This window comes from Coturnix japonica, chromosome 4, assembly GCF_001577835.2.
Source record: "Coturnix japonica isolate 7356 chromosome 4, Coturnix japonica 2.1, whole genome shotgun sequence".
Taxonomy (NCBI): domain Eukaryota; kingdom Metazoa; phylum Chordata; class Aves; order Galliformes; family Phasianidae; genus Coturnix; species Coturnix japonica.
Window position 1 is genome coordinate 73459316 of NC_029519.1, and position 144179 is coordinate 73603494.

Below are 144179 nucleotides of genomic sequence, written 5' to 3' on the forward strand. Positions count from 1 at the left end.
CCCAGAACTCCCGATGTGGCCTCACCAATGCTGAGGAAGAATCACCTCTCTTCACTGTCTGCTGCTAATATGCCTAATTCATCCAATAATACTGTTAGCCTTCTTATCAAGAAGAATTTAAATATGATTTAAATCATTCTTTTCCAAAATACACTAGTAATCATTTTGTATTATAAGTTTTATACTATTCTTAGTCTCTTGAAGAAACTGTTGTTACTTTCATATAAACATTAAGACATTAGCATTTATCTTCTAACTGCTAGACAGCTTGTATATACATGCTCCAGTATAGTTAAGTAGTTTAATACTTAGGACTGAATTTGGATATACAGTAACACTATGTCTATGTGGATATACAGTAACACTTTTTTTTCTCATCCTGTCTGCAGCTCTAACAGGAGATTTAATCCCCATTTAATGGAGTAGCTAAATTAAGACTGAAATTCAAACTTCTTAATGAATTTATTAAACTTTGGCAGGGCTGGAGATGACACATACTGGTCTTGCAACACAGAATGAAGCTTGTGAGAAGTGAAGCACACATATAACACATACAGGCACTGGAAACCATGGAGTGTCAGAGCCCTTACATGGACTTTTCTGAGAGCCTAACTGGAGCCCAAGGGATGTGTTCTTACCCCTCTAGGATGCATCACCTGGACTTCCATATTCAGCATACAGGATTGAACTCAGTCTTTCAAAATCACAACTTCAGAGTTGATGTTTCAAGTTTATATGGAGGTAAAGAAAGCTGACCCAATGCTAACCTTACCGGTCATTTCCTAATGACCACATAATGTGATAGGAAATGAGGCAAGTGAACTGTTTTTCTCTCTCTCTTTTTATTTTCCCCTCTTTTTTTTCTTTTCCTTACAACTTTTTGAGGGTTTTCAAATTTACTTGCAAACTTAGAGGGCTTCTTGTCAGGCTTTGCCTCTGGGCTGCTGTGGAGAGGAAAGCGTGGATGTGCACTTGGAAGCATTTATAGAGAAAAGCTGAGCTAATAGCAAAACTTTGCTGTTGCCAGGATTAACAGCAGCTGGATGAGAGTTTTGTACATCACACCTATGAATTTATTTTATTACTCAATTATATCTGACTTTATTTGGAGCTATCCTTTAACCTCCCCACCTATCTTTTGCTCAGTACTGGGGATATATAACTCCCTTTTTGTACCTTCAAGAGAGGTTTTGATATCTATGCTCTATTACCTCATCCCTTCCATATTCCTGCCAATGGATGATTGTTCCTGGGAGAAGTACTTAGGATTTTGTGTGGTCCATATTTGAAAGACCTCGGACAGAGGAATCCCATTTCATTCTAGCAGTAGAAATGTTATTCCAGTTTAAATTTTCCTAACTTCATCCTATGAGAGCTCATCTAATTACACCAGGCAAGTGAGCCAAACGTAGTCTGGCCAAATTTGGACTGGTTAAGTTCAAGTTTGATGAGTCTAATTTCCCTTGAACTTGGAAAAGCCCCATGCACGTGGCTGAGTGGTAAAACTAAAACACTCTAGTAGTGTTGAATTGGCTTTCTGAGGCCCAAACACCTTCACATCTTGGCTTAAATCTGAGTGAAAGCTCACAGCTTGTGTCCATATCTCCATCATCCAGCCAAACTTTCCATCAGTTCAATTACACTTTATACCAGCTGCTAAGAAATTTATTTTTCTACTTACAAAACTGAACTGCATTTTTAGCAAATAGAAAAACTGTTCTATCCATTGCAGCCATTTCCATTTACCACCAAGAGGACTGAATTTTATTCCTTTTTCCACACATTGTTTTGCTTCTCGAGTACAGGTAAATTTGAAATCCTCTATGGCATTCAGCAGGCTGCATGCACCATATGCCCAGCATTTTGCAAAGAAGTTTAGGTTTATGATCGGTTGGAAATGCTTTTATTTCCAATGTGCAGTTAGGGAATTGCAATTTTTTCATGAAAATCTGAATAGTTGGGATAAAGATTCCAAGAGACTAATACTCTCTTAATGTTCAGGCCTGGTGTGTAAGTTCAGTGTCTCTCATTCAAGGTGTGACCGACTTGATTCTTCCGTTCACAAAGTATCATCTAAGAAGTCAGGTGCCAACTGAGAAAAACTACTTCTCTATAAAGGAGCCCTTTACTTCCACCCTCCCCAAAAGCTGGGGAAGAGTTGCTTGAGTTGTGACAGGTACCTTAGTAGGATAAATTGTTTGATGGAAATCAGCCCACGCTGAGATCTCTTTGAGAGAAATCTCTTGAGTAGCAACTGTGTAGGTCCTGTAAAAGCACCAGCCGGAATCATTTGCTTGCTGTCCTTTGCCATTCCTTTATCTCTGAGAAAAGTAAAACAAGAAATGTTTTATAATTGAAAGAGTAGGAGCTAAATAAAGACTTCTTAATTTGTTGGGAATCTTGAGTTGGCAATTTCACTGTGGTGTTTATACTCATTTCTTTATTTGAACCAGTGTGGTGTGTTGTGGTATTTTCTTGATTTTCAAACTATTTCCAAAATAAATCAGTTGGCTAAAAATACCAACACTGTTTCAGTCCAGTGAAAACAAACAAACAAACATAAGCAAATAACAAAGATTTTCATTAAAGACTACAATTACTGAATAACAGGATATGACTTTCTACCACATCCTATTTCTAACTGGAAGCTTTTTGAAAAATGCACCAACATAAATGGTGTTACTGCCTGAGCCTGCTGGTAACTGAGCTTTCCAATGAAAGCAAGCTTAGCCTTTACCTCTCCATCAGGTCTGCCAGTGGGTGAGTTCACAATTAAGTCAGGAGGGGCAAAGACATCACTGCATCATCTTCCAGCTCTTCGAAAAAAACAAAGAGCACATACTTGGCAGCACTTTAATTTCTATGGTTACTGATGAATAACAGCACAGCTGGGGAACTGTTGCTACAACCCACTAGCACAGATAATTTAAGAGGTCACACTTAAGCAGACCATTATAAAAACACTTTTTGTGTGTGTGTGTGTGTTTTTGGTTTTTTTTTTCCGGACATAATAAAAGTGAAGGTTGTACTTTTTGGATTAGTATCAAGTATATTAGAAAGATAGTAATAAATTTGCCCGCATTGCCATTATGATTTAGAAAGCAACAGGAATAGGAAAGATGTCTTTACTTATGATGTTAACCCCCCACTAGTGGCCTCTGGAAAAAATCTTGACCAGGACCATGATTTTCTTGGGTTTTACCCATCTCAGATGGTGATACTAAATCAAGGAGATGCTTCAGGCAGCCTGTCTGCCTAGGAAGACCAGTACCAAGGTTTGCTTGCTATGAGGGCAACAGCGATACAATTCTTCTGGAAAGCCTGGAAGAAGTAATGGCATAACCCCGAATCAGAATGCTTTGGGAACTCTGACACAGACTCCTTACATCTCCTGAGTGAAACAGCTGTCCTGTACTTTTAATTTTGATCTGCACATACTTTCTTACCTCTTAGGATAGAAGTCTTGCAGCTGTGGTGGCATCACTGCAAAAAGCCTGCCTGTAAATAATCGATGGATGGGACTGTGTGAGTCTTTTGGGCATGAAACGCCTATTAGGTTGTTATATACAATGCCCCATTCAGGACAGAAATGAAGTCCAGATTCGCCTTTCTTTGGCCTGCCATGCCCTAGACATGGGTTTGGCTGAAGAAAATCCATGCATGAAACAGACAGTAATTGGATTTTGGTCATTCAAAAAAAAAAAAAAAAATAGCATGTGGTTAGGGAATGGAACAGCTCCTGTTTTATATACCTATAGGTGCAATTGTAAAGGACACAGGTAAAAACAGATAACAGTTATTAATAGACTGAACTTTTGAGTTGATCCACAGAAATGAGCTGTTGCTGTGAATGCATTTCACATTTTACATTTCACCCAGCGTACTGTAGGATTACTATTAGAAAAAGGCAAAGGAAATCCATGTAAGTCATTGTGCAAGGCTTTTCTTTCTACATGTTTTCTACACGCACTGGAACAAGCGCATCATCGAGAATAAAACCACTGACATCAGTGGATTTTCACCTGGGACGGATTTGGCCTGCTTCTGCTAACTGTGTCATTACCCTGAAGCCACGCTGAACAATTCATTAGTGGCAGAGAGCTGAATTTCTGAAAGTGTGTGTAACCTAACTCTAACCACCAGCACAGTAGAAACTACTCTCAGTAGCTCCTCTGGGCAACCAAGGACACCACTAGATTGAATAAATAAATACAAACATAGAATGTTTTTCAATTAGCTCCACATCTGGAGCACTGGATATTTTTCCAGCTCTAAAGTCAAGGCATGTTTACAGACTATGAAAGACAGTCCGCTTTACTGTCACACATTTCTGATGATCACAGGGAATTTGATAGCATTAATTCATTGTATAATAGAGAGATTTTCACTCCATGTGGCCGCTTCCAAAGAATGAGTCCGTATACCATTGGCTACCTCATTTCTGAAAATTACTGCTGAAATCTCTGTTTGTCGCCCCAGGCAGTGCTCCCCAGCAGTGTACCAGCTCCTCCTGGGGTCATTCCCTACTCACAGCTGCGCCATCCTGGAGATGATGCAAACTTATGAGCAGACAGATCCATCTGTGCCAGCTGGCTCTGGTGCATAACAGCACTCTGAACTTGCTTGGTTTAGTAGCAGAGGTACAGCATGGTCTGAAACAGTGCCTTTCAGTGGCAGCTGCAGATTGGATTTGTGTGCTTTTATCTTCTGTTGATAAGAAGTCTTAGAGAGGAATGGAATTGGTTCATCTCTCTTGTGTTGGACTATGGATGAGAGATTGTGTCCTACTGAACTGGCAGTTTAAAATGCTAAAAAAGTCCAATAACCAATACAGAGCTTCAGTAAATAAATAACCCCCCAAATGATATTAGTTGTCACCTAAATTTTCATGCATTGAGACATACTCAAAATGAACTAATCTGAAATGCTATTGCTTCCATGTTCTTCCCCTCTTTCTGGCTTATGTGCATATTTTTGCTCAGAAACAGCAGTTTGGGAGCAGAGGAAATCTCCATCAGTGGAATGCCTCACTCTTTCTCCCTGTGATGGCTGTAAAGGACAAAGGCCCTAGATGGATATCAGAGGCTACTTTCTAGGTCTCACTGAGGCTGGCTGGCTTCAGATCTGGAGACATGTAAATGTAAATTGAAGTGCAAATGTAGATTTACAGATCTCTCCCATCCTGTACTGATAGCAGGGATAGCCATGACCCAGGAGCGAGGCATCACACCTGGATTTGTGCTCGGGGTTCACCTGAGCCCACTGCTCGAGCCTTTCTAGGTCCCTCTGGATATCATCCTGTCCCTTGGGCATGCTGACTGCACCACAGAGCTTAGTATTTCTGGAACTTTCGGGAAGATCTCCTTCCTTCCATAAAATTGGCTATTTTGGCACTTTTTCAGGAGACAGAGTCATGTTCAGAGAAGCCCATTAATTCTGGAGCTGCCCAGACTTTTGTTTGTGAATATTCCTGATAGATGCTGACTAACGTGCACCTGCTGCTCCACCAGATTCCAGTTAACATATTGGTTGTGGTATCACTTTGCTGTTGTCCCAGATGTGCTGATTCATCCAAGCCTCTCCCCTTGCACTCTGGTTCACTCTTTCCCTTTCTCCTGGGTCTGAGGCCAGACTTCATCATCTTCAATAACTCAGGGTTCCTAGGAAAACAAATCACTCTTCCTCAGCCACCTTACAAGGCAGACATTTAATCATTTTCTGTCTCTACTGATCTACTAAGATTCTGTGTAAATGAAGGAGCTGATCATTTTCACAAACTTTTAACTCTCTCTAGTCTATTAAATAAAGACATAAAAAGAATCTTATGAAGACATTATATGTGTCTGTTTTGTCTCTTTATAACAAAGTGTAGCCAACCAGAGACTATAGAGATGCTGACTGATAAGCAGAAGAAAGTTTGTTCCTTATGTATACATCTGTGTGTTCATGCATTCTGTATGTCTACATTGCCAGTAAATCAAATATATTTGGAGCCAAAGAAAAGTCCAGTAAGGGCCCAATTAGTGAGACAGCAGTCTAAAAGTTAGCTGAGGCCATGATGAAGTATGTGGGCAGCAACTACACAGGGCTGTGCTGTAAATCCATAGCAAACACATACGGTAGCTTTTTCAAGTGTTATCTTTTCATTTAATGTGTGGAAGAAATTACAAGCAAATGTTAATTTGACTCCCCTTTTCTCTTCTGTTTCCTCAGGGAAATGATATTGCTAGTGACAAAAGAAGCAATGGCAGTTTCTTCCTGGGCATATTCTTGGTCTCTTTCACACCATGCTTCAGCCAAGTATTAACTTCAGGTGCATTTATGGTTGCTTATGATCTTCCCTTCTGACTCCTCCTCTCCTATTTTCAGTTCCATTATATATGACCAGACAGATAAGGCTCCAATTCACCTTTTTTGCTCAGATTTCAAATACTGTTTTTAAAAGTTGTTCCCCTAAAATAGCATTGTCTCATTCCAATTTACAATATATACACATATATTATAGAAGCATGCTTTTATATTTGTGTGTGTGTATATATATATATATATATATATAATAGATATTTATACATATTTTCTTATGTTTATTCTTTTGCATGTAACAACCTTTTTCACCCATAGTTGTGCTAATCAATTTTGAGTAGCATAATTACAGTGAGGATGAATATTCACTTGTTCAAAACATCCATTGGACAGCTTAGACTGGCACAGATGTTCTCTGTCCCATTTAAAGCAAGTTCCATGCTACAACTGTTTCAAGGAGATACTTGATCCTTTTCTGTGACACCAGCTAAAGATTTTAGGGACCATTTAATAATCATAAACAATCCAAGGAGATAAATGGAACAACAGAAAAAGAACTCAAGATTCAAGGAAACGTAGCATGCAGCAGTGCTAATTTGGCACAGATCTTCCACAATAGATTTCATTTTTCTTAACAGAATGATAATTGAAAACTGACTTAGCCTCTTAAATAAACCAGTGACAGCTGGGAAAATCAGCAGATTGGCCCTTTGTGCCTGTTTATAGTAGATTTTGGCAGCACGATAGTTGATGTAGTCTCTATAGGACACAGCTATTATGTTTTCCAGATGTGCTTGACCTTTATCTTGGAGAAAAAAAAGATCTTGCCATAGAAACTATCAATTTATGTACTCTTAGCCCAGTGTTCAGCTACTTAAAGATGCTGGAAAAAGTGCTCTTGTGTTGGTTATGCTTTCATTGCCATGCAGTACAGTCAAGTGCTTAGATTTTCAAGTATGGGGATATAATTTCAGCTCATTGTGCCTCCAGGGCTTCTAGTGTGAGGAATATCTGTAATATGCAAAGGGGTACTTAGGGGGTTCTTAGTTCTTCCTCCTCTACTCACAGTGAGTGGAAGGAGAAAGAAAAATGGTGACAGCTTCTTCATGGGTTGTTCTTTTATTATTTGCTTGTGTGAACAAGATGATGCTACTGTTCATTCTGACTCTTCAGGGAAGCTATATCAAATGCAGTTTTAGCAAAGAGGTGCAGACAGCTTAATGTTACCATGCCAGAGAAGCTGCTCTGAGGCATGGGCAGTGTATCTGAGGTGGTATGGGCTACCTCACAGCTCTTGGTGCTATGGGATATCAGCACATGTTCTTTCAACATGAAGCCTGAATCAATTTAACTTTAACTTAGTGAATTAAATTCCTGCTTTTCCTTCTCAGATAGGCCAGATGTGAGAACTGCTGAGGCAGAATACAAGTTGAAATACCAGAAACCAGTGATACACTACCCTGGAGATTCCTGCATCCTGTTGAGCACATCTCAGACACACTCAGTGCAGCAATACAGATATTTTACCACCCCTATGCTATAGTGGTTCATAAATCTGTAGGCTGACTGAATCCAGTTCTGCACCCTAACATGGGACCTGAGAGTGTTGCAAGCAGATTGTGCACTCTGAGATGCCTACATACAGCACCTATTGCACTGTGTTGCAATGCTTCATCATTGAATAAGTCAGTATCTCTTGGCCTCCTGTGCCAGATAGGCTCCTAAGATTTGTATCTGAGGCATAAAAATCCCACCATGCTGCCTCATTATGTGACTTTGTGTACAAATGCCTCATGTTGGGAAGTTAAGGCATTGGAGGGCGCATTACAGGTTGGGATAAGGTCATGACAGGAGAAACACAGCTGAAAGAAGTCATGAATGGTTGTCCCACCAATACAGTGCTATTGGTGCTGCTACAGGTGACAGTGATGGATGTGGCCCTACCACCCGCCTTGTCTGGGAAAGTGAGGTGAGTTTGTATAGAGCTGAAGGTGTAAAAATGCTCAGAAGAGACAAGAGAAGGCCCAAATCATTTTCAATTATGTGCATGTTCTACCCAGAGATAAAGCTTTTGAAATGTTTTCACACAGGAATAGGCCAGTTGCAAAGGAGTAGGAGGATTCTGGAATGTGGTGCCTGGAAGACCATATAACAGTGTTTCTGCAGCTGATTTTCTGAGGAGTAGTTTGTGGGAAATTAGAAAGAAACATGGTAATTGTTCAAATTGGACCAAAACTGCATGCAAAACACAAATCTTGCTGTCCAGCCACAGTGGCTGCCCTTTGGCTTTCCTACTGAGACTGAAATGCTAGCTGGCAGCAGATGGATGGCTGTTTATCTGATGTTGTTTCCTGGAGATAGGAATATTTTTAGGTGAGGTGATAGACAAGGCAGAGCCCAGGTCCATCATACTGAGCCACTGCTGTAATGTCCTTGGAGGGCATGACTTAGCTGTGCAAATTGGTAGCTCTGAACACAGCCTTCTTTCTGCACTTAGTGACTCTCCCCAAAAGGTAGGAATGCAGCATGGTAAAATGTATTTAATAAAAATAATGGAAATGTTAAAATAACCAGAAATAAAATGAATTTCAACAGTGTGGGAGGAGAAAACATCAGTGTCAGCTGTTCCATTGCTGCATAAACAAACCAGTGCAATCATAAAACTGCTTCTGGTCATTATTCAGCACAGATAAAAAGGTTTTTCCCATACATTCACCAGAAGCCCTTCTCCTGAATCACAGACTGCCTCAGTAATTTGGTAACATTTGGTGAACTGTGTAAACAGCAAAATGCAGATGTTTCAGCCTGAGCCTCCACAGATGCTGTTATTGTCTGGACCACTGGAGATGGGCAGGTGCAGGCCCAGCACACTGCCAGAGATGCTGCTTTCAGTTCATGTCCTGCACTTTGTTCTTGCATGGAAAAAAAAACCACAGGTTGTCTTCTCAGCACTTTCCCCCACCTCTTCCAAAATTCATGTCATGTGTGATAAGAATTAACACATGCATGTGATTTTTGTCCAATTTAAACAGTTTTAGGGTAAATAAATAAGGAATTGAAAATCTCAGTCTGGTCCCTTCATCTTTTTACTTCCCCTTCCCCTTCTTCCTCTTCTTCCCCTTCTTCCCCTTCTTCCCTTTCTTCCCCTTCTTCTTCCCCTTCTTCCCCTTCTTCTTCCCCTTCTTCTTCCCCTTCTTCCCCTTCTTCCCCTTCTTCCCCTTCTTCCCCTTCGCCTTCCCTTTCCCTTCCCTTTCCCTTCCCTTCTTCCTTCCCTTCCCTTCCCTTCCCTTCCCTTCCCTTCCCTTCCCTTCCCTCTCCTTTCCCTCTCCCTTCCCTCTCCCTTCCCTTCCCTTCCCTTCCCTTCCCTTCCCTTCCCTTCTTTCCCTTCCCTTTTTCTCATTTTCTTTATTATATGTTGACTTGTTTGCTTTACCACTGTAATCTGTATGAGACACATTAGAGTTTGCATAGGTGCACACTGTAGCATAATTTGTATCCTGTGCGGTAAGGAAGGATTTTAGAGTGAGTTTGTATTTGAAACATGGAAACAGTATAATGTAATCATTTAAAACACAATGAAATGTGCTTAAGCAATTAGAGTAGCTGTATGCATCAAAATGCAGTTTGCATGAAAGCTTCAAGCTCTTAAAAGCATTTTGAATTTACATCCCTATATGTTAATCCATGGACATTATATAGTTCTGAGTTTTCTCATAGCAACCACAAAACAACGAATGATTTCCCCAGGCTGTTTAGGCATACCACTGCTATTAGGTCCTCTGATTTTTAATTAAAATGAAATAGCTTGTTTCTGAGCTCTAGTCATCTTGAGATAATTAGAAGTATAATATCTTCTGTCGGATGCATTTGTTAAAGCGACACTAAATCCCTTCTGTGACTTTACTACTCAAAAGTGTAACTGCAACTTCATTAGACCAATGAAATGATCCAAAATTTTCTCATAAACTTAAAATGTAACTATGCTTGCAATTCTGCTGCAATTCTTAAATGTAATAAGAGAGTTCCCTCTCCCATTTTTACAGTGTTACTCTTGAGATAATAGTCTTATTAACCTTAATTTTAAACATGGCTAGTTAACACCACCTTACAAATAGCTCCTTACCTCTTTGCCATTCATAACATTTTAATAAAGTGTTAATTGCTCTGATAATATTATGACTCCTTGTTAAAAAGCACTTGGTTCAGTTATACACATGTGCCTAACCTTTCACATTCATTTCTAGCTGAATTCTGACAATAAGAGTTAACACCTAGAGGGAAAATGACTTGGCTAAGCCAGTTTCATCCAAGCACTTAAAAACCACTTACTTTTAGTCTGTACGCATGTGCACAGATTGGCTTGTAAATAAATGTGTGTGTTGGTGTATCTGCCTGTGTCCATGTGTTTATGAGATCTGTATCTTGTAAATGTTGCAACATGCTGCAACAAACCGCTGGATTTTAAGATGTTTTTAGAGAATAATATTATTCCAGGTGTTGCCTAGATACATATGGAAGCAAAAAATAACTGAAAAACAAATGTCACAGATGTAATTACTTAAAGCAGAGATTTCCATTATGGATGAAAACCTACTGTGAGACAGTATGGACCTTATGTCCAAGCATTCAACAGTTTTTTAAGGAGTTTCATGCAATAACTGTTGACTTTTGTCTCTCACACAGTAAAACTTACTCAATCTTCTATGAATCCATTATTTCTTTTCTTCTGGCCTTGAAAAATGAAGCTTTATCCATATAATTTCCATGCCAAATCCAAGAAATTATTTGCACGTTCTATTAGCACAGGAACTTGGCACTGTCCCCTGTTCTTCATATCTTTCCAATGTCTTCTATACTAGATTAAATGTGACTTCTTGTCTTCACTCTCAAGGTTCATCAAAGCCTAATCCTACTTTTGAAATCTTTCATTCGCTGATAATTTATGTACTCCACCCTCAATTATGCCATCCTTGATGACAAGTACTGGTTACCTGTTTTCTCATAACCTTCCTTTCTGAATTAGGAAGGTCTCTGAAAACTTCCAGATATCTGTCCCAACAACTACTTTTAGAGTCTCCCCTTTAAACTCCCATGACACTGAGCATATAAGGAAGATGTGGCCAAAATAGGGAACTGGAATACTAATGCTGTATATACTGCTATCCTGTATTGATGTTAATGTGCTCATAATGCATTATTTCTTGCCCGCTATTTATACTGCAATGGGCTGAAGATAATGGGCAGTTTGTTTCTGAGAGCTTTGTACAGTATTTATGATGGTGGGACCCCGGTTTGTAACTTCAAGCATTTCAGCAAGCCCTCCTTCTCTCTACACCAAGAATCCTACAAAAACATGTGATGAAAAAAATACTACACTTCAACAATAACCACACTAGACTGTTCCAGAATGTTAATTACAACTTAACTTTGAGTCTGTACTTGAGAAAAGGTCAAATTTAAAGACTTACACAGATACAGTTAATCTTGTCTTGAAGAACAGCATTTGATCAGATAAGATCTTGCGTCACCTGAAGTCCTGTGATGAGGGAACATCTATAAATATCTTTATGGGAACTTTTAATAGATTCTTTTTAATCTGTTATATGTGAATGAGCATTTGAATGCATAGGAGAAAAAGATTCTGTCCTGCAGAAGTAATGTGATGGCTCTGAGAAATGGTAAAACACACCTCATTATTAACCACAATGCTACTGTGTCCCTCTCATATAAAACAAGCAATAATTGTTCATGTTGTAAGTTAAACATCTCAGAAACAAATATTTTATGGAAGCTTTTGCTCTCTAATCTCAGTTGAAGTAAAATATTCTTTTTCAACTGCAATATTTACAGGTCAGAAAGAAAAAAAAACATTTTTTTTCTCAAAATGTCTAAAATCCTGTCTTGCGAGATTAGCTTGTGAATCAAGATTTGGATTAAAGTATTATGGGAGAAGTCAAGCAAACAGAGAGATGACTCAAACAGTTGAGTGCCAGGATTATTTCTTAACACACGGTAACTCATCCTCTGCTTGCATATGGAATCCTCCCACAATGAACAGGGAACTGGCAACAGAAGTGAAACTGCAAATGGTCCAAATTTTGCTGCAGAACTGGACTCACAGTGAAGAGAAACCAGAAAAAAAATGGACTGAGGATGATAGGACATGGCTAAGTAGTGCTGTCTCTATTTCTTTGCCTGTCAAAACAGACATTCTGGTAGATCGAAAGGTAAAATTTTCTTTGATCCTCTTTAAGGTTCAAACAAAAACCTTAAAGAAACCCAAAAACAAGAACTGAGCCAAAAACACAGAAGGACAGTCCTTGAACTTGTGCTCTCACTATCATCCTGCTGGCCTAAGAGAATTTCTCGCTCATGAAGCATGTAGTACAGTGGTGCACCATCTGATGACTGTCACTGGGCTACCCTGGAACTAAGCCCACAGGTGAAACCATATAGCAGCTCTGGATGAATCCATACCTATTGGTTGTGCCTTAGATAAACAATGTTCCATGCAACTGCTGTTAAAAGCAATATTTGGTTTTATTTGCTGCATTGCACAGCTCAGCCCAAGAGTTCTGTTGAACAAATAGCCGGGCTGCAGGTTGCTTGGTTTTTGTTACACATTTGAGTGTTGCTTCCCTTTTATGATCCCATTAAAGATTGGATGGCACTACCCTTCCTTGGGTGATGGAGGCAGTTTTTCTACACTATGTGAAAATTGTGCTACCCCTGTTCCATGCTTCTGGCTGTGGAGCTTGTCCATAGTTTTGCACTGGAATGGAATATGCAGTTCCTCTGAAACTGGAAGACATTCTTTCAACAACAATTTGTAAAGAAATCAAAACAAGCACAAAAACCCAATTCCACCCTCTATGTATCAAAAATAAATTTGCAAGTGGGAATACTCCTCAGGAGATATGTTTTTTCTGGCTCCTCCATCACACAGTGTAATTCAGCCAGTGCTCAGTCTTGAACTTTTCCAACACTCATCATTGATAAACTAGATGGAAAAAGCCAAAGGTTTGTGTGGGCTAAAAAGAAAAGAAAAAATAATCATTATTTAATGACACTCACAGAAGTACATTTGGAGACGGCAGTTCAAATGGCACCAGCTGTTCTGAAAAGATTTACTCTGTACAGCATGCAACCATAGGCCATTGTTTGGTTGTCCCAAATAGTATGTGATTATGCACACACTTTCCTTCAAAGTAAACCATTTCCTTAAACCTCTTCTTAGTTGCTGGACACAAATTAGATTTGTTTTGACATCCAACATTTTGTTCCACTTTTGGACAAGCCACTAACGTTGTAATCGCATCATATTTTAATCTCCTCTTTGATATGCTAAACACTGAGTTCCTCCTCCTTCCCCTTGTACTATACTTTTTTCCAGCTTTGAAGTCAATATTGTTGCTCCTTTTTGCATCCTTTGCTGGTTTTTGAACTGAGGAAGAAGTCTGGAATCTGGTGTCTGTGAGCGCAGACAGAGACAAAATTACCCTCCTCCACACCATTCTCCTATGTTAGCCATGTCTAAAATGTGTTATGTGAGTCTTTGCTACTGCGTCGCATGAGGAGACCACACCAAGTTGCTTGCCCACCTTGACTGCTCTGAGTTGCTGTTATAAATAAATCTTCATTATCCACCACGCAGTTTCTACTCTCCAGGCAGACCAGCATTTTTATGGGTCTAAGTCTGGATGTGATAGGCTGGACAAGAAAAAACGTGAGGATCTTTTCTCACTCTTCTTGCAACACTTCTGTAACCTTTAAAAGTTGTAAACACAAACTTCGCTCCCAAATACATTAATACAGAGCAGTTGCTGATGAAAGCAGTCAGCCACTGTGGAGAGGAAAACTTCACCTTAGCCTTATCTGACCTAGAGTGACAAAATCGATCTCTACCCCTGTTTTTTGAGGGAGCTGTTGCAATAGTGGGATCAGCAGAAAAAGGCTGATTTAAACTTATTAGACCACTGTATCTCATTAGACCACTGCTGTATCTCAAGCTTTATTTATCAGTACACCGATTATGCACATTTTAATACAAGAGAATTTACACATACTTCCCAGCTCACTTATGAAAATAATAAGCAGTAACAGGTATAGAATTATCCTTAATAATGTCCCTACAGCTTTCTGTATATATGTAATAATGTCCTCACTGACGGCTTTCTGAGACCTTGTCAGTTAGGATGTTCTTAATCCAATTTATGTGTGCTACTTGTGCATGGAATCCTGATTTTTTTAAACCACAATGTAATGTGAAACCAATTATAGTGCTTTAGAGGTATGTATGCATATTGCTTCTCAAATGCGTTTAATAAAAATTAGTTTGAAGACCACTAGAAACTTCTCCAACAATGATACCAATTTTGCCTGACAAAGCCTATTTGGTATGAACTTTGGAATTTATATTTATTGTATTGCTCTATATATTGTATCGCTAGAATTAGGGCTCTGTGTTGGTCCTTACCCAGGCTATTTTCTAACTCCAGGTTACCTCTCTGTGTACTTTGCAAGCAATTGCCCTTCTAAACAAAATCATCATGGATCGAGGCATCTTCTCTGTCAAATCACCTGCTGCTTAAAGATGTTCTTTGCAGAAAAGGAGGAATAACGATGGATATGTTATGATTTGGCAAAAAATGGGTTTACAGCAAAACTATGAACGCAGAGAAGGTAACAAGTAGGTGACATGAGCTGGGGAAGGTGCCCTGTGGGAGGAAGGAAGAGCATGGGACTGCAGGGAGTGATCTACCACAGCCTCTCATCTTTGCAGTCTTCTGCAAATCTCAGCAGGTGCTGGATACTAAAGTTTACACCAGTAAACTGTTTCAGGAAATCCACTGGAAGTTGTTCTAGCCACACACCCGCCAGCCTATTCTTTAACAAACACAGTGAAGGAAGTTGTGATAGAAGCTGCATTTGTTCAAGAAGGAAATTCAAGCTGTGGGAAGACTGAACAAGTGCAGCCCTGCTACAAAATTCGGAGAGAAAAAGGTTGCTTTCATCAAACATTGCAGTTCTCTATCTTTCTGCCTCTGAAAGGAAATGATGTGAAATTTTCTGCTTGTGTTTGATAAACCAGTGGCCTGACTTGCTTGGGGAAGAGTAAAGCTTGATGCTTCTGTTCCCACTGACACTGCTGTGGGCAGCCTGCTGTGATCATGGCTGTCCTACCCTTGGCTGGATCCATCTGCCTCAGATTATAGCATCACATGGTTGCCTCAAGCTGTGATCTCCCCTCTGCTCACAGTTCTCCTTAGGCCAGTGAACCGAGCTAAAACAATCCGGAGCTTTAGTCTGATCTCAGCCTAATGAGACTCAGGAATAACAAAACACTAGCAAAACTTGTGGAATTCAGTACTCCAAGAGGATGTTCATGCATCTGACAGCAGTATGTACTGGAGTGAAATCACAACTCAGGTCTGAAAACACATTAGGTCAGAAAGGAAAATACACGAATAAAGACAAACAGCAGAGAAACTTACCATACTGCAGAACACAAGATAAAACAGTTACTACTGTGGGAATGAGGATTACAGACAGAAACAGCAGTGTGTGTGTTCATGCCTCTGTGCAGAAAACGGGCACATGTGGAAAGCTGAATCTACACATCTGCAGCTCTGAAGCTGGTACGATCCCATCTGACTCCCTAATCACCACTTCTGACACCACTGCTACTGCAAAATGTAATGTGGAATGTCCATCTACGTATTGTGCCACATCAGCAAGGAAGGGTGTGCATTCAGTGTCCTGTTGCCCAAGAACACTTTGGTTTTTTCTGATATGAAACAACATTTTGGTTTAGTTGAGTCTCATCAGCACAAAAATCACAACACAGTGGAAACCAGTTTGAAATACTCTTGGAGTGCAGGATGCTTGACAGAGTCACAAGGAAAAGAAATGCCACCATCCAGGAGACAAGCTACAATGGGCACATTAATAACTGTAATTCAGGGTTTCTTTAGTTATCTGCTTGGCATCAGCTTTCTGGCGACAGACTTTGCTGCCTGCCTTCACGTGAAAGAAGAGATTCCCATAGCAAAATTGTTCTGAGCTGAAGCTATTTGGCAGCCTTTGACCCAGTGCCCTAACCAAGTTAAAATGTTACATCCAATATTATCTGGCACATGAACTTGGAAGGAAATGACTTTTCTGTTCAGCCAGAGGTCTCTTATTTAATGCCCTGTAAAGAGGAACAAACTGCATATAATAATGACATCTTGTGGTAGGTGTTGAAGTATTGGCCTACAACTTAGAAGAGAACTGGATGCCAAATTTCATTGCATCTTTCTTTCCCCATGCTGCAACTCTGCAAGTTCACACAATTTCATCTGCTTTGAAAAAGCTGATATAGGAGACCTCTGGAACTTTTGGATTAGTTGATTTCAGAGGAAAAGGATATTTTTCTTATCTGTTTTCGTTGACCTAAATTAACATAACAAGTCAGAAATTCATAGTATTCACTGATTAAAGAATGTTTTCCATGTAGACATTCATTTAAAATATATTAAGCCTTTAATAATTATTGAGCTCACAGAATAAGCCTGCCTCTTGCTGCACTATGGCTTTGTACTGAATGTGAATAAATGGAGATGATAGCCTTTGCTGGCAGCATATAAAGCCCAGCAGCTGCTGACCACCTGGCTTGCAAAGTCCCTGCGTGGGGGTACACAGATGTGGGGTGTTACAAAGAGCAGCTCCCTATGGTTTTCTTATGGTTTTCTTGTACACCTGCTTCACTCTTACTTATTCCAGCTTTGGCACTTTGTGATCCAGAATGCAGTAAAATGTTCAGGTGGCCAACTCCTTCCGTGAACTGTATGAATATTCAAGGACCATGCTGAAGCCCTTAGTTTGGTGCAAGCTGTGTGGAAGACTTGCACAGTTCATATTAGTGTCCATAAGCATCACATTTTAGCGAGTATGCAATTCTAAATGCCCATAATCATATTCTTGCTGATGGACTCCATGCAGTACTTGCTCTAGTCAAGGTTAGGAGCTTTACAGTACAAACAGCACACTTCCCTGTCACTCTGTACAGTCCTTATCAGCGCAGCACAGCTCAGCTTTCATCAGGTCTTATGGTTGCTGACTAAATAGTAGTAATAAATAAAGTTAGCAGGAACTGTTTAGGGATATATTTCTACAGAGACGATATGATTCTTCCTCCTGTTGTGTTTTGTGGGGCTTGCTGTGTCTTCAGTTCTATTGCAACACAGCTGATTTCTCTTCTTTTTTTTTTTTTTGGATTAAGAAAATGGACCCAGCACTCCTTTTATTCTGGGCTACAAAGGCCTCACAAATAGACTTCTAGCCTGTATGTGAGGTTTATATTCAGCTCTGGGAGGTTTATATATAGCTCTGCCACTTTATTTTCCTTCTTCCCAGCCATGTGGAATGAGGCAGGAAGAGACTGTGTCACTTACAGAGCGCTGAGAGTTTTTTTTTTCCCCAATGGAAGATGCCACCTATTGGATTTTCTTAGGAAAGCAAAATATTTCAGAGAAAACAGCACCTCCAGGTACTCAGAGATTCTAACACTGTCCTTTCAATGCATTCTCCATCAAAGACCCTATGAGGAGAGGCCAAGAAAGCTGGGGCTGTTTAGTCTGGGGAAAAGGAGGCTGAGGGGAGACCTTATTGTCCTCTTCCAGTACGTCAAAGGTGCTTACAGTGAGAATGGGGCAGGTCTCTTCTCACTGGTGACAAGATGAGGGGAAATGGCCTCAAGTTGCACCAAGGTAAGTTTAGGTTGGATGTTAGGAAACACTTCTTTACAGAAAGGGTAGTTGAACACTGGAATAGGCTCCCCAGGGAGGTGGTTGAATCACCATCCCTGGATGTGTTTAAGAGCCGTTTGGGTGTGGTGCTCAGGGATATGATTTAGCAAAGGGTTGTTAGAGTACTATGGTTAGGCTGCAGTTGGACTTGATCTTCAAGGTCTTTTCCAACCTGGGTAATTCCATGATTCTATGAAATAAATGTTGCCTTTGCTCTGTGAGATTTGGATGGAACTGCAGAAGTTCCTACAGAACTCCCTGACTGCACTGTGTGTAAATACTTCCTTACAAACTTTCAAATACTGACACTGTAAAACTCCATGAGTCTGATCCTGCTCAAGTCAACTTCAACACTCAAGTAACTCACACTTGTTTAGCATCCCAAGCCAAAAATCAGCCATAATTAATCATAAGTAATACTCAACTTGCACATGATAAATATTTGCTTTGAATTGATATTGTTTACTTAAAAAAAGGAAAATAGAATTTGGGTAAAACAACCACATCACTTCATAGACATAATAAAGGAAAACAGGAACCAGGTTTTCATAGCATATATTAAATATATTTCACAGCATCAAATATTTAAATTTTCAAAATTTTCTTAGTCTGTTCAATTTCTGAAGAAAAGTCTAATAGTTAAAATTATCTTAGACTAAGCATAGCTGAAAGAGAAAAATCCCAATACATTCAATAAAGCCTATCACTGTCATGTGTTCATCTAACACTGTATTTATTACAACCCATCTGAGTAAATTCTGACCCAAAACATACGTGCAATTTCTGTTTGTCACCGTATCCCAAGCTTGACATTAGTTCTGCAGTACAGAAAATGTTACAATCAGCAAAGAACAACTTCAAGAGCTTTTTGTTGGCATTATCATACATTTTAAAATGTATGTATGAGTCACGTTCAATTACTTGTATGTACACGATATGAAGGCAGATTATCTAAAAATCCAGCCCTCTTCTGCACTGAAAGGACAATCCATTTGTTTAACGCAGAGCATATGAAGTAAATCAGAAGTGCCTCGAGGACTTAATACAGCTGTGGGAAATGATTCCCATCCCCTTCTAAAGGGTTTTCACTGTTGGTGTTCTTGATGCCTTTTTCCTTTCTTCCCTCAGATTCATTTTCATAATATTATCCTAGAATAATAGAATCCTTTATTCAGCTTGCTCATGAACCCTAATGGAAATGTTTATTATCTAACTTCTATAATATGCCTGTGAAGAGAAGGGAATGATTGGAACATTTTACTTACAGAAACTTTTCAAAGAAATAATCACTACGAATCTTCATTCTTTGCATTTGAGTAAATACGAACAGCCTGCAGATGTGTTGCTCCCACTCCTGTCATTATTATTTTAAGAATCCTTGAGAAGAGTTGGACTTTATTTCAAAGTTACTTTAAGACTTGGCACTTCTTGATGAAAATCTCTATCAGTGTTTGACACACAGACACATTTCCTCCTGATGTCTGAAATATGGTGTCCATCTCAGGCCTATCCTCCAGCCTCTTTCAAGTCCTTTGGTTTACAATCTTGAACTCAGCCTTCCTGGAACAGGTTTATTAACACAAAATTCTGCCCACCATGAAGGTCTGTTCAGAACTTTGTTGCCTTGAAGGATCTCGGCCCACATATTTTTATATAACTGGAAAAAATCCAAAACAACAAAAAAGAAGACTAACTTACACAGAAAATAAAACCGGGGAAATTTCTGAATTATAGATTATCAAACACACTGGTTGAAAAAAGACTGTAGCTGAACCGCTGTTTCTTAGGTAATCAGTGTGAATAATTATGCACAGATAAGAGTAAATGCAAAGATAAAGCTCAAGATTTCAAAGTACTGTGAGAATCGGGTATAAGTCATTTCCACCATCCTTGGATTAAGAACAGTAATCCTTACAACTTTTTATTTGCAATTTGACATGAGTTGTATTATCAAGAGTAGAATCCTGTAAGCAAGGTTACACTAAGCTAATCTTTGCTCTGTCCAGACCTGAAGACTGAAAGCACTCGCTCATGTCTGCTTTTACCTTTACTTCAATACATCTTTGAAACGTAACATAACTTATCTTCCAGATGTGGACTGCTCAGTCTGAACATAAATTCCTCTCTTCGAAGCAGATTGTTAGCTCATCACTCTTCATCAATTTGAAATTTAATGTGGAATGGTTATAAAAAGTACACAGGAAGTCAATTCTGCAGAGATGTGAGTTTAGAAATATTTGCAGGTCATAATTCACTTAGGCTTAAAACTTTAAATAACATTAAAGAAAGGTGATGGCTGTATCTTCAGCAGAAAGGCTGAGTACAGTACAATACCATATTAGTGTATGTAGTATAAACATGGTCACTGATATAAAGTAGAAAGCTTCTCACCTACCTGAAAAGAAGGCTTGGCCCTGTGCATTTGTGGTAATTTATTTAAAAATTAACATAAGTCACTTAAATATTAAATACATTCTCACTGTGATTCCATTGGCTAAATTTCAGTATTTCATCCATTCCAAGCTCATTATTTAATAATTTTTACTTAAACTTGAAATAAACATGGGGATAACATATTTAAGCTGAGATTGTCCAAGCTTCTATGGGGAAATGTTGTCCAGATTATTAAAGTTTCTTTTAAATAAAATCTGAATTCTTATTAATAAAACTGGTCATTATAAATTTGGAAACTTTTCTTCTGTTTATTATCTGTGGCTTGTGGCACAAACCACTCCAGAACTTGTACTAAAATGATTGCATTCATTTTTGATAACTTGCAAAGATAGCAGTGAATAGGGACTAACACAGTTAGGAGACAGAAGTTTTATTAAGTATTATCTTTGACTGAAGGGCTGGTAGCCTCTTTCAAATTAGAGTTGAAAATATTTGCACATGTTAAAAGCCATGGACTTAGAGACAGTTCAGAAATCCTTCCTGAATTCTACAGAAGATGGGTTGGATATCACGGCTTGAAATTACTTTCTCAGTATGACTTAATAAGTTTGCAAAGACTTTAGCAAGTATTTAGTACAGTAGGAAATCTGTGCTGTTTGCAGTCCTATCTGCTTGTCTCACATTGTTCAAAGTCTGTACTGCAATTAATGCAGGTAAGGCTGTCTGATGGCTTCAGAAGTCCCAAAATGCCATGCTGCTGAGCTGAAGATACATTGTCTATAGAATAAATTGACATCACTCTTTCACAATTGATTTAATAAAATAAAGAAGTTCTGTAAGAAGTGTATACATTGTATTAACTTCAGTGATATACGTAGAAATAAAACAGTCCCAAATTCCTAATACTAATCCCTAACAGTAATAAGTCCCTATGGCTTTTGTTAGTGGAAGAAATCAACCCAAACTTTTTTGGTAGAGTGCACAAAATAACCCAAAGAGAGGCGAGCCAAATCCATTACATGACAGCTTTATCAGCTACTGATAAGCAATCTCCAGCTGACTGTTAGAGAATGGGTAGTATCTCAGGATCAGATTACTGTGTATTTACTCCATATTTGATATTCTTGGCTATAGCATCCACAACTTCTACATGAGAGAGACTATTAGGTACAAATGGGCTTTTGGCCAATACAGATGTTTTTAGAGTCTTTGTATGATGGTCCTTCTTTCAGAATTACCTTGGGACTGTTCATTAATTTAAGCCTCAAAAATCTACAGAAAGGAAAAAAAGGTTCCCAGTGATAATTACAGTCCTTTTGTTGAGGTGGCCTGATATACAGAGCAAGCCCTTCCTCCTTTATTTGTGGAGACTGGGTTACCAGAGTAATCACTCTGTTAGGTCAGCGTCTCTTTAACATCTGGGCTGCCTTCTTTATTTCTTGATCACCATGGGAACAATGATCAACTTTAGACATAAAGACACAGACAAAGAGTACTGAAAAGCATTGTGTACACTTGACTCAGCAATCCTGTCAAACTTCCTGGCAGTCTCCCCAGGCTGCAGTGATTCTCTGCAGGGTCTCTCCATGCTAAATGAAACTGCTGTACTGTGACATCAGTCTCTACATAACAGTTATTCCACAGCTTGGCCTGCTGAATAGGGTTGGCCAGTAAGCAAGAATGTTGGTTTGCTGAGGCTCTGCAATGAAACACAGCTCTTCAAATATGTCAGGAGAAAAAAAGAAAAGAAAAAAAAAGCAGAGAGGCACCATGACCTCACAAAGCCAAATCCATGGTACAACCACATCCTGAATTCTACTCGTAGGTCTGGTTATGACACCTCTGAAAGGATATGGTAGAACTAGAGGATAGGTTATACACTCATTAAAGTAAGGAGGGCTGCTGGCAAAACATGTTCATTCAAATTTGTATTAAAATCAGAGATCCCTATAATAATGTTGGTCCTTGTACTGGTTAGTACCAAACTGCAACATACTGCATGGGATAGCACTTGGGAAGCACTTTCTGACAGGTAATTCTGGGATGGTCAAAGCAGAGTAGAACAGTGAGAGTAAGGAAGAGATGCAGACTTCATAGAATCCATCACAAATCAAGTAAAACGAACAAACAAATGAACCAACTTCTTTTTGTCTTGAAAAATAATTATATTTTTAAATATTTAAATATAATTGAATAATTGAAAGGATAGATCTATCATTAAATGTTCCTTCCTATAGGCTAGTAACTAAGCCACAGTAAGTCACTATGCCGAGGTGGAACACTCCACTAATGTTTCCTGCTCTACTAAGAGGCTCAGTTATTGCACCCCAAACAGAAAATTATTTATGCATAACTGAAGTTCTTCAGAATTATGCACAGTCCACAGTAGAAACATTTCTACCCCGAATACTCTCATTTATGCTTTGTTTTCTTCTGTTTTTATGCAATTCGTGTGATTATAGCTTGCCTCTCCTCAAAGGCATGAGTACAAAGAGCAACGTGTTTGTGCTAATTTACAATTTTCCTTCAGTTGTGGAATGACTGAGAAGACAGGAAGGAAGCTGCTATGTGAAAAGTGCATTTTAGCAAAGGCACTCTGAGAACTGTTGTTGTAAAGACAGCACTGTACTTTGAGTTCCTGACCACACAATCACCATTCCAGTTACTCTAAATCAGTGTCTTCTTCAAGTGGAGGTACGTTTCAAAGTCACAAATGGACAGTGACTAGGGAACTGCTTGTTTATTGCAACCTATACACCAGAAGTCTGCAATGGCAGCTCAGGGAAGATGACAGGATGTTCACAGCACTGTTTTGTAAGCACCTCAAACAGTCATGTTCCAAAGAATTACAAATGCTCTGATAGAACAAGTGCTATTTCTTGATGGATTTACAGGTGTGCCCAAGATTAAATGAGACAGATAGTTTTTCTTTGGGAATCTATGTGCACTTTGGACTCCTGAAAATGCACATAAACAGCTAAATAGATTTCCCAAAAGACCTTAGGTCAAAGGATTCAGTTGTCCTTCAGTTCAACACTATGAGGAGAAGCCCTAGGCTGAAAGTAGAGGTGTTTTGGGAAAAACACTCTAGTGATTCAGTTAAAATTCCACAGGTGTGAACCACTGGGAACATTCTGATTTCTTCCACTGAAGGTACAAAATACCTATACATTCCTTTGTGAAGCTCTGTGTATTCTAGCATCATTTATGAGATGGTTTGTTTTCAGTAATTAAGTGTGCATTCAGATGTTATGTGTTCTGTGATCAGATTCACAAATTTGCCTGGGTAAAAAAATGGAATTTGGACCTCACTCTTCCAGAGTCTGGTAAGTAGAAGTCTGAAACAGAACTCTTTTTAGGAACTCAAGGCTCTCCTGAGCAGAAAATATGCTTCAGATAAATAACATTATTACATGGATACACCTCAAAGCCAAGCAAAGTCATAACAATCAGTGGCTGAGAGAATTTTGGCTTTAGCATAGGTGGATGGAATTGCACTGTTTATTTAAAAAGATTAGATAATGGGGGGAAAAGAGAGGAAAAAAAAAAAAGAAAAAAAGAAAAGAAAAAGAGAAAAAGAAAGGCTACCTGGTACAATCGTTTCAGGACCAAAAGAAGTCAGATAGTTAAAACACTGTAGACCAAATTTTCCCATCTGAAGCAGACAGCAAAATTCTAGTAGCATTAGAATACAAAGAGAAAATGAGGAACAGGAAATTTGCTTCTGTCCTTTTGTGCACATTCCCTTTATGAATAACACAAGAATAAAAGCACATAAAGTCTTACCTCCCCGCTAGCTTTACCAATGGGAGAGTTGAGAATGAAGTCAGGAGGAGCAAAGACATCAACAAGGGCAACTGCATCATCTTTCAACTGTTTAAAAAGAAAACACACAAATTTGGCAACTTCTGCAGTAGTCTATGTTTACCTGTAAACTACAGAGCAGCATAAAGATGGTTTCTAGATTATTATTTAACTTTTACTTACAGAAGAAAAATATGATGCAGTCTTACAAGCTTTTTAGTTGACAAAACCAATTCATGAGTTAACACAACAGTTGAAATAAATAGCATTTTGCTGTCTTTCCAATGGCAACAAATTAAAGATCTTTATTTTTTTAAGTTATATATTTTTCTCGTTTTCTAGTAAATGAAATAGGACTTGATTTAGGGTCAATCAGTTACTAATCTCTTACATCCAGTTATTCAGAAACTCTTGAGTCAATATCCTCCTAACTTACTCCTCCAAGTATGGAATAAATGTTGTGTCTCTTTTATATGCTATATTATTGTTTAAGGACAACAAACAATATTGAAATACTTACCCTGCTACAAAGCTCCAGAATAGCATTTTGAATAAGTCTACCAGGTTGTTCACCCGAAACATAGCCACCTGCAAATATATTCACAATAAAGTTTTCAAAAAAGCTTACAGCAATTAAGATTACACTGATCAAACCCTTTTACTAAGGAGTTTATCCATCTAGTATTTGTGACTAAATAGATGCTCCTCCGTAATTGCATTTACTGCCTTTTATTAATGAGATGATTGCAAAAACCGTTAGGCTAAGACATTTGGATCTTCTGCTTTTACCCCACACACTTAATCATGATGAAATTTGTGAGCCCTCCATCATCTCTAACCTAAGAGAGAGTATTCTGTTTTAATTTCTAGCTCCAGATTCTTGCTCCAGAAAATTTTGTCCAGGATGAATGTTTTAAATTATGTGGGCAATAAGAAGATGCTATCCTCTAAATCCTAATAATGTGTCCCTCCCCTTGCTAAAAAACAACATGGGAAATAGTTTCTAAACTTTAAGTTAAGGCTATTATAAAAAGGCATGCACAGTGTACTCAGGGAGTTGTCTCACCTTGATAGAGCACAGCCAGATGTTTACTTAAAGACCAGAGTCCATAGAGAGCACAGAGGTTCTTAAGCACTGGCTGCAGAGTAGATGGTATGTTGGGATCATGAGTGTAGTCGTGATATCTTTGTAAGACTGTTTGTTCAATAAAAGCAATGGCTAATGATCGACAATAATACACCTTAGGAAAAAGCAGAGAAGGATACTGAGCAACAAAATACAAGGAAACAATTCCCAGCTGCTGCAAAATAGTGTTTCTGTGGTGATATCAATGGAGATTTCTTGACTTAGATCTGTTGATACAGATTGAGACTTTTTAAAGTCTCTTTTTAAAGTCCAAAAAGAAACTCTAGGAGTAAAGCCTTTCCACAATTTCTCCACAAAGTTCAGTCATAAAGTGCCATGTGAAACATCCCTAAGAAACGAGATCCTAATTTTCTACTGTTTTCCATTTTGGGTATTTTCTTATCAATCTAAAGGGAACACATATTGTACAACTCAAACATAAACAGTAGTTTGGCAGTGCTTGTTGCACCCAGACTGAAGAGGAGCAAGCAGCTATATTAGAGAGAAGACCAGGAAAAATCACATCTGCTCAGTTTAAGGTCTTCAATAAACCTACACAACTCTACAATAAATAAAACAGGCTTACATTTTTCTAGAAATTTATAAAGACGATAATGGGTTTAGTAAGCCCTTGAAAACTTACTACAGTTCATTCAATTAATAAAATCTGATCATGTTAGTACAAGTGGATTCAGTGCAATATGTTTTGAAGGAACTATCCAACTAATCCTTGACAACTACCTGATCAGAAAGGCAAGTCAATTCTTCATAGTCACTATTAATATGAAATATATAACCTTAAGTGATTGTACTCACATAGAAAGACTTGTCTACTTTTATATACTTCACCTTTAAGGTGCATGTCCTGTGATAAAGTAGACTGACTGAAAACATATGACCTGATGAACAGAAGTGGAATATGGAATCGTTGTGGCTGACTGTTGAATTGATAAGAAGCAATGTTTGCTTTTTAGCTCATTTATTCAGTTTGTATCATTTAGAATTATTCAATTAGTTTTCCTTTTATTTTTATTAAAAAATACTTGCATCACCTTTACATTTAAATTTATTGTTAGATTTTAAAAGGAATGTTCCAAAGATCACTGTCTCTTTCTTGATAACAGTACACTGGCATACTTTGGTTCAATCTCAGATGCAAGTTTGAATTGCAAAATGTTTACTCCCTGCAAGTTTAGGGATGACTTCCCCTTTACTAGATGAACTTATTTATATCAGAATGTTGCAATATGAATTCTCTAATGACATTGAAATAGGTCTCAATATTCCAAATAAAGCATTAAGAATTAATTCAATTTTCTTCTCTCCTATAAATTCTGTTTCCTCCTATACCTTTACTTACATTTCTGTATTGTTTCTATCCATATCCTGGCTGAAAATAAATGGATCTTCCTACTTTCTGAGATTGGCAATCTTCCAGCCAGTGTGAAACATTAAAGAGAAGTAATATAAAGCACTTCCTGCCTTGGAACATAGGTTAGGAATCTCCTCCAGATCTACCGTACCAAGAGAAAACACTGTGTATTAGTCAGCCACTGGGCTGACAGAGGTGTTTCTTCATGCTCAGAAACTTTAAAATCAAATATGAATTAAAGCACAGATTGGAAATCGTTTCTGGATGTTTTTGAGGTATGTTGTTTAAAATAACAAATCCTCTTGTCCCAGAGACAAATTGTAGGACAAAAAAGAAAACCCAATGACCTGGAGCTATATCAAAGCTTATCTGAAAAACAGTTGTGTGCCTACATTTCTTTACATTTTAGCACAATGCACATAAAAGAGAAGTGTGGTGAATAACATTCATACTGCTGTGCAGGCCATCTTCTCTAACATGCTGACTCTGGTATCAGCCTTAAAAGAGTTGACCAGGTGACAAGCAATCAGATTTGAATTTCTAAATCTTATTTTGTATTCAACAAGAAGGCAACTCTCTGAATTTGACCCTAAATGTTACCCCTAATAGGTTGCTTCAAGGGCTAAAATAGGAACGGTTTCCTCCACCGCTGGTTTTGTACATACCATCCCTTTTTGAAGGCAGGTTGGCTTTTCATAGGTGATGAGATGAATATTCCTTCCCACTTTTAATGAGCTTTGCAGGTAAGGTAAGCCACACTGCCCATCTTAGGGAACAGATTTCTCTGTTCAGTGACAAATGGCAAGTTTTCTTTTCTTGGATACAAGCCAGTTTCTCATGGAGGTAACAGAAGAATTTGGGGACTTTAGGGATATAGAGTGAAATTTGGAGTTAAGCCACTACTAGCTGTTAAAACTCTCTTGTGAGAGAGTGGATCTGCTATTTGTAGATTGTCAATGTTTCCTTTTCAGGTTCCAATGCTGTCAGTCTGGTATCTTTCATGAGTACTTTGCACTATAGAAATTGGAGATGGAAAAGACCTATTAGGTCATCTAGTTTACCTACCTGCCAGAGCAAGATTTTTTCCTATAGTATGTATTTGGCCACAAGAGCAGATGGAGATGTAATAATCAGATGCCGCAGTAGATTTAATAGTAGTAGATTTAGTTTTCAGAAGTTGTGATACCATACTTACATACACCACCCAGCACATGCCTGCAGCTTTTCTGAAAGGAAATATACCTTGGAAAACTTCTGCTGACCATAACTGTCCTCTTTCAATCACGTTCAGTACAATGCAAATGGACGGGAATTATATATTATTAGTTAGATGATTTACTGCTTCGTGCTTGAGGAAATTTTACTTAATGACACAAGATAAAAAACAACAGGATCTGGCAAATGTGGATGAAAATAAGCTAGTAAAATAGGAAAGCTGAATAAGCACTACCTGACAGTTGTTTTTTGCCTCAAAATCACTGCACCCAGACTGCTTCTGCTTTCTCAGCTTTAGGTCACTTTCTCGGAGCAAGTAGCAAACCAGCCATTTATATGCTGCTAAAGGAACTGTGCATAAGGGAAGAAAGCCAGAATTGTTAACATTAACATTTATAATGCTACAACTGACATGCAGATTCTGCTGCAGTCTCATTTGTTATCTGAGATGAAATGTGAAGGTGTTGCTAATTAATCCATTAATGTAACACTTTGGCTATTACTGCAGCTGTAATAAATAAATGCTGAGTAAGATAGATTGTAAAGATACAGTGATGATATATCATGCCTGTCCATACACTAGTTCCAACTGAACCAAATCTAAAAGACAAGGTATATACACAGTTCAGTTCTGAGACAAGTATTTTCTGATTTCATGAAGCTTTTTACCTTATTATATTCTCTCCTGTATTAAGACTTAGATCTACAGGCTACTTAGTCTCTTCTAAAAATACAGGAATAGAAATAGATCTACATTTTGTGAACCTACCCCTTCACTTGAAAACAATAGTATAGTGGCAAAAAGCCTAGATCACAAATGCTATTCTAGAGTGTTATTTAAAAAGGAAATGCATTTTAATACACTTAATACAAAGAAAGTCATCAAATAGTGTTCTGACAAATACTTAATAATCTCAGATCTTTGAATCTGAAAGAAATTTAAGATCTACTATGAGCTGAACAACACCAAAAGGCTACCTGAGGAGTCCATGCAATCATCTACACTATTGGCTTTGAATTTCCAGCCAATGATATGGTGGTAGTCTTGCAAAAAGTTTACTGTTCCAAGAGGAGATTCAAAAGGCACTTCATCTGAAAAACCAAAGAAAATGAAAATTACTTACAAGAAAACAAATCACTCTTTGGAACTAAAAGCCTACTATAGAGCCATGCATCCTCTTGATAGGTCATGTGCAATTAAGACACAATACTTATTTTATTATGGCCTACCCCAGGCTGATGTGACCTGGTGCACAAGAGGTGAAGAAACTGACATCTCTGTCTATGAGCTCTGTAAGATTCAATTCCTATCACTAACTTTTCTAGCCAGTGAAAAACACTGCTAGAAAACTGAAACAAAATCATTTATCTACAGAATTACAAAATGTACTGCCAGAGGAGACTGCTACAAAGTCAGCTGATATGGCTTATAGCAATGTTACGAGTAGTTTCACTGAACTAAACTGCACTTCCCAATAAATATTACTTGACTTAATTAGGGATTGCTAAACATCTAACCAGCTTCTGCAAGACTCAGAACATTTCTTGCAGCCCATATATGTGTATGTGTGAATGTATCATATGATGGAGTCTGTAGCACATTATTTAAGCTCTACAAAATGATTAAATGATTATGAGTTGCTTTCAGACAGAAAATACCTCTTAATTCCATTATCTACTCACTGCTGAGTCCAACACATGATTCCAGAATGAAAACTTACCTCTAATGCAATTCATCCAGCTCATTAAGTAGTTGCTGGTTTGCTGAAGCAGGACATTGTTATCTCCCTCATATGTGCAGTTTGGATCATTATCATTCCGGATTTCACCCAGACGATTCACTTTATAAAAAAAAAGTGCACATTTTAATACGTAATCAGTCTAAACTATGAGGGATTAAATAATTGTTCTGTGACAAAGTGTAAAACAGTTGTCTGCTCCTGTATGTACAGATGTTCTTACCAACATTTGAGCTTGGAATTTCACCATTCAGATTGTGAAAATGAATATATTGCGAAGATATATAAAAGAAATATAAACGACATTTTTTCTTTTTTTCTTTTTTTTTTTTTTGGTACTGTCAGGTATAAAATAAATGTTAAAAAACAGATGTGAGGGGAAAAAGGCCTTTTTAAACATATTCCTAAAATTCAGACACCGTGACACAGATTTAGACTAGATATTAGGAAAAATTCTTTACTGAGGATGGTGAGACACTGGAACAGGCTACCCAGAAAGGCTGTGAACGTCTCCTCCCTGGAAGCATTCAAGGACAGGCTGGTTGGGACTATAAGCAACCTTGTCTAGTAGGTGGTGTCCCTGCATATAGCAGGGGGCTTGGAACTAGATGATTTTAAAGTCTCTTCAACCCAAATAATTCTATGACTCTCTGAACAGCAGTCAAATTACATGTGAAAGTAAACATTCACCTTCTGATCAGTGCATGTAGCAGTTTGTGACTTACTGGCAAGGTAACCATGTCCTCCACAAGCTTCTCGACACTCCTGGGCTGCCTGCTGAGCAGTCCAAGAAGACAGTGGTTTGCTGGCAGCAGATAAGGCATGAATCTCACGTCCCAAATCAGCCTTTGTGAAAATCAAGTTACAAGTCAGTGATAATTTTTCTGAGATCTATGTAAGTGCAGAGCATTTTTTTTTCCTTTTGCTTCCCCCCAGAGTAGCCTGACACAAAAAGCTTTTGGATACTAACATTCTCATATGGGACAGGAAACATTTGCACCAGGCAATGGACATACGGTTAGGTGGCTGGGATGTGCTAGCTGACATGGCATTGCATGGGATAACTCCCTGATTAACTCCCAGAGATGGAGTGGCAGGTGGTTGAAGGTAGCATATCCGGAGAAAGCTTCTGCCTCCTCTGTGATATAAACAATCCCTTTCACTCAGGTCAACAAGGGGATATTTACATTATTTACTGCCTTCCATGGTCTTCATTGATCTTTAAAGCACCACTTTTGCCAAGAATTTGAAAATTTCAATGGTCCCCCCCAAAGTTCCAAAGAATTATTGTAGCCTGCATTTACACTACTAATGATGGCCTTCCTTTGAAAGAATGTTTGGAAGTCCAACACTACAAAGAGTTTCTGGAGATGTTGGGTTAAGAATACCAAAGGCAATTTGAGAGCAGTTCTCCATTTTTGTTTGTTTCTTTTTCTTTTCTTTTTCCTTTTGATCTCCTCTAGAACAGAAGGAATTCATATGGATTAAATTGTTATAATTGTCAAAAAATGGATTTTTTTTCTGTTACAGTTTGTCTCTGAAGGCCAGGATTTTGCCTAACATTAGTGACTGCACTGGAGATCTCTACAGATAAAACATTAAACAATCAAATAACATTAAACAATCAAAAAGACACTTCTTCTGTTAGAATATCTAACCATGAGCACAGAAATCCATCACAGACCTTATTTTAGCAGGAAAAATATGAATGTTTAAATGATCTTAGCAATACACAGCCACTGTGTAGGCCCTAACAGTTAAAACTGTCAAGATTTAAATACATGTATATAATTTATATGCTATAAAAATTCATTCTGCAGTTATTTTGGCTGAGAATCAGTCCTTGCACAGAGACCAATACATCAAACTACTTCATTTATGAAGGGTAACTTTTGATGGACTAAGTGTGGCTGAGAAATTCAGCATTAAGATTCAAAAATCTTAATGTTTTTCTCCAAAAGAGTATTTTTTAGTGCTTGAATATGAATTGCAAATTCAAACCAGACTTACATTGTCTGTACAGTAATTAATAATAGCATCAATTTGGAAAGTTTTTGATAAATACCTTCTGCAGTACCATATTCACAAAAGTCATAAACTGAATTTATATTATCATACAATTACAATAAACAGTTCTGTGAGGAAACATAATCTCAAATACCAGTGAAGCCAATAAAACTTTAAACACTCCATCAAAACTCATCTGGGTGCTCTTCTGAATGCAGCTTTATCCATCGCTTTGCGTTACCGCATTTCTGAGATGTCATTCTTGATCATAAGATGACTTCTAACTAGGTCCTTCACTTTAACAGTTTCCAGTCTGTTGTAGTAAGAACTCAGCTAAGAGGAAATGTGTAAATATCTCACCTGTCTCTGACTCCTTTGCCTTGTCAATAAGCCTGCATAAAATTCCACGAAGTTCTCAAACAGTGATTTAGAAAAATGATCTAATGCATATGCAGCAGCTAGATATGGAAGAAGACGCCATTGCTGGAACAATAATTAGATTTGATTACTAATTGATAAACATATACTTTACAGTTTTATACACATAGATATCTTATAATTTTGAAACACCATTCATTTTTACTTTGTGCAAATTGAAGAACTGTATTTTATGGTGAAGACAGCTGAGCAGTAACTATTTATAAACATAATTAAGTGTAACTAGTCTATAATTTAATTACAGTTATGCTTTTTCAGTCCATGAATTTTATGAATTTCTGATAAACATCCTGTTAAACCAGTGCAAAAGTTCACTGTAGCTTTGGGGACCAATGACATATTTTTTCTCTGTGTTTATAGAATGTCTGGCATGCCAGGGGCCAGTCATGATTCATATGTTTCTTCAGTATCAACACCACGGAGGGTGTAACTGTTTTACTTCTTTATTAATTGCTGATGTAGGTTCGTCCTTGCTGCATTCTGTGAAAAAAGAAACTCAGGTCTGGATAGAAGAGAAAATGACATCTTAATGTGCAAATCAGACGGAAATCCATAAAGGAAAAGGGAAGCTGCTTAAGGAAGCTTTTGTGGTATAGCAAGAAGGGGAGGTTCATCAAGCATAGCCTACAGAATAGGATGAACCTGAGCAAACCAGAGGCTTAAGGAAGTGAGATGTTGCTCAAGGTTCATTCAAGTAAGGTGGAAAGAAAGCAGATTTTGCTAAAGCTCATTGAAAGCTTTGGAAACTTCCCAAGTTGCAAGACTAGTTGGAAAGCCTGGGGGGAAGAAAACACACACACATTCACTTTGCAAGGACAAACTGGATAAGTTTATTGTTAAAATTTCTTTTGTGGTAAACTTTCTGTTTCAGTTGATTTGAGCTCTCACTATTTCCCAATTTAGTATAACTATTCTTGTTGTATTTTTTTTTTCAGATGAAATGGTGTTTTTCATCCACATATTCTTTGGAAAAAAATACTGGCTATATTCCTCTCGAAATTAGTGATGGCTTGGGATATAACCACAATGAACGGCATTGATTTGTATACTTTTAAAGAATAAAGTCTAAAAAAGAGAAAAATAGGATATTGCAAAAGATGCACTGACATTATTTATGCTATTTTCTTCATCAATACCTTTTTGTGCACATAAAGAAGAATATTTCACAGAAAAGCTTACTGTTTCACAAAACAGATGTTTCAATGTACTTCATAGAGATATGAATATTTTGTTGTATTTTAGCTATTCCAAGATCTACACTTCAGATGAGAAAGACAACTTTAATGTCACCAACCCCAGCCTCATTATTGTGACTTCCAATAGCTCTAAATCTGTGTGTCATTATTTAAAAGCCTATAGGTGCGAAGTGCAAAGTTTTTACCTGTGTTTGATATTCAATGACAGGTATTTCTTCTTCATCAGTTGGTCCAAACTGATGGCGAGTTGCTGAGAAGCGAATGGCTATTGACAAGGCAAGCTTTAAATTGGTCGTAGAAACTGCTGTGATCAGAATTCTGCCAGTGGACAAGGATCCAAGAGCTGCACTAAAACGCTCCTTGTCATCCTAAACAAATAAAAGGCACAGCCTAAATGGTGAGGCTAATACTTCATTGCCTGCCTCGAAGATACAATTCTGACAGGATGATCAGAAGCCCAGTGGACTGGGAAATTTTCATTTATGGACACATTCAGTTAAGCTGTTCAGAACAAATCCAAAGTAGTTTTTCTCTAAGCTCCTATGGGACTGCCAAGGAGGTTTAAATAGCAGGAAATCAGTAAAACCAACTAGGTGAGTTGAGTCATCCCTGAAAGGCCATTTGAATATCAGCATTCACATCAAACTGCTTCACCAGCTGTTTAGGTTGAGGTATCAAGCACATCCCAACCTTTGAGGGCCACATGCTCAACCTCTGTATACTTAATGAACTACATTAATGAAACAAAACTGATCCCTACCTTGAGAGAACTTGAGTATTTTCCTTCAGGTGAGACATCTCCACTTATATTCAGTATGTTTTCCTTAGGTATCCTGACATTGTGGAACATGGCAAACCTGGTCAAAGAAGTATGCAAATAAAGTAAAATCTACCTTGAAGTAGAGTAGAATCTCTACATTAGAGAGAAAAAAAGAAGTCACAACAAAAACAAGACTGCACAGTGCTTATCAGTGAATCCATCAAGCCTGGGAAGTAATTTTCACAGAGTATGCCTGGAAGAACAAAGGCTTTCACACTCAGGGCAGCAGAGGAAGTTCAAGCTGGGAAATGATTTGCTATCACTCTTAACCTTGAGGTTTTTTTCAATAATTAAGGTGATGCTTAAAAAAGAACACTTAGGGGACCTTTTGAGCAACTCCATAAGTGAATACGTAAAAAAGAACAACTAATGGAAGAGTAATGTGTGCTCTGTATGGGGATGGACAGTAGATAAACTTACTTAAAAGTTACTTACTAGAGACCTTATACAGAATCAGTGCAACAGACACTTTCACCAACAGCCCACAAACCTAAGATGAACCTTCAGTCTGCATGAACATAGGAAAGTTAGTTATCTCAGTTGTTAAAAAGCTTGGGGAGATGAGCAACTCATCTTCCTTCTCCTGCTCAGAATTAGACGGGACAATTCAGACTTTAAAAAGCTCCTCACCACAGAAAATTCAGCTGAACCAAATGGTTTACTTATGTACTGAGATGCTGCTCAGTGCAGTCTGGAGACAGTAAATGCTTTAGAACAGAGACACGACATTGTTGTGGTTCTAAAATACAGATCTGTGAAGATCTTTCACATTACTTGTAATACAAATGAGGACACAGCTGATTTAGCACAATAAGAAGGAACTGAAAGGAGACCCCTTCTTTGCTTAACCTTTAACTAGGATTCCTGTTCTGTGGAATGTGCCATCTTAAGAAGGAATGAGTGACATTATCTTTTCTAAATTGTGACACTCTAGCATCTGCTATTTGAATTGGCAGAATGTCCCAAGTTTTTGTATTCTTCAGGAAGAAAGCATATGAACTGTCTCACCCAAATGGACAAAACAACTTGGCTCAATAGCAGTAATATCTGCTCCACTCACTAATATCTCAGCATCTAATAGCACTTGAAAAGCTGTATTTGTAATCAAAGCAAATTCCTTTTGCTTGCCAATACAGGCTGATCTACTTAATAAGGCCCACGAGATCCAGGTCTTTCACATTAACAAATCACATACGAGCTGCATTGCTGCACATGCTTTAAAATTACAAGTTGTTTCCAAGGAAACATATCTGCATACTGAATTTATTCAGCCTTAGAGATACAGAGTATTTTCAGACTTAGGCACAGAGAAAAGCAGGCTATCCTAACTGGACTAAGAAGTGCTTTGTTAAGTGCTTGTTTCAGTGAGACAACACTGCTTCATAATAGAACCACATTTTGGCATTAACAAAAAACGTCACATCCATCTTTGTTAATATTTTTCTTATCACTGAAAGTGAAATATCTCATTCAAAAAAGATCTTTTGGTTCAGTTCACTTCCTCCACTCTCTATACAACAAATGAAACCCATCACACATAAAAATGTATAGCGACTGTTATTTTTTAAGCAATAGCACGCATGTTAGAACTAGAGGGGTTATTTTTATTATTACTCATTACATTAATTACAAGTGAATGTTCATGGCAATGTTTAGGTTCCGAGTTCAGTGTTTTGCTAGTTGTACATTCACAGAACAAGTAGGAGCTTGCTCCTAAGACCTTACAAACTAAGCATTAGATAAGAAGCTACAAATGTATTGAAACAGTAAGGCAGACAGTAACTACTGGAAAATACTTACAGTCAGACATATGTATAAGGCAGCTACTTCTGCAGCTTATTAAATGTTACCTAGAATCATTTTGATTTAAAAAGCCATACTCTTCTTATAATCACTTTTTTTTTTCATAGCTAGTGAACCATAATTCTAAATTTCCAATTATTAGATATTAACAACCTACTTTCTGAATGTGAAAATTAGCTCATACACTAAGACAATTTTTTGAAAGTTTAGACTTTTTTTTCTTTGATAATGGCCATTAGACATTATTATTTCCTTTTTTTCTGTAAGCTGCTATTAAATCAGAGGCATGTACAATGGCAAAAACGTTGAGAAGTGTAGGAGTGAGGCAGATTAACAATTAAAAATCCCATAGAAAATTCTCACAAGCGAAGAAATATGATACATTGTCTATAAGTACGAGTGTTGACAATCAAAGCAGAACCTTATAGGACCTGGGAGCTAGGCAACCTTGTGACTTGACTGCCAACTGCTGTTATGCTCCTTCTCCAACAACTTTGCAATTTGAAAACGTTTGACGTCCCGGCCAACTTGAACTTGATCTCGGAACATATTAAAAATAAATAGTAATCTTTAATGAAGTCAACTATTACATTTCTAAAGGTTATTAGCCTAGGAAGCATAGTGAATAGACACAGAACACATCTGTCAACACATTCGGGGGAAAATCTCCTTAAATAATCAAGGAAAAGTAGAAATATCTTACAATCATGGACCTGTATATACAGTCATGGGGATATCAAGTACCGATAGGTTTGGAAAATGGCTACATTTCACGTGGTGATGACAAGACCATAGGTTTGAAAGCTGCCCTGCTTGGGGCCTCTTCTACATAGCAATTAGTGTTTACGAGATTAAGAGCTCTCTGCAGGAAAGACAGATAGCTGTCACTTCAAATATGTTCCACAGAGCTTTAAAGAAACGTGGAATTTTACAAAATCTAATACATGAGTCAAACAACTGTATTACGTACATTTCCACCTAGATTAGAAGAGCAGAGTTAAAAACAATTCCAATAGTAGCATTTTTGTTTGGGTTCTCTGGCCAGTAGTTTAGGGAACATTTCAAGCAAAGTTAATCTTCCTGACTTTAAATCATGCAATAGTAATTCATCTGGTGTGCAGTAATGCTGATAAAAAAAAAGAAAAGAGCAGCTGGAAAAGCCATGAGCTCCTTTTGCCAGTACTAAGTTAATAAGCTGTTACCTATGGTACAAATAACTCAAATATGCTTTGGTGAATTTCAAACCCATACAAACACGTTTCCTGCCAGCTTGTGTTATTGACTATGTTAGAGCTGGTACACTGACAGTTTCTTCCATCCTTCTAGGCACAAAAAGAAAGCAGATGAATGGAAGACTACAAATCAGTGGCTGTTTTGGGGACACAGTAAACCTTGGGAAGAATAATTCTTAAAAGGTTTGTAGAAGAGAAAGAAAACACTGCATATTCCATACTGAAGCTCACAGAAAGGTTAGAGCTGAGAAAAATTACAGACAAGCTGGGGAAATCTGCAAGGCAGAATTTAAGCTCCTGCTTTTATAAACCGGAGAGTAATCTAAGAATGAAGGTCTGCAACAGAAATGCCCAATAGTAGTATTAAAACAACATAGGCCTCCTAATCCTATCTTAATAGACTTCATGGAGACACTAAGACCCATTCACCATAAAGTGAGTGAGTTTAAGTGCCAGTCTGGCAAGGAGTTCTGAGTGTGTAGACTCCTGCAAAAGTCTAGAGCTGACACAGCTCTGCTGAGAAAAAAAAAACAACAAAAAGGACTGTCTGAAATTCACTGCAGATGTGAAGCCCTAGCTCTGATGGTGATAAAACAAGTGCATGACCAAAACCGAATCTCCCCTTTCCCTGTAGTACTGCCAGTGCCTGTTACTGAGATAGCTATCTTGATGTACTGGCTGCAGCTGTGCAGTTTTGAGGTACTGGAAAGTGACAAAAATGAGAGGATAAGGCAGTTTTCTTCAGCATTGCAACATCTTAGCAATGTGCACAGTACTGTATGCATCCAATTTCAGTTTGACTGTAGAAACTAGGTGGAAAGGGCAAAGCAGGGGAACATCAACAATGCAAAGTCACTGTTTTGACTTAAAGTTCAAATATACAAGATATGTCTCACAAAATATTTGGTTTAACTTTGAAAGTGGCACCGCTCACAAGGATTGATGATAACGAATTCGGATAACTTATGGCATTTTTAACAATTATTTTTATTTCATAGCTGCTTCATTATTATTGCTCTTTATACAATTGATTGTGACTCTGGCCAGAAGCTGGAGGGCAATAAAAAATACAGACGACCGTTATTTGCTTGAGAAGCAGGACTGATCTCTATGCTTGCTTTCTTATTTACATCCCTGTATTGTCCCTTTTCCTGTACAGGAACAGCCTCTTCTGTGGCCTTGCAGTGAACCAGACCTGACAAATGATCTGTATGAAAACAGACCGTATTTTTGTCAGATTAGTTTTCAGACAGTTCCAGTTCCCTAGCTGTGTCCACTACACAGCTACACAAATGCTTGTTCCAGCACAAAGGAAAAGGCAGTGTGGGAGTAGAAACAAAAGCCCAAGGGAGCATAGTGTACAACTTATCTTCACCAACTTCTGCTTTGGATTGTAAAATGAGGCTCTGAGAGACTATTTAGGCTGTAAAATTTACAGCTCCTACTTTCATAGTAAAATAACTGCAACCATTAGGAAATCTAAGTAAGATTTAACAGCATAAATACTGAGAGACAAAAGCTCTTTAAAGGAGCATGCTTTTGTTTGGACTATGCTTAAAACAGCAGTAGCAGAATCTTTATGAATTACTGAAACTGAAATACTACTGAGCACACAATAAAGAAATTAATTAACCATTTAGAAGACATAATATAAAGGACTTGAGAATGAACGATGCATGTCCTCTCTAGCATGCAAGGAACTGAAGGAAAGCCCAGAATACAATCTCTTTCCAATAGCGATTCTTCTGACCAACAAATCCCATTTACCCATTTCCTCTTGGGTGCTGTGTTTGTTTTCCAGTATCCAGAACACTGAATCTGGCTTCAGAGATTGTTAGAAAACACAACTGAATGATTTTGCAGGCTGTATGCGCACAGAAATCGCGTGCTAACTGTATATGAAATGTTTAACTTCTAGTGAAAAATGTTCAGTGTTCTGAAGTCCATCATTATAATTGCACAATGCTAACAATCCTTCTTCATCCAGAAAGATCCCTTTTTTCCCCTACAAAGAAATCAATTCAAATAAATAGCTTTCTCCTTGGCAGTAGTTTGCTGTACCTTTGATAGCTTAATCTGACTTGTTCTTCACTCACCATAGCTTTTAGCTTTTGTACACTCAACAAACTGTATGCGTGCTAGCAGCAGATACAGCTGAATGAGCTCAGAACTTGTTTTACATGGACTGGCACATTCAGTACTACTTCAGAAACACAGAACTAATTTTCAGACTCTTTCCTCATACTCACTTGGTTGTTTTCTCTTTCTGAATGGGGAAAGCAGCAGATAAAACTGGACATGAAATTGTTTCACCATTGATTTGCTGCCAATCACTTACTGATGTGCACTGAAGTAATGGATAATATTGGCAGTGTTAGTGAACCAGAGTAGACAAAAGCCCCAAAACCAAAGAGGAGAAACACAAACACATATCAGCACTTACCAATGCTTATGTCTCTCTCATACCTGCCACACATGTTAAGGAAAAGCCCCTGACGCACAAACACTCAGGAGCTCTTAGTGACTTTTTTTCTGCCCCAGATATTTCCATTTTGAGACCTCAGTGATCAGTGCATTTCAAAAAGTGCTGGACATCTTTGTATTATGCAAATAAAGACTGAAGCACTTGCATCCTCTGCTGGCAGCCTGATTTATTTTTTGGTAACAGAACACAGGAAGAGACTAAATTTGCCATGAGAAAAAAACTGTACTTCTGCCTTTGGTCATGCATAAATATATTACAGAACATTTTTTGAATGATAGAAAGGAGCAGATTTTAAAATGCCTTAAAGTGATTTTGTCCTTCTAATTAGATAGCTGAAGTTACATTGATTTGGAAAATACATGATTTTGGGACATTCTAGCAATGATGCTGAGAATTACTTAGAAAGTCAGATTCTGAAGGAGCAGACTAGTCAGTTGGGTCTGCACCCTGAAATCTCCCACATTACTTCTTAAATTCTTTCTCCAGAAAACATTATGCTCTGCATTAGCTTGTCAATCACCCTTCAGCCAAACGACCCAAGAGATTAATTTTCTAAAACCATAAAATTAATTCTGAGCACGGGGAATTTCTTCCCCATGTCCTATGCAGCCTACGCATGTTTGGGATACTGTGTACCCATACTGAAAAACAGTAGCATAAACTTCTCCAAGTACAGGAACAAATTCTGGTATCTTTTTAAATTTCCTGTTCTCTGAATGAAACTCTGACCGTTTATCCTGAGCATAACACTGAAGTATCTATAGTAATTGAGACAGACTTCAGACAACATATACTTAAAAAAACTGGCAAACATGCAGTAGAGATTGAAAGTAACACTTTAAATCATAGCATAATGGGATCTAATTTAACCTGCCTTATTAGATAAACATGAGCATACAAAATACATGCAAAAATTTCCTTTTTCTCCTTTCCTTATGTTGTGTTTAAAACAATACTGCAAATTAAGAATGAGTAGCAGAATTTGACTATTTCTACTGAAATGTCAAACTGAACTACTTTTGGGATGCTCGGGCCCACGCTGCTGTGCCATCTGGTGGCTACAAGTTTGTAACACAGACACAGGCAAAAGAATCCCACCAAAAACACTAGAACCTCTTTTACAGGCATCTTCTCACATTTTTCCTCTAAGACTTCCTTTTCTGCATGTTTTATTTTCCCATTCATCTGTATCTTCATGTAACAGAGCACTGATGAGAATTATCTGGATACATATAAACTTTGATTCAATTTTTGACATTATAGGTGCTTGGGACAGCAGGAGAGTGCTGGTACAGGCAACAAAACCTACATAACACCAACATCCTTCTGGAAAGACAGTCAAAGACATGGAACTTCTTTATGTCAGCCATACACAAAAAAATACAGAAAAAGTAATCAACCTTCTCCTTCTTTTCGGTAATGAACAGGATTAGACCAGGAACCCTGTGCTTTAAACAAGACAGCTAATGAGTCTCTGACCTGGGTCTAAGATTCAGCCCTACTGGGTCAGACTAATATCTTTATTAACAATAAACCTTGCCTGTGAATTTCTATTATCCTTGCTGTGGGCTGGAGATCAACATGCAAGATAACTGAGAGCTTACACCTGGATGAACTTAGAGGCTGACATACTTTAGTTTGTAACTTCACGGATTTATTTCAGGATTATTGTTGAAGAGCCTGTGATTGTAAGACTACCTGGGGGCACCCGCATTGTTATCAGCACTTTAGATTCCAAAAAGTTCTAAAAAGTTCTTCAAAATTGATGTGTGTGAACACACACACACACACACACATATATACATATGTAATTTAAGTAAGAACAAATTAAAGCCACTAGCTCTTTCACAATCTCAGAAGTACAGACAGAACTGACACAGGGTACTTGCACCACTACACTTGATACACTGTAGAATGCTTCCTCTTTTAAATGGATTGACTTACCCGTTATCCAACCCATTCTGCCCAATTTTCTTTCCTACATCACCAACCATCACTCCTGGCATTGGTAGGAGAGTTTTTGTATCACGAATCTGCATAGCATAGAAGTGGAAGAAAATATTATTTCCATTCCCCAATGGAAATATTAGTCATTGACTAAACTTTTCAAAGAGTGAAAATATGCCCAACTTGTATTTTGTTACTAGCATTAAATGAAGGTCTTTGTTTTTCCAAGCACACAGTCGTAGATTTAAATCATAGTTATATACTCTTTCATTCGGGATACAGATCATGTAATAAAAGTTACTTAGGTCAATTAAACTACTGTGTTAAATAAACTTTAGCGTGGATTGAACAAGCACTGAAACCTCAATTAGACATAAAAAATACAGAAGGAACAAAGAAAACTTCTGTATAATATTCAACTTTGAGATACTGTCTGATTTTGTAGTAAATTCTGTTCAGTCGGTTTTACTTTCTTCAACTTTTTAACTTTCCACTTTAAGCCAAGAGTTTCAGGACTCCGCATAGCACAGATTATTTTAAATCTTAACTATTCTGTATTTTCCAGCTGCATAAAATTGACATAAAATCGGCTGTACAACCACCACAAAAACACAGTGAGCATTTAAAAACAGAACACTCATTACATTTGCAATAAATGTTGAAGGCATTACTTAAAAGTACATGATAGTCAGACATAAGAAACAGCACTAACAGAAAATCTTTGAGGTCTCTTACCCCCACAAAAAGACAAAAGATTAACCATGTTTCTATCCTACCTGTACAATGAAGGAATGTAATCCTTGGCACTGTCCATCAGGAGTGTAGAGTTGGGCATACACAACTGCATGTGTGGCATGTTTCCCCATATTACCAACCCAGAACTTTGCAGCTTCAAAGTCAGGAGAATTAATGACAAATTCCTGCAGCCACAAAATAAAAAGGAGAAAAATGATCAAAATGATAAAATCTATTGAGTGCTTCCTTGTGACAAAGATAATGTTTTGTAACCATGTATTAACTACCAAGTTTTCATTCTGTACTCTGCCTGAGTAGCTGAGATCTCTCTTACACTGCTCAACTTAGGACAGAATACATGTGGCTAAGAAGAATTTAGAGCAGAAGTAGTTCGTGGCTTGATTGTAAGGCTTAAATTTCAGCCTCTAAACTTCTCACTTAGGTAGTTAACATAGTAAAGCAAAGTGATGGACTCTGAAGCATTCCCTGGGTCTTGATTAAATTCAGCTGAGTCCACACGATGCTCGAATCTGCACAGGGACCATCTCCCTCTTGTGCAGTTTTCTCTGGAGAGGAAGCCTGCCTAACAGTGTGAAAGATGGTTTCCAATTTCCTAGCTTGGACAACTAGGGGACCATGAAGAGCATCTATTCTGTACAATATATGTATCCTGAAATGTAGACATAGCTTTAACATTCTGATGTTTTAGATTCCAAGTACTGTGTTTTCTGAATGTAAAACAAACAAACAAACAAACAACCTCAGATAAACAGCACTGAGCACTACTACTGTACATCAACTAACCTGAGTGTTATGATCAAATGTGGCAGTGGTCCGTATGCCTTTGGTATTAGTTCCATGGCTGAGTTCGGTAAGAGCAAAACATCCAAAAATCTAAAGAGATATAAGGCATAATTCAAGACTAATTAATTAGGGCAATTTAAACTATAACATTTGTAAATTACTGAATATTCAGCTGTTAGATACTAGCTTGTATTGCAAAGAAGCCAATTGGATATAATCCTAAGGCTGGGAGTACCTATGATGCCTGCAGTAAGGGAAAAGATTTTTTTCCTTTGCTGGCTGACTTACTTAGGCAGGCAGAGATGGTCAGTTTTCAGGCCTCAGCTGAGAGAAGGACTGTGCAGTGAAAACGGGTGAGTTTGCTCTCAATACAAACAGTTCTCACTTCCAAAGTCAAAGGAGAAGTGGAATGAAGCTGTTTACTTTTATAAAGGCAAGGAGTCTAAATTATTAGCAGGGGTTACATTTCTATCATATCAGTATATGATAAGCCTATGGATCAAGCCAGACAGTAAATGCTGACCAGGAAAAACTGCTTAGGATTGGCTCTTTCTGTATCAGAGTGGATGCACTTACTTACTGCACAGTGCACTTGGTTCTAGTTCTCCTTTGGACTCTGTGTGGTGTTTATATAGTGTGAAGACATTAATATTTTCCGGCTTATAGCACTGCTATTGAATATTTCTAGCATCTCACCAAGGATATGTGCTGCACAGTGCGTGATGCAGATGTGGGAATGTCTAAGTATAAAACTTGCTACAATACTGTTAAAAGACTGTGGGGGGAAGGAGCAAAACTGATATAGTGTCATCTATATTGTCTTTTGGGAGAAGTCAACAAAGTTTGTCTGCACGTTAACTTGAATAGACTAAAACAGATTCAGGAAATGGTGTAAGAATTGCTAGTGAGATAGTCAGGACTGACTGCTTGAATGTGTGCTCTTCAGTCTTCCTTTACTTTGTTATTTATTGGTAGGTACATAGCTATGTAGATCAAAAACACTACAAAAATGTATTTGAGCGCCATGGTTATGAAAATACCCAGTTCTAAAAAGCTATCAAAAGAAATTTACCTCCATGTTATAAATTTTCTCCAAGAAGTCTGCAAACCTTTTTGAAGCACTCAAAATTGTACCTCCAAATACCTGCAAAAACAGAAAATGCATCAGTGACCTCGTGATGGAAAACACAAATGTATATACATAAGAATTTGTAGTAATGACGTTCATTAAAGAGATCAGGTAAAGTAGCAAATTTTCACTGTTTGAATCTGATCAAGCATTCATTGCAAACTCTTAAATAAGCCTTGTTGAGCTCATTTTCCACTTGTGCTTGTGGATATCTTCTTGAAGAATATAAAACTGTAAGAATATTCTAGTTTGCTGGGAACTGAAGGTATCTGATTCACAACCAAACGAGAACAAGAGATATGTTCAATTTACTAGATGGATGTTCATATAGTAAAACTCTAAATCCCGGACCTCTACTGCCCAGCAATGAGTATTAATAACTCAGCTACTATTATTTGATCAGCCATGTGAAGTATTCTTTCTAAGAGACTAATCTAGGGGCAAAGTGATGAACAGAACCCACTGATGTTGGCGATCGTCTTTACACAGATTTCTGTTACTTCTGTATTCTGCCCTGAATCAACACACCAGGGGCTGAGGCAAGGAAGTTTCAGACAACTGTATATAGAGTTGTAGTAGAGACACAAACACCAAACAGGGCCCATAAAACCTAGTTCTTTTTGCTGCTACTGCCATTGAGGAGCAAGAAGGGACAAAAGAAGGTGGAACTGAAGAAGTCAAAATAGTAGCTGTGCCTATGCTGTTGCACTCACCAGACAGGATTCCAGCTAGCTGACAAAAACATCTACTAAACTAAAGTTATCCCACAGACCTCTGAGTCTTCTAAACAACTAAATTTGAACTAAACTGAATTTGGTTATTGAAAACAAGGGGCTAGAAAGATATGTTGTTGTAACAAAACGGGCAGAAAACCAACAGAACAAGAGTGTTATAAGAAACTTCAAAAATATTTTTACAGCTTTACTTACACCACAGTGTAAGCAAAATTGGAGACATGGAGACCAGTCATACATTCCTATACAGATAACCATATTTAATATCATCAATGGGTTCTCTATGATCTCTTGCTGAGTAACAAAATCATACTCAAAGAGCCTTTTACAGCGCAGGAACGTCAGCTCTTGATACTTCTCACGGCTCAATTCTTCTCCAGGATGATGTGCAAATAAAGGATCACTTTCTAGAGCAGAGAAGATTCTGTTCTTGAGGAAGGAAAAACAATGATTTGAGAATGTTAATACAAAGGAATTAACAAAACAAGTTAATGTAGGATAATACCAGGCCTTAAACTATAACGGTTTGATATAAGTTTATAGAGCAAAAAGCTCACAGAATTAAAAGATTGTTAAAATTGTCTATCATTATGGATACAGTTCATGAAACTCAACTTTACAGAAGCTCCTTTGTCATTGCATAATAAGTGTGGGACTGATTCACTCTAAATGTAAGAGATTGGTTTGGTAAAAGTTACATTCTTTTTATAGCTGCTTCATTATTTCGCTATGAAGCTGCTGGCGGGCAGCACTTGTACTTAGATTGAAGACAAAATCTTCCAGAGGTAGCATTTAGTTATTAATATATCATAATGGTAAAGGCACCAGGCTACCACAACTGTTCTGCCCCCAAATGAAAGCAGAAATGTACTCCCTTAAACAGAATCATAATATGTACCCATTTTATATGAGGATGTACAACCTTCAAAGTTTTAATTTTGATCTTATTTTTCTTAGATAGAGTCATAAAATCACAGAATTATTTGGTTTAGAAGAAAGCCAGCCAGGCTTTCTTGATGGGCCAAGGGATGTGCCATCCACACCTTCTCTAGGCAATGTGTTCCAGTGCCTTACCACCTACATAAATAATTTCTTCTTAGTATTTAATTTACTCTCAATTTCAAAACAATACCCCTTGTTCTATTACTACATGCCTTTGTAAAAAGAACCTCTCCAGTTTTCTTGTAGGTACCCTTTATTTACAGCAAATTTGCTAAAATGCCTTCCAGTTAAAATATGTACCAGTTAGATGCAGAACAACGCTTTTGGTTCTCCTACAAGATTTCTAATAATTATGATGAATGTACAAGATTAGCTTAAATCCACAAAATGCTAAATCACCATCAAAATGTTCATTCTGTCTCCTCCTACATCTTTCAAGTCATGCATTCCCACATCATCTTTTGTGTTGCAATTAATCTTTTTTTTTATTAGGGATAGCTGTCATTCAGTTAGGCAAGCTAAACTATCCAACATACACCACACAAGCATTATTGCAAACACAGGTCAAAGAATGACAGAAATAACATGTTCAGTAGTGGCATGTACTCAGATGAGTTTAAGTAAATTGTAAAATCAGAAGATATATGACTCAATGCCTCTCATAAAGAAATACAATACATACAGATTCCTCTCAGTTTAAAAAGGACAATAAAGTCCTGTAATGCTGCATCTGGTAGTGCCTTATTAGACAGCAACACAGTTTGCTTAAAAATTCAACTCTGTTCTGAAAAACAGATGGGCAGAAATAATTTCTTCTTGCTCCATATCTAAAGACTATTAAATACTCTGTGTTTGAAAACCATATATGTGTTTCTATAAGTCCAAAATTAAAAACACTTACTGTCTTGCTATCTTACCTTAAGCTGGATGATATCTTCACCATCGAGAAACACTGCCATCTCTTTCCAGTTGAAGGAAGCTTTCTGTCTATATTTGGAGAGAGGCCCCTTAGGGAAATCTGGTAGCAAAGTATTCCAAGAACTTTGGTTGCCAGTGGCTTCTTTCACATTCAGCATGGGTGCCATTGTTAGTCAAACAGTTCTGCAACAAAGAAAATTTACATTATGAACTGAAGTACTGCTCATTAAGTAATAAGAAGGGTTGTTAATTAAACCCACAGACTTATTGTAATGTGTGAGTAAAGCGGTACAGAATCACAGAATCATAGAATTACTCAGATTGGAAATGACCTCAAAGATCATCAAGTCCAACCACAGCCCAACCTAACCATAGTACCCTTACTCTAACAACCCTCTTAAACACATCCAGGGACAGTGACTCAACCACCTCCCTGGGGAGCATATTCCAGTACTTAACTACCCTTTCTGTAAAGAAGTGTTTCCTGATGTCCAACCTAAACTTACCCTGGCACAACTTGAGGCCAACTAAAAGCTTGGCTGTCCATTTTTCTAATCCAGTTGGCTTGCTATATACTAAGAAAAAAATACCTTTGATCAAATGTAAATGAATTACATAGCCTTTGTTATTAAAATGTGATCTAAATATTTTAAAGTAAGCACAATATAAAGAAGGAACAGCACTGGTAATATTCTGTATCAAGAAATGGGCAATCCAAGGAAGATAATAGGATGTTTCAAATAACATAATGTCAATGATGTCACTAAGCCACCTCACTTCTACCTGAAAGGCAAAATAAAATAGAAAAGCACACAAACATGAACAACAAAACTGTGATCAAATACAGGAAATGCCAAAAATATCTCCACTGTACTGGTTAACATTTAAACAATTACTGGTTATGTATTAAGATTTGCTATTGAACTTAAGTGATGAACTGCTGTTCACATATTAACACAAGTCAGAAGACTTCAGAGACCTGACAGGAACTCTACCCTTATCTTCCTCTGGCTGAATATGTTAATAAATAACTGGCTAATAATGTTAAGAACACCAACGGCACGAAACAAGCTCTCACTAGTGTTCAAAAGCCAGTCAGGGCAGAATACTGTTACTGCAGGTAACAATTCATACTTTGATTTGTGAATTTCTGCAGAGATCTACAGATAAATTGCATTTGTGTACTAATATATTCTGCTGAAATAATTCTCCAGAAGAGTTATTAAGACTAAAGAAGGATAAGTGTTATCAGGCATGAAGATACATTTATATCCTGAAGGTACAGCTTTAGCATTCTGTACATAAAGGAATCCACATAGAAAAAAGGAGGGCCTTCATTGTCATGCAGCTCTCTGCACTCAACCAACACCATCCAGTCCTTCTTACAATATTTAGTGTGCCACTTTGCCTATGAAAGCGTGCTGTTGCACTTTCCTCTGTAGAGGAAGAAGATTGGGGAAAGAAAGCTTTCTCCAGTACACTCTTACCACATTTCAGGGGCAGATCTCAACTTATTTTCTTGTAATTTTGTTGACTTACACAGAACTGTAAATACTGAAGTGAACAATATGAGCTTCTATAAAAGTTTTCATAGAGAGACTGAAACTGATGGTAAGATCAAAGGCACTAAACTAGGTCTAGTGTAAAGCAGTTGCAATAGTTAGGTGAACAGAAAGCACTCTGAAATTATTGCTGTAATGGATGTTTGATATAATTAGCAAAAAGCTCAGTCCATTACTTGGAGTGCTTGGAACTGGGATGAAGGAAAGAAGGAGTGGACAACTTACTGTTGATAATGACACTGTGAAAGCACAAAGCAAATAACCAAGTGGGTCAGCATGGGGGGAAACAGTGCTTAGGTTCATTTTTCTGGCCTGGCTAGAAGCAGCAACTCCCAAAGCCATTCGGAGGACACCTGGACCCAGGGCTGGCCAAGGGCCTCAGCTAGGCCTACTGAAATGTGTAGAAACTAATTTGGCATTCTGCTTACATACATAAACCCTCTTTGGGGTTTCAGTTGTAAAATCTCTATTTCAACTGCCAAAATTCAGTGCAGGTGATATTATTATTATTATTATTATTATTATTATTATTATTATTATTATTACTATTATTTTGTTTGAAGCGTGAAATAATGATTGCAGAAGGTGGTACTTTTTAACACCAAAGTGTGCTGAGATGTGCTTTCTCAAACAAAAGAGGTCAGAAAGGCATTTCTATACTGAGGTATTGCAGTCAGGATAAGTTGGACCTTATCACAAATTATACACTGGTTCAGGTTGGAAGGGACCAAAACATCATCCAATTGCAATCCCAGTGCCATGGCAAAGCTACTGGCCACCAGATCAGGCTGCCCAGGACCCCATCCAACCTGTCCATGAGCACCTCCAGGGATGGAGCATCCACAGCTTCTCAGGACAGCCTGTACCAGAGTATCACCACCTCCTAAGAGGTCATCAGGTGCTGGAATGGGCTGCCCAGGGAGGTGGTTGAGTTGCTGTCCCTGGAGGTGTTCAAGAAACATTCAGATGTTGTACTAAGGCACACGGTTTGCTGGTGCCATCAGCAAACTTGCTGAGGGTACGTTCAATTCCGTCATCTACGTCATTTTTGAAGATGTTAAAGATGGACCTTCGGGGGGCGCTGCTTGTCATTGACCTCCACCTACACATAGAACCACTGACCACAACTCTCTGGCTGCGACCACCCAACCAAACCCTTTATCCAACTAATAGCATCTCCCGCAACTCTCAAAGCCCTCGCACAAGTCCAGCCTACTGACAGCAAATTACAGGGGTGCACGGACGCTCCGTTTACCTTCTCTCGCCGCCGTCTCCGCCTCGGGAAGTGACGGCAGCATCCTGCGACTGTGCGCCTCCTCCTGCCGGCCATGGGGCTGCTGGGCACGGTGGTGGTGCGGGATGATGGAGCGGTGCTGCCCCGTGGCTTCTGGGCGGCGGTGCGTGTGTGGCTGGAGAAGCCGCATGTGGCCAACAGGAGGCTGTGCGGAGCCGTCATCGAGGCGGAGGGTGCTGTGCTGCTCGGGGAGGACGGAGATGCGTCTCTCCAGCTCGGGAGCTGCGAGGAGTTGGGGGCTGCAGAGCTGGGCCGGCTCTGGAGGGAGGTGTGCGGGGATCTGTTGCCTTTCCTCCCGGCCGGGCTAAGTCGGGAGCTCCGTGCTGTGCTGAGGGCTCTGCTGCCCCGGGTGCGGTCTGCAGGGCATCCCACCCCAACTGTGAAGGAGCTGGTGGTGCAAGGTGACTTGTTCAGGTGTTTGTGTTCTGTGCTGGGGCTGCACCGGCAGTGAGTGGTGACAGGACAAGGGGAAATGGCCACAAACTGAAGGGTAGAAAGTTCCTTGCAAATGTGCATTGAGAACATCATCATAATAAGGGTGTCAGAGCACTGGAACAGCCTGTCCAGCGAGATTGTGGAGTCTCTTTCTCTGGAGATGTTCCTTGCCTACCTTGCAACCTGGGGATCTACATTGGCAGGGTTGGACTGTGTGATCTCTAGCACTCTCTTCCAGCCTCTACAATTCTGTGATTCTCTGTGATATTGCTGTTAAAAAACACTTTTGCAACTACCGTGTAAAGTAACAATGGATACATTTCGTATGTCATGTGGCACAGCATAAATTCCATTAGAGTCCATCTCTAGGAACAAAATAGAGAATAAATTAAGATGTTAAGGTTAGTAGCACATGAGTACCAGGTTGTGTCGTGCCATTTGTGTTTTGCTGCCATCTCCTTTGTTTTATTAGTCACTTCAGAAGACATTCTCTGTTATTCCTTGCGTAGGAGTTAATTGTATAGGGTATAAGCATTTTATTCCACAGGTGAGAGATACAATTAAGATCAGTAGTGTGAATGTAACTTTATATGTTGTTATGCATACAACTTTACCTAAAAACAGACCTTCCAGGCAGTAGAAAACAAAATTGTTACTGATAGTGTTACTTGATAACACTGCACTGATAGTTTGTCTAATGTAGCAGTGATACATATGATCTTAGAATGGCTTGGATTGGAAGGGACCTCAAGTATCACCTCCTGCTGCAGGCAGGGCTGCCAACCTCTACATTTAGTAGTAGACTAGACTGCCCAGGGCCCTGTCCAACCTGGCCTTGAACAACTCCAGGGACAGGGCATCCTTAGCCTCTATAGGAGGTTATGTCTCTGTTGACTTGGAATGTATATCCCAGAACTCCAGATTTACTGTGTGATAGGACAAAGCAGCAATAAAGCATTGTTCTCAATAGTTTGCAGTTAATATAGCAAGGAAATGAGTTTATTTTTCGTGTTGAATGATGTAGTTTGTACCATGGAATAACATATCACTATTTACATATATTTTCAGATGTTTGCAGGGGATCTGTGACCTTTCTGCCTTTGGAGGAAAACAGTGAAGGAAAATACCAAATTAAAAAGTGCAATATTTATCAAATTCAACTTACACACATAAAAGATGAGGAATGGTAAGTGCTGCAAGTGAGAGAGAAGGGAAATCCTGAATTATTGCAGGGATCACCTTGTTAGTTACAGTTAGGAACTGCTGTTTGGAACCAGCTTAAAATGTGCAGACTATTACAGCTTGGTCCTGGGCATTAAGGGAATGGTTGTTCTGCTGACAGCCTGCATAACTTAAGAAGTATAACTAAATTTAAAAATCAGGTAATGAAATGTCTGAAGTGATGTATTTGTGAATTACCCACTATGACTTGTTAATGTTTGGATTATTGTGGTAAATCAGGTTGTGCATCATATGCAAGTTGTTAGTCATCGTAGTAAGTTTAGCACAGCTTCTCATACAGTGCTTAAATTAGCGATGAGATGTCAAACAGAACCTAGGGAATACTGCTCCATTATTCAGTAACTTCCCTGTTTTATTTTCTTTTTGTTTGTTTATTATGTTTTTCCTTATTCCTCAGTCTACTCTTATACCTTTACTTTACTTAATCTTCTGATTTTTTTCCACTTAATTATGTTTTTTCCCTCTTGAGGTCGTGAGATGTATGAGATGAAGTACTGCTTCATTAAAGGTTTTATTTTTTTTTCTAAGGTCTGTATCTGTTATAGCTCCATCTTCAGAAGATTGGTTTTCAGATGGAATAACCTACCCCAAACTATCATGGCTTGGAGATGTACTTTTGTCCAAACTGGCTAAGTGGTCTGTGGAGCAAAAGTGCAGCGAGTTCAGAAGTACGTTGTCACTCATTCCCATTGCAAAATACAGCAAGCTTTATCAAGACCTTAAAGAAAAATACAAGGAGATGGTAAAGGTAAGTTGGGTGACAAGAGTGGTGGCCTCATTCTTTCTTGTCACTACTTTTTATTGTTTTCAGCTTTATGATGCTTTCTGTCCTTATTTTTTTTTTAAGTAATTGACTTGAATTGTATGCAGTATAGTTTGTTGTGTTGTTTTTTCATCTCTTACTGTGTATGTGAAGGAAAAAATAATAATTTTCATAGTATTTGGAAGAACTAAAGTGGAAAAGCAGAATTTTGAGCCACATTTGCACCAAATATTATGTGGAGTTAGACATTTCCCATAAAGTAACGCTTGCCTTTATGTAAGGAGTTAGAGGCAGATCAGTGGATGGAAATACTAAGTCATGCTAAGATGAATTTAATAGGAATAATATTAGTATTCTTGCCATAAGAATTAGAATAAGCAAAATGATGCGTACTCTTATGAACAGATACAGCATTTTACTTCAGAGCCTTAAAATTCTTGGAAACTTTACTGATTGAACAATAGCAGAATTTCTTTTTATGCCATTATTTTCTGCGAATCACAAAATCTTGCAGTTTGTGTTTGTTTTATGTGCATATTTTAAACAGGTTAAAATGTAAAACTTGTCAAATGCAGAATCCTGTTAAAGAGATCTGGATATTCATCTTCTTTAACTGAGAACTTTTTGAAGTATTTAAAATGATTTTATTTTATTTTTCCTCTGAAGGTATGGCCTGAAGTGACAGATCCTGAGAAGTTTGTTTATGAGGATGTTGCCATTGCCACTTATTTGCTGGTAAGGAGCTGTTTTGCTTAATAATCACAGAATTGTGGGATAGTTTGGGTTGGAAATGAGAATAAATATCCCTTCAGCTGATTCAGAATTTGTGGCAGCTGACTCTTGTGAAGTGAATTGAATTTTCTTACCTAGTTGGTGGGAAATTGCAAGTACCAGCTTATAGCCAGTTGATTGCAAAGAACATTTTTGGTCTTTATTTTCAGTGTTGCCATCAGTTCTTTCTTTTATACAGTGGATATAATCTCTTGCGTAGTATTACATGAAGATACACTGTTGGAAGTTTGCTTGCTTCCCCCCCCCCCCCCCCTTCTTCCAGTTGTCAATCTCTTGTGCCATTTGTTTTATCAGCTTATTTTACCTCTGTGCTCTTTGATTAGTTTCTACTTCCAGATGCTCAGAAATGAGTGGAGGTTGCTTAGCACTTAGAAAATGCTTGATACTTTAAAACACAATCTCTTTCCCTCCATAAGCAGTTCTAGAGTTTTTTTTTTTGCTGTCTTCTTTCTTCCTCAAGTTGTTTTCTCTGTGAATACAGTGACTGCCTTGTGACATCTCTTTTGTCTCACAGCATTCTCCTTTCACTAGGTACTTTTTGCTAGGGAAATGTGTGAGTGTAAGTCAAAAATGCTTTCTTTTCCTGTCTTAGGTTCTCTGGGAAGAAGAAAGAAAGGAAAAAGGATTGACCAAGAAGCAGTCGTTTGTAGATCTTGGATGTGGAAATGGCCTACTTGTTCATATTCTTAGCAATGAAGGGGTAAATAGAGTGCATTTTAAAATAGTTAAAAAAAATATTTATAATTCAGTATTCTTGTTTTGCTCTTCTTTAATTTGGCATTCAAGTAGCTGAAATTCAATTAATTCTTGCTATTAGAACAAGGCTTTGTTACTTTTGTAACAAGAAAAAGTCTTAGCAAAGCTTTAGAAACTTTTAATTAATTAGCTGTTTTATTTAGTGCAATGGGTTGTACCAAAAGCTATTTATCTTTCTGAGGCAAGAAAAAAAGGAAGGAGGGAGAAAAGGAAAGTAATGGTATAATTTAACAATGTTGTAAACCTGTCAAAAAGAAAATGGTAATTTTAAGGTAGAGATTCTCTCTTGTATTACCTTTTAGAGCAGATGTTTTTTATGAAGTTAATTTTATCAAAACTGAAGTCTACTCATCAAAGCATGAAAGTGTTTTTGTACTTAAAAAGCAGCTCTGAGATTTCTTATTTTGAAAAGGCCTAATTACTGAGCTTTGTTTTTGGGAGTGTTGATTTTTTGGCAGCAGCAAAATTCAGATTCTTGGGGCACATGTTTTGAAAGAGAAGTAGCAAAGAAGCTCTCTGAGATTCAGCAAAACTCAATGGCTCTATACTTTCAGAAAATTTCATCTAGAACTTCTGGGAAAACCTAGTAAGAATAGCAGAGGAAGTGTTCATTAAACAAACTTTTTGGTCTTGTGTGACTAGAAGAATTCGGTCTAATACTAGATACCGTATTTCCCTGTGGATGATTCCTTTTTTCTACCTCATTGACAAATATGTTATTGACTGTAAAAATTCTGTCTTCATGAGACTCATTAGTATTTAATTTGCAATAAATATTACTTCTACACAGGATTTTGAACTTCAAATACAGTTACTTAATGGATTTTTTTTTGTTCCTACCTTAATTTCCAGTTGTTCCTTTTCCTATCAGCTTCCTATCAGTACAGGAAAATGTTTGTCCAATAAATCAGTTCAGTAGTTGGATAGATGTTCTTTCAGGAAGGACTGTGTAGACTAGAGACTTCTGCCTGAAATGAATCTGTATTTTGTTATATGACTGAAGAAGTCAGTGTTAATATGTAGATTTAGATGTCTTGTTTGATAATTTCTACTAAAAACAGTACTTAAAAATAATACTTTGTTGGTCAAATATTTCAGCATGTAGGTCGAGGAATTGATGTGAGGAGGAGAAAAATATGGAACATTTATGGACCAGAAACTCATTTAGAGGTATTATGCAAATGTATGTAACATTATTTGCTTGTTCTTTGCTTCAGACCGTGCTGATAAAAAAGTATTAAACACAATGGATTATAGACAAGTATCTAAAGTGTTATGTGGGCTTGGTATATTGTCACCCATATGTACTAAAGGTAGCTATAGGGAGGATCAATAGAGGAATGCTGCATCGTGTTCTTGCATATTTGCAGTTTGCTTGTTTTTCAGCTTAGAAGAGCGATGTGATTTCCTATTACTTGTGCAGACATTAACATTATGAGACAATCCTTGATTTACTGGAAGTACGATACCAAACAGCTTTGCTTGCAGTGCTGTACTTCATAAAATATGAAAGCCATGAGTAGTTTATTTATGAATTAATAACAGAGTTGCTCTGAGTGTCACTCTGATCTTGTACTGCGCTGTTCTGTTTGGGACAAAAGTGCTGAACCTCAAAAGAGACTCAACAGAAAAGGAGATATATGGACATGTTAGAAAGTGTCTAGAGAGAGACCTCAAAAACAATCTGAGTTTTGGAACACCTTCCCTATGAGGGCAGGCTGAGAGAGCTGGGGCTGTTCTGTCTGAGAAGTGAAGCCTCTGGGAAGACCTGAGAGCAGCCTTTTGGTATGTGAAGGGAGGCTATAAGAAGAAAGTGGACAGGGTTTTTAGTAGAGTCTGTTGCAACAGGACAAGAGGAAATGGTTTCAAACTGAAAGATTGAAAAATTTAGATTGGATATTGTAAAAAACTTTCTCCTTGTGAGGGTGGTGAGGCACTGGCACAGGCTGCCCAGAGAGGTGGTGGGTGCACTGTCCTTGGAGACATTCAAGGTCAGGCTGGACTGGGCTCTGAGCACTCAAGTGTGCTGTAGGTGTCCCTGTTCATTGCTGGGGAGTCAGAATAAGGTATTTTTGATACTAACAGCTGTTCCTTGAGTCAGTAGTGTGGTGGCAAGAGGTGATGCTTCCTTAGTTTTGTGTGCTGAAATCCCACAAGCAGAGTGCTATTGTAAAGATCAACAGTGAAATTTTCTTTCCTAACTATTGATTCCTATATTTGCTTCTGATTCTGCATATATCATAAGGTAGTTCTAACACAGCTTGGACAAGGATGCAATGGCAACATATGCAAGAGGTGTTAGGCTGGATTGGTTTTATTATTCATGAAATGTGGTATTCAGTATAGTAAGATTTAGTTTAGGGAGTGCCTGTGAAAGAGAAGATAGTAGGGAAGCTATGTTCTGATTAATTTCTGACCTAGGTTTGTATGACATAGCAAATGGAGTAGGACTGTGAAAATACGTGTAGCAGAAATGAATGTGACAAGTAGCAAGAAATTGTAAGTAATGTATGATATCTGATTACATACATTTAGGATGCCAGATTTCTTCATCAGACTTCTTATTCTGCTCCCTGACTGATATTTTGTGAGTTCTTGTTGCCAGATTCATCTTTTTGAAGCTATAAGAGATTACTGCCTGGCAAAAGTACAAATTGTAGAAAATACTGTTATCTTCTGTGGTTCTCATTTCCCCTGTATTTTTCTGCTTTTAGGCTTTATTAACAAGTAGAATGAAAGAACCTTTTAATAAAACCTACTTCTTTTTTTTGTTGTTGTTGTTTTAATGAAGGAGTCTTCTATAGTGCCAGGTGACAGCCATGTCTTTCCAGATACTGACTGGCTTATTGGAAACCATTCAGATGAATTAACACCGTGGATACCTGTAATAGCTGCCAGGTATTTGATAGGGGTGGGGGAGGCAGGAGGAGTGGAATTTAACAGAAATGTTATTGCCTATGTATGCTTGGTGTGAAGACTGTTTCTTTTGCAACCATACCAGCTATTTTTGCAGGATTTGCTTCTTATGATGGCAATTGATTATTTTTTACAAGATGTTTCTCTTTTCCTTTGGAGAAACGTGGAAGTTGTATTTATTTTATTCAGTGTAGCATTCTGCTTTTGAATTTCAAATTGAATTCTGTATTTATTTCTTAGATGTGAATCTTATTTAAAAATAAATTAATTGCTGTTGATCCTGCATTTCCTTGAATTGTTCTTCAGTAATAGCTTGATGCCTTGAGATTTATTCCTGCAAAGTTGGCACAGTAATTTGCTATAGCAAATAATAACCAATAAATATCCTGGAGCAGCGTCATGTAAATATAATTTCTCGAATCTCTGTCTCTTCATAAAACTTTACATCAGTGCTTTTAACTGATGGGTTATTTCTTAAACTTGTGTGTTTATGGAAATAACTTTAAATGTAGCTGTCCATTGTCCTTCTTGTAGGTCCTCCTATTCGTGTAGGTACTTTGTGCTGCCATGTTGCTTCTTTGATTTCCACGGGAAATACAGCCGAAGACAAAGCAAGAAGACTCAGTACAGAGAATATCTTGATTTTGTTGCTGAAGTGGGATGTGTATGTGGTTTTCATGTGGAAGAAGACTGCCTTAGAATTCCATCAACAAAAAGGGTAATTTTGGACTGATAGATTACAATCCTAAATACAAAACGGTTTATGATTATTTATTGTATGCTTCTCTAAAGGATGGAAAGCACTTAAACTTTCTGCTTTAATTTTTCCATCTGCTAATACTGGTTACTTGCACTTAGCTTCGTAGGTTTTCTTATTAGGAATTTCAAATTGAACTACTGGAGCAGAAAGAGGTGGAGAGCTTTAATTTTTGAAATAATAGTTCAGATTATTTAAACATTTTCGGGCTGTGCTTGTGTGGCAAAATGGATTATGGTTTGGCTGCTGGGTTTCTTCTGTGTAGGACAAAGTTGTTTAGTGAGCACTGTGATGCAGGGACTAGACTGTATAACTGCTACAATATAAATAGTGATTTACCTATTTCTGCTAAGATAGGTGTGCCTTATTGGAAAAAACAGGATCTATCCACCTACAGAACGTTCATTGATTGATGAGCAGATAACGCAGTTTATTCATAGTCGTCAGTCCTGTGCTGTGGTTGCACATGACAGAGAAGATGGACTTAATCATAACAGTCACTCTGATGTGTGCAAAGGAGCAAGCTCAGAACTTCCTGAAAATGTGATGGAGACAGCTAGTGGAATTTGGATGCCTGGATTTCAACCCAGAGAAAAAGCAGAACAAACTAGAAATTGTGCTGCCCTCCCTCGGGATTTTGTAGATGGTGTTGTTCTGAATGTGGCAAACTTGCTGTTAAATGCAGTCCCTGCAAAATCGTGTTCTAATACTCATGGTGGGAATGAGAATACCTGGAATCAAGGAGGTGAGATAGTCTTTCTAACATTGCTGCATTGCCTTTTGCTTCTGCTGGTGGAGGGTGTATTTTCTGATGAATTTGTGGTTGTAAATCTAGCAAGTGAGATAGACTTCAGGAAATACCACAGTGTGTAGAAACAGTTAGGTTATGGCCTGAACCAGGGTCCACTCTCCCTAACCTCATTTAAGGGCTGGCAGCCACAAAGGAAGCATCTCTGTTTGGAGATCACCTCCTTTGGAATGATCAGGGAGCACCAATCCTCATAAAGGGGAAACTATTTCTTCTTTATTACCAGATTGTAACTGCCGCCTCTTTTGGATGATCCAGAACTGTTTTAAAGCAACTGTATCTACTGCTTTCTATCCTTATGACAGTATTATAGCAAAGTTATGTATATGGATTTTTTTTTTTTGTGGTGTTTTATAGCACCCTGGGGTGCAAGTAAAGTGCGTAAGTGTATTTTGAAACTTCTTTTTCTTTTACTCTATACTTATATTACTTACAAAAAACAACAAAAACAACAGAGCTGTTGTGTTTGAAAACATAACTTTGCACCTAGATGGAAAGGATTTGAAATACATTCTTGGATAGTAACATAACTTGCTATAGTTCTCTAAGAAGTGCTTTGAAGTGCCATTTGTTTACAGCATAATGAACAATTTTTAGTTATCTTAGCCTTAGAATGAAAAGAAGCTGTGGTTTGTTTTATAAATTCTTACTAAGCTCCATTTTCCTGTGCCCATTTTATTATTTACTCGCTGTAGTTTGTTATATATTATTGTTACAGAAGAGCCTTTGAGTCATTGTCTTTTCTTTTTACTACATAGGCATAAAGAGTGCTTAGCAAAATGCAGATGGTATGTTACTGAAGGGAAAAAAAAGCGAGGACACAAATTCCGACTTGAGCACTGTAGAATGAAAACTGCCATTTTACAGACTATATACATAGAAAACACTCATTTTATATTTTGTGATGTTGAGAGCACAGAGTTGCTATAGTACTTTTAGTTAATTCATAGGTTCTGTTCATAAGCATTAATTTATGCAGAAGTTAGGTTTACTAGGATTTTAGGCATATGCATTTTTATAGCTACACCATTATCTATTGCAGAGAGCCTTACTTTGAAAGAAGTAGCAGAACATTTAAATAAGGAGACTTTAAAGAGGCTGAAAAGTGAATATGGAGGCCTGCAAACATTGCTCAAGAACAATCATCAAGTATTTGAAGGTAAGGAATAAATAGGCCTTTTTTTGTTTGGCTTGGCTTTTTTCAGACATCAATTTTCCCCCTTCCACCCAGTCTAAGTTGCAGTCTGGATTCTGAGCATTTTAGTATAAATTATCTTAATTGATTTTAGTAAACAGAAACCCCACCTCTATAAACTACCTCTATGAAGATGCTAAAACCATACCTCAGTGTGATAGTAAAATATCTCACAGGGAAATAAATTATTTTTCTTTAGATTATCTCTATATTACTTCAGTTTCTTGTGCATTACTTTCTATTTCTGTATAAATGGTACATTTAGTTTTGTCTGAGTGATCCATTTGTTGAAAATATGTTATTTGCTGACTGTCACCATGCATTTTTTCCAGTACAATTCCCTTGGCTGTATATTAGCAGCTGAATTTATGTTTGTTTTTAATCTTAGTTCTAGATGGGAGAGTTCATATTCGTGACTGGAGAAAAGAGAAACCATCAAGGAAAACTAAGCCTGAAGTAAAACGATGCCTTTCAGCTGAAGCATTTAAAACACGTCTCTGTTGGTTTTTCATTCATCATCCTGATGGTTGTTCTTTGCCTTCTGAATCTTGTCCATATGCTCATGGGACTGAGGAGCTAAGACAGTCTGACACTATTAAAAAGAAAAAACATATACGGTGATGAAAATGCTGCCTCTTACATTGAAGCTTGTGTACATAACTGTATTTGACTGACTTTGGGACTCCTTAGTGCATGAGGCCCTGCAAAATTTGGAGGTTTTTCTTCTCGTTGCAATATATTTTACTTTTCTAGTTAGTTTACAAGTTCTCCTCTACTTTAATTCCTGTAATATTGGTATGGAAAGGTTATAGTAAAGTATGTATATACTTCTGGATCTTGCTTGCTTTTCTTAAAAACATACCATCCCTTCTTTCTTTCATTCTGATTGAAAATGATTATTGATTTGATGAAGTTGCTTCTGTCAAATTGTGAAGGCTAGAACTAGGAACTGATTACAGACAGAGAAATCTAGGGCTGAGTGAGTAATGCATCTGAGAATTCTGTAACTACACGAGGAGTCTGAAAAACAAAGGAAGGAAACTACTGAAAACCAGGCTGAGGAGCAATGAAAGATGAAACTGGAAAAGTTTTTGGAACAGTTTCAAAGCGACTTTGTTTACTCCCTTGCCTTTCAGCTAACAGATTGCAAAGAACTCTCTGAAGTGTCGTGTTCCCCTCCTCTCCTTTTACATTTCTCTTCTGATCCTGGAAAAAGATAACTAACCTAATAATTGCAGTAGATCATGTGTCATATTATCTAATGTGCTGCACTGTACAGCTCCCTTGCCTTCCTCTAACAGGGGCCATGGCTGACTGAGACTTTCCCAAAGGCTCTGCAGTGGCATATACAACATCTTGTCTATAATGCTAATCAGTGCTTTGTTACAAAGATTACAGGGCATAAGCATTTTAAAAGAGAGAAACTTTATACTTTGAGGGGTATGTAGTTAAGTTGTAGGAATAAGGGAAAGCGTAATAGAATAAGGCATTTAAAGCACAGCTCTCTGGAGCAGGACAGCATAGTAAGGTGATGTGTAGTTACTGTTGTAACAGTAAAATGGTCAGCTTATGAAGGGCGTGAGTTAAGAAAAGACATGGAGTTATGTATGTTACTTGCATGTAATCAAGTGTTGTTGCCTTAGCTATTGCTTGGCTACATGCAGAGTAAAAAGAGCTCTTCAAGATGCTTATTTACTAGTATGTTTGGTGACTCCTCCAGGTGCAGATTGTTTCCACATGTTAAAACCAGATACAAGACTTCAAATTGTTTTCCAGTTATTGCCATCTTCCCTGATGTTTCATGCTGTGGTACAACGTGTTTGACTAAAAATGTGATTTCCTGAATTAGAATTCACTCACCCGTGCAGGCCTTAAGACAGATGGATTTGCATTAAGTTGGGGTTCAGAAGCTGAAAAGGATTGTTTTTATTTCTTTCTTTCCAATGAAGGGAGAATGAAATACACGCCTGGCTGACTGAAGTTAGACATACTAATAGTCTAGTCTTACTGTTTTAAAACTGTCTTTTGTTTGTGCTTTTCTATGCTAACTAGCATATTAACGTATTTGTATAGCACACTATTTTCTTTAGGTAGACTTTGTATCCTAAACTCAGCAACATATAGATCTGTCTCAAATACCCATTAGTAAATTTAGCTTTATTTGAAACCTCTCATAGAGTGAAAACAGTTGATGTTGTTGATAGTCACAACACAGAGACAGAAGGGTTAGATTACAGATTGCAATCATAGGAATGCTGGTAACTGGAAATGTTGTAAATGTATCTGTAGAAGAGTTACATTCTCATACAATCTACAGATAAATATTCAGCATAGGAAAAAATCTGATTGGTTCCTCTCTTATACCTTAGTAAAGTGATGAATTTTAGGTTTTCATCTGAAACTTAGCAAATTAGAAGATATTACTTTTCCTTATGGAATACGTGTGTGTATCTTCAGAAGTCTTCCCTGGCACATTTTAAACCAGTTAATTTTTCCATGTTTGTATCATTTGCATTGTCTGTTTATGAAATCACAGTTTATTCTTCAGTTATTAATTATTAGGTAGCCTTAAGCCTTTAGAGGAAGTCTTGCAGCTTGTCTGACAGCAAATACAGGCCTGAAGGTATGCTTTGTAATAAAACTGTGCCAAGCCTTGGGGCTTGTTTATTCAGATGCAGAGTTTTAAATGATAATTAATACTTCAGTGATCTTAAAAATGTGATTTTCTAAGCTGAATTTTAACTAATCTAGCAATGTAAAATAAGCAAGAGTCAGCAATCATCAGCTTTGCAATGGCAAATATTTCAAATGATGAAGAATAAAGTCTGAAACAAGGGCCAAGTGACAGCTACATCAGATATTAGGGCAGGGGTTCACTGAAGTATGTAAACATCAGCTGTTGTCAGACATTCACACCTGCTTGGTTATGTCTTGTTACTGCTGGTAATTTGTATGACTGAAACAGCATTTTCACACAAATATTGCAGTTATTAGGATATTCTCCCAGAATACAATGCCATCATCTCATTACAAGAGGTACCTTTCATGATCACCTTTGCTGACTGATGTATCATGCTGCATCTGTGAGAAGCATCTTAAGATTTTCCTTTAGGGTTTTGGTGTATTTCCTCTTCTGAAGCAATGGCTTCATGACTGGGCTTTAAGAATTGTCATTCCTATTGCCTGCTGTTATTTGTACTTGCTGAGTCTGTGTAGTTCCTTCCTATTATCACTTCATATTTTTCAGGTAGATGTACTTAACTGCTTCACTGCCCAATTACTGTCTCATAACTGCTTCTGTAAGTAGCTTCTAACAGGGTGCTGCTAAAATTCTGCCAGATTAAATCATTTTAGCAATCCTAACCCAGTTCCATTCTTCCCTTCCCAATTTCATTATAACAGCTTTCAGCAACTCTGAATAGGTGAGTATAACTTCAAACTCCTTTGCAGCATGAGTGTCATGCCAAATCTCTGTAACAGCAAAGAAGGGTGTTAATAATTCAGGGATCACTGAATCCATCTGCATTAGCCTCCCAACCAGCCACCCTGTGCTCCTTACAAAACTGCACAAGGACTCTGCAGCTACCTTCACTGGCCTTTGGTCCATCGTGAAGCACAGGACAGGTACTGCTGCTGTTGTCTCTGTTTTACTGTATAACATTACAGGTTTCATCATTGTGGTCCTTTTATTTTTTGTCACCTATTATATTAAACCTTTTGAGAGGCTGTTACAGAGACTTTATATCCCAATTAAACCTGTACGCATCACCTATTAGCAATGGTCTGGTAATGCTCTGAGCATTAACGTTGACTCTTTTTGTCCAGTTTAGTCCAGCAGTTATTCTTTCTTGCATTTGTAATCTCAGCAGATAGGAAATGCTTTCAGTGAGGGTCGTTTTCTGCTCTTTGAAGAACTTTAGTGACCTTTTGTCCCTTCTTTCAGTGTTGTTTGAGTGCATTGGTTCTGATCTTACTTTTAACAGTAGAAAATAGAACAGAAAGGCTTTATTAATAACCTATGGAAGTACCTAGATGTGATTCATTGAAGTCAGATGCTTTTGCGTAGGTGCTGTGCTGCTTTTCAGCATGGCCAGCAGGTGGAGAAAGTGAAAAAGAATGCTACAGTCAGCTCCTGCAGCAACTGCAAATGCCCAGGCTCAAAAGAGTGAGATTACTTCTTCCAGTGTCTGGGAAAGTAAATGTTGTCAGGAGATATAAGTACCAGATTACTTCATTGTATTGTATTTTTCTCTTGAAAATCTAACTCCAGCACAATTCTCTCTAAGATCTTTCTTCTGTTTAATTGTCTATGCAGAATTGCATGAGTAAATTTTAGTACCTTACAAATAAATGGTGTTATTTTCATAATTTGCATGATCAGATGGAAGGCAGTTGATTATTTCAAATAAATTTTGCGATCTGAATTGCAAATCGTTATTAAAGAAACTAGATATGTAAGTGATATTGCACAACGTAATTATTCCTCTGAAATATTATTTTCTTAACTGGAAATGCCTGTACTGTTCTCCGTCTTGCAGTGGGTAAAAAAAGAAGGGCCAGCTCTTCTCCACTGGTGAGTAAGGAGATCCTGAACTGTGCAAGTATAACTTCTGATAGAAATGCAAGTTTCCTTTTTGAAGGCCTCAAGAGAGGTGAGGTCCTGGAACAGGCTGCCCAGGAAGGTTGTGGATGCCCCGTCCTTGGAGGTGTTCAAGGCCAGGTTGGGTGGGGCCCTGGGCAACCTGATCTAGTAATTGTGGAAGTTTGGTGGCCATGCCAGGCAGGGGGTTGGAACTTCATGATCCTTGAGGTCCCCTCCAACCTGGGTCATTCTGTGATTCTGTGATCTTTAGGGGCCAAAACAGGAAAATCTTGTAAAGTTGTATAATTTAGTGTTCTCTGGGAATCCTTAGGTGAAGAAGTGTGTTTATGATACAGTTAAGTATCTTTATGTCTCTCCTGTGGCAGTATTTTTGCAGTACCCCAGAGAAAGATTGACTTCTGAGTGGAAAGATTCTGACTTTAAATACTTTAAACCAGTATAAAAACCATTTGATATGGCATCACATCAATATCACATCACTGTCAATCTGGAAACAGGGTCACAGAGCTATACTTCAGTGCATCACACCTGAAATCTGACACTTGGTGGTTGCTTTGATGACAAGGGAGAGGTACCTACACAACTGGAAGGGATGCCCTACTGCTCCCATTCTTAGTATTCATAGCCAGCTTCTGGTGTAGGAGAAAAACATCAAATCACTTCTTATATACCTGGCTTTGTTAAGCTTTACACAATCCTTTATTTGAAAAAATAAATAAATAAATAAAAATAAAAAATTATTAATTACTCCCTGAAAGCAATGATTGTATTTTCTGTTAATTTCTTTGAGATGCAGGATATTACTTTGATGCAGGATCAGGTTCCCCTCTGCACTTCAGTAGATTATGGGCTCCATTTTATAAAATCCAGACATATTTTGTAACTTTGTCAACAGGAGCTCAGCTTTGTCTGGAAATACTATTCTTAAATATATGCGCTTAATGGGAAATGGTTCTTTTTGTTGTGTTTCCTTCACAAAGGATGATTGTCACTGTTTAATCAGCAGTGAAACAGAATTCAGCATTTTCACACAATTTTGTTGAATAGAAGACTGTTACTTCTGATGAAAGAAACAGGGTATGCCCCAGCTAATTCTTTAAAGTACTTTCATCTGTGGATCATTGTTATGACTTCTATAGGGTAAAGATGAGTCTGCTGCTCCTTGCACAGGAACTAATTTCTTCCAGGCATTGTGACATTTTGCAGATAGTAATGTCTACATCTGGAGAGCGAAACATGAGGTCGGCTATATGTTCTTAGGAGAGAAATCGACAGGTTGCTTTTCTGCCTCTTATTGCATACTGAAGAGAAAGAGATAAGATACATCTCAGAAGGAGAGCACAACAGAAGGTTTATAGAGCAGATGAAATACAGAATTGCACTTGTATTCCTTGGATCTCTCAAAAAGAAAGAACAACTGCCTACATTGCAAATATATGTCCACAGGAATAGTTCTGATTGCTGGCTGACACTGAAAATAGAGACACTGTACTTTTTGTCACTGAATATGTCAGCCGCTTTGTCATTTTGCTCTAGCAAGTAAAAGGCGTGCAGGCAGAGATGAGGTCTGTGTGCTCAGTTCTTTGGAAAACTTCTTTTATAGAGTACATCAGACAGCTCTGAACAACTCTTCTTTGACTCATTAGCTGTCAGAAGCAGACGTAGACTAGATGCATAAAACTGTTTCTTTCAGAAAAGAAAAGTGTAGCTGCAGTATAGTCTTCCTCTGTGTAGTAGTGTCGCACACTGGAACACCAAGTTCTGGAGGAACATGTGGAAGAACTTTGAGGATAACAGAACACTGAAGCAGGCTGTGCAAGAGTGATTGTGGAGTCTCCTTCTACGGAGATGTTCAAAACCCTCCTGGACACTTTCCTGCTACACTTTGCTGTAGCAGGGGGCTGGACTAGATGATTTCCAGAGGTCTCTTCCGATCCTTCAGTTTCTGTGATTCTTATGCATAAGCAAGCACCAACATGTTAAATGACATATTTTTAAATGGTATGGAAATCTATAAAGAACAATTCATTTTCTTAAACGTGAAGTGCCTCTTAAGATACTGTTATCCCATCTCAACTTATCTCTTGGTTTCTCACCAAGTTTCTTGGACCAGAGGAATATAGAGATTCCATTAGGTCCTTTAGCGTATCTGTTAGCCTGGTGTGAATGTATCATTTGTGAGTGGTGGTGAGCTGAGTGGTGCGGTTGACACAGTGGAAGGAAGGGATGACGTCCAGAGGGACCTCAACAGACTTGAAGGGGTGGGCCTGAGTGAACCTAATGAGGTTCAGTATGGCAAAGTGCAAGGTTTTGCATTTGGGCTGGAGGAATCCCAGACATCTATATGGACTGGAAGGAGTAGTCCTTGAGAGCAGCCCTGCAGAGAAGAACCTAGGGATCCTGATGGATGAGAAACTTAACATGAGCCAGCAGTGTGCTCTTGCAGCACTGAAAGCAAATGGTATCCTGGGCTCCATCAGGAGAGGGGTGGCCAGAGGGAACAGGGAGGTGACTGTTGCTCTCTACTCTGCTCTTGTGAGGCCCCATCTGGAGTAGTGCATCCAGGTATGGAGCCCCCAGTACAAGAAAGACAGAGGGCTGTTGGGGAGGGTCCAAAGGAGAGCCATGAAGGTGATCAGGGGGCTGGAGCACCTCCTCTACAAAGACAGGCTGAGTGAACTGGGCTTGTTCAGCCTGGAGAAAAAAAGGCTGCGGGGCAACCTAATTGCAGCCTTTCAGTACCTGACAGGAGCCTATAAACAGGAGGGGAATAAACTCTTTGAAAGGGTGGATAACAGCAGGACAAGGGGAAATGGTTTTAAGTTGAAGAGGGGAAGATTTAGGTTGGATGTTAGGGGGAAGACCTTTACTATAAGAGTGGTGAGGTGTTAAAACAGGCTGCCTAGAGAGGTTGTGGATGCTTTGTCCCTGGAGGTGGTCAAGGCCAGGTTGGATGGGGCCCTGGGCAATCTGGTCTAGTAAATGGGGAGTTTGGTGGCCCTGCTTGGCAGGAGGCTTGAAGATTCATAGTCCTGGAGGTCCCTTCCAATGTGGGCCACTCTGTGATTTGTTCTAGGGGGATGTCAAATATGCCAAGATACTTATGAGTGAATGACAACCGTATCAACAAAAATAGTAAACTAGATCTGTCAGACTTTGATTTTGAGCTTTGGTATAGTGAGTCTCATTAGGTAACTGCCTGGCCACCAATGTGCTGGTGTTGTAGTACTGGTTACATTTCTGGAATAAAATGATTCTGATGCAGAGCTGAGTAAGAAAAGATGAGTTAGAAAGGATGGCAATTCCTGGAGAAAGAAGGAAAGCAAAGAACATAATTAAACAAGATCATTTTAAATTATAAATGCGTAAGTTATTTGAGATCAGTGAGATGAAATTCCGGATGTCCCAGTGCAAAATACATGGTGAGAAGTACATGTTTGCAAGAAGGGAGGGAGCATCATTAATGCAACATGCGGAGTTACAAACTGCATGGTGGGTCACAAACTAAATAGGGATGGGTAGCATTTGCTGTAAAAATAGGATAAACTAGATTGTGGAATTTATGAACAGGAAGATCATCTAGAGGAAGTAGGAGGGTGAGACCTTGGGTGAAGTACATGTCTGTTTCTTTACACTGTGGCATAAGAAAGATGTGCATACATTAAAAGAAGACCACAGGAGATCGATAAAAATGATTAGATGGTTAAAGATCAAAGGGCATGATCTTCGGATGATATAAATCACTTCAGGCACAATCACTCCCAAAGAACTAAGCTGATTCACACCACCTGAGGAGCTGATTAAAGGAGTTATTTTTTAAATTTTCTATTTAATCTTACCTTAACAGTGGCAATTTGCATTAGATTCTCAGAGCCATCAAGTTTTCCCCAAGGCATCCAGGAAAGAATTATATGAGTGTCATAATTTAACTCACTCTTTTTTTTTTTTTTTTTTTTTTCCCTTCATTTTTATCTTAAATTGATTCTTTTTTTTCACTTTCTATTTTAACTTTATTTAAAGATGTACACAGTTAAAGAAGGAAGTATTTTTTTTAAATACAGGGCACAATTAACCTCTGAACCTTACTGTCTCCTGATATCATTGAAGCCAGAAGCATAATAGGAATATAAAAGGGTAACAGATAATGAGAAAATCTCATGAAAGATTAGAGGAAATTAAAATAATAAAGACTTTATCAAAAAAGGATATAAAGCTACACACTTCAGGACATAAGACAACCAATAGATATCCAAATGGAGGAAACTTGTTTCTTTAGCATCACATTGCCCTATAGCTGTCCTTAATGGGCTTGTCTTACCTTGAAACATCTGTTAGCCTTCTTGGGAGATACTGAAGCAGATGGACACAGGTCCACAAGTCTTGTCCACACTTATCTCCACAGACCTATCAAGAAAATCTTGTGTTATCCTGTCCACAGGTGCACGAGTCTGGCAATGTTTGTTTGTTTGTTGTAATAATAAATAATATTTTTATGATGTGGAAAGGTGCCATGAAAAGGCTATTGGAAAAAAATGCTAGAAAAGTTTTCCACTGAGAAGGAGGGTGAGGTGCTGGAACACGTTGCCCAGAGTGGTTGTGGATATCCCATCCCTGGAGATGTTCAAGGCCAGTGTGGATGCGGTCCTGGGCAACCTCATCTAGTGCTTAATCTAGCAGTTTCCAACCCTGCCTCTGTCAGGGGTGCTGGAACTTGGTGATCCTCAATGTCCCTTCCAACACATGCTATTTTATGATTCTATGAACCAGATTGCCTTCAGAAGAAAAGGACTAGTTGTGTGTTTGATGGGATGGTCATATATATCTACTGCTAGCAACCTCTCGAAGGTGCAGTGAGAGATGCTAAGGCTTTATCTGCTTAGGGAAAAATGTCAATTTTCAAAGAGATATGAAAGGAACAAAAGGAATTTTGCACTACTGAGGGCTAACACATATCTCCACAAGATATGTTATCCTTGAAAGGTAAAGGTCTTTTCCTAGAGTCAGATATAGGCACTTTGAGAAGCAGGATTGGGAACCCCCCACAGTCAATAGTTTTCTCAGGAAAGTTTTTCATGAATCTCCTTGCGTGGATCCTGAACTGAGCTGATTTAATACGGTGATTAATTTTTTTGTGGTACTTTTCTTCTCCAAAACCTACGTATTGTTCTTTAGATCTATCAGTGACTCATTCTTAACTGCATAACACTGATAGAGCTATATTCTGGTGGCAAGGTATATGAGGTTTGGTTGTTTTCTAAGACCAGGTAGACCTGGTCTTCTTAAATCTTCTTGTAATCTCTTCCACACCTTCTCACTCCGCACTTTCTTACCGACCTCTGGAACAGCATCACAAAATCTTTTGCAACAACTTGTAACTATTTGAGATGTGTTAATATATCTTTTAGGTTATGTGAAATTTTTTTTGTAGCCATAGCCCAGTTTTGGGAATTCCATATTTTCCAGTGCAGCTGAGAGAAAACAATGTGCCTACAGTGATTTACAGTGATAGAGGATCTGGCCTAATAAACCTATTTCTGTCTACAAAGGATATAGTCCATGTCTCCTTTATGATGCATTCTGACAGTTGATTTTACTTAGTACTCTTTGCTAAGAAGGGCCAAAAAACAGATAAAATAATGGACTGAGCTGAAGAAAAAAACCCTGCTATTTCAATTTCAAGTGTTGCTGTCCAGACTTAAAAACTTTGTGGATTTCTACTTTCTGAGGTCCTCAGTTCAACGGGAAGAGTCTCCAGGGGGCAGCAAAGGCACAACTTCAGTCTTAATCCTTGTTCCCTCCGATTACTTGTTCATTAAGCTATAATAGATTTATAGAACTAAAGATTGTGACTTTCTTTCAAAGATGTGCTCTCTTGATTTGAAGGTCTTGTTTAAGAACTGTTGCAGTTGAAACGAAGTCTTATTTCCAATTTGAATTTGACTTGATCCAACTATCCTGCTGCTTGTTTTGCCTCTGCTTCACTGCAGACACTGCTTGGACTCCCTGTGGGTCTCTTCTTTTTCAATTCTGTTTCAATTCAATTTCTAGAGGAGGAGGATATAATTATTATTTTTTTTTGCCCATATCTTCGTGCTCCGTTGAAGTCAAATTTACCTGTGTGTTCTTGAGATTCAGAGCATGTGACTTTGATTCAAGGGCAGATTGAGCATCTTGTAAAAGCAGCAACCTCAGCCTTCATATTGGCTGGGAAAAAAAATCCTGAATCTACTTTAACCAGAAAGGAGCAGTGAAAATTAACAGTTTCTGAACAGAAAATAGAGACAGCTGGGAGAACATCAAATCTGAACCTTTTGACGAATTGTCAGAGGAAGATGAGAGGCAGCCAGGAACTGAGGGGGAATAACCAGTCTCCAGAGAGTAGAGGATTTGAGCTGCAGCTGTCATACAGGTGAAGGAGGAATTATCCAAACCAAGAAAGAGCAGTGAAGGGAAATCCTTAAAAGAATAGATAAAGAAGCACAATAGCAAAAGCATGTGATGGGAGGATGAACAGGGAACAGGTACAGGTCTAGGAATTGAAAATGAAGAAAACCACAGACTCCATTTGGCGTTAACACAAAGTTCATCTAGCACATGGAGGCTGCCCAACAGGAAGAGAACCAACCACAGGCAGGTCACTTGTATGCAGTAGATTAGGATGAAAGCTGTGTATTGTCAGTATTTGGACAAGAGAAAGAATTGTTTCCAAGAGAAACTACTCATAGCAGCAGAAACCAAAGGATAATCCCAAGGAAGAATGGTCAAACTCGGAGCTGTATAGCGTTATATAGCACTATATATATATATGCATAGCACTAGCACTATACATTTAACTTTATCATCTTTAGAGTTCTATTATCTCCAGGAACATGCAGAAACATCAGCAATCATCACAAACTCATAGGAAGGCTTAAGTTGGAATGGACCTATGGGAGCGGAGTATTCACTATATCAGGCTGCACAGGGCCCATCGAACCTGGACTTGAGCACCTCCAGGGATGAAGCATCCACAGGTTCTTCGAGCTGTCTGCCAACGTCTCACTGCTCTCTAAGTAAAGAATTGTCCTCCTAATACCTACTCTAAATCTCCCCTCTTTTAATTTGAAACCATTCCTCTTGTGAGTAAATGTGAAGAAGTTTGTTCTCCTGTTAGTGATGCAGGACCAAAGTTTTTACAATACATTGACACAATTCTCTTGTAATTTATTGAGGGGGTTAATAAAGAAATCCAGTTTAGATTTTTAAGGAGATTTAGTTTTTCAGATAGATCTACTGAAACATACAAGTCTGTTTCTGTTTATTTTGGGGAACTTAGAATTGAGCCTAAGTTCATCTACTTGATTATCTATTTTATAAATTTTTGCATGCAGGACATTTTTTTTCAAGTCAGTCTGCAAAAACAGTATTTATTCTATTCAGTGCTCAAGGTAATTTGACAGATAACACCACTGTTTCTGAACTGACATGTACCTACTCCTCCTTCAAAGAGAAGAATCTATGTCAACTCTGCGAAGTTGCTAGGACAACATGAGGGAACTTATGAATTCTCCTCCTCAAAGAGCAGCACTTTTCTTCCTGCTGCATTAATTACATCACTATATTTATCACAGTTCAGGAGAAAAGTGACAATTAAACTGTGGCACTTCTCTGGAGAACTGCCAACGTATTTATAACCAGAGTGAAGATGGGGACACATAATCAAAATGAAATAGAGATGCTTGCCACACAGTGCTATCATCTATCTTTCTGATATAAGGATTCTATTCCTATTAGGAGTCTATTTAAGAAGTAATATACTGTTTGCTTTAGAAGAAATAGGAGTTTTGGTAACACATGCTTGTTTTTAAACAGAGTACCAGAAGTAAGGAAAGTGTGGGGTTGGGGTAGTAGAAAATTTTCTTTGAAGTTTCTGTTCTGCCATCATAAAGTTCATCAGAATTGGGAAGTTCTTTAAACACAGTCTTTTCCAGCTTGAAAAACGTATGCGTTATTATGATTCATCAAGATATCCTGTCTCACGTTGTTCAATATCTGAAGTCAGCATCTTGATTCTTATATAACAGTATTACATAATCATTATTATATAATGCTAATTATAAAAAAATAAGGATTAATTTCAACCTGGAAGTCTTTATGTTAAAATTTCAAATTGATCATATACACAGTATTCTGTTTCATAATAAGAGTCAGATGACTAATTGGAGAAAATAATAAAGTCATAAAACAGCTTGGAAGGGACCTCATGGATCATCAAGTTTCAGCATCCCTGACACTAGATTAAGCACTAGGTGAAATTGTCCAGGGCCCCATCCAGCTTGGCCTTGGACACCTCCAGGGATAGGGCATCCACAATCTCTTTGTGCAGTCTGTTCCGGCACCTCACCCCATTCTCAGTGGAAAAACTTCTCCCTGACGTTGAATCCAAATCTTCCCTCTTTTAGGTTAAAACCATTCCCTCTTGTTTTATCACTATCTACTAATATATTAAGTTGATTCCCCTCCTGTTTATAATCTCCCTCTAAATACTTGAAGGCTGCAATGAGATCTCCCTTCAGCCTTTTTTTCTCCAGACTGAACAAGCCCAGTTTCTTCAACTTGTCTTCATAGAGGTTCCAGCCCTCTGATCATCTTTGTGGCCTTCCTCTGGACAATTTCCAAAAGTTCCACATCTTTCCTGTGTTCGGGAGACTTGGATTTCGTACTCCAACTGAGTCTCATGAGGACAGAGCAGAGGGGTTCAATCACCTACCCTGCCCTGCTGACCACTCCTCTTCTAATGCAGCCCTGGAAACTATTGGCCTTTGGGGTTGCAGACACACACTGCTGGCTTGTGTTAAGTTTTTCATCTACCAGGACCCCCAAGTCCTTTTCAGCAGGGCTACTTTTGCACTTTGCTTTGTTGAACCTCACTAAGTTCACATGGGCCCACCTTTTGAAGTGATCAAGGTCTCTCCAGATGGCATCTCTTACTTCTGCTGTATCAGCTGCACCACTCAGCTTGGTCTCACCCACAAACTTGTGCACACAATCCATCGTCATGTCATTGATAAAGATGCTAAAGTGCATGGGTTACAAGACGGACTTCTGGCCTCCACCTGGATTATTGACCACAGCCCTCTGGCTGCAAATTTATAATCAATTCCTTATACATCTAATAGTCCACCCTTCAAATCCATCTCTCTCCAATTTAGAGATAAGGATGTGGTGGGGAACCATGTCAAATCTGTAGATCCTTAAATTGTTGCCCTATGTCTGAAGGAAAAAAGAGAATATCCTAAGAGTGGACAAACTTGCTTCTCAGACATCCTTACCATTCTCTGTAGGCAGACAGTTCAGATAGAGCCAAGGAATCATTCTCTCTGACTGCCGAACACCTTATCTGGGGTGCACCTGCATACTCTCTTTCTCCAGCAGCATAGCAAGGAAGCAATCTTCTGAACTACTGTGACAGTAGGGGTGTACCTTCTTTTAACACCCGATTAGGCCAGCAAATAACTCTTTCTTCCCAGGGAGTAAGTAGAAAGCAGGGAAGGATGTGCTTTTAGATGCTTCAAGAACTAATCTTCTAAAATTTGAAGCATTAAGACAATTAAAGTAACTTCCATCCAGTTTGACCGTAATTGTAATAGCTATGAGAATAATTAGATGTAACATTCTTTAACTTGGAGCATTGATAATCAGGTACTTATTAAAAGAAAGAGGATCAAGCAGAGAACACAGTGATATGAGAATCAGAATGTGATTTATTTTTTTCTCAGAATCTTGCATTGTTTTTCTATGTTGCCTTCTGATATGACTGAATGTGTTGTAAGTGCTTTATGGTATCCATATGAACTGACTGACTTTTAGAGTGTTTGATCTTAGCTAACTGCCATTATATCTGGTGTTATGTCTTGTATTGCTTCAGTGCTAATTGTGAGTAGAAGGGCATGAAAGGATTTCACAAATATCTGTAATGTTTACATCCCTCTAGATTCATGATTATCAGTATAGTTTTGTGAACAAATTTGAGTTTAAAATTTTGGAGTATTTCATTGCAAGATGAGTCCTGTTGTTGCACTACTTTTTTCCAGTTAATAGTAGTAGGAGATGAAAAATAGCCCTGTGCAAACTCTCATCATGGTGGTCCTCTGGAAAAAGGAAGAATATAGTGTTTGATTTATTTATATTTATTTTTATTATGTCTTCAGCTTGCATAATGGGTTCATGTTACAACAGAAATATATATGAATTCAAACTTCAGGAGCCAGAAATGTAAATCTAAATTTTTGTTTATTATTTCATTATTTCATTATTTTTTTATTTATTTAAACTAATATTTGTATCTAGTTTTGTTTTGTGCTCCTAGTTTTGCCTCTTTTTGATCTGAGACACAAGACAGAGGCCTTTTAAAGTCCACGTCAAAACAAATTTGATTTGCACTGCTTGGTTTGGCAGCTGAGAACTGTAGGCTTTGAAAGAAGACACAGCTACAAAAAATGACATTAGATTCTCCAAGTAAATGTGCTTTCAATATTTACAAAGTTTTTGGCCTCAAATTCTCTGAACATATGTGTTTATAAATGTAACTTATTACTTCTCAGAAGCTTTTGGGTTTTCTTATGTCGTGAAATCACTGTAACAGATGGTTAATGTAGGACCCTAGAAATGCAGTGGATGTCAGCAAAGATTTACTAGATTAGGTTATCCCTGGTTGAATCATATCTTGCCAGGTAAGAAACAGGTCTTCATAAACCTGACTGTGTTGTTCATATTAACAATTCATGTATATCCAGTATTTCTATCCAGTAATTCAAATAATCTTCGTCAGTGATATATTGCAAATAGATTTATTTATTTTTTTCAAGAAAGCCATTATTTTATATCTTTCTTTTGATAGACATGTACTTCTGTCTTGCATTTTTTACAGATAAGGAAGTCTGTAACATGAATAATAATTGCAGATGGTATAAAATTTAAAAGATTTTTGGAAACAAACAATTCAGATGAGTAAATAGGAGTCAACAAGTCCAACAGGAAGATGAGAGGGATTCAAAATACCTGCAGAAGACAGTCAAGAGTTGATTCCATGAAGTCAGATACAAGAGGAAGTAGTAATCCAAGCAACACAAAGTTCCGTGCCGTGGAGGAATTTTAAACCCTGAATGGCAGAGCAACATATTTAGTCATTTCTGTAATGCTTTTTGTGCCAGCAGTCATGAAACTTAAAAAAAGTTAAAAACTTAAAAACAATAGAAAACATTCATATAAAATATTGCATTAAAACACCATGACATTATTTTATAGATTTTACAGTTGAAAAGCTAGCACACATCTAAATGAATTCTTCAGAGAGCAAAGCATTCTTAGGAGAAGCAGTCTTTTCTGGCGTAAACCAGAAAAGCTGCTCCAAGAAACATTCATCAAGTGAAAATGTGGTACTTCTTTGAGACAGAAGCACTAAAAGGTCCTCCTCAGCATGTCAGTTAAGGAACTTCAGTTCTGATATGAGCTTTAGACATAAAACTGTTCAAATGTTAACTCTCTTAAAAAATATTTGGTTGGACAGTGAATTATGGATAGAAAGATTCTTCCATATGTCTCCACTAGCAAGATTTGAGTATATTTGACCTCAGATTGAGAAGATGTTCTGTAGGTTTTAGGACCAGAGCAATTCTATTTTCAGTTCTGGACATGACGATATCAAAAACAGATCATGTTTCAGTAAGTAAAGGAAAAAAGCCAGGGGTAAGCAGAAGGAAAAAAAAATAAAAATACTAAGATGATTTTGTGATAGCTTTGCATCTAAATAAAAGGTAGAGTTTTCAAGGATGCTTAACACCTAACAATTCCTACTGATAAGCCTTAATATAATGATGGGTTGTGCGAGCTCTAAGAGAACCATGTTGTACTGTTGTGCAGTAAAAGGAATGCCACAGAGGTAACCATAAGGTAGCTGAGATTTTACATACAGGGATACCAGGAGCAGGCATTTACCCTTAGAAAAGAAACTAGCTTTATGCCCACAATAGTGTTTGGGTACCTCGGTGTCCAGACCTGGTGCATCTGGAACTTGAACCTGAATCAGCTTGGTTCCCTAAGTGGAGTGACTGAGCCATCTTTCCCTTAGTCTTTCTTCTTGAAGGTATTTTACACTGCATTTAAAATGTACAGGTACTTTTCAATGTGTTTTGCCCCTGAGGAATTAAAGAGAAAGGAAATAATCTTCTGTTCTTTCATTCCCCCCACAGAAACTAAATTTGATTTGCTCTATTTTAGGTTGACTTGTAAGAAAGTTCACAAGAGTTTCTAAAACTTAACAAATAAAAATCTTGCTGCTGATTTATTTTCATTCCCGCTGTCATCTTCTTGCTGTGACAATTTTGTCACTGTAGGACAGGTTCTACTGATATGTCCCAAACATACCATGTTCTCCCTTCTTCCTGCAGTTTACATTAGAGGTCAACAGTGAGATTGATCTGAACTTCAGTTACAGATTTAGGACCAAAGACTGTCAGAAGGATATAGCAATCTGCATATAAGAAGGAAAAGTGATTTGCAGAGCAAGTTATAAAGAGAGGGCTGCTTTGTGCCTTCAGGCAATGCCTGGGAACACAATCTGCACCCTCCTAGGATCAGCCCAGAGCTGTTCCATAAGCATATCTCCCCAGCAGCTAGTCCCTCACCTTGGGAAGCCTCCTCTAGCATGGAGAATCCCAAGCAATGCTTCATAAGCAGTGCTTGCATTTTGCAAAGGGAATGACTGTGGTCTGTTTGCTTTTTCAGCCAGCATCTTTTGTTGCTGTAAAGAAAGGCATGCGGGATAAAAATTCTCTCCAGATGGCAGCCTCATGGATGAGAAGGTGCTGCCTTTTTTTCTTAACTTTCTCATTTGTTGAAAGCTTCCTACTCCTTTGCTGCTTTAATTTAATCGTGCTGGCATTTTCCCAGTGAACCTGTTTTCCCCATATGTGAATATTCTTTTTACTAAATGGAGGTAATACTGGCAAATGTCCCTAGATAGAAAAAGGAACAAGCCCTTTATACCATGATTAGTAATACTTGTTTTATCCATCAAATGTGTTTTTATGTGCAGTCTCTGAGAAGACCAACATAAAAGCCTCATGCTATTTGACCTCCGTGTTCTTGTTTGTAAATAATCACTAATCAAGAGTCTTTCCTTGTCTCTAGGGCAAATGATAGCTGTAGTTCATGTCTGTTGTCCTTCCAAGGTTTCCAGATAATAGATGCATTCTCAAATTGATGAGATAAGATTTTCACCTGTTTTTGTGCAGTAACTGGGCTGTTGCCAGATGGTGGCTATGCATCACTGATGGTGGCTATGCATCCAGTTAATTATACCAGCAAAGGAAAAAAGAATTAAAATGTGCCCCATTGATGAAGAAAGGTACAGAGAAAGTCGATATTGTTTTGCTACAGATACTTATATTTTTTAAGCCTGAATTTCTAGATAACCTGCTTCCTATTACAGAGAATCTGGCATGGTGTGAAATGGGAAAATACAGGCTGGCTTTGACTATTCTTAAAAGTGTGGCTTTGATGGCAAGTGATGACACTATTTGCATCCGGTTTTTTTCCCTTCCTAAACAGTTGTCTCAGTTATTTCCAAAACCACGTGTTGACTGGGAGACTCATGGCTGGCATAAGCCAAAGCTGTACTAGAGAAGCTAACAATTAGCAATATGAGCAATCATAGCATCCTTGGTCTATTTTTGTATTTTATTACTGTAGATGCAGCCTCAAAACCAATTGAATTAACATAAATGATATAGAGTGCTGCTTAGTAGAACTTAAATGATTCATATAGAAACAAATAAGTTCATTCACGTTTTAGTTTGGTCAAAATCCTGCTTAAGAAGTTCTACCTCGGGATAGCTGTTAACCCTCTATTTGATGAGCTCCCCAGAAATATGGTGAGCCAGGGTCCAGCTTGGGTGAGCTAATGTGCAGGAAAGATTTGAACCACAACTGCTTCCACTTTGGTGGAAAAAGGTGAAGTATTTGTGAAGTTTTCATGTTTGAGTTGTTCTAGTTTGTATTAAACAATTATCCACTGAGCCAAAGTAAGAGAATCAGAGAACAGTTGAATGTGCTCATATAACTGGAAACAGAATGGTAAGACTACATAGTTGGATTTGCTGCTGAGACCTGCTGACTGATCCTCTGCATGTTTTAATCATTTGTGATATGTAGCAAATACATAGTAAAAAAACAACTTTCCTAAAATATGTGAATTTGATAGCTTACAAATAGGTGATTGTATAAATAACTGTTAAAATGAAAGTTTATCTCTTCTGCAATAGAATGCAGAATATCTAGATAGAACAGAATATCTAAATACTCAGAAGTATATATGTGGTAATTATATATAAGTAACTGTGGAATAGATTTTCTGACCTCACTTCAGGCCTCTGTACATTAACCAACACTTCCACAAGTATTCTGATTTTGATTTCAGTTAAAGAACTTCTGCAGATGATCAAAGTACAGAAAATGAGGGTTAAAAGATGCATTTTCTTTTTCTCTCATTAATTCTGTTACGCACAAATAGAGACTAAAGTAATTAACATATTGATTCAGAGTAAATGTAAATGAAACTCATAATTTCTTAGGTGAAATGTATGACAAAGCTTGGGGAATAAAAGCTCAAGAACAGTGCTAGAAAAATGTTCAGATTTTCCATGGACATAAATTTTATGGTCAAGAAAGGGGCTGAAAAAGTGGGTTGTACATCAAATACTGACATTCACTTTCATCTAACAGGTTTCTTTTTTCTAACTTTTGACATCAGGAACTAAATACAAACCCTAATGACTGAGATGAAGATATGCCCTCTTACATCAGGACTGAAAGTTGCGTCTGGTTATAGGTAAGGGAATAATAAAAATGGCATAACTATATTTTACTTGGTTAGAACTCTCCTTATGTTAACCAACATGCTACAGAAAAGTTATGGGCTAATGAAATTTTATATGAGTACTTTTAAACATAATACCACAGTATAGTACTGAAAATTTATGGGTCATTTATTCAACTACTGGAGTGCAGTTATGGCCAGATCAAACATTAAGCTAGAGGACTGAGGACATAAATTTATTTGTTTTAGAGGACAGAGGAAATCAATAAGAAATAGTGTTGTTCTCAGGGCTATAGTCAGCATGACCTCTGTCTGTTGTAGATTCTTCTGTTCAGCTTGAAAAGAATCATGAGATTAGATTGTGATCTGACAGGAAATCTGTTTGCTTCAGTGGAATAAAGAAGGGACAGTAATTATCATTACCAGTGTATTCAAGCACCTCTTGTTAATTAAAACGTACCTAAGGGGGTCTATGCATAGAAAATTAGGCTGTAAGTCTTAGTCTTAAATATTTAAAAACATCTTACTCAAAGATGCAGTTAGGATGGTACTCACATAAAAATAAATAAATAAATAAATAAATAAGCTGAGCTTTTCTCATTGGTGATTTCCAAGATTTTTCTTTCCAATATATCACTCTGAGAATGTGTCAGACTTAATTTGCCAAGCTTTTGATCAGAAGTTAAGAAGGACAAGCTGACTATTAGACTAAGTAGTTGCCTACCGCAGACTGTAGTCTTAATGAACATGTGAGCAAGGAAAACAAAGAATAATGCAAGTATCTCCTTGTTTTGTCTTCCATATCACACACATCCTAATCTGCCTGAAAACCTTGGATTTCTAATAGCCATTAAGAGGTATATCCACTAGCTATAGTAGATATGGAGCTTATGGAAATTTTAGACTCCCTTATGTAGGTGTTAAACCATAAAACATTATGATCTCAATTCCATTTCTCTTTCTTCAAGGAAAGATACTCTCTTCTTCACACTTTCAGCCCTCATTACTTTCATTAGTCATGCTGATGAGGTGATGGGAATGGCTCTGGGTTGTGTGTTCCTGCTTCCTTCTGCCAGGAAGATCATTACCCGAATCACAAACCAGGCTGACTTTGAATAACAACTGTTATTGATGCATAAAGCATTATCACAGTACATAGTCTCATCTCTGTTGGTGGGATGGGTTCAACACTGGGTTGTGGCAGTGGTTCTTCTGAGCCTGCATTATCCTGTTACAGAGTAATCATATATCTGAAGCACTAAGGTGCAATGGAAAGAAAACCCAAGAGGAACTTTGTATTGCAGATTGTATGAAGTGGCTGCTCTGAAATGGTCTGTGATACAGCACTCACTGTCTCAAACTCTAGCATACAGCTTGTACCTATCTATTCTGAAACCTGACGTGTATACCTCAGCAAGTCAACAAAATCAGTATGCTTGCGTGCATGTAGCCACATAAATCTCTGCCCTCATGGACCAAACTGTGCTTCTGCAGTCCAAGATGAAGCCATATATCTGAAATAAGGGAAGGTGCTCTTCCTGTTCTAGTTCTTCGCCTGTTGGTCTTCACTGAGGTTAAATATGGCTCTGTAGCCAAATAAAATAAATTTTTGGCAATCAGGAGAAAGGACGTATGGAGACAAAAATATTTTGATCTGTCTACTCCCGCTGCACATAAACTTCTCTGAAAATTGAATTTGTTTAAACGTCAAAGGCACTTCACATGGGATCAGGAGCTGTATATTTTGAAGTTCATTTCAGGGCAAATCTACTTTCCAAACCTAATACAGCTTGATTCACCTTCTCCAGGATGCTCGCTGGCTGGACTGGACTGGACCGGGTGACTGCACACTGGCTGCTATCAGTCTTTTCTAGCAAGGGAGCAGTATGAAAATGTCACAGACAGTCATAACATTTCCAATTGCTGGTATTATTAAAAACGTGGCATTGTTTAAGGAACATTCCAAACACCAATAAATGGCTTATGTGCAGTCTGAGAGCTGGTTGTACCAGAGATAGCATGCTTAACACATTAGCGTGGGATTTTTATGGCTGAATACATGTTAAGAAGTAAATACAACTTTATGCAAATAATTTGTTTTTCAGCTGGTCAGTTTGAACTGGTGCTAATCCCTGTCCACTGCTGGAGATTAGTGATTTTCCATGCTGCTTTGGTTTCTTTTCCTCTTTCCTCAGACTCTCCTACAAACCATTTCCTGAGCTCTAACAGAGTGGCCCATAGCTGTGTGCTTGTGAAAGGTCTTTTGTGCATCTTTTCTGCCTGATTCGTCCCCAGACGCTAATGCAATGAAAACATTGCTAATGCTGTGTTTTGTAACGGTGGTTCTCAAAGCCTGTCCTTGTAGGGCTCTCTGTGAGCTGGATGCCCAGTTGGTGCTGGCTCCTTCGTGTTGCTCAGCAGTGCTGAGAACCAGATCAGAATATATTGCTGGGAGAAATTTTCTATTGCTTCGCCAGAACCCAATGAAAATAGGTAACCAGGCTCATTAAACTGGACAGTGGAGCTGGGGATTCAAAATAATTAATTTTTCTTGTACATAATGATAAATGAACATAAGTTAGTACCCCTAAATCCCTCTTGAATGGAGAGCAATAAACACTTAGGGAGTTTCACAGTCTGGTTTAACTGTCTGCAATGGAATGAAGCGAAATGTATGCCAGAAATGCCTGCTTTCCTCATAACCCTAAATGAAGCGCATGGAGCTTGGCTCAGGTGTAGCTATCCAGGACACGCCAACACCATTTCTGTTGTTTCCTTGAATGGGAAAAAGTAAAAATAAAAAAAATCTTAATTAGAAGATTACCCACATTCTCTTGAACAATATTTAAGCACTTGGCTGGCTATATTTTCAATATCAAAGCTGTGATGCTCGAAGGTTTATTATCCCTTCAGACAAAAGTGAAGTCCTTATGCAATGAAAATGCTGTGTAATATCCTCTATTAGCACAGTAACATGCAGAGTGAATCTTTTCAGGTCATGTTTTGTAGACAGAAAGTGCCTTGCAACAACAACAAAAAAAGACAACATAAAAAAACCCTAGTTATAGCACTGTCTGATGTCCTGGTGTAAATGGTATATGAGTTACATCAGCTTGAGAATTCAGATACTCATAAAACACAATTCCAAACCCACTAGGGTGCTGTTTATTCCCCCACAGAGTAAGCATTTCCTCTTAAGACATTTTAGGAAAAGGATTGCTACTTTATGCTTGTTAAAGCAAACTACCCATAATAATGTGTGGCCTATGACTTGACTGAAGTTCACTCTAGATCAGGAGCTAACACTGGGATACCTTTCCAGGAGATATCAACATTTACACAGTGCAGAAGCAAACTAACAGCGTTTTGGACGTCCCTTTTTCTGAAAGGAACACACAGCACATTAAAGAACTGCAATAAGTGCTTCGTTTTTCTTCCCACTGGCATGAATATTCAAAGGCAGTTTTTCTGCTTGTTTGTTATAAACACTGATTAAGAAGTCAGTGTTTATAATTCTGAAAATCTTGCAAAGAAAAGAATCAAAGGAAAATAACATGGGTGTTATTCATTTATTGATGTTTATCTCTGTATGATTTTTTTTCTATTAATTTGAAAACAGATTAATTTAAAAATGCAGTCTGTGTTTGTTTGTGCTTTCTGGCATTACATATATATAATATATATATACATGTAGGCAGTTTACTTAGATATGCATTGTAAATGAGCTGTACTCAGTTTTACCTGGCCAACTTCCTAGCAGTCACAGGGTAACACATCATTACTGACTAACAAGGTATTGATTTATATTCTAGTTATAGGAGCACCTACTCCATTTAAGTACTTTTGCTGCATGCATTACATATACAGATATATTCATATCACGTGCACAGAGATATATATTAAACAAATGTACCCCATTTAAAAACATTTATATATCTTATCAGTTTATGATATGCTTGCATACAGGTTTCTATAAACAGCTTTCTATAGAATCATAGAATCATTCAAGTTGGAAGTGACCTTTAAAGGTCATCTGGTCTGAGTCCCCTGCAATAAACAGAGACACCTGCAGATAGACCAGATTGATCAGAGGCCATCCAGCCTGACACTGAGTGTCTGCAGAGACTCCTCCTTTTTCAGGGAAGGTTTGAGCAGACAATACTCTGGAAAGTGTATGGAACAAAATTGATCTTTGTTTTTTATTTGTGTGAGGCACAGGCCAAAATATTTGATACATAGCCTTAAAGAAGTTGTATGGTTAGATGTTCTTAAAGACTGTACTGAGTTATCATATAGTAGCCCTCTAGGAACAAAGCCAAGTTATTAACAGAATCAACCCCATGATCGGCTCCATCAGAAGTCAAGTCAAGCTATTCCAAAAGTTCTTGCATTTCAGTGAGGTGCTTCTACTGACGGCTGGTGTACAGAATGGTTATTCAAATTAAAAGGTTCTCTTCCACCCCATCCACCCTCGCAAGAAAAAGCACAAAACACATTGATCTGGGAGGTGTTGTGCTCTGCATGTCACGCGGTCACTTTACCCTAGCACAAAACCACCCTAAAATGTCTTTTTCTGCTAGTGAAGGCTTTTCGCTTGGGTGCTCTAAACTGGCATGTGATGTCAGGTCAAAAATGCACTTAGGCAATGTGAACCACCCACAGCCTCATGTAGAAGCAAGCTCTGTACGCAGACAGAAGCTGGGAACACGATGTCTGTGCTGTTAAAACAGCTTGAACAGAAGAAAACCAGTTTAAAATACAATCTTTTATCAGCTGCAGGCTGTTGTCATGAGTGACAAAAGTGAATATGCCTAGCTGCCTTTTCTGGCTGATAGCGCACAACAGCTCTGCCTGATAGAAGTATTTAGCATGGTTCTGTTCCCCTTGGCATGGACAGGATGTGGCTGGAATTGATGTAGAAGTCTAGTTGTGGCCTGAGCTGAGGAGCCCTGGGAGCTCCTTGTGCTGGCAGGGCCCCAGGACTGGGATTTATCACAGGGAGAGAGAAAATTAAAGTTTTTCACATATATAGAGAAAACCTGCTCAACTGACTTCAAAAATGCACTGAAGAGGTGAGATTGAAAAACAGCTATCTACCTACGCTGGTGGAAGAAGGCAACTTGCCATTTAATTTTCATCTTTTCAGCCCTATAGCACTGAGAAATATAAGCTGACAGCTCAATACAAAGAGTTCTCAGAGGCTTAATGTGTTAGTGTCACATGAAACAAAACCTGAGATTAGCTTTTTAAAGGATTTTGTCTGCTACAGATAGGAACTGAAAGGCTGTTATAGACTAGATTCCTGGAACACAACTGGGGAGGGGAAGGAGGAGATGAGTGTCAAGGAGAACAAGTAATGGAATAACCAAGTAGATTAATCGAGAGTAAACCATAAAATGGATATTTGCCTTCATAATTAGTACCTGATTGAGTTATAGCATCTCAAGGTAACTTACTGAGACTATGAATCAAACTGGTAAGGATAAAAAATAGCTTTCTAAAGCCTAGAAAAACTTGAAACTATGACAGCAATTTACTGAATTCTAGGTTTGCTGGTCCTTGACTTCCACTTTTTGAGTAGCTTTCTAATGCATAACGTCTTAGAAATACATACCCATTTTGCCAGAAAACCTATAATGTCATAAAGAAAGAATAAGCTCATACAGAGAAGTCAGGCTGCTGGGCTTATATCTTTGATTGCTAGAAATGGACACTTCTTCAGGCTAGGTTGGAGGTCTCAGCTATTACCAGTAACCCTTAGTTAAACTCCACTTCACCCTGAGGATCTTGAACAAATTTCTGGGGAATGACTACCTTATCTTCAATAAGAGCAGATCTGGAGCTAGGACAAGGCTTGCTTCTGTCGCCCATCAGTGAGAACTATGTTATGAATCATGGCAGAATCTCAGATGAGAAGGGAAGAAGTTTGTCTGGTCAGATCTGAGGAGGTTTTTCTTGTCCTAGGACTGTTGAAAAGCCATGCTTGTGTGAAGGAAGTGCCTATCATTAATGCAGTTCTTGCTTAAATTGGTGGTTGTGTTTCAGCTTGATTTTTGACAAGTAGATTTCTTCCAAGCTAGAACTGTTTTGTTAGAAAATCCCCAGGATAGTGATGGTAACAAGCTCTGAATAGCTTGCTATGGATATCATCTGTACCATGCTCAAAGGAGCAGCTGGTGGTTTCACCAAAATAAGTGTGCCCTGGCAAGGGCTTAACAAGTCACACTGTGGGGAAACAGTGATTTTAAAAGGCTGCTGCATCTTGGTGTGTGATTATGCACAATATGAATCTGTGCTGAGCAGATGGCATTCCAGACCTCCATGAATTTGAGAGCTTAGTCTATCTTTAGAGAGGGTGAACTATTCAGTATTAGCTACAAGGTTTGGGAAACCACCTGTGAAAATGTTTCAAATCATTTTAGTGCTTCTAAAGTACATGTATGCTTCCAAGAATGTGAGGGAACAGCTCATATGACAGCAATCAGATAAGTCATGTGATTAAACATCATTATATGTGCCTTGCACTGTCCTCAATCTCTACCTAGAGATCTACCCTCCCAGAACATTCGTGGCAAGGATAACCCTTATGCCCCAAACAACAGGGACATCTCTATGATATCGTGACCTGAAGGCAGATAGTGAACTGGTAATAGGCTACAGAGGTATTGTCACCTGGTGACACTCTACTGCAACTGGAGACCCCCACCTGGATCCATCCCTCCAGCTGAGTGATTCTTCCCCAATAAAACTAAAGTGGGATGCGAAGTGTAGGAGAACAAGTTGATTCATTTTATTACTGCTTCATTTTTTTGTTGTTGTTGTTGTCCTAGTAAAATCAGGATATTTTGTAGAGCTTACTATCTGGCTTAAGTAGTTAGCAGATGATGCCATTTACAAAATTCATAATAGCTTAACCTGGGAAAATACCACAATGAATAAAAAATAATCTTATTGCATTTCGTTTTCATTTGACATTTACTTTTCTTTCTTTAACCTTTGTTTATCCACCTATGCACTACTCAAGGAGTCCAGAGCTTCATAGCCAGTTCACACTTAATTAAGCACTTAAACAAAAGTTATGATGAGGGTATCTCACAGATCTAGTTTTTATGTAACTGCCTTTAAAAAGGTAAAATTATTTAATGAGACACTACAATTTAGTGGACAACATGAGGGAGCTAATCTACCACACAACATCCTTGTTCCAGTGAGTACTTGCATTTAATGCTTTCTGAGTGCCTGATTTTTGGAGTTTGTCTGCAGCAGACCCCTGGCTTAATGCTGATTTCATTAAAATGCAGTTAGTCTGTCAGTGAACACTTAAATTCAGAATAGAAGACACCACTGGTCAGCTTTCTACGGTGGTTAATCATGCTAAGTTGCAATGATATTTTAATCCAAACTAGAAGTCAGAGGACTTTAATGCATGGTAGCTTTTCTAACAGAGGTGTTAACTACATTTAGCTTATGGACAGGTGCACTCATTACTCCTAGGATTTCAAGGCTAACCAGAGGTACCTGTCTGTTTTTACCCTGGCAGTTAAATGCTGGATAAGGAGGGTGAATCGTTTTGCTTTTTTTAAGTATTGGGAGGATGCATGAACACAGCTGCAGGAGCTAGTTGAGTTAAGCTCTAAATTCATAGCCTCTTCCTCCTTGGTACTTGCTAGCATGTCGATAGCTTTCTCTAATTCAGACTAACTTTCTTTCCTGTTCCCAAATAGATGAATTTTCATTTGCTTGTTTATTTGTTTGTTTGCTATGTAGAAAAAGATATTTCAAATGGTTAGTGTTGGTTATTTCTCCTAACAAGCAACTGTAAATCAGATTCTAGCTGAAAGAGGCTCTCTCTGGAAAGTGCAGCTCCCCTTGCATTTCTCAACTCAGACTTCTGTCTGTGCTGTTTCTGAATGAATCTGGGGTTGCCTGAGAGCTGATTTTGGAGAGAAAAGACCAAGGACAAGATCACTTGGTTCTATTGAAACAGCTTAAGCTGTCTGCTCCTTTCTTAGGAAAGCAGAAGCCCCATCTGCTTCTGAAACTGAAGTATATGCAAAGTTCTTCTCCTGTCTTGATACTTAATGCAGCTTCAGCAAACGTTGCTATGAGGGTTTTGTAGCTATGAACATTCAGCTTGCAAATATGTGTTTCTTTAGCAAAATTTACCAAAACTTTATTTTGAGATATAAGCTCTTTTCAAGTCCTTATTTCACTCCTGGAGTTTAGTGTTGCTGTATACTGTGGGTCACGTTTATTTGATACTCCATGTGTCACATGGTACCCGGTTTTTCAGCTGATGCACAAAGTGCTTTCAAGTCTTTTTAGCAAACAGATTTTTGAAAGGGCATCTGTGTAGGTTGTGTTTTTTATTACCAGACATCAAAGTATTTTAACTCCACGATGACATGCAAAGGGTAATGTGATGTCACTGCAAGGGGAGATCAATGACAAAGTCTCATGCTAAAATGAGGGACTGCTTTATCCCCTCAGAGTTCCCCCTCTTCCATGCAGGATACATAAGTGCTTGGTTAACAGTGATGGTTTTCCCCGTAGTGAAAAGGGATTTTTGCAATGGTATTTGGGCAGGAAATTAAGGCTATTTTTGCAGCTGCTCCAGTCCTTTCACTGTGCATTACTGGGAAGGAGCATAGGTAACTATCCCTTGATTGCATTTTCTTCTGTATGTTTACTTGTAACGTGGTTGAACTTGAACAACTTTATTTCACTTATATCATTTTTAAGAACATGGGCTGCTTTGGAAGTGCTTATACTCTAGTTGGGGAAAGGAATAAGGTCTTATGTTGTACTCTGAGCTGGAAGAAGATTAAAGCACTGCATTAATCTGGTCGTCCTGCTCAGATATGGCGGCCACTGTGCTTTGAATCTGCTGTGCGAATCATTCCCAGGAAGAGAATCATTTTCCTTCTCAGTATTCTGAAGTTTCAGGTTTAGAATCCAGTAATAAATGTTTCCTTTTCTCTCCCCTCCTCATGCTCTTATTTTCTTGACAATCTCATGAGAGTTCTGTGTCTTTTGTATCTCAGGCTCACAATACAAGAAGCACCAAGGACTCCGTTGGATGCTGGGAGCATAGCAAAAAAGATTATTATGGGCTGCTGCTGTTATTTTTCTCTTAATAAAAAATTAGCTATTTGAAGCAAAGGGTGTTGTATGGAGATTTGCTGTGCAACAGAGTTATCAAGGAGAAATAATGCAGCAGACAATGGCTATTTCATAACTCATACAGAAGGCTATGATTAAATCTCATGATCTTATTTATTGAATTCTGAGAGAAAAAAACAAAACAAAACAAAAAACAAACACTAAAGCAAGGTAAGTAAGAAACACTGAATGGGTGATGATTTAGACAATAAGAAACTGCATCTGCACTTCTGCCTCAGATGTCAGACTCAGTCATCTTACAGGTATGTGCTCTTCAGTATCATTATAGGCAAAATTAAAAGTCATTTCCAGTTTCCTCCATATAGTGGCTTTGCGTTTATAGAAGCTTATGACTCATACAGTGTTTACTTCATCAGGGAGTCTGACATTTAAAAGGATGCATTCAGTAAGACTGGTTGTATAAAGGGGGAAAATTCATTTCTCTTAAATGCATTTACCTTATATAGTAAGTACCAGCAGTATGCTGGTACTGATCCATGCTAGAGGTGATGCCTAATTTTTATTTCAGTCACATCCATGTTAATCAGACATAATTCTAATGTGAAGTGATATGGTAAAGTGTCAGGGAGTATGAGCTTTCACTTCATGTGTTGCTGCTATTGGCAACAGCCAAATTTTGATACGTTTATTTTCATTAAACAGAACCTCAACACATTATGCGTACCAAGAAATATTTTATTTACAATTGGAGAACTATAGCTTTTGCCCTAATTTTTCATTTATTATTAAGCTAACTGAGAATCTATGGAGACTCGAGCTACAAAGCACAGCTTCAGTCATTTCTGTGATTTGGGAATAAGAATTGTTATTCTTGGCTTTATCAGTCACATATCAGGCCTATATTTTACTACAGCAAAGGGGACATTTTCTTCTACTTTTAAAAATTTAGCAGGTTTCCCAGGAATTGTTTTTCTTTTATTACAGCAGCAGCAAGAGCTGCAGGAGCAATTTGTTTCAGAAGCTTAACAACTCCTTGTTCTTGTGCCAGAGGAGCATATTTTCAGCAGCAAAGAAGGGAGACATCCGTGCCAAAGCTGGGATGGACAAGGTCTACACTTCTGAGAGTATCAGGTTTCCTTGTTTGTCCCAGCCTGCACAAGGAGGCAAAAGTTTTTCCCTTAGCTGTGCGAGCTGATACATTTTTCAACTCTTACAACAGCATTCCGGCTGCTTGTTTTAGTGATTCTGAGATAATCTTTACCAATTCAGGGGAAGGAAATTTCCAAGATGCCTTCCACCACCAGGAAGTGAAATCACAGAGTTGAAAAGTAGGGCTGCATTTATGATTTGTGTGACCTCTAAATGCAAGGGGAGACTCTGATGTTATGGTGAGACTTGGGGATGATCGCACTTCATAACAGAGAAACATAAAAAGTTCATAGCCATTGTGTTTTCCTTTTATTTTCACCTAGCAAAACAATTTTCTCTTGCTGAAATTTTCTGTCTTCTGCAGAAAAATCTCTCTCTCTCAGAGGAAAAGAAACCATGTAATTTAACCAGCTTGCATTCCATTTTCTGGAAGATCAAAGAATATCTTTTTAGGACACCAGGGAGAAACACAGGTGCTGTTGGAAAGATTATGCAAAATAATAGCAGTGTAAATTCTTTTTGAACTGTAATTGCTTACATTTCATACAGCTTTTAGAAATCCAACAGCCAGAGGACGTCTTGGTGATGCCTGCTCACACCACTTCTGCAACACCCCATCTCTTCCCAACTCACCTGTCTTCATACCTCACAGAATGTCTCTGGCAAAAGTACCAACTTCTGCCCAAATCATGGATTCCTAATGGATTCACTGTCTCAGAAAAAAGAAAAGATGTCACATCTCATTCCCAAGAACAATTCTGAAAAACCCAGTTAACCAAAAGAAGTCATGCTTTGAGTGGCTGTTCCTATACCAGAGTCCTTGATGGCCATCTCACTTCACCCCCCTTTTTCATTCTGACCCATATTTAATTAAGTATTATTAAATCATGTAAGAACCAGACTCCTCACTCTTAATAAATTTCTACATGAGTCACTTTAATTTTGTGCTTCCTACTGATTTCCTTTATGTTACAAGATCATCATTTCTGCAGGATGTTATACATATTTCTGCAACTTAATGAGAGTCTATAGAGTCCTTATTATTTGGAAAATTTAAAAATATGAAAAGTTGTTTCTGATTGCTCCTGCTGCAACAAAGATGATGGCTGTTCTAGGAGTGCCCTGAAGCTGGTGGTGGTCTGAGGTGCCATCCCATGGAGCTGCACTGTTTTTATGAATTTCAACCTTTAGAGTCTTTATCATGGTTTGTTGTGATAGGACAAGGGGAAGTAGTTTCAAACTAAGAGGGGAGATTCAGATTGCACATAAGGGGAAAAAATATATATAATAAGGTTGTTGAGGCACTGGAACAGGTTGCTCAGAAATGTGGTGGATGCCTCATCCTTGGAGGCCTCCAATATCAGACTGGGCTAGGCTGATCTAGATGTAAATGTGCCTGTTCATGACAGAGGAGTTGGACTAGATGACCTTTGAGAATCCTTTTCAACTCAAACAATTCTATGATTCTATGAGCCTGGCTGCTCTAGAAGTGTTCACAGTCTCCAGCCAAGAACCTCAGGTTGCACTACGTTAACATAGTTTTTATCATGTGATATTTAAGATGAGTGGAAACATCAGAAACAAGAGAGATTGGAGACTTTGAGTTAAAATCTGGCAGCACTCAGCAGGCAGATGAGTGGATCTTGAGGACTGACATTCTGCAGCTGGACATTAAAAGTCTTCCCTATTTAGGATCTGCCTGGAGTATGTAGCTGAGAATAAATCATTTGTCACCTGAAGTATAACTGAAACTGAAACTGAATTATCAGAGTCTTGGAGATTACATTGAGGGGATCTGGGTTCTTAATACAGCTGGATGAGGTACAGGGGAGAATACAAGAATCAGTTTGTTGGTAAATATTTAGTGGAGGAGTTACAGATGGAGAAGGATGGAGTTTTAAGCTAGATGGAAACTGCCAAAGTCTGACAAGACATGTTTTAGAAATTGACAGAAGGCTCAGATTTATGGGATTGAGACAGTTTGTGAATCTGACTGTGAGCCTGCTTTTCCTATATTTTGTAGATGAAGCCATGAAGTTCGCACTAAGGGGTTGTTCCAGGACAGCTACTCCAGTGAAATACCTCAAGGTATTTATTCAGTGCTGATCAAGCTTTGGACATATTTGTTGTTTTAACTATATTTATTAGGAGCTGTTGTTTTTTGTTGTTTTTTTTTCCTCTTAAATGATATGTGTTCTGCCTGCTCAGTGCTGGCAAGCTAACTTGCTTTGTTTTGCTCTGCCATTTCATGGCTTCAGCAGAAGTAAAGGGCAGTACAAAACTTAGCAATAACAAATAGCACAGCAATGGAATGGCAAGAATGAGAACAGTTCCTATTTGGCTGTCAAGAAGAGAACATTGATCAGAACTAAGTGTTTCCCATTTGTTATAGCTATTTTACAGTGTAGGTTGGAGATTCTCATGTTTGCCTGTTAAAATCCATGCCTTAATTAGAAAAGCAGACCCCTCTTCATGAGGCAAACAGCTAAATAAACAGAGCCTTGTCCAACAGTAATGAGGAGTTACCGTCAGAGTAAGGATGCTCAAAAATGAGCATACAGGGATCTTTGGGCACTAACAGGAGGACAGCTGCGAGACAATCCCTTCAGGCACACTTATTTTTTCACTGTGGGAACACAATATCAGACCAGTCTGCAAACACATTTAGAGCACATTAAAAAATGTTTCCCAGTCAATTAAATGTAGCTTTTGAGAGCTACCACAAAAACAAAGAGAAGTTCAAAGTGATAACTTTTCTTTATAATATCTTTTTTTTTCTAGCTGTCAGTCACAGATTTTGTAATATCTTCTTTTGCCCTTGAACTCAGGAGAGAGAATTCACTTCTTTCCTCAAATCCCATTTCACTGGGATTGCATAACAACCACAGTTCTTTCCTTCTTTACCATATCAGCATACTGTTACCTTATAGACAGGAATAGCTGCTGCAGTCCTGTTCTGGCAGCCTTACATACAGCCACTGCATCTCCAGTGTTACACTCAAGATGCCTTTCTGTGCATCAAGTGTTTCAAGATGCACTGTTCTGCACCCACACTGGCCATCCCCATGAGGACAAGTCCCTGCATTTCTGTATACAGCATCAGTGTGTTGGAGTCATGCATATTTCATGCTGCACCAGATAGCTACTTGTTACTGCCAGCCACATGAGAATTGTGGTTGTGCTCAAATATTAGATGTGGAGAATATTCAGCAAGTTAGGAATTAGCCACCTGGTCATTAGGAAAATCAGTGTTATGATTACAAATGCCACTCTTAGGTATAACTCTTAGGTAAACAAATAACTCGTAGGTAAAGCCTGACAGGCCTCATCCCTACAACCTTGAAAATACAGCAAGGTATGTGGCTTGTTACCCGTAATGGCAACATGGTATTTACTGGGCTTACAGGGCTATGTCAGATCTTTCAGACAGTACTATTAGCTCTAGCTGTTTTGCTCTTTCTTTTTCATGGTGAAATGTCATATTGGCAGGTTCATCCAGAGCCCTTAAATAATTCAGGAATGAAGTGAATGTTCTGTTAAAAATACATGCATGCAAACTCATCTTAAAGGTAGCTACTCTCTGAAGGCTGTGTCTTCCACATTTCATCTTTAAAGGGGTTGTTTGGTCAGTTTGAGTTATCAAAAACCCCGTTGCCTTAACACAGAGCCACTGCAACCTCCATGCACAGCAGTCTTAGCAAATGCATAAGAATTCTACTAAAGCAATGACAGGCTGGGTATAAGGGGCTTTAGCTGCCACCTACTTTGGGTGATGGCTTCTGGATGCTTATTCTAGAAATCTGGCCCTTATGTCTTTTTTCCATTGAGTAACTGTACAGCAACCACAGAATTCTGAAATGATTGTTAATTAAAAACAACCCAACAAAAAATCAAGTTGTCCAGAGATGTGGTGGATGCCCTGTCCCTGGACACACTCTGATCTGAGCACCCTGATTGAGCTGTAGGTGTCCCTGTTCATTGCAGGAGAGTTGGACAAGATGGCATCTAAGGATTCCTTCCAACTCAAAGAATTATACGATTCTATGGTTCTATGAATGAGGATACAGCTGAGCGCTGTATGCCTGGTGGTTTGAAAGGGTGCCAGTTTTCCTTAGGAAGGAGATTGGGAGAATTTAATTTAATTTAAAATACTTGCTGCAGTTTTTAAACCTCGGTTTTTGAATATACTATATTCTATTATAGCTATTAAAAAAAAAAAACAGTATAATATAGTTTATGCACACTCTACTTTCTAATATAATATTTTAGATTACTTTTTATTTTTGCATTATAAAATTAATTTTATAGATGTGTTAACTGAGGTACTTGCTTCAAATTATTTTTATTCATATCAACCTTGAAGAGAAGAATTTTTATTTCCCCTTCTATCATTAGTCCAGTAAAATTTCCACATTAATTACTCTGAATTAACAATTTTCCCTCATTATTTTAAGTAATGATTTTTTGTCCTTTTTTTCTCTGTTTAATTTAATTTTATTTGTTTTGTTTTGTTTTTAAAGAAAGCTATCCCAAAAAGAGATGATACATGCTATCAGTCTATGAAAGTTGACAGTACACTTCAGATGCATTTATTAGGTAAAGATATACAGCATTTTTATTTCCTCTTCCAATTACATACATTATTGATACTACCCAGAAAATCTGCATGAGAAAAATGGTAGTAAAAAAATACTGTCGTCACATCAATATGTGTAAAATATTTCAAAGTCCTTTTGAAAAATTCTGCCCTTTTATTGAAAATGCATTTCTAATAAAAATTAGTTGAACCATTATTTCAGTCATCTGTGATTTACCACTTCTAAGCCAATATATTAACAAAAAGAGAAAATGGCTTCTTGAACAAGATTTGTTGTAGTGGAGCTCCATATTATCTTTATAGTGGAGCCAATAAGTTATAACTGCTGGTATATCATACAACTGAGCCTTGTTTTTCAAATCCTGATGAAATGTGTGTTCTATGGGTATGTGAGAAGTCAGGAAAAATAGCTCTGTCTCATACTGCCAGCAGTGACAATCAGCTTTGCCAGCCAGGCTAATTAATCGCATTTAGGACACACCTGCCCTACTTATGCCATGCAAGACACTGCCTGGCCCTGTCATGCATAGAAATGCACTGGGTATTTCCAGCTGAGGCCACCATGCTTGCTGCTGGCAGGGCAGGTGTGCACAGGGAGCTAAAGAGCTGGTCAGGGTTAGGTTAGCATTTCAGCTGGGAGAGCTTGGATGTGTTGTTAAAAGCATTTTATTTTCGCCTATATGATCACATACATACACGTAATTTTAGCATCTCAAAGCAATGCCAGTCAGTTCTCCCCATCCCCCCTTCAGCAAGCTGAACTTCTGGTACGTTATCTGGCTTTTTTTGCTTTGTTTTTCTTTCTTTCTCTTCAGTGTTATCTCAGCAGTCCAATCCGTGAGGCTGACTTCTTTTTTCCTTTTTTAAGCAGTGGCTTTCTGGCATTGTGACAAATGTTCTTTAGAAAATGTAGAACTGATAAAAGAAAAAGAAATTATCACAAGCCTGCTTCGTTCTTGCTGATTGACCAGAACAAATAAAATTACTTCATGGGCTTGGGAAAGAGAGTAAGTTATTTAGCTCCCGAAGAGTAGAACAATGTAGAGAATCACCGCATAAAACACAAGTCACTGGGAACTGCACTATGATATTACAAAACTTGGTGGCTTGTTAGTCTCTCAGAGCCGGGGAAGGGAGACTGACCTTTTTGTTTTGGTGTGCTGCTGATCAGGAGGGCAGAGCACATCTGCATGGCATACTATAGCTCCATCTTTCCTATGCCAATTACTTACCTGGGGAGCTTCCCAAATTGTCATGTTGGGACCAAAATTAGGGAACTAAAAGGGAGCGACTATTCATAGAATGTCCTGAGTTGGAGTGGACCCTACAGGATTACTGAATCCAACTTCTGGCTCCACACAGCACTACCCCAAATCCAAACCCTATGTTTAAGAGACATGTCCAAATGCTTGAACTCCAGCAGCTCAGAGCTGTGCCCACTGCCCTTGGCAGCCCATTCCATGCCCACTGCCCTCCAGTGCAGACCCTTTCCCTAACTCCCAGCTACCCCTCCCCTGACACAGCTCCATGCTGTTCCATTGGTCCCTGTTGCTGTCACGGAGAGCAGAGCTCAGTACCATGTTCCCATCCCCTATGTGGAGCTGTAGATGCCATGAACCCTCCCCTCATCTCCTCTGCTCTAGAATGAACAATCCAAGGGTCCTCAGCAGCACATCATACATCTTTCCCTCCAGACCTTTCTCTGTCTTTGTAACTCTCCTTTGGATACTCTCTAATAGCTTTATGTCCTTGTTTTGTGGTTCACAGTGCTAAGGTTGAGGCTGTAGAGCAGAGCAGGAAAATCCCTTCCCTCACCTGTCTGGCAGCACTAGTCCTGATGCACCCCAGGATACTTTTGGCACTTTGGGCTGCCAAGGCATACTGCTGACTGATAATCTAAATTTTCAAATGCTTCCCATCAATTTACTAATCTAGGATCACAAGAAGTCCTCTTACAGAATCCAGCTGAGCAACCTGAGGAAGCCTGGCTGCATCTGCTAGTTTGTGGATGCCATTATCTCAAAGTTAAGCCACATACCTAGGTCACATAAGTTTTCCTATCCTACTCTGTGTGAAGCCCAGGTAACATAGACCTGGAATGGTTCAGATTATGTCAGCTGCCTGTACAGTGAAGGGCATGAAAAGCAATTAAATGATTCATTAATAGATTTGGTTTATAATTAAAAGCTTACTTGACTATGACTATGTGACTGTGTCTTTAACATGTCTTAGCTTACATAGTTGAACCCTGTGGTGCTTAGGTAGCAAAGTGGCTTTCTGAATCTTGCAGAAGCCTGTGTATTGCTACTGAACACAAAAAAAAGCTGTCATTTCTTGTTAAGCCATGTCACATACTTCCTCTACTGCTAGATTCTCATAAAATTCACAATTCTGTGCGCCATCTTGGGGCAATAGAAATTAAAATATCTTTTTTGGCTCTTGTGTGTATATAGCATGACAGTCTTACACAAAGATGGAAGAAGTGCTGCCTCTAATGAGACACTGCTGCTTATATCCCGTGACTTCCCACCACAAGCACACTGACTTCTCATTTTCAATCTGTCTGCTGATTTATTCTTCCGAAGCTCTCCAAGGACTGATGTCAGTCATTCATGGCAGTGGCCTTCTTTTTTTTTTTCAATTTTCTGCTGCTCAAAATGACAGTATGGGAGAACCTGTTTTCTGCTGGTGCCATTGTGCAATTTAGCAGTGGCCTATTGCAAGAATCCCGTGAGGAGTGACCTGCAGTACAACCTTACAATTGGGCATCCTCTGCCATGACTCCTATTAGGCTGAAACATACTGTTTTGCTGGAAGAACTGCAGGACAACTATTTTTAAGCTGTTTTTGTGTGTGTTTTTTTTTTTTCCTTTATCTATTTTACTCCAGAAATCCCAACCATTCATAAGAAAAATATGAACATATACAAAGAGAATGTCTTTGAAGCTAACCAACAGTATTTTTGCTATAACTGAAAATGGTGTGTAGTGGACTGCTGACAGCAAAAAATGTATTCCTTGAATTTAGCTCTTTTATGTTACCAGTAAACAGATGATGACAATAAAATCCAGAACTTCATAAGTCATTCATATGCAAATCAGCAAAAGAGTATTTTATGTGGATAAAAAAACAACTCAGAGATTGATCTGGCCATGAGCTGTATCTGGCAGGACAGTTTCGCATGGTTAATATTCTCAGTTACTGTGCTTTCCCTTAGAGACAAACACAGGTACCTTATATCCTATTCATGGTAGAATAAGCATTAGTTTTAGGATGGGGCCTGATGCAGATAGATGTAGCTGCAGAATGAAGCTAATTGCCAAGAAGATATGCTGAAATAGCAGCAATTGCAAAGTTAACATGTATATGCCTTGAGAGCTTCCTGAAATAAATCTAAAATAATGTGCCTCATTTAAGTTTTAAATGTTTTTTTTTTTTTAAAGTACTAAATGCTTACCTTCTATCAACATGATTACAACACCGATTATAAATGCAAAATTTATCACTGCTGTTAATAATGAGAGAAGAGTGTTATTTCCGGTGTTATGGTTAATGAGATTCCTATTTGGGATATTTTCAAGAACTGGTTAGATAAAAGCCTGTGGAGAATGATTTAGGTATGGATGGACTTAGCACAGAGGGATATACTCAGAAAATTTCTGTTTTCTGGGAGGCTTTTTGAAGAGATTGTGTACACCAGGTCAAATAATACAAAGCCTGGATGTGGTGATCCAAGTAAACCATGCGGAGACTATATAATCAAGTAAGCCCAGAGGGTCCAGCTGGGCTTTGGATCATGACAACTGCAGAGTGTACTCAGGACAAAAGATGGGCCCTGCTCCAATGCCTTCAGTCTTATTCTCAGATCTTCTGCAAAGTCCTTGATGAACTTTTCATCCCTATGTTAAAAAAAATAAAAATAAAAATCAATTTGTCCAATGAAATTGGTTGATTATTTTTTTTCTTTTTCTAAAATAATAGCCAATACTGGCATTTTGAAGGCAAGACTGCCATCAAATAAATGACCACTGCAGTTTTCATACCATGTTTTTCATAATGCACTCATGTACATTTAATACAGATCATCATGTTATGAAATATGCATACAGCACTAAATATGTTGACCAGGATTTCACAAAAGAGCAATTTTCTACAGAGTACTTCAAAAATGCAGTCTGAAATTACTGTGCTACTCCTAGCCTGGAAAAAGGACAGACTTTTTATTTCGTAGGAGATTAATGTGTAGTCAGAAGGAAGAGAGTACTTATATTTGGATCATTCTTCACAAGCAGAAAGCTGACTTTGTTTTGCAGTGATTGCCTTTGTTTGATAAATAGTTCCTGGCTGAAATGGAATACGTAAATATTTAGGGACATAAATAACTCAGTCATGGTAATGACTTGTAGACAGTGATATATCAATGCTATTATGGAAATTTGTGTTCAGCATCATAAACAAAGGCTAAGCCCTATACCATAGGGGAGTATTTCAGCATAAAAATTCTACAGAACATACTTTTCTATGTATATGATGAAGATTAGCCTGAATTTGCCAAATTTGAGGTGGGGAAGAAAGTGGTTCTACAAGTGCATGTACTCCTGTTCAGACCTGCCTTGGGGGTGCTCTGAGAGTGCAACTGAGAGAGGACAGAATAAGGATAAGTCTTTTATATCAGATTAATGTCATATAGAATGGGCAATTAACTGCCCTAGGGAGAGGGGGTAACTAATGGTGTCAGGTGTGAACTGTTCTTCATTGCTGGTCTGGGCTGGCTTTGTAGAGATGAACAAAAGCATGGGGAAAACTGATACAGAGTTGGACTTGGGTATCAATCAAAGAATGGGATGGCTTGTCAAGCCAGTGAAATGGAAAGGGACTTGTACTCCTCTGTGGAAAACCCAGTGTCACAGGGCTTGCAATGAGACTTCCACAGAAATCATCCATTACTTCGCAACAGGTGAAAAAGACAAATATATATTTTTGGCTGAGGATCACTGAGAGCTGCTGTAGTGCTGTTGCTGTGAAAATGCTAGGGTTGCCTTGGTTGAAAATGTACTTCCATTAGAGATAGAGATCAGAGATTCCATAGGTCCTCCTGAAACCCGCCTACAAACTTAATCACTTGTACATTAAAAATCCAGACAAGTGGGGCAAGGGTGGATCTATAGGATCTGTCCTTTGTAGAGCTGTTCTCCTCTAATTTAATCTTCAAAATTAAGATCAAGCAAACAAGCAGGAGAAAAACTGTTGAATCTTGACAGAACCATTCTACACCCAGCAAGCTCACTTGTGCAGCTAGGGCATGAGGTTAGAAAGCAGATAGACCTGTTTTTACTTCAATTTTTGGTGAAAAGTCTACCATCCAAGCAGGTGTTTGAAAGATCTTTGTAGAAAAAGAAATAAATAGCAAAGAAAATCTGCTTTTGACCTGAAATCAATAATTACTTCTAATTTAGTGTTTAGAACTCCTAATTTCAGGCAGCCTAATTTATGATTGTTCTGTGAATTGGCTACACTGTGACAATGCCGTCACGTGTTCTTATCTTCCGGTGCTGTATTTTGCAAATGTCAGAATGGTTTCAGCACAGGTTTTGTTTATTTGTTTATGTTTTGGGTGGGAATGTACAGAATGTTTTAAATGCACCATCTGTAAACAGGGATGAGAGCCAAAAAAAAAAAACAACACAGCCAGCTCTCTTAAAAACTCCATCCTGGACTTATTGAACCACATCAAGGTTTGCTGATTTGTAAAAAACACAATTGCTGAACACTGTGAAGCACATGGAGCCTAAGGAGCAATGAACTCTAGAGGAGGTTCTAAAGGTTCTCCAGGGATACTGGAATGAATGTGCCTCCCCAGCACCATTCAGCAAACTGTGTGCTCTGGGTTCAAACAAGCATTGTGACTGTGCTTGACCTCTGAGGATTACTGGTCATGCTTGGGATGTACTTTCATGTTTCCAAAAGCTACTGAGAGCTCTCTCAGCAAACCTTCTCTCTACACTTGTCAATGAAAATTGACAGGGAAAACTAAAATCTTCCTGAAGAAAGCAGATGTTTTTTCCTTTATTGTTCTGAGAATGCAAGTAACAGGAATATATGATGTGTATTAAAAATCAAAATTATTTAATTGCATAAAATAGGGTTTGTTTTTTGAAAAATAGAGGATTGGAAGAAAATGGGGTTTATTTCAGCTTAGCTTAAAACCACATGCATCATTTGCCAGCAGCTATATGCACTGTGCAAAGAATCAAGAAGCCAGAGAATGTATTTAGAATATATCATACAATAGTCCACTGATAGAATAACACTGCTTGTAGTGGGTTGCTGTGATGCCTGTCGACTTACCAGATCTCAAGCAGAAGCCATAGGTTTCTGTTTATGTGGCACAGGGGAATATATATTTATTTTTCTATAAATGCAGTTTTTAACTTCTGTTGTTAATTCATTCATGTGTCATATTGCCTTTCTTCTCAAGAGAAAGCAGTATGTGCTTTAAATGTGATCACATGCTTATAGGAAACTGTGGAGGAAATATGTATATAGAATCAGGAATTTCAGGTTTTCGGGTAGTGTTTTTTTCTGTTTGTTTTGTTTGTTTTTGTTCTATGTGCCCTTTTTATTTTGTTCCTGCAAAGGGAATAAATATTTCTGAGTTTAAATAGACAATTTCATTTGCTCTTTCCACCTACACTGTTGGCAAAAGCTTCTTTTCTTTTTCTCCCACACTTGTGATAATTCTAAGGAATCTGTACATAAGCACTGGGAATTGTGACATAGCTGCTCCAACAAATATTAATTAAAACCCCAGCTAAAATATCTGACTAAAGTTTGTCTGATGGAAACTACCTCCCCTTACAAAAGCAGAAAGTTGGTAATAGCAAAAGAAATCCACTGTGGGGAAGTGGAGAGGGGCACCCAGCTTTGCACAATGCACCTCTTAGCCCCAGCCAGCAGAAGCCAGGTAGATTAGATGCACATGTAAAGTGCCCAGCTGTACATTTATCATAGAAAACATCTGAGGTCACCTGGTCCAACATGGCACCTCCTGAATTTGTGATTCATAACTACGATCCTTACAAGAGGTGTTTCTTGCTAGAAAATTATCCTACCTAATGATTTGACATTCATTTCTTTCCCTTACTTTCCTCAATGCAAAGGCTCACACAAGGTAAAAACTGAGTAGTACTGTGTGTGAACATTGATGCAAACAGCCATTTGAGTATGAAATCAAATAAGAAGCTCTGAATTTTCAATGTTTTCAGCTCAGTGAGGCTTGATAGCATTTTAATGCAACTTTACCAATATTAATAAATGCAATTTTTATCAATCATATTTATATTACCATAGTAAGTGAGTGTATAAAAATCTTCAATGCAGCGATACTTAAAACACTTCCCAAAGATAAGAGGGTGATTTCTTTCTGTCTTACAGATGGACAAAAACCAAGAGGCTGCTCATCCTGCGTGGCATATTCCTCAAGACCCTGAACATCAGAGAAACATGTGAGTGAGTCTTCATAACCCATCATCCTTGTGTCTTGCTGCCTAAAACAGACAGTGCAGAGTAGACCAGTCTCACCCGTTGTGCTGCAAATGTAATGAATCCTGATCTCACCTGGAGACTCTCAGAGCCATTGTGCTTTGTAATCAAGAGACAGGTGCTCGACTTCTCAGGGGAGGCAAAAAAAAAAATCCCCCTCGTTGTATAATGATTATTTTTTTAAGAGTAAGATGACCCACAGTGGGCAGGGAAAGCCATTGTTTTCTAGGAAAGCTTCCAATTGATTTAAAAGGAAACTTAGACTTGTAATCGATGACCTTAGAAGGAGGAGAGCAGCAGCAGATGAAGAGAAAAGAGGTGAGAGTAAATAAAAGTGAAACAAACCAGATCTCTGCTAAAATATTTATGTATAAATCTTAACATTACCAAGAGATGAAGCACAGCAAATCACTGAATAAAAAAACATTATCAAAGGCAACAATATAGTGCAGCAGTTGAAAGCAGACATCTGGAGTGAACAAAAATGAAGGATACTCTCTTTGTACTTGCTGCCCAAGATGGGGATTATAGCTATGTGTAACCATACATGGACAACGAAGCAGAAAGAAACACATCTGTGGAATTAACTCAAGACTGTGTAAAGGAGGTAAAGGAGAGTAATTTCTCACAACTGTCTTACTCATTCAGCAATGGTGACTGTCAAAAGGATGTTCTCTGGCAGGTTGAACAACAAACACCAGAAAGGAGTTAATGTCACTGTTCTTCGCTTTGGGAACACTTTGTTCTGGCAGAAATTATAGTCCCATCCATCAGCGCTAAAACTGTTCTTTGTCAAAAACCTCTGTACCCATCCATGGAAAGGTCCAAATTGAATACTCTGTTTAGCAGTTTCCCAGCTCTCACTTTTTGTTCTTTGATGTATAGGTGTTCCCATTTAGAAGGTTATCTTGCTACCATGGATTGATGGTGAAATCTCAACACAGACAAACGCTTCAGCTACTGCTAACGTAGATGGTGAGGCTGACAGCAGCATGGCCATCAGCAAGGCTTTTTCTGAACCTAGGGTAGGTGGTTTTGGAGGTGCCTATGTTCAGGTGTTCAAATTTCCTTTCAGTTGCCGTCCAGTTACACTTGCCAAGTTGTTCAATACCCTTTTGTGTAAATTTCCCTCTGTTGTTTCACATTTTCAGTCTTTAAATAATCAACCATTGCTTAGTGGATCTTAGTGTGCAAATCATCTGTGCACCAGAAGAGGCAGTGCAAGCTGTGCTGGGAAAGAAGAAAGAAGAGATGTGATGAGAGGAGTCTGAAATTTCATATTGTAGGATACTGTAGGGCTTAGAGACTCCTTGTTATCCAGAATGATAACCTCTGTATAAAAATGGGCTTGCTTTGGTGTTTTTTTGTTGGTTTTTTTTTTTTTTTTTCCTAGAAATGTTATAAAATTGAATTGCATCCTGTTTTTCCTAATCATTTATATAGTGAAAACTACTGTTGTGTCATGGCTATCAAAAAAAGCTGCTTAATATTATTTTCTTCAGCAATCAGGGATTTTTATTTTTTTTTCCCATTTCCTTTGCTTCAGAGAGCTGACCATGTTTCTGATGGATTTAAACTGGCAGGTGTGTGTTTTGGTTGTTCAATTCACACTCTGATATTTATAGTTTCTATGAGGCTGATAATGAATCTTTGAAGAAATCCATCTGCTAAGCTGCACAGCCACAACTTTGAAGACTTTAATTTCTCTTGAATTGCAGTATCCTCAGCTGCACAGTGAAAGACATCTTTTGATCAGTCCACAGCATTATAATTTCTCTTCCAGGCTTATTGTACTTACAAATGTTCTGATTGGTATTCTCAAGGTGCTTAGGATCTGCATTACAGAGTAACAACAGTGGAAACATCACAGATTCACATGAGACCATCCCAATGAAAAACAGGTGAAAGAGGGTGGGCAAATGTCCTTTCTGATGGTTACAGGCTGTTCTTGTTTCAGCTGGCTGACACTGACAAATTATCACTTTGTGAATTCACAGTGAGGATGGGGAAATTGTGGCATGAGGATGTTTCATGAGGACACAAAAATGTGTTGAGGAAAATAGTGTCACAAAATGGTTGAGGCTGGGAGCATGAGGACACATTGCTGGTTCATGGTCAATTTGGTGTCCATCTGCCACCCAGATCCTTCTTTATGGTTCTTTGTTTCCATCTCTATTGGTGCATGGGATTATTTCTCCCTAAGCAGAGGATTTTGTATTTCTTTCTCTTTTTCTTTATTAATTACACAAAATTCTTGATGATCCATTCCTCAGCACATTAGTGACCTCTTGAGCAGCAGCACAAGCCAATTATCTCATACTCCTCCTACCTCCAGGACCATAACCATGTAATTCTGCAAAGTAGGTCTCTGAAAAGGCAAAAATGTCACAGAGTTTGTGTCATGTGAATGTAACTGTAGTTACAAGTCCCCAGAATGATAAAAAGCAGCTCTAGAAGATTATGATGACACTTCTGGTAGAGTACTCAAGAAGTGAATTTTGTTCCTGTTATTGTAGGTTCTGCTTCTGAAAACCTGTTTTTCACTCTTCTTATTCAAGCAACTGCCAGACAATTCAGTAGCTGAAGAACTTCTGAGTCATGGGTGAAGCCTGACATTGTGGAAGGGTGAAAAAGTGGGGAAAGTCTTGCATGGGAGCATATGGATCACTTCATCTTATGAGGAAAAATCTGTTTATTTGTAGTATTTTGCAAAAATGGGTTAACAGAGAAGAAAATGGGCTTAGTTAAAATTGACACTGCTGTGACTAAGTAGAGGCAGATCGCAGGAAAAATTGAAACAGAATCATTTGAACAAGTCCATGCATTTCCACATGACATTTGTTTTTATGTTTCTGGAAAGTAAATTAACAGAAGAATAAATCCAAGTAAATTAGATGAAAACATTCTGTTTTAGCTGAGTTGCAAAGAATTTATGGTTGTTTTGTAGAAAAAAGATTGTCTTAAATCAGTCCAAGTTTTTTTTTCTTTTAAAGCTTCCTTTTGCTGTTGTTCAGTCAGTGATCCAACAACCCATTTATTCTTAAACTTTCCCCATTTCTTCAAAAAATAAGTATTTCTGAAAAAGAGAAAAAGATATTTATGAAAATATCACCATTTCATATATACATATGAAGAGAGATAGAGAAATATTAAAATCTCATGTGATATAGATCTAGTTTACCTTAAGAATCCTTAAATTTTACATTGATGAAAACTATGGAGATACAGGACTTAGACAAAAGATAATGTAGTTTTTGACAGCTTAAAAAAAAAAAGGACATTATTTAGTATAAATGGCATGGACAATCAAGATGCATGTTTGCTGTGGAATGTGATCAGTTTACTGAAGAAAAGTTGCAAGTGAAGCATAAGAGCTACAGCATTAGACCTCATAAGGGCTTCTCTGCTATACTCCATGCAGTGAAAATAATGTATTTCACATTCAGACCATTTATTGTTTTGTATCCTCTGATTTTTGTTCAGCCATGTGAAGATCATTCTTTTGCTTAGTTTGGAAGACGTTCTGACAAACTATCTAATGCCCTTTTTCCTTAAAGTTCATCTTTACTTTCCCTTTATCCTGTTACTGGTCATTATACCATCAATGATTTGTGTCTTTTTTTTAGATATTATCTGCCCAGATAAATTCTCAGGGCTTTCTGCTTTATGAAGTGGAGTTAGGTAGGTGATCCTTTTAAATGATATGATTTAGAAAAATCCCTTACATTCCTCAAAATTTGCTTCTACCAAGTAAAATTGTAATATTTTTCTTTCTTTGTATCTTGAAATTCCTTTTCAAGCAGCTCATTTGGAAAATGATTCCAAACACAGGATTTCTTCATAATATCTGTTATGTCATCTAGAAAATATCAACATGAAAATTTATACGATGCTGTTTTGCTGTGACTATATTTCATCTAAAAGATATTCCAAGATACCTGAGAAGCACCAAGGAATTTGCACATCTTTTGCCATATTTTTATTCCTTCTGAGAGCTTTCCAAATTGTATTTCTGCTGTTGTTTCCCCACTAATCTTGAAGGCATGCTTGGCTTTTTCTTGTCAATTACTGTACATGTATTTTATCATTGTAATCCTTTCAGACACTGTCAGTTCTCTCCCTCTCATTCTCCGTCACACTTTGGTAAATAAACTGATGTCCAAAGGCATCTGGATGTACATACACCCACCTTGCCTTCTCTAATGCTATTGAATGCAAGTCATCTATAAACATAGGGAGGTGTATTGTGCTCAAATCTCACCTCAAATGAAGATACCTACCCAAAGCCTAGCTCAGCTTCTAAGGATCATGGAAATTGCAAGGTATAAATAGAGGAGGTCACTTTCAGAGAGTTTGCTTTTCTGGGCTACTTTTATTTGTCATTTTCACCTCCAAGGAATTTGGATTCTTTCTGAAATATGCTACCATCAACCACATATGGCATATATTCAAGCTGGTGCTTTAATCGAGACAAAAAGTGAGAAGTGCAGTTTCCATTCGGTATGGGTTATCACTGGACCATAACCCAGATAGGATCTCTGCTCTGAATTTGCACAGGTGTTGAAGAGAACAGGGTCACACAAGTTCCAAATCATGCACATGCAGTTCTTACAAAACTGCAGATGCAGAAATTGTATTTTTTGCCATCTCCACTCTGCTGCCATCTTTAAAGTTTTTTCTTCTATGGGTATTGAGCACTGGTATATTGTAGTGTTACTTTTGGATAATTAACCTTTTATTTCTCAAAAAAGTAGCATCTCAGAAAGTCCTTATGTACTGAAATAATTTGAAGACCTTTTTTTAAAGAAGCAAGTGTTCAAAACTGCAACTTACCCACTAATATAATATTTATAATTGATTCATATTCAACAGTGTGTTTGGCAACATACAGAGAGGAAAAGCCAAGTGGCTTATGTACCTGGAAGTTCATAATTGGATCCAGCTGGACACAGAGTACATCTATGAACTATAAACTAAAGCAGATCAAAAAGCAACAATTAGGTCCTTGGTTGGCACAAGTACACTCTTTCTTTTTTTTTTTCTTTTTTGTGAGGAGGAAGGGCCTTTTAATTACACTTCAGGAATTACTCTTTCAAGAATGTTTCCCCCTCTATGAATTTATGAATTTGGGTTGAAGTTTGATTTGCTTGCTGCTGTTCTGGTGCATACCTGTTTGCAGACTGTAAGATAATGCCATATCCTCAAGAAGAATGGTTGTAATGCGGACGTTTGCTAACATAACAAATTGCTGTGTTCAGAAGGGTTAGTTGAAAGCCTTAAATTATCATAACAACATACAGATGGCCTTCAATAAAGAGCAATGAAAGGGTTTGTGGTTCAAAAGTAATTTATGGCTGAAACTGTTGTCCCTGGCAACACATCTACACACTTTGCAGAATGTATTACTGTTTTGTCTGCTGGAAAAAAAGAGGAAAGACAATTTAGTGAAAATAAAAGACAAAGCATATTATTAAAAATAGAAGAGGAAAGGATTTGTATTAACACAGTCTTTTACTATTTTGTTTAATGGTAACCAAAAATTATTAAGTGTCTGATGCATTTTAACTCTATGTTGGAAACATTTTATCCTCAGAAGACAGAAACAAAGGATTAATAACTTGGATCCTTAAATAACATCCCCACTGGAACATGTCTTGACCTGTTTCTAGGTGTCCTTCTTCTCTTTTAAGATGGAAATTCAGGGCTGCTTTCCATGGTTTATAATTATATAACTGCCAATTTTACATTTAAAAATGCAGGACAAAACATTCAAAGTCATATAAAAATTCATGAAAGAAAAAAAAATAAATAAATTGGAGCACAATAGTGGCTATGAAAGGTTATTACTGGAGCTGTTTGATAAGAATACATTCATTATTTCACTTTGAAATGCCACAGTTTCTAGATTGACACACATATAAATATTTACCATGTTCTCCTGATATCCAAGCATAACTCTATCCTGAATTCTGACCCCATCATATGCTATCTGCCCACCCACTTGTTGTGTTTCTAATATTTTAAATCTCAGCAACTTTGAATAATTTTATTTGTATATTACTTTGTTTTCCAGTGCCTTCTCAACCACATCACTTGTTCTCTCTTAAAATCATAAAATAATTATGGTTGGAAAAGACCACTAATATCATAGAATCAAAGAGTGGCTTGGGTTGAAAAGAACCACAGATATCAACCATTTTCAACCCCCCTACTATGTGCAGGGTCATCAACTACCAGACCAGGGTGCTCAGACCCACAACCAGCCTGGCCCTGAATGTCTTCAGGGATGGGACATACACAACCTCCTTGGGCATCCTGCTCCAGTGTGTCACCATGTTCTGTGTGAAAACCTTCTTCCTAATATCTGACTGGATTAGATCTATTAACATCTAGTCCAAATCATCATTTCCATGTCCTCGTCCCTCTTCTCCCATCTGAGAAACTACTGATGTTTCAGGCTCATGTTTTGGACTAGCTTTGTATAAATATATATATACTTTTTATTATTTATTTATTTATTTATTTATTTTTTTTCTGGGCATTCAACACACCCTAAATAGAGGAATATCATGTCTGAGCAGAGACTGTAAAGAAAACATCTTCCTTAAATCCAATCCAAATTTCCCCTCTTTTAGTTTGAAATAATTTCCCCTTGTTCCGTCACAACAGATGCTGCTAAGGAGTCTGTCTTCTTCTTTGTTACAGTCCTCCTTTAGATACTGAAAGGCCACTATCAGGTCTCCCTGGAGCCTTCTCTTCTCCAGGCTGAACAGCTCCAGCTCTCTCAGCTTCTTCTCATAGGAGAGGTGTTCCATCCCTTGGATCATCTTTGTGGCTCTCCTCTAAATGCACTTTAAGAGGTTCAAATCTCTTCTATGCTGAGGATTTCACATCTGGACACAGTACTCCAAGTGAGGTCTCACCAGCATGGACTAGAGACATGCTTTTGCAATTAGGAAATTTCATTTCTGTTGCCTAAATACATTCACAATCTGTTTATAGTATCTATCTATTTGTTTATTCCTGTGCCAGTATTATACTTCAAGGGAAACTGTTTTTTGTCTATATTTATAGATGAAGATTGAATCCCATTTTCACCTTTTATGTTTTGAGACTGCCTGTCTCCTTTCATGTGTCCAATTCTCTTTAATGCAGAGTTTCTAGAGGGCAGTTCTCACTGTTGTCCAAATTACAATGTTTATAAATAAGTGTCAGATAGCAATTAAGTATTAATTAAATGTAGATTTAATTGCTTTTCTGCTAAAAGTAGCAGGTTGGCCAGTGTGCTCTGTTGCCATTCTTCAAAATTCATATGCCCTAAATCTTTATTTATTTATTTATTTTTAATAAGCTCAGCATTATAAAATACTTATAAGGTCTCTTCCTCTGCTGCCTTAAATTCTGAAATGGATGTTTAGACTGAAACAAAAAAAAAGTTCAAACACTGCTGGAAAATGTTAAACAACCAAATAAATCAAATACAGAGGGACTCCTTTAATCTGTATTGGAAAGTTTAGAGGAACTGCAGATCAACAAAATTCGGAAACCACTTTGTTATTCTGATTTGGATAAATCAGAATAAAACACTCCTTGGTTATGGTTTGAGTAACCTGACTGTCTACTTGAATTTTTAAAGCAAGTACTTTAGAACTCACTTTTAATCAACCTGTCGATGAATAATGTAACCAACATACTCAAGTCTTAGGAAACTTACCAGTGAACAACTGTTGAAAAGTTAGAAAGGGACACAAAGCAACTAAGGATAAATTAAGGGTAAATATCAGATCCAATCCAGGTTATAAAGGTGGATCGATTTATTTTTTTTTTAATTTAAAAAATTGTGAAATTTCTTCATTTTTTTTAATTAATTCATGTACTTTACTTAAATTTCTGACTTAGAAATATTAGAATTATACTAATTAAATATACAGTTATTAGAATTATTTATCAGTCTAAGCACCTATAGCAAAAAGATGTATATAATTCAATTAACATTAATTTTGTTCAACACGTTTGAGCAAAGCACATAGGGATCCATCTAATCGATTAACTTCACCAGTCCTATTTTTCAAATTTAATTTTAGGTTCTTTTTTTTTTTTTTTTTTTTTTTTTAACACTAGAATTAACTGAAAATTCCAGTAGCACCGTCTTTCATTTCCTTATGGAACTCAGGATGGTGTGAAACTGTGAAATTGCCTTCTGAGTACTGCAATAAAAGCAATTTTATCACAGAGACGTTTTAATCAAAAGAAACAAGCAGAGAAAGATCAGTCTTTAAGAACCCCTCTTTATCCATCTAAACAGCATTATTATAGGAGAATTGTCTCTGTGAAAAGTTTCAAAAAACATGCCCCACCACATTACTTCCAGATGTTCTATCAAATGGAAACAATGGCTCTGAAGCAGCCACATAGCTGTGGGCACAGGATGCGAGGCAAAGGCGGAAGACATGTAGAAACAGAGCCAGAACTCAATACCTTTGCTCGGAACCAGTTTTCTGTGGATAAATGCCTATACATGGGAGCATCTAGAGCACTGGCAGTTTGGGTTCTTGGGGAAAGGACATACTGGATTTTAGCTGCAAACAAATCCTGAACTGTCCTTCCACACAGAGGTTAGAGTTGAGAATTTTGTCAGGTTTTAGGAGAGAAGTCTTGAAGGTTTGCTGAGAGCTCAAGCTGGGGAGGATATGTGGGACAGCTCCTAGTCTAGCTGGAGTCTGTCAGGATCAGTCCCTCAACCAGCCTTGGGCAACGCAACACCTTTCCCATCCTCTCCTGAAGCTTTCTGTTTCCTAATCCTGGTTTGGCTGGAATAAGACTAATCACTGCAAGCTCCCTTTTGTTGCATTTTTATTCCCACTCCTTTGTCTTTACTTTTAGCTTAGCACCTATTACTTATTTTGGTGGTATTTCTTATCTCAGTTTCCTCTGGTTCTTGCACCTTTATGTTGCAATACTGCAGCAGGATCTGTAAGAATACTTCATGTCTTATTTTGACACTTGTATCTTCCACTTGCACCTTGTAAGTCTCTTTTTTCTCCAGTTGAACCTTACCTCTGACAATTCTTGCCTACTGCTCTAGGCATGATCTATACCATACACTGTAACATGAGTCCTTACCACAGTATGATTTGGCAGTGCTAGTTGTAGCACTGTAATATAATAATATCTCAAGAAAAAGAGAAATAATTGCAGAGCAATTTTGGGGTCATTGGGGACTTTATTCAGCTCCATATTAGTACCTGTTGTATGAATGCACTTGTTTTCCAGAACCTTAAATGGAATCTTCCTCATATTTTAGCCCTCAAGACTTCTTGGATCTGTGAGTTCATACTGTTAAAAGCAAAGTCTTTCAAGGCAGCTGGGAGTAACATTCATTATTTTCTATGGAAAAAAACAAGGTTTCTGTAGGAGGAATGTGTGGGTTCAAGTGGCACCAAAGTCTCATGTATAGAGCACACACAGCTGGATTCTTTTTTTATCAGCTTTCTTTTGAGTGACAGTAGTGTTCTTTTAATGTTATGTAAATAATGATCTAGCTTTCTTTCAGGACTGTGATTGCCTTAAAATGGCTTTACCATCTTTGAGAATTATTTCTTTCAGTGTTGCCATGTTATAAGTCAGCACTGTACTACTAACAGGAGGTGATCAATAAGCCAAGAGGTCTTTGAAGTACCATGCCCACGTCGTTCAGTAGTAGGTGCAAAATGTCAAAAGCTTTCATAAGCTTAAATGCTTTTGAAACTTAAATTCAAGGTTGCACTCAACCGTCACACTGACAGCCTATAATACCCAGAAGCTCATAGAAATTGCCACTGCCCTGAGGACAGAAACACTGCTTTGAACTGACTGAATCTCTGGATCCAGGGATGAGTCTCACCTATGGGCTTTTTTGCATGCAATTCATTGTTTCATGGACTAAAAGAAAGCTGTCTGCTTCAGAAGCATTGAAATTCTAATTAGAAGCCCGTTTTAGGCTGAGAACTTCCTTTTCAGGGTGTTTGAAATGTTAGAACTATCCCTCTCTCAGATTAAGTTTCCTATCTTGACCAGCTTCTCTTTTACAAGCAAGAAAACGTCTGCAACTGTAAGACAAGACCATTTAAGAGAAATGAAAGTTCTGTATAGCAATTCTACACATACTATTCACCTGAAATGTCTTTGGTAAAGATAATAATTTTCTGTTTAAAAGCCAAGAGTCAATATAATGCACTTTCAAGACACCTGAAAGGCTCTTGTTTTGCTGGAATGCAAGATTCTCCTCATGCTTTCAAAATGGAAGGGTAAGCGCACATAATGAAGCATGAGTTATATCAGTTTCAGTTTAAGTAACATGCTTGGCAAGTGTCACTCATATCTCTATTACATTTAGCTATCTCACTCCACCTTCAAAAATGCACTGATGTAAAATCTCTCTCCTATTTCCTGCAAATCATAGGATATATTTTTTTAATAAATTATCTGCATAAATGAATTTATTAGCACTGTTAACCTTTAAATAAAACTCTCATTACTACAGTCAGTCACCCAATTGGGCTTTCTTAACCCACTTAAGCTCATTATCAGTTCCTCCATCTTTCACATCAGCTCCTTTTGTGGTGGAGAGCTGAAAACCCACCCCTGCACCCAGAGCTCAAGCAGCACAGGTTGCTTGGGCAACCGGTATACAGAAATTGGACATGCATCTGGTTGCTGGAGGAAAAGAATACCTCTAAAAGAAAAAAAATATATAATCCCAAACACTCTCTACAGATACTGTAATTTGTACAATTCTTTTGTAAGTATTATAGCTCTGAACTGGTATTGGAGCTGCAAGGCTCATCTGCCTTGAAGAGAGCTACAATACCTCAAGCAACCAAGTTCAGCAAGGGAAAGGTTAATGTGTTCACAGCCCAGAATTATCCAGACAGAAAAAGATTTCTGATACAATAAGTCTTTCTATTTTAGAAGAAAACATATAACAGTATCTGACAGCCAGATCTCACTGAAGCTAACTACATTCAGATGAGAAATAATGTATGCATTTTTAATTAGGACAGTGGTTAAGCTCTGAAAAATCTCATCAAAGGATTTGTCTTTCCTTTTCCTTATTGCTTAATAATTGCCTTTTTTTTTTCTTTTCTGAAAGATATTCTCTGGCTTTTGGATAAACAATGGTTTTCACACCAGTATCACTCAGTGGAAGTCAGCAGTCTGCCTTCTCCAGATCAAGTAGTTTTTCATGCATTAAATTCCATAGTGAGAAAACAAAGCAAAAGTATTAATTATTAAAAACTTATCATTTATTCCCTACAGTAAGTAAATACTTCTATGCTGGATCAAACCACTTCTCCATCAGGTATATTGGTTTTTGTTTGCCTATTCCCTGGCCAAGGTTTGCCCAATAACGATTTTTTTTAGTAAGTAGTTCTGGCAAACACTGGTCTCTGAAGCTTTCTTTTCAATATAGATACATGAAAGAATTGCTTAATATTTGCAGCCTTTCAGACCTCCATATTTGTTTTCCTAGTAAATGTATATACTCCAAGCATTTTTACCTTCCTTATTATGGCTCTGTAGAGACAAACTGCTGTGTTATGCATGGCCTCGTTGTGAATTGACTTTTTTTTTCCTTTACTAGAATTAACATCCAAACCTTAATTTCTGATGTTAAACATTCATATTGTCAGTGGCCAGAGACCAAATCCAACACTACTTCAGTATGAATTCGAGTTATACTCCATTTGTAGAGTATTTTCTCATTTCATTGCTGAGATACTGACCACAGTTTCTCTTCGGTAAGAGACAAAAATCTCAAGAGAACAATTTGGGCAATTTCAATGATAAATCTAAAACTTCCTGCTGACCACAGCTTATGCAAACTGGTTACTAAGTAATTACTAAAAGTAATTTATATCTTGCAATTTTCTTAATTATTCTTCTTAAATAGCTGCCTGGTTTTAGAAGTTCTGCTTGTACAACAGCCACCTCAGTAAAATTCATTTTGCATAGAAGTAGGAAATACGAGGGGCTTTTTTTAAAGGGCATCGAGCAGCATCTGCAGAAGTGCAATTTTAATCTGACTTTCATAACATCAACTGGAAATGAAAGTTTACTGTTTTCATTTAAGTAATGATATGTTGCCATGGAAGAGTTTTGTAATAAGCTGTAGAACACATCCAATACCTTCTAAGAAGCCACAACTGCTAGAATACCTTTCCTCATAAAGCATTATAGTTTACTGCAGTAGTTTCGTGAGAGTTGAAATTGTTTGGAATATATATTTCAAATATAGATGCTCTATAAATACATACTTATACTTTGTGAAGTCAAAAACAAGCTAATCAATTCTCCTCTGTACCAGAAGTGGGGGGGAAAAAAAAAGAAAAAAAAAAGATTATTTTTCTCCTAAATGTATTATTTGCTTGACAGCTCATTTGCTTGGATAACCAGCCCTTCGCTTCTATGAGGGAGATAGCCACATAATGACAATAATAATAATAAAAGAAATGATTAACAGCACCTTGTCTTCAGAAACCTTACTTTCCTCTCTCTCTTGCCTTCTTTTTTTGTTGTTATCACAAGTATTTCCAATCCAGCAAATCATTAATCAAAACTCTTCCCTGCCACATTAGGTAACCAGGTAGTACCTTTATCATTTTCACTCAGTAAGACTGAATTTGACCTTGTGAAAGTTTTAGGGTAATCACTGAGAAACAAATGCCCAGATAGCTAGGGGATAATTTTTATTTTTCCTTCTGATGACAGCTCTTAGAAATAAAGGATTTCTTCTTAATTAAGAGTGATGAATGACTATGCAGGTGTACAGAGATGTCTATAATGTGATGCTACTTTCTTCTCCCTTTTCTGTATCTTTACAGACCTTCTACAGACAAAAGAGTTTGAAAGCAATATTTATCATGTAGCACTTCCATTCTGGGATACACAGAGCTGGTACACTGACATCTGTATAGGTACTCACTAGATTAAGAAAAAAAATCTTTAAATCTTTTTCCTTCTACAGGTAAACCAAGAGCAATTTTGGCCAAAAACAGTGTTGTATTTTCACTAAAGTCTAGTGTTTTGTTTGTTTGTTTGTTTGTTTAGACAAGATCCTGAAAAAAATATAATCTTAGAGAATTCCAGCATCTAAAGGTTTTCCCGATTTACCACAACCTGTGAAACTATATCAGAACTTATAAATCAGTCAGGTGTTTGAAATATTTAATTATCTCTATTATATGGGAGTAAAGTGGTTATTTTTAGTGGAAAGTGAGTTTGAGTAGTGAAAAATACATACAGGTAGGAGGAAGCCAGAATGAAGAGGGAGGGGAAAAAAGAAAGAAAGTGAAATGTACTGCAAAGTAAGGAGAGAAGTGAGGAAAAAAGAGAGAGGGGACTGACAAGAGCTGAATCACCTGCAGATATGAGATTCCAGCAAGAAATGACAACTGTTGAAGGGAACAGAGAAAAATAGATGGAGGAAGGAAAGTAAAATTAAACCAAGTAGAGATAAGTATAAGTAATATAAAAATTGCATAAATTGATGGGTGCAGGAACAGTCTCACTGTACAAATGATCTGCTCCATGCCATAATCATTTATTGATGTTGACCTGCCACACAGCATTCCCTCTCATTCTCTGCTCTCTTTCCTTGTTAAGATACTTTTAATATTGATGTACGACATGTTCTGTGTAGATTAATGAAGTCTCCATCAGAAGTGTACAGACTACTCAGACTTTTCAGAAGTCAGTGGGAGGTCTTTGTAAGGACAAAAGTAAAAATTAGCTCTCATCCTGTATATTTTGATTCCTCACTGGGCTCTTAAGGTATGTAAGTTTGCTGAATTTAAATTCTATTTAGATATTTTAAAACTTTTTAGAATCATAGAATCACCAAGGTTGGAAAAGACCTAAAAGATCATCCAGTCCAACCATTCACCTATTACTAATAGCTCCCACTAAATCATATCTCTCAACACAACATCCAGTATTTCCTTGAACTCCCCCAGGGTTGATGACTCCAACACCTCCCTGGGCAGTCCATTCCAGTGCCTGACCACCCTTTCTGAGAAGTAATACTTCCTAATGTCCAGCCTGAATCTCCCCTACCATAGCTTGAAACCATTCCCTCTGGTCCTATCACTAATGACACGAGAGAAGAGGCTGACCCCCAACTCACCACAGCCAACCTTCAGAAACTTATAGAGAGCAATGAGGTCACCCCTGAGCCTCCTCTTCTCCAGGCTGATGTTCTTAGAAGCTGGAAAATAGTTTAGAAGTGTCCAACAGTTAGCTATATTTCTAGACATATTTTTAATTATTACCTGATGTGAGATCTAAATAACATAGGCCTTTGTTCATAAAAGTTGTACCTGCATAGACCATCTTGCTGATTTCAACCAGGATACAGGAAGGGCAGACCATCTCCAGCTGGAGTTGTGTTAATCTTGCTTTAAATATCTAAAAGAGCACATTAACTGTACATTTGTCATACACAAAAAGAAATGGTCAGAGGAACTCTGCAAATTGTACAGTCAAGCAGTAGTAGAAAATTGTGAGAATAAAATCTTCTGTGCAATTTCAGGTTTGAATGAATAGACTTTCTTTAATGTTCTTAAGCTATGTATAGCATACAAAGATGCTTTCCCCCCTGTTTCCTGCTTGAATTCAGGCAGAAGAAAGGGAGTGCTCATTCAGTAAGCCTCTATTTTTCCTGGTTATGGGAAAGAAGGGAAAGAAGCAGCTTGGAAAAACATTTACTTGTACATCTGCTGGAATAAGATCATCCCCTTATTGTATGGAGAGAGATTAGGTAGAAAATGTATGGCAAACCTAAGGCAAATATATTTGTGACTAACTCATTCCAAATGCATACAAAATATACTGCAGTGGAAAATTTACTTTCTTGGCTTTCAATCAGTTGCCTTTCTATCAAAAGGATAACTTGTTGTGCTTTTTACTTTAGAAGTTCCACTGTCTAACAAATGAACAGTGCAATATGGAGATTCAGCAGAGAAGCCTCATCTGTGTGCTAATTTGGGCTCGGTCTCAGTTAGAGGATGATGTATGCCCTGATATTACATGGTACCATAAGGCAGGAACTCATGGGATGAAGGGAGCTGGAGTAAATGACCCAGTAATTTAAATGCTGGACTTTCAAAACCAATGAATTGTTTGCATTGCTCTTTTTTAATGGAGAGCAAGGTTTGTTCTAAATCAAAAAAGAATATAAAATACAGAAATGTGGTATGATGTTGATCTTCAACTGTAACATCAGAAAATGCAGTCTATCTTCACTATCACCTGAGAGCAGTGACTTAGCAATTAATCTAGAGACTATTCCTAGAGATGGAATATGACGCTCCTAGACTCCCAACTAAAAACAGGTGAGAAACCTTTACGCTCGGGCAGAGAGCAAAGTTTCACAGCCCTGACTGAGCTTCTGTGGATCACTCACCTCTGCATTGCACCATGTGTACTGCTTTCACCTAAACCCGTTGGAGGGATGTTGTGTATCAAATTCTATCTGCTCTTTTAACTATGCTGCACTGGCTTTGTATTCTCTTCCCCTTTTGATTTTTCTTTGCATCTTGGACTTTGGCGCTTCCCTTGTTAGGGTTCCAATCTTGGCTTCTTATGTGTTATCTCCACACAGCATGACACCTTTTGACCTAAGTTCTCCATTCTGTAACCTCTAATGTTCAATAAATCCCTGCACTTCACAGCCAGCTCCTTATCATTTGATTTCCAGCTGCCAGGGCTTTAAGAGATGAGTGGGCCTTCCTGGCCCTGACCTGTGGAACTCTCCTCATCCCTTGGCCATGGGCCTAATTTAAGCTTGAACCTCTGAGTTACACTGTGTTCTCTGTCTTTAGTTTTCCAGTCTCACCCTCTCTCTCATTTTTTGGGTTTTTTTTTTTTTTTTTTTTTTTTTTTTTGCCTTGTCTTTTGGGTGAATATTGGACCTATGTTGTAACCTTGTTTCTGACTCTACCTGCTGATGGTATTCAAACAAAATCTAACCTGCCACATTAAACTGGACTATTCTAAAATATAAGTGGGTTATTATTATTGTCTGAAAAGTACCTTCTTCAAACAATAATGTCACAACAGCAGCTGTTTTCAGGAGTCAGGAAGAGGCTTCAGGCAGAAATCTGATGTTATATGAAAGCATTTTCTTAGTAAAAAAAAGGTTCAAATCTTTCCTTAAATTTTATCTACTTAATTGTTGTAATTTTCTTTCTCAATCTGCTTAGATGAAAATTAACTAGAGCAATCTCTAGCACTTCATTACATCGGTACTTCTTGCATGCTTTTCTCCGTGCTCAGGATTCGTGGGAACTTTGAATTTTGTTTGAAGGCTCCAGCCTGTTTTCAGATGGTCTGCATATAGATTGGAAAGCTGACGAACTCTGTAAAAATAATTCCTGTGAACTCCTGAAACCAATGGTAATGCGTAGGAACAGCATGTTTGTTTTTGTGGTTTTTTTCCTCTTTCAGCTGAATAGCAACTTCCATCTCTTATTCAGTAGCACACTTAAGTATATAATAATGAATTTTGTTGACAAGGGCTTTAATCCACAGATCCCTATATTATCCCTGTACTATCCTTTGGTTTTGGGTAAGAACAGCAATGTGGTACCCTTAGAGTCATAAAGAAGGAACTTTAGATAGTTGTTGTGGATCTGATGTAGCAGGATTTATAACATTGATAAAGTTCTAATTAATGAATCCTAACTATCCTTATATCATTTTGAACAATAACTAATATAGCACTCTTTCTGACTGTAGGTGCAGTTGACGTTCCAGCTGTACTTTGCAATAAATATTTAATTCACAGCATCTGCAGCATATAGGGTATTTACCTATTAAAAAATACTGCCTATTCATCTAAGCAGTTTACAAAATTACTCCATTTCATAGCTGAAAATGTGCTGTAGTGGAATGAAAGTCATAAATTTTCTAGGTAAACAAACTGTAAACTTTCTATGGCCAAATTAAAATTGAACAAACTTTTAGTTTTCACTTGTGTCCCTGCTACCAGCACTGGAGCCTCCTGCACACCTTCTTATAGAAATGAAAGGAACACTGGTGGGGGTGAGAAGTTCTGTAGTGTCTGCACTGAACACCCTTCCACCTTGGACAATCTTAGATCAGACTTGATAAGACTTTCTCATACAGAAATAAGATATTTCTTTACTCTGACTACCTTGACCCTTAGAGGAAAATAGAGCATGAGATAATTCAGTATGAAACTGAATTTGCTGTGGAATGACATGAAGAGCTCATGCCAGGATAGAAGTAGTCCACTTAACTTTTTCTTCTGAAAGAGGTGGTAAGGAATTAGGCACAAGTTGCCAATAATTCACTCCTTTAAAGTACTGTTATACATGGCTTTAAGGGTAATCATAGAATCATGGAATGGCTTATGTTGGATGGGATCTTAAAGATCATCAAGCTCTGGCAGTGGATGTGTCTGGGGTGGGGTGAGAGCAGCTAAACACAAATGAAATCACCTCATCAGAAGAGCATGATATGCTCCTGAAGAGGAACAGATCCGTAATGACACAGTACTGGGGCATGCAACGGACTCCTTAAGTTCCCTGTGCTGTGATCAGGAAGGCAGAAGAAGTCTGCAAGAGGAGAAATGTTTGATGTTTGTCTGCATATCTGCAGGCATAAAGGCACGTGATGCAAAGCTGTGTGGCAAGTGAGTCAAAATGCTCAGTGTGTATCCCTGGCTTTAGCTGTGCTGTGGTCCTTGGATGTCTCCCTTTTCTAAACTACCAGTTAAGGGTTATGTAGGAGTAGAGAAGAAAGCTTTCTGTTTGAGAGTTCAGTGAAGTGCTGGGATTTCATGATGTGATTAGCTAAGTTAGAGGAGATATAGATTTGTAAATAATAAATAACACAGACAAATTAACTAAGAAGAGGCAAGGATACATTTCTCTGAGAAAGAATCACAGAGATGTTCAATGGAATGAGAAAGCATAGGAGAAAGGTCTTTGTGATGCAGTCCAGTCTCTGCAAATTGATAGTGTGGCTTTTGTGTTGGTACAGCCCCGTAATTTTAAAATGCCTTCCCCTATAAGACACCCTGTAGATTTTTCCTGCAGGGTAATAGGTGCAGATGAAATTTAAGCTGTCTTGTGATGGGTTATTTGTCTTGCCTGAGTGCCTGACTATGGCTGTGAGTCATGTACTTCTACCACTTGCCGCAGGAACAGCACGAAACCTAAACATAAGTGAAAGATACCTCATATAGATACATTAGCATGATCATTTGGGTCACTGCATGCCTGTCAAAATTCTCTTTCCTAAGGGTAGGGTAAAGAACACTTCTTGCAGCACTGTTTTGACATAATGTACTTAGGTTTTGCTGGACTTCTGAAGCTTTGAGCACTCCCTGATGTAGAAGATCTCAGGACTGAGTCACAGTGCTCCCAACAACTGCTGATTTCTGAGAGATTGAGTTCAATACAGCATTCTGCAGGTCTGTATTCCTTCCATTAGGAAGGAAGTCATTAACTAATGTTCTAAGGGAGAAAAATTAGGAGGTTTAAGTCACTACCAGTTGGCAAGAGGTTCACATACAGATCTTCAGTTTCCCTCAGGAGCAATTAAATGAAATCAGTTACATTTGCATATAAAATAGCTTGTCTTTTCTCTCATCAGAAAATAGGTATTATGAAACTCTTCTGTTTTCCCTTGCGAGAATCCACATGAGGATTATTTAATTGGAAAGCTTAAATCTGTTCATCTAAAACCAAATAGAAAATGAGATTTCATATATATATTTTTAATAAAATTCACAAATGGGAGATTTAATAGCTTGGTAATCTGAAAAGAAGTTATATTTAATATTTTAATGAATTTATAATGTTTCATAAAATTATTTGTGCTCATTAAGTTAAAACTTAGTTTTGGATATATTAAAGAAATCTTATTAACTTGACAAGACAAATGATAAAGAATTCCTAAGACAGAAATGAGGACAACTTTCCAGGCTCTTACATTCCTAAGAATGTGCTAGGACTTCAGTGAACTTCTTTTGAATATGTGTTTCCAGACTAATTTTGTCTGTGAAGATTTGATCTTAAGACTTGGGACTGGTTTTGATTAACTAAAGAGCAATAAGTAATTCTTCTTAATCTATTTAAGTAAAATTCAACATTTAAATCATTTTCTATCATTCTCTGTGTTTTCTTAGCACCCAGGAGGGTAGCTCTGTTCCATCCACAAGGACTGTACCTCGTTTTGACTTGGGAAATCAGTAGGATTTCTTCGTGGTAACAAACAGGGCTTACTCCAGGGCTCCAGCATCATTTCTACATTACTAGGTAGTTTAATCCAGAGTACTGCTTTGCAGTGTGCTTAATGGATCTGTAACTGAAGAATCACTGGCCAAATGAGAATCTACCAGAGTGGGCAATTTGGGGGCAGAAAAAATGTCTTGTTTTTGAGGGTGTATGGCTCTATAAATGGGCATGCATGACTTGCTGCTATGATGTTGTTTTAAAATACAATTGTGAAATGTTTTTGTGTACAACTAAGAGGGCAGCTGAGTAACTCAGTACGTCAGGTTTGGGGTGGTAGAAAGCCTTCAAACTCAAAGACTTTCTGAGCCTGGTTCTGCCCCATTGCTGCCTGTTCCTCTGCAAGATCCCCTCCTGAGTGCTGTGAATTGCACTGAGTGTTTTGGCAGCTCCCTGCAAGAAACCAGGATCCTGGCACTTCTCAGAGCCTCCTATTTATGACGGAGTGGGAGCAAAATAATACCTCAAGCTGCACTTTCTCTCAGTGCTGCTCCAGAAAAGAGTTCTTCATCTATAACTTGAATACTGAAAATGAAGTCTCAAAGCTTTGACCACCTGTACTTTTTAACATCACTATTTGACTGAAAAAGTTATGGTCCCACATGTCAGTTGTGAAAGAACTTCTGAATGCAGCCAAAAGCTTTTTCTTTCCACGTGTGAAGTTTACAGTACAGCTCTGCTTCCAGGCTTGGCAATGCTCTTACTTTTTTTTTTTTTTTTTTTTTTTTTTTTTTTAATTATAAAAACAGAGGAGAATATAGGAATTTGAACTGAGGCTGGAGATGTAATTTTTCCTAACCTTTTTACTTGCATTTATTCTTCTGACTTGTTATGAAAGCTATGGTTGCTTCCACTCAAGAGATATTTCAGTATGTGATTAGCTTGTCTACACAGGTGGTTTGTATTTTTTTTGTTGCTTCTTTTCCATACATGATAGACCTACAGAAATGTGCTCTTGCTTAGATGTGAGAAACATACATGTGTGCTATGGCCTATGTAGAATTCAGCAGCACTGGGATTGGTAAGTCCATTGCCAGAAATTACATTTGCAAGAGGAAAATGAGGCCAACAAACAGAGCAGTTTTGATAGCATATCAACACATGTCATTTTGTTCTGATTTTAAGAAATCCTTTACAGATATCTCAGTTTCTCCAGCTTCCAAAAATTTGGCTTTTCATTATGGTACATTAATAATATTTTTTTTTCTGAATTTCCTAGGAAAAGGAGAATTTCCCATAAACTATCTCAGAAATCTTTTCAACTCCCTTCTGCTTTCAGCTAATAACATTCTTCAGTCATTGATTAGTTCCAATTGAGTCTGATAAACAAGTGGGAATGTTTATCATGGTTTCTGGATTCCATGCCTGCCCTGTCCAACACCTGCTCCCTGTGCAGCCCCAAGGTGGTTGGCTTCAGCCTCATTTATGATAGTGAAGGTGGCCAACCAGCATTCTTCCTCCAACATATGTGCCTGCACAGAGGTAGCTGAGGTTGGAAGCAGAGTTGTTTGAGTTGGAAGGAACCCTTAAAAGCCACCTAATCCAACTCCCTGGCAATGAATAGGGATGCCCATAGCTAGATTTGGTTGCTCAGAGCCCTGTCCAACCTAACTTTTAGCATCTCTAAGGTCAGGACATCCACAAGGAAGAGTCTGCTGCAAGAGGATGCAGAGCTGGGGAAACTGTATTTCACTGTCAACAGATAACTCGTTTAGTCCTGATGATGCAGAGATGTGGAGAGACTTTTCTTTGTCTCTCAGAAGATGCTTTAAAAGCAGGAGAGCTTAGTATCTGACTGTCACTCCAGAGTCTTCTCATTTGTATGAATGATTCACTGGCTAGTACAGCAACACAAGGAATTTACTAGAGAATATCAGGAGGATGTGTCAGCCATAGATAGTGAGCTGCTATACACCTTGTCCTACTGATACGGAATTGTTAAATACCAGATTTCAAAAAGAAAAAGATATTTCTTAGGAATAGGAAAACTGAGAAGTAATAACTCATCTCACATCTTATGAGTATTGTGCTTTAAAATAAATGATTAAAGAAAAAAACCCAATACCAAAAGTTGCAGGGAAGAGGGAGATTGAAAGTTATAACTCTGTTCTGCAAAGACTTTCTTTTACTGGTCTTTCCACTTGGAAACAAAGCCTGTAACAGTGCCCATGAGGTGTTCTGGATCAGTCTTACTGGACAACATAATTAGACCCATTATTTTGGCACAACTTTGGGTTCCCTGAGAAACACTCCCAGGCACTGCTAATTCCTCATTCACTGATAGATTTGGAAGGATGCTTCAGGAGAGAATCCCATCTAGAAACTGTTTAAGGCTCTTTTGATTTTCTGTTGTTGTTTTGTGAAAACTGGGCTTTCTTACAGGGTAATATGATCCTTCACAATCTAGTGATGGTACTGAAATAGTGTGTTGTTAGCATATTATCAGTCACCTACAGATTTTTATCAGGTTTCTGCAAAGTGCTCTTGTCCAGCCTGACAAAATTTTGTTTCTCCTTTGAAACTAATTAGAATCTCTGCCTTACTTTGATTTTATGATAGAGGCTTCATCTAGGGAAAACTCAGGTAGTCTTACAGACCTAAGTTCTAATGAAACACCTATGCATAATAAAATAGATGTCTCCATGAAAAACAAGTATTTTACATATTTATATACAATAAAGTGAAACATTTGCCTCTTTTAAGATATAGCCATGTACTGGCATTTCTTCATGTGCAGATAAATTCTTAATGATTCCAAGACAGTGGAAAAAAATTAATATTCTATTAATTACTTTTTTTTCCAGTCAAAATATCATTGTGTTATGAATAATAATAAAAAGACCCAAGAATTTCAAATGTTTGAGGTTGAGTGCCTTGAATTAATATTTATGAACCAAGAATAAATGTTCTGACTTTTTAAGAGTGCTGTGTTCTCAACAGCCTCTTCTGCAATCAACAAAAGCATGGATGTAGCATAGAGCAACCTGGCTTTCTTCTGCATTTTAATTAAGATTAGAAGCTGCTGTCTTGCAAAGCATACCAGGCTGCAGCACTTGGTTTCCTTTGTTAGTGATGACAGTTTGATTTAATATCTAGTTTTGAGAAGGAGACAGAATTAACTCTTTGAAAGGCTCTTAGTAACTTCTGAAATCCTGACTTCTAAAATACTTGCTTAGTCACATAAACCTCTACTAAGGTAGCTGCCATTCCATTAGGGTGATTTCTCTGGGGATTACAGCTCTGCTTTGAACTCTGTCGTGGTTTTCTCTGTCTGAAGATTGTGGGAGTACAGAAGGACAGATTACCACTACCAATTCCCTGGGCAAATAAGCTGGTTTAGTCTCTGGCAAGGGCAACAGCACCTGTTTTTTGCCCATGGGAGCCATTGTTCTGTAGAAGGATATATACTCTTCCATCTACTTTCACTGTCCAAGCACTTTCCTGGGAGCCTGCTTAACTGCTCCATCCTTGAAAGTGCAACCAGAGGATACAGCTGTGCTACTCCATTTTTTTTTCAATCAAGATTTGCATCACTGCTGTTGTAAACAGTATCGAGATGGTGTGAGATGAAACAGAAAATGTAGGAAATTTCACACCACTCTTCTGCAATTCCCTATTTCCAACCACGCACTGCAAGAGTAATTCACATAACTTCTTAACTGTAATGATTATGTTATCATGGGCCCAACATGTTTGTTCTACACATAATTATGTGAGGACAGATGTAAAAATCAATAACCTGTACAGACTGTGTAAAAACATGTAGTAGCACTTCTGTGTATCTAACAGAATGGCTCATGTCACATTAAATGTTCTCCATTTACTGGAAATAAATCTACAAAGTATTTTTATCAATATACATGTCCCATGCCTGTGGCAAAAACAAGGCATGTATATCTTTCTATGATGTGTCTGTTCACTTCACATTTTGTCCCAGATATGTGACCATTGACCTTTCTTTACAGGAAAGTGTGCATTTTCTTTTAGTTCAAAACTTTTTCTGTTTTACATTCATTTCTTCGTCAAAACATCAATTCTAAGAAGATGAGGAGTATCCTCTTCCATCCATTCAGTTGTCTGTCTCTATCCAAAGTCACCATAAATCAATCCCTGAAATCCCTGAAGTTCCAGGAGTAGTTTGGGGAAAGTTAGTGAAGTTCAGTACTCCAATGCTGGTGAAAATAAATCTGTGTTTCAGCATCTCCGTGTTTCTTGGTTGGTGCCAATTTGCAGGCAAGTAGATTTCTCTGCTGTATGGAAGAAAAGATTTTTCATTGACTGAATGAAAGTAGTCTCAAAAACTCTCCCAGAATATTGCCATGTTTAAAGTCTGATGAAAAACTTTATCTACTCCAGTAAGAACCTTCCTGAACTGAATAGTTTTCAGATATGTTCTCCCTTGTGCCACTTCCCTGGCTTTTAAAACATGGATCCTCTACACAAGAGCCAAATGAAACTCTGCTGTATTACTGAAAATGACCATCTGCTTAGCAGATGTATTTGCATTCAGGATGAACAGCTGCAAGGGTTTTTTGTGCACTGTCATTTCTTGCAGGTACCTACAGTTAGAGCGAAAGATGATATGTAGGAAATGAGCTGCTAAAATCAGATTGTCGAAGAAGTGAAATGAGTAAGGTAGCCTCAGAATGCTCAAGGATCCTTCTGAATTTGACTGTAGCATGGCAGGATGATTGGCAGAGCACTGCACACTTCACTTGCTGGATAATATTTGAGCCTTCTCCAGTTACAGGGATTGTGTGGCCTAAGGTGTGCAACTCAGCTACAAGGGTGTAGTGGACTACAACAGAACTATTATACTGTGGATGTAGGTATTTTATCTTTTATTTTCCTGATCAGACTTTTACTTGTAAGCTGAGAACAATGCTAACTTTTCCTTCTGTACTCTATTGCCCATGTATGATTCAGTTCCTGAGGGACAAGAGCTACCTGTGTATTCTAACTGTAAATGGAACTTTCTTTGAAGCAAATACTTAAAATGAGAGGGGGAATGTTGTCTCTCAAAGAAAATCTTTAACCCTTAGGTAATACATGGTAACAGTCCTATGCCTGTCAAGGACTGCAAATTTATCAGAAGTTTCCTGTCTCAGACTTAGTCCTATCTCTGCTTTTTCTGTGGAAAGAGTTTCCTATTCTTCTACATGACACAATCTGCTGGGATAAGTATCTGTGAATGGACAAAGACCATGAGCAGCCCTGGGCAGTGGACATACTTCTCTTCTTGAAATTATAGAATCATAGAATCCTTACAGTTTAAAGGCACCACTAAAGGCCATATAGTCCAACTCCCCTGCAATGAACAGGGACATGCACAGCTAGATCAGGTTGCCAAGAGCCTGATCCAGCCTGACCTCGAAAATCTCCAGGGATAGAGCATCAGCCACCTCTCTGGGCAACCTGTGCCAGTGCCTCAGCAACCTCACTGTAAAAGTCTATTTCCTTAAATCCAACCTAAGCCCACCTTCTTTAAGTTTGAAGCCATCTTCCCTTGTTCTATCACCACAGACCCTGCTAAAGAGTCTGTCCCCTTCTTTTCTGTAGCTCCCCTTCATATACTGAAAGGCTGCTATCAGGTCATTTCAGAGCCTTGAAATTTCATGGCTGTGAGAAGTATCTGGTTACCGATGGCATCTTCTGGTCCACATCCTAAAGTATACTTCTCAGTTTTTCCAAATTGTCATATTGAGATACTACTAAAGAAATCAAAGCTAAGCATTTAATTTGTGCTTCGAGTTCCCACAGAATTCTGTGCTTTAACATCAGTTAGTGGTACAATTGAATTCACAGCCATGAACTAGAAACATGGAGGAAAACTTTCAGGAAAATTAGTAAGGACTAAAGGTGGGTAGCGCTTTCCCTTTTAGAAAAGACTGCAAGCTAATTTAACTAGTAAATTAGTTAAATTAAAATTTCAGCTGGATTTCATCACCAACAGCCAAGTAAGCAGAGATTCTATAATTGAATATTACTCAAGTTGTTTTCATACAATCAGAAAAACTACATAATTTTGAGAGCTAAGAATTATTCATTTATGTACAGCTAACAGTGATTTATCGGTCTGTTTCTATTCAGTTATTTACAATTAAGAGGCTGAGAGAGTACTCTGGGACCACACCAAACTTGGTATTCTTGCAGAGATTCTGTCTATACCCTTCATCTTTGTTGCAGATGGCCTCTCTGATCAGTGAACTGTGAAGTATAAGACCTAGTGTCTGTATAACTGGTGGTTTTTATGCAGTGCCCCTATGACAAACAGACTGAGTTAGAGAATTGTCCTACTTTCTTACTGACTTTAAAAGTTTGATTCTTTAGCAAAAAAATCACAGCTGCTGTTATCTGGGGGTAAAAAGTGAAGTGGATGCTTATTGGAAAAATGTATAATACTTATGCCTAGGAATTGATATGAAAATTCATGTAATATCTAGAAAGATTAGATGAACTGTAGCACCTATAAGCAGTGGAAATAGTGCTGTCTCAGTGGTGGGTGCTTAGACTTTCTGAAAACATAGTTTTGCTTGAAGTATTTTTTAAATTATAAAAGCTTACACAAGGTAAAGCATTTTCTCTTTAAACCTCCTAAAGCTGTAAGACTTGTTTTGCCTTAAATAAAAGAAATGCAGTATTAGAGATGACTGAATATTTTCCATTGAAGTTACTTTAAAGTTACTTTACCTACCTTAGGTTTTCTCCAGGATATAAAAATATTTTCTTCATCATGCTCTGTTCTTGCAGCCCAGTACTAACCCATATTCATTGCTAAACACATGTCATCCTGCCCATGCCATGCTTTCTAGGCTGCCAGGATAACCACAGGGGTGAGTGAAAATCATCACTGATGGCTAATGCTTTGTCCAGTTAAGGCATTTCCCACTAAATTGTGTTTCTCCGTAGATAAACATCTGTCAATAGCTTTTTCTACTATGATCTATACTCATGCATTTGGTTGAGGCAAAAGGAACATGGAGAAATTTTGGTTTCTCATCAGTCTGATTTCTCAGCACTGGCTTGGCCAGGATGCATTGTCAGAATGATCAGGCTGAAGGTACAATTGGAGGTCTGATTGTGCTGATCTCAAACAAGAAGGGATACAAGCTTGAATATCAACTCCCAGGAAAAACTCCAGCAAGAGCTATTCACATTGGTGTCATTGTCCAAACCCTCATCCTGAGAACCTATGATCCTGCATAAGCAAGATGCAATATCGTTGCGCCTGATCAGTACACAGCTTCATGTGCCAATATGATATAAGTGCTAAATACTACTGCATCTGAATTTGAGTATTTGTGTTGGTTTTGTGTATGGACTGCTGATTTAATATATATATATATATATGAAAATAGGGCCATAGTGAGGCTGTATCTCCTCTCAGCTGAAACTTTTCAGTACTGCTGCATATAGCATACTAGCGCTGTGTATCAAAGAAACCTTGGTCAGTGTATTCAAATTTTGCTTAGATAGTGATCAACAGATATTTTGTTATATCTGATTTTTGGATATGGACATTGTAATCTTCAGCTCTTGTTGAGAGAGGTTGGATTTTACCCTGCATTTGGCAGGCTACTAGTGCTGACTGCTTGGGGCTTTAGTCAGCATAGGACTCTAACACATCATGAATCACTAGGGGTGATAAATATAAAATAGATAAGTGAGCCTTACAATCCACATGGGGTGGGGATGGCATCACTCAGTGCAGTCATTCTTTTCCTAGTTTTATCATTTCTTTTGTCACTGTGATATATGAGCTCTGAAATGCTGAAAAGCCAGAGCTTTTGCACTAGTAAATAGACTCATCATTCTTGTTTCATAATATACATTGTTTTTTATATATTGCAGTAAGCGTGAAAAGGCTGGAATTAGGTGCCTGGTTAAACATAAACTATTTAAGAACTAAAGTCAAGTTATAAATATAAGAGTAAAGAGTATTCATACTAGAGATACCTCAAAATCTAAGTGAAACAATTCCTGAATAGGAAAGAAAAAGGAATGAAATTCAACTGATTTCCATGTTTACAGCTATAAATGTCTGCTCAATGATCACAATCAAACTTGGGGAAAATATTATAATAAATTTTGGGATCAGATTGGAGCACCTACTTGCATCTTAACCAAGCAGGAGTGCAAACATGGGGTGGTGACTGACTTGAAGGGATGGTCTTATACGGTAATATCAGAGTGCACAAGGGAGCACCTCCTTCAGAATGGGAATGGGGTGCTGTTGGTCATTGAGTAGAACCAAGTTTGAGGCCGACTTTGATAATCTGACCATTTGTATTTCTACAGGTTTTTACTGTTTCATATCAGATGCCTTGTCTTGTATTTTGCTAGACAAAATGTCTTGTACATGATCTTGGCTCATAGTACATACTGTACCTCACTCCTCTGTGAACTGAGAAGGTATGTGTAAGGTTGCAGATATCCTTTGAAATGTTTTGTACCCTAGATATGCACTGGAAACCCTTTATACAATCCTGTCTAAAGGTGACAATGCCTAGTTAGAAGGAAGTATTCCTGAGGAAGTCTAGGTAGCCTTGACTCTGAATTTAGTGAAACTGCTGTGTTTTGAAGAGGTTTCTTATAAAGAAACATGAGCTTATGTTCCTTACATTGCCTTACAAATCAGGTGGTCCTATCCATGTGACCAATATGGGCTGCAAGAAATTGCAGGTTCTGAAGAGGATTCCCACAAAAACATTTTTCACTTCTCTTTTAGAAGGCTTTTCACTGAAGGGTGCCCAATTCCTCCCTTTATGAGGTGGACAGAAAGGTGGGCTGCTGTGGGTGGTGTGAGAGATTGTGAGACTTGGCCACTTCTGCTGGCAGAGCCTCATGCTGGAGAAGGTCACAGCATAGGAGAGAAGAAAGTTAATCTGCACTCCCACAGAGGCTGTTGGTGGAGGTCTAATTGAAATGTTGCTAAATGGCAAATTCTGACCTTTCCTAGGAAAGTTCAGACTAGTTTATCAGGAAAAAGAAAGAGTTCTTTCCAATCTGTGACTGAATTTTCTTTCTTTTCTCTAGCTGAGAGTAACTGTGAATTGTCTGGATAAGTTTAACTTGTGCAGATCCAGTGAAATAAGCAGCTTCCCTCTGCCAAGTCCATGCTGACACAGACTATTTGCTGAGCTGCTTTTGCTGCAGGGGTAGGTATTATTCACCCTTCAAGTTACTTTTTTACTTTAATGAGCTGTTATTTGAGACATCTGAATAAAATAATAATTTTAAATCAAAAATATTAATAACATAGATATTTCAGATACTTCACTTACAAATAATTTATTGCACTGAATTAATTTTTTTCAATCAATTAGGAATCTTCCAGGTACCAGAAAATGGTGATTTAACAGCAGGAATAATTTTATGTATTTTTAGAAAGGATCAGAGAGTAGAATCAATCCTCCAAACTACAGGAACCTGGCAGAATATTTCCCTCCAGTGTCACAAAGGCTTTTGTTCACCAGTCTTCATTTTCAGAATAGAGATATATGGATCTGCTGGTCCTCTCAGCTTAGTTATTTTGTTTGCTGTTGGAGCACCATGGTATTTACACTTGTGAGCACAACATACAGATTTATATATCTCGAAGGCAAAACCAAGATCTGCAGAGACAAATACAAGCACCTATAATTTCTGCAGCTATAGCATGGTATTAGGAGGATGATGCAGACCTCTATTACAGAGTTCCAGAACACCCACATGGTGGTAGATATTGCTTATTAGTCATTAATGGATGATTCTATGGTTTAACCCAATTTGTTCTTATAAGATCAGGTCTGCCTTAGAGCTAGTTTACTGAAATAAATAAATAAATAGGCCCAAATTATGTCTGAACTCACTCCTCTGTTATTTGGATATTTGTTATTACATTCTTCCACAGACACAGCAACCAGATGTAGGCGATGCCTTCCCATTTGATGTTACTGCTGGTGATGAAGTCTGCACTAGTCACCTTTTGTAGTTAAATCTGGAGTCCAAAAATCATTTCCTGAGAGAGGAGTTGTTGTTTTGCCTTCTCACCAGCCATAGGCTGTATTTAAGTGATGACACGCCGGTTTTCTTTTCCCTGGTCCAGCTGCATGCCGTAGCAGTGTATGTCAGTCTGAGTACTGTGCACTGACAGTTCAGCATGGAGATCAAAAGACGAATCATAGAGTCATAGAATGGCTTAGGTTGGAAGGGATCCTAAAGATCCTTAGGCTCCAATCCCACTGCTCTGGTCCTTGTCTCAGAGTGTCAGTGTCAATGGCAAAACCCATGCAGCTCTCAGTGGATTAAAACAGTGTGTCTAGAATGAAATAGGCTGGTCAATAGACCTCAGGCAAAAGCAAGTGTATGCCATGCATTTGTCATTACTGCCTTTCTATATGATTACACAAACTCTAACGGCTTACAGTTGTCAAATTTAGCCTCCTAACTGGTTTGTTGTTCCACTAGATAAAATCTCCACTAGTGTTCTGCAGAACCTGAGAATTCTTAGGCTCTTCTGCAAATCCATTTCGATTTCACTACCTACTGGCATGTGGGTTTACACTGCTGGCTGCTGCATGCTGCTGTGGAGAGGACTGGCTGAAATGCAGCCCTATGGTCATACAGGATAAATTTGTTTCCTTGGGCTTATGTCCTTGGGAAACTCCATCAGAACCTCTTGGGGAAAAATCTGCCTTTAAGTAGAAACAACGAAGACTTTTCTGAAAATGTGTTATTTTAACAGCTCCTTTCACACTTAACAAATTACAATTGAAGCTAATAACAGTGATACATTAGTGACAAATGCATACTAAGTGCTGTTCAGTCCCCAGAACATAGCCTTTAGTCCAACCCAAAGCTCTTGTATTACAACTTTTCTGTTAATCATGCAGATATTTTCTCACTAACTCAAAACAAACAAGTAATGGTGCTGACAATGATGATGGCTGTAATGACCCATCCTCCTGCTGGTCTATCTTCAAGGGAAACCACGCCTCTTTGCATTCCATCTGGCTCTTCCTCATTTGATCTCTCATCTGTTAATTTTCATCTGACCACCACATGAAGAACCATTTTTAAATGACTTTTTTATTTTATTTTATTTTAATCATGGAGAGGGTCTTGTCAGATTTCACCATTTACTAATTTATTTCTACAAATTTAGTCTCCTATTTGCATCCAAGCTCAGTGAATTAATCTATGCAATTATATTTTGTGTTTTTGTTTCAAGATCCTATGAAAAGTGAAAAACAGTATTGTTCAAAATGTGAATAATTCTGTGTTGTTGAAATTTCAGCTTTCAATAATTTCAGCTGCAATTAAAATAATTAGTGCACAATTTACTTTATGAAAATGTTTAAAAGGAATGACAAAAGAAATACTGAATTGAAATGTACATGTTTTAGGATTCATAAGGCATTCAGTCAAGCTCTCAAAGGACCAAGTCTTCCTGTTTTATAAATAAGCATATTATGCAGAGCTGCCAGACTTCTGGGCCTTTTCCACCTCAAATATTAGGAATCTCAACTAGCTTATGAAAATCTCTGCAGATAAAATGCACCTGAACAAAAATTGTTCTTAGTATTTTTATCTGAGTTTTCCTTCCTTCTGCACATCCTCTGGTGCTTTGTCTAGTCTAGTTGTAAAATATGTCTATACAATAACTTAATCATTTTACTGAGAAAATGCATGTTGCTGCTCAGCAACAGTTTTCCTTGTATAATGAGCTGACTGCTGAATGCAATGAGACAGAATATGGAGATTCAAAGTTATTGCTTTGCTAAGGACCTGGGAGTGTACTTTGGTAACGAGGAGTCATGGCCAGCAGAGCACTGTGCCAGGTCAGGAGATGGTTAGTTACACTGCTTTTCTGTCCAGGGTCATCTTAAGCTGCTATCTAATGAGTGGAAAAATTCTGCTAACTGGAAATGTACTTGTGGTTTCCAAATATTGGGCAGAATGGCACAGGAAAGTTGTCAGTACAAGTACCAACCTTGACTGCTGGATGAGATATCCCATTATACATGGAAAAAATGAGACAAAGCTACTTTCCTGGGGACAAAGTAGTGTGATGAACCTGGGATCCATCTGTTTTCCTGCACACTGCTTGGGGATGTTCTCTGCAGTGGTCACAGGTCCTTAATGTTGACGTGATTAATTTCCTTGATGTGTTACAGTTAATGGCAAAGTGTTGTTTTCTCTTAAGAAGAATCCAGGTGAATGTGTTTTAGCTTCCTGAGCAGCCCTCCTAGGTGGGAACAATCTGCCAGGCCATACCTCATCCAATTCTCGAGTCCCTCTAGTGGCTCCATCCTGCAGTTTTCACTCTTTTATTCCCCAGTTAATAAGGAAATGAAAACCAAATAATTAATTTAATGAACTCTGTCATTAATGAAAATACTAAAAACTTGTGAAATCCACATATGTTTGGTCTAAAAATTGTCACACTTGCAGAAAATCATTTCTAAGGTAATTTCATTGACTTTTGCTTAACAGGAGGTGCTGCTGTTTTTGATGACAACCGAGCAAGATCTGCAATTTAAAAGTTTATTCTGAGAAAATTAATTATATTTCTATGGTGACTTTTTGAGGGACAGCTTTGGTATCACCCATGTGTGTATTGCAAATGTGTGGTACAATCTGGGGTGTAACATTCAAAAAGAGAACCTGAGGAAATAAATGATTTCTCTGCTTACATGAAGCCATAGAAAACAAAAAGGAATTAACAGTAAAATACTGAAAGTGAAATGGAAGCATCTCTGAAAGGGAATTAGAAGAACTGAGAAATGGAATTTCTCTTTGAAACAAACACACCTGAATATGAATTGATCAATACAGCACTGTGTTCATTTCATTAATTTATTTTGTATGTGCATATGGATTTATTAATTTCTTTATTTATTAATTATGAATGTTGTATTTAAGCACTGTATTTAGGAAAATAGTAGGAACAACATTTATTACTATCATCATTTTTAGCATCTGTGTTTCAAGTCCATCCAAGTAGGTCTGCAAAATTTTGTGGTTCACTACAAACTTCTGAGTGCTGAAATTCAGTGTACAAAAGCAGCGGAAATCAGGCTTATATAACTGCCATGAGCAGCAGGCCAGGGCTGTCCTGAAAAAGCAGAGGACGGGGTGAGGTTAGCTATAGGTATAAATGGGCACTTGGGGTTTATTTGCTTCATTTTTGAGACACACACAGTTCAACCCTTCCTTGCTGCTCCTCTTGGAGCACCAGGCAGAGGAGCTGATGTGCTTTAATTCACATTTCCCACAGTACCAGGGAGCTACTGGGTGCATGTTTGTTCAGTATTCCCGCACAGACACCTGGTATTTGTTTGGTTAGGCACATTATTTAATCAAAATTAATCTTTGTTTGGAAACAAAGCAGTAACTCTGTTAGTCTTAGGGATCAAGATTTTCCCAGAGGAGAAATCAATTGTCTTTCTTCCAAAACGTTGTCATGTAGACATGAGAAAGAAAATGCTATCATTTTTTCCTCTTTTTATTGCCCAGTACTTTGTCATTAGAAGTAATTAATCATATTTTCACATCACACCCTTGTAAAGCACTCTGTGGAGACCTGCTTGTGTCAGTGAGGTACATGGGCATATCCTTACCTTGGTCCTCAATGTAGCCCAGCTGTGCTAGCCTGGTAGATCAGCATTGCTGCTTTTGGAATGAAAACTTGCCAGATTCCACTGCAGGCATAGCTTTTCCTAGAGGGCTCTGTGCACTGTAAATATGTTTGGACACTGTGAAATGATCCATGCCTCTATGCTGCAGCACTGTTCTTAAGAGATGCAGTAGATGAAATCTTCAGTGGCACTGGCTTAAGTCTGCTATCAAAGTCAATAACAGGAAAATGCAGACTACATTGTTTCTTGTAATAAATATAAACATTAACTTAGCATAAGGGTACTTACCAACAGCTGCTTTACTTGAGTTACAGAGACTTTGAGTATCAAAATATTGCAATCCTCAAGAGTATCTGAATACTCTATTCTATGACACTGAAGTGTCATCTGAAATACAACTAAATTTCCTTGACTTTGAATTGTAGTTGATGTTTTAATAAATCAATTTCAAGAGAAACAGACACTATTTAGGAAGCTTTGGATGGCAATAGACTAGAATAAAGGTAAAAAGATGCTGTAGGTTCATAAAATCTTCTTTTAATTTCATAACACAAAGCAGAGGGCTCTGACTAGCCAATATTGGTGCTTATTTCTCTGCAAACAGAAGTGTGCTGACCATAGAGAGAAGGTTTTCTGCTCTGGAATCAATACTGAGCACTGAAGTAGCTTTTAGATGCTCAGCTCCTGCTGTGCTTACTCTAATTTTCAGTTTATTGAGATTCCATTTGAGATGCTGCTGGGGGAGCCTGCTTTATCTCAGTGAGAAATCTAGGAAAGTCAGTAGTTGAAAATAATGGATCATCGGGAAGTAAACACAGGGATAATGTATGCAGAAAAAACTTCAGCTATGTAACTTGTTTCGGAGAGGAACAGGCAAATATCTATGCTGAACTTGTACACTTAGAAATGACATAGTCAAATCAGTGTGGAGAGTAATTGGGTATTATGGTTACATTTCGGTCATACAGTTGAAATCCACAAAGGATGCTGTCTGTTCATTTGATCTAGAGAGAGAGATGATCATCACTGCTGTAGCTTTCACAACAAGAGGTCATTTGGGAGAAATGATCTCTGTAATTTCCCTCTCTCCTTTTCTCCCTTCTATCATCCTGGGCCACCCCATGTGAAATTCCACCCCTGCACTGCATATATCTGCAAAACCACCAGGTTCTGTCTTTTGCAGTGTTTTACGAAGGGTCTTCACTAAGCTGCCCTGGCTAATCTACATGTGCTTTGTGTAACTGTAAAACATTCCCAGTCCCTACTAAAAAAAAGTACAGCAGCCACTACTCGTTTCTTTGGCAAACCGATGCTTGCAGCAGAATCCATGTGAGCATTGGGCAGGGATCCCAGTGGGTGAGAAATAGTCCTCATCCTTTAGAAAGGATGACACTGTGGTCAGGAAAACTTCCTCTCACTCTTTTGGCAGCCCTTTTCTATAGGGAGCCAATGAAGACCACAGTGTCTGTCAGTAAGAAGTGGAAGACTTAAGAAGCTCAAGCAGCCAAACTGAGGTCATTGCTATAGCAGTGATTCCCCATGAAAGTGCACTACCACTTCAGATGGTAGTGCACTTTTAAAATGAAGTACCCCTAGAAAAACTCACTCTCACTGTAGCACAGGGATTTGGGAACTCTTTTAATGGTATCAGAAAAGATCCTAAAAGAGTTATCAGATGATATTGCAAATTAATACAGCACCTCTTATGTTAGAAGCAAGAATCTAGACGAACAAATGCTTAAACAGGAGCTTTAGGAACAGGCTGTGTGTTGATATGAGCAACTCCTTGCCTTTTTTTTTACTGCTTCAGGTTTCCAAAACTCCTGTATCATTTACAGGTCTAATGCAACTAGCAGTCTTGATTGTTTGAGTGCCGATTCACTTTGATGCTTTTGAAAGTCCATACTGAACTGTTTTGCTGGGAGAAACATTCCTAGAAGAGACTCTACTCAACCAGAGTTTAGTCCTATGTGACATGACATAGCATGACATTCAGCTGCAGATGTCCTTGTTCACTGCAGGGGAGTTGGACCAAATGACCCTTAAGGATCCATCCCAAGTCACATGAAAAGAGGTTTTTCTGAACTATTTCTTTCTTTGCTATACATAGTGCACAGCTTCCCTCACCCAGCAGCCTATGCCCTATACATCCTTATTCCTCTATATAGAGGAGATGCGAGAGTTCTTTTCTACCCTGTAAGGGCACTGGGTAATTTACAGGCTATGAATTTCTTGCATATCAAACAGATTGAGGGAGAATATGAGAAGTAAATGTTGTTTTAGAGCATCTTCCTCAAACAATTCCAGAAAGAAAGAAGGACAGCAGAGTGACTTGCCCCTGCTCTGAGCTGCCAGGGCTTCTTGTGATTTGCTGCAGTCCTGCTATGCATCATATTTTTCTTCTTCTGAGCATCTGAAAAGCAGTCTACGGGCTATTTCGTATGGAAGTGCTATTCTGTGCTATTTGCTGAGGTGTTAACCATATCGTCTGTGTTTACATGCCTGGCAACTAGCAATACTGTTTTAATTAAATGCATTTGACCAGGAGAATTCCACTTCTTTTTGAAAAGGAGTAACAAAACAGCTCTGTTATACACTGACATTTCAGTACTTCTCTGCTCTTTCTCTAGTAGTTAAATAGAAACTGATAAAGCATTTAATTTTAAAGTACATTCATTTGTCTTGCAGGTTTAAAGTAGCCTCATTACTGCACCTACTTCAACTGGACACATGGAAAATTCTGTTTCTCTCAGTCCACGTTGAACTAGTTTTAGATTTAGGGTTGCTTTGTAGGTTTGTTTTTTGTTTTCATGGTTTGTTTGTTTTTTGGCTTATCAATATATGTATTTGATTTAGGTTTTGCTGTAAGTGGCATAGTTGGGGAATTTTACCTCCTTAACAAAGCAACATAGGAGGAAATATATACATACATATATTTTTATTTCTTTGGGCAAACTAAAAAAGAGTGAGAAGAATAAATCAAGTGAAAAGTTGGAACTGTTTTGTTGTTATTATTGTTGCTTTTTCCTTAAAGATGGGAAAAAAATCTGATTTTTGGGAAGGATGTGAGAGGCTTATTATTATTTATTAATAAAGCCACATTTTACCAGCATTTTTAAGACAAAATTTGAAAAGATATTTGATTTTTAATGAATTTTCTTTGAGCTGAAACTAATTGCTAAATTTAACCCAAATGCTTGAGTTGTTTCATTCCTCTTGACTCAGCATTTCTAAGTAAATGAGCTGACTGGAGCAAAGCCTTTCTGAGCTCCAAGGAACTGAGAACTGTAAGGGAAAATGCACATCTGGGAGCTGCCAGGAAGGAACATGTGTGTCCCCAGGACATGGAGAGGTGCTGATGCCCCACAGTACAGGAGACTTTGGGGGAGAAATGAGGAAGCAAGAAAACAGTTTTCTTGAAGTGAGCTAGGATGCAATATAATAGGACACAATATCCTATATAATATGTTTCTTATAATTTACATAATATGATTTTAGATGTAATTTAATATTATAATTATAATTATTATAATAGGATATTTCATATAATAAATGATATAATAATAGGATAATCCTTATAAGGTAGGATATTCTATACTATAGGCTATCAGATATGCAGATATTCCTACTCTAGGGAATGTGAAACTGTGCACTGCTGCCTAAAAATGTAATTATTTCCAGGCCCCTCACGGGTTTGACATCATGAGTTTCTTCACTGTCACTAGGATTTGCAAGGAGCACAGAGGGGAGAAGGGAAGAGAGAGAAAGAACAACTTCTGAATCCTCCCAGCTCAAGCGTGGCAGTATGATGCAGCCAGGGAGAGTAAAGCTAAAGGTTGCCTCTATCTTTCTGCATGTTCCACTTATCACGCTTTCACCTGTGTGAGTCATTTGCTTTTTCAAAATTCAGACAGAATAATAAAGGAAAATCTTAAACAGAAGCATCAGTTTGGCCAAACCAGTTTCTGAAGTGAGGGAAATATTCTTCTGAAATGAACAAAATAATTGTCATGACATTAATAAGAATGGATCTTAGGAAGTGAGGGGGGGAAGGAGGAAGTAGGCAACCGTAAGTTGAGTATGTAAGTGTATTGTACAGCTGGCACCTTGCAGAAGACCCTTTGTTTGCGGTTTGTCAGTCTGCAGGATGAAAACCCAGCTGTACACTTGGCAGGAGCTGGCCTTCTAGCTGGAAGGAGTCACTGCTGCAAGTCATGAACTGGGGTACCACTCAGTGGAGATAGACTTTCTCCCCACTGCACAACCATTTAAAAATGAGAGAGAAGTGCAAGAATGAAAACCCATTATAACATATAGCTGCACTAAGCCTTTGAGTAATGGAAAGTACATGCTGTATCTCACTGATAGCCAATTCCAGCTCAGAGTCCATAGCAGCTCCTAGCAACACCTGCTACAGCATTACCTCCCAGGAACAGAAAATCCACTGTGACAGTGTTGTAGCTATGTCAAATGATATCTACTTTCCTGCAAAACCCTCAGAGCAATGAATTTGTTCCTAACATCCAGCCTAAACTTCCCTACTTTTGGTATAAAGCCATTCTATCTTGTCCTGTCACCGTCAGACTGTGTAAAATGTTGGTTCCCCTTTTGTTTATAAGCTCTCTTCAAGTTCTGGAAATTTGCTGTGACATCTCCCCAGTCTCATCCAAGCTAAACAGGCACGGGATTTACATACTTTGCCTTCCAATTGGCTCTCAAGCTCAGGGTCACTGTCCATCAGGAGTACCTGTATGGTAGTCCCAGTCACTATTTGTGCACCTAAAAAGCTTTGGCAATTCTTTGTGTGGTTTGATATGATAGCAGCAGGGGCCACATGGCCATCTGTGGGCTGTCTGTAATGCTCCTAATGTGTATAAAACAGATGTGTATATAATTCCTATGTACTATGTTGTTAGTCTTTATAAGTATAGTACACACTATTCACGTTTCTAACCTTAGAATTCATTAGTACGGTAAATGCAGTTTAGATGGACAATGAAATTTTGTATTTTACCTTAAACTGGCACATGATTTTACCTGTCAACAATCCGTAGCACATAAGGTTATTTCTGAAATCCCTGGCTCTAGAAGTTACTAGATGGGTATGTTCTCAACTGCCAGTGAGTCAGCATTCACAGGTCTGAAACTCATTTCCAGGAATTATGTGATTTAAAAGACTCAACTTCCAAAGCTGGTGACTGGTTTAGCAAGAGAAGCACAAAAAACTCACAAATGCAAACCCTGAATGCCTTTAAAATGTAAACCATGGTAAGAAAACTGTTGGTTTCATGAGACTTGTCTGAACCTGACATTTTTTAAAGTTAGAGGATAATAGAGAAATGATTCATCTCAGTCAGTTTCTCTTTGGGGACACATTGTCTTTACCGATGTCAAGTCCAAACATCCCACTGAACCAGAAAAAGAAAGTATTCTTTAAATATAACAGTACCAGTGGAGACCATTCCTACTGTTTGGATGAATTAAATGTGGAATGAAAGTATTTGGTCTACTACCAGCATTGTAACACCTAATGGTGTCTACTTCTGGCAGTGCTCTTTGAGCAGAGCTGAGGTAACGGGCTGCTGGCAGCAGAAGTTTCAGCATCATTATTTAACGCTGATGTTCCAGCGGATTCCAGGAGTAATTTGGCCAGGTCCATTTCCAAAGATGAGTTCCAAATAACATGAGTGCTTTTCAGGTAGAAGTGAGAAAATGTTCCATTCCTATTTAGGGATCTAGATTGATGTTTTATTTAGAGTTAACGGAAGTGACCCTTCCTAGGTGCCTTATAGCCACTAGGTAGGATTCACTAGTAGCAATCCTCTAGGAAGCATAATTTGTCCTGCTGGCACTGCCTTCAGTAGCTGACTGTGTGCTTGGAAATAAGTTGCTGTCTGTCTCATTTCCTTTATTTCCTGGCTCTGTGTCTTACTTTTCAGAGAGATTTCTTCTTTTCATTAGGGATGTTACGGTAGTGGTGTAATTTGTACTTCTAAGATGCAAAGCAGTAGCAGAGCTACTGAGCATGAAGATAATGCCACCACATGAGACCCCATGGGTAGAAGGGGAATGCATACCCCAGAATGATAAATGAGACAAGATAGAGCTTGTGGCTGCAGTTCAGTGGAGTGAGGCAGAGAATCCACCCCCTGCGCCAGAGCTTTGGCTAAGTAAATGATACTGCCCCGCCTTAGTGTGGTATATTTTTAATTGGAGTGAGACTCTTAAAAGAAAATAACCAACCAGATTTGTTGGTTGTTGCAAAAAAAATTGAAGAGTGACTTTCAGTACTTTTCATTCTGACTGTTATCTTGATGCAGAAGCTACCAACCTCAGAATTTTTTGGTAAACTTTCTTGGGCTTTCTCAGAACAGAAGAGTTATTTTCCAAAGCTGATGCCAGGCTACTAAACAGAGGAATATTTTCGCTGTTCTTGTGGTAGTATGCCACTGGAACTTTTCTCACATGTTGCAGTATTCCAAGCTAAACATATAGGTTCCATCTGGAAGCCAGCAAGTGATCTGCTTTGGTTTCTCTTTGAACAGATGTTGTAATATTCTTCCAGTGTTTTATGGATGAAAAGAAAATTCATGTACAATTTAGTCTATTCTGCACACAACAAAGGTGTCCATCAGTAACAGCAAGTTCCTAATAAAGGTAAAATAAGGTTTAGAATGGGCACTACCATGTAGAGTGAACATCAGTGTGTCTGACTCTACATTTGCTTTTCATTCAAAGAAAACAGGTATAATCACCTTATGACTACTTTGTATTACATCACTTCTACTGATGTTCCTGGGCTAAGAAAATGCATGTGAACAGATGGAATACTGAAAATGACCTGGTCTGTACTGAATGTATGAATGGGTGTTACGAATGGAGGGTCCGTGTTTCATCACCAGTTTTTGCTCCTTAGTTTAAATATGAACATTATAGTGTTATAATACAAAGGATGGGCTGCTTGGCAGTAGTTGAATGACATAATAATAGCACAAAAATACCCAGCAACACTTAGAATAAATATAGTCTCTCTGTTCATTGTACTGGAAATGTGTCAAAATATGTAAACAGAAGAGTCTACTGCATGTAAGGAAGATGTAAACATAACAGTAACATGGTCTTTTTTTTCATATAAAACAACGATGTACTTGAGATCCTAAATAGCCAAATGATAGTAAGAGGGGAAAAAAAAAACAAAAAACCAGTCTGCTCAATCAGGTCTCTGCACATACAGAGTTGAATGAAAGCCTGACATTTCAATAGGCATTAAAAATACAGTTGATAGACCACTTGCAGCTGTAAATTATTTCTTACTGTGGCCTAAATAAGACACATTTTGTCTGGAGAAGGGAACTTCAGTAGTTATCTTAGATGGGACTGCATGAACTCAAAGAAAAAACAGAAGAAGTTCTAACAGCTGACTTTGCCTGTCTCCATATGGGCAGTCACAGAGCCACACTCCTTAAATCCTGGAAGGATTGTTTCCCAGGCCTACAGAAAAAGGTGGAGGTCTGAGGTGATACACTCCACTAGGGATGAGCTCTAGAACAAGGCAAGGTCTTCATTTCACCACAACCTCCCCGCTGGGCTGATGGGGAGGTGCAGTTTCAGCTTGATTTTTTTTTCCTGCTTGACACATCTACTCATTTCAAAGGACTCCATTAAATGAGGAGAAAGATGTGTAAATGGCTCTCTTAGAAGATACTGCATGCACCTTTAAATCACATTCTAATACTGAATGATTTTGGTGTAGCTCAGCCTTTCTTTCCAGCATGTCTCTAATGCATTAATGACTTCCTATGGTGAAGCAGCAGCATCACTAATGATGGACCATATGGAATATCAATTTAGTACATACACATGATTTATACTTTAACCATTTTTTAAGGCTGCTTGTCTCCATATTGTCTTTTGTTATTACATTATGGTACTTTCTGTTACAGTAGATCATCTGAATTTATCTTGCAGTGGAAATGATACCTATCAAACAGATGCTCATTTTCACACAGGAGGGTTACTGAGGAATGGACATGAAAGATATAGCTGCTCAGAGCCAAATCTGAATAAATTATTACTAAATGAATTACTGCTATTAAAAGTAAAAACAAATAAAAAGCAGACAAATAAGCCCAAACAACCAAGCAACATACGTTATTTAATGTGACTGTCCCAATTCTCTCACACAAATGTTATCATCCCATTCCCTATTACTTGTATTCATTGTGTTTCTCAATGGAGCACTGAGCAACATGCCACTCTGAAACTGCTTTTACCAAGGGCATGCATAGTTTAATTATTAAAACAAATCTGTTGCATAGTGTGCTCTAAGTGAGTCTGCTGCCACTAAGTAACTGATGTGATTTGCATTTCTTTTAATAAATTAGGCATTTAATTACATTATAAATGTAACCTCTAATTGAAGTATCTTCTCCCAGTGGGCATAACTCCATCATAATTCTGCACAAGATACTTTGAAGTGGGTGCATGCTGCTGCAGGAGTGGGAGCCTCGCTAATAAACACTTAATCCAAAAAATCAAAAATTAACAATTTTTGAAACTTAATGGATTTTCCCCCAGGATGTCACCTTAGAGAATTTGTTCTGCTGTAGTGCAGTGCCTTTTGCTTTTGCCTTCCACTTGTGGCCATTTATGTGCATGTGCTCTTGTTGATAACTGCTATTTTTTATGCCTGGATGCCCACTTGTATCTTCATAGTAAGTAAAGGTTGTTTCAAGCCCACCAGTATTGTGGCAATATAAGCATTGTATTGTCCTACACTTATCTGCCTAAATACAGCTTAATATTTTAGCATCTATGTTACTCAAGTATTAAATGAGCTTGGAAATGTCAGTTTGCTATGAGCCCAATCAAGAAGAGAAGTTCCCTGGAGAGGGTGCCAGGTAAAACTTCCTCAGATGCTGAAGTTCTGTATCACTCTGATTGCTGAAGATTTAATGGCTTGAAAGATATTTATTTACCTGTTTCCAAGACTGTTTGCTGCCAGCTCTCTAATTGGCCTCCACCACGTTTGTGCTCAAACAATGCTAGCACTGCCTAAACGAATGATGTTGATTCTCCTGCTCCTCATAGTAGGACAAAAATGGGCAGATATTTGCCATCAAAAAAACCCTGATATTCAAATTCCTTATGGTGCAGTTTCCAGGATTAGGATAAGGTAAGTATGAGCTGGGTGACCCTGGAAAGTCTTTTCTCTCAAAGAGCACTTGAATCAGGTCACGTTGAAGAAGAAATCATAGCCATTTCTGCTTACTTTCTGTATTTTTTGCATAATATATGAACTTTCTCAGTCTCTCTAGGAGAAATTCAAAGATTAATACAGACACATATATATGCCTGACAGGTTGTCATATTCCATTCCCCCTTCCCCTCTGCAAACCTTTCTCTTAAGCATCATAGAATCATAGAATTACTCAGGTTGGAGAAGACCTTAAAAATCGAGTCCAACCATGACCTAACCATGCTAGCCTAACTAACAACCCTCCACTAAATTATGTCCCTCAGCACCACATCCAGTTTTTAAACACATTCAAGGATGGTGACTCAACCACCTCTCTGGGGAGCCTATTCCAGTGCTTAACAAGTAAAGAAGTTTTTCTTGATATCTAACCTAAACTTACCCTGGCACAATTTGAGAACATTTCCCCTCATCCTGTCACCTGTCACCAGTGAGAAAAGACCGACCCTGCTTTTTCTGTAAGAACCTTTCAGGTACTGGAAAAGGGCAATAAGCTCTCCCCTCAGCCTCCTTTTCCCCAGACTAAACAGCCCCAACTTCCGTAGCCTCTCCTCGTACGGCTGATTCTCCAAGCCCTTCACAAGCCTTGTTGCCCTTCTTTGGACCTGCTCCAGTACCTCCATTTCCTTTCTGTACAGAGGAGCCCAAAAGTGAACACAGTACTCAAGATGAGGCCT

At 38.1% G+C, this 144179-nt stretch overlaps 2 protein-coding genes across 7 annotated transcripts; one reads left to right on the forward strand and one right to left on the reverse strand.

The window, feature by feature from the left end:
* Positions 1–336: 336 nt before the first annotated feature.
* Positions 337–49833, reverse strand: ACOX3 (acyl-CoA oxidase 3, pristanoyl). Of its 6 annotated transcripts, XM_015862690.2 has the most exons (19): positions 49750–49833; positions 46932–47115; positions 45268–45501; positions 44282–44353; positions 43210–43299; positions 42447–42590; positions 41668–41756; positions 34144–34240; positions 33569–33751; positions 32110–32232; positions 30468–30588; positions 29725–29844; positions 28982–29095; positions 28239–28354; positions 25357–25531; positions 24811–24878; positions 24273–24359; positions 3447–3498; positions 337–2321 (listed from the first exon to the last, which is right to left on the reverse strand). In XM_015862690.2, the coding sequence occupies exons 2-18, from the start codon at positions 47097–47099 to the stop codon at positions 3481–3483; spliced, it is 2019 nt and encodes a 672-aa protein (XP_015718176.1). In that variant the 5' UTR covers positions 47100–47115; positions 49750–49833; the 3' UTR covers positions 337–2321; positions 3447–3480. The 6 variants fall into 6 exon arrangements, with proteins under 6 accessions (XP_015718176.1, XP_015718175.1, XP_015718174.1 ...); XM_015862689.2 differs by lacking the exons at positions 337–2321; positions 3447–3498 and adding an exon at positions 11716–13334; XM_015862688.1 differs by lacking the exons at positions 337–2321; positions 3447–3498 and adding an exon at positions 18534–19749.
* TRMT44 (tRNA methyltransferase 44 homolog) lies at positions 49799–63910 on the forward strand. Its single transcript, XM_015862692.2, has 11 exons — positions 49799–50189; positions 51292–51409; positions 51994–52213; positions 52895–52963; positions 53613–53720; positions 54875–54946; positions 56568–56674; positions 57227–57410; positions 57807–58194; positions 59300–59416; positions 59841–63910. Exons 1-11 carry the CDS (start codon positions 49823–49825, stop codon positions 60071–60073), a joined length of 1983 nt encoding a protein of 660 aa, XP_015718178.1. The 5' UTR covers positions 49799–49822; the 3' UTR covers positions 60074–63910.
* Positions 63911–144179: the final 80269 nt, after the last annotated feature.

Bases quoted from the DNA above. Each gene is read 5' to 3' on its own strand.
- ACOX3 (XM_015862688.1), bottom strand. From the start codon at position 47,099: ATGGCACCCATGCTGAATGTGAAAGAAGCCACTGGCAACCAAAGTTCT. The intron at 28,355-28,981 runs GTAGCCTTTTGG...CCTTATGCACAG, and splicing joins TGATTGCATGGACTCCTCAG to TTCCTTTAGCAGCATATAAA. The intron at 24,360-24,810 runs GTAAGTATTTCA...CTTTTTAAACAG, and splicing joins TTCTGGAGCTTTGTAGCAGG to TTGAAAGATGATGCAGTTGC.
- TRMT44 (XM_015862692.2), top strand. From the start codon at position 49,823: ATGGGGCTGCTGGGCACGGTGGTGGTGCGGGATGATGGAGCGGTGCTG. The intron at 50,190-51,291 runs GTGACTTGTTCA...ATATATTTTCAG, and splicing joins GAAGGAGCTGGTGGTGCAAG to ATGTTTGCAGGGGATCTGTG. The intron at 54,947-56,567 runs GTATTATGCAAA...GTTTTAATGAAG, and splicing joins GACCAGAAACTCATTTAGAG to GAGTCTTCTATAGTGCCAGG.